Raw genomic sequence first — 142,054 nt, forward strand, 5'->3', positions numbered from 1 at the left:
GAATTCCTAGAGCAGTGGTAAAGACCTGCACACAGATTAAGTCCCTGCTCCATACCATCGACGCAAAGCAACTGCATCAGGATTGAAGCCCCACTTTTAAAGTATTCACTGAAAACAGAGGATGGCATGTTCATGTTCAGCCTTCTTAAGAGACAAAAAGCAACCCTCCTCCCCCCCAAAAAAAAAACACACAGGTAAATTTGACCATACCTGTGGAGGCTGTGAGAACACACCTCCCAGGACTTCAATGACAGGAATGGAACTGACCGAGGGCTCTGCGTGCTGGTCTCTGAAATCCATCACCACGTGGCACTGGGACCACACGGGCTGCTCCTGGGCAGGGACTGAGGCTAGGAGAGACACTAAGGTGGCCACTACCTGGGAACGGGGCCAGCTCCATAGACACAGGACTCAGGCCCAGGACCCCATGCTCAGACAGCCCCATGCCTGGATTAATGGACGCTCTGCTGTTCATTTTTAACAAGGAGTCCTACGTAATCATTTCACACTGGGCCCCGCAAATACACACACAATGTTTATTTTAAGGAATTAGCTCACACTAATGGGAGTCTGGCAAATCCTAAGTCTGCAGAGCGGGTTGGAGAGCCATGAAAGAGCAGACTCTGCAGTCTCGAGACCAAAGGCAGGCCACAAGCAGAACTTCTTCATCCTCAGCAAACCTCCGTCTTGTCTCTGCAGGCCGTCAACTGATTGAACGAAGCCCACCCACCGGGTGGAGCACCATCTGCTTTATCCCCAGTCTACTGATTTAAATGTTAATCACATCTACAAAGTACTTTTACAAAAACATCTGGACTGGTGCTTGAACAAACATCTGGGCACCACGGTCTAGCCACGATGGCACTCAAAATTAACTGTCACATCTTTTGTTTGCCTCTCACCGTTTGAAAGTAACCTCCCTGTAGCAGGAATTCTCGTCTGCTTGGTTCACTGCTCCAACCCATAGAACAGTGTCTGGCACATAGTAGGCATTTGCTAAATATTTATGGAATCACTAAACACGCGTGTGAGTTGGCGAGGCCAGTCGCTTCACTAGGGTGGCCGGGAAGGCCTCTCTGAGGAGGCGACATAGGGATGGAGGCCGGATACGGAGAATGTTAAGCCAGGTGCAGAGCAGGCGAGACAAAGAGGCCCGCACGGCTACGGCAGGTGGGCAGGAGCAAGTCCATGGGGAGGGGCTCGCCGTGGCTGGAGCGCTGGCAACCGGGGCCTGAGCGGCCGCCCGTGATGCTGAGAGAGCAGGAGCCGGGCGGCTGGAGCCCTGTGGTCAGGGCTCACGTGCAGAAATCCTTCCAGCATATCCCCTTTGCTAAGATAGTGTGAGTCCAATTTCTGCAGAACCCAACCGTCACTTTCCTTCATATGTCTTTTTGCCCCAAAAAGAGTTTTTCTCCACCTAGTCCAGCTATGCAAACATTTCTATATTTTTGCAGAAAAAGGGAAAGTCCTAGATTCACTGAGAGCAGGGCTCTATAAGTCAGTCTTGTTTCAATCAAGAAAGTCCTCAGGGTGGTCTGGAATCCATCCCACTCCCGCAGACCTTGCAGCCTCTGAGGCTTTCTCCGGGCGGACAATTTATTCCGCCTGGGAAGGCTCCAGATTATTTTTTAATGCCCGTCTTATACAATCTGGCTCCGGAACTAAGCTCTCCAACTCCTCGGGGTCTGCAGCTTGGTGAATTTCTCCCTCCTCCTTAGAAGTTCCGGGCCTTTCTCCTTGTAATACTTTACAGCGAATCTTGAAAAGGCAGAAGAGGTGCAGGGTTAGGGGATGGATAGTGTGGTTTCTGTTTCTTTTTTTGTGTGTTAACCCTCAACTAAACTTTTCCCATTGGTTTTGAGAAAGAGCAGAAAGGAGGAGAAGAGAGAGAGAGAAACATCAATGTGAGAGACACATCGATTGATCGCCTCTTGCACACGCCCTGACTGACCAGGGTCGGGGATCCCGCCTGCAACCAAGGTATGTGCCCTTGACCGGGCATCGAACCTGAGACCCTTCAGTCTGCAGGCCGACGTCCTAACCACTGAGCCACACCAGCCAGGGCCGGATGGTGTGGTTTCTTCACCCGCTACAATGACATGGGTGTTACCACTGCCGACCAATGAGTGTGAATGTGGATGGTAACAGGCAACAGTTATTAAATAGTTTTATTCAGTGTTTCCCATGACATCTTTTTCCCATGGTCCAGCCAACAGTAGAAATGCTAATAAAAAGGGAAAAAGAATAGAGATGAAAGACCTGATAATTCACACACTGGGTGATTAGTCCTAAAACAGTAATTCAACCCCCATACGAGTTCAGACCGTATATGAGGGAAGATCGAAAGTCCAACAAGCCCCAGAGAGCTGGCTCCAGATTACACTTTCCTTGTAACAGGGATTCCCCTCCTTACTAAATCTTTCTCTCTCTCCCCCTGAGTGTAGCCTGCTGGACACAATGATACTCACATCATCCCAGTGACAGTGATCTCGTAGCAAGGAGGCTTCAAAAGCAATAGTGGAGGGAGGGCAAGCACTGCTGGCAAGAAGGCCAGCTAATACATAAACCCCTCTCGGTAAACTCCTAGGCACATTGCCTAAAGCATGTTTGTTTGTTTTTTAATATGTCTTGATTGATTTCAGAGAGAGGAAGAGAGAGGGAGAGAGAGAGAAACATCAATGATGAGAGAGAATCATTGATCGGCTGCCTCCTGCACGCCCCTGACTGGGGATCGAGCCTGCAACCCTGGGCATGTGCCCTGACCGGGAATCGAACTGCGATCTCCTGGATCCCAGGTGGATGCTCAACTGTTGAGCCACGCAAGCAAGGCTAAAGCATGGTTCTTAAAAACCTTTTAAAAATTTATGATTGAGCTCACAAGAAAAAAAGAAGAAATCCCAGGGCTGTGGGGTTTCTGCCATATGAGAACTGAAAGAGAGAAGTAAAAACAGCCACGTGAATGCATGCTGCACATACAGTGGTGCTAGTCCAAGTGACCAGGACACTTGGGTTTCGATATTCATGTGAGGTACATGCTGAGGCCCCGGGCAAGATGAACAAGGGGGAGTGAGGACCCTGCAAGGAGCTCAGTTGTCAAAGAGCCACAACCTCAGCAAAGGGTGGACTAGAAAACATTCACCCATCAGCACAGCCAGCAGTTCAAGGGAAAAGCTCATTTGTGTTGTGCTTCGGATCTGGGTACCAAATAAAAGAAATAAAAACTAAGCCACGGCTCCATGCACCTGAGATTCTGATTTATACTCATTGTAGAATCCAGGAAACGTTAAAACTGGAAATTAATATAAAACTTGATTCTGGGCTAGGAAAAAATACCTAGAATAGTAGAAAATACAAGGTGATCTCTCAGATACTCTGCAAAGAAGGCACAATAAACTCCCATAAAACAGAAGCCTTAATAAAAATGAACTTATAAATATGTTACATTGCATATATATATTCATATATATATATACATATACAGGTATGTATACATATACACACACACACAATCCACAGGTATCACAAGACAAAACACATAAGAGGATTAGAGACCCTGAGACTTTAATATTTAAAAATCAATAATCCGGAAAATAATACAAATTAAATATGCTAAAAACAAGTAAAAAAAATAGGAGATATGAAACCCTACAGGGTAAACAAATAACTATAAAAAAAAACAAGGAGATTTGAAAAGAAACCAAGTAGAAATTCTAGAAATGCAAAATGTATTCAATGATATTAAATCTCAATAGACAGAAAAAGCAGCAGATTAGACACAGCTACAAAGAGGATTGGTGAAGTGGAAGACAGATACAATGGAATTACTGAGAATGCAATACAGAAAGAAAAACATGGTTCAGCCGCTATGGAAAACAGTGTGGAGGACCCTCAAAAAATTAAACATAGAACTACCACATGATCTAAAATTCCACTTCTGGGAATATATCTAAGGGGACTGAAAACACTAACTCAAAAAGGTACCTGCACCCCCATAGTCATAGCAGCAGTATTTACAATAACTAAACCGTGGAAACAGCCTAAGTGTCTATCAATGGGTGAATGGATAAGTCGGTTGTGAAGTTGTGTGTGTAATGTGTGTGTGTATATATATTTCAGTCATTTTTAAAAAGAGGAAATTCTACCATTTGTGACCACATGGATGGACCTTAGCATTATGCTAAGTGAAATAAGTTAGGTAGAGAAAGGCAAATACTATATGATCTCACTTATATGTGGATCTAAAAAAACACTCATAGAAACAGAGAAGAGACTCGTGGTTACCAGAGGCGGGGGCGGGGGGGGGGGGGGAGTTGGAGGAAGGTGATTAAAAGGTACAAAGCTCCAGTTATAAGGTAAATAAGTATGAGGGATGTAATGAACAACATAATAACTATACTTACTACTGCTGTTTGATTAATATAGAAAGTTAAGAGATTAAGCACTTTTAATCTTAAAAGTTCTCATCAAAAGGAGAAATTTTTTCTTCTTATTGTATCTATATGAGGAGCCTATTGTGGAAATCACTTCACAATACACTGTATGTAAGTCAAACCATAATGCTGTATGCCTTAAACTTAAACAGTTACGTATGTTGACTATTTCTCAAAACTGGGAATAAAAGTGAAAAAAAGAAAGACAAACAGATGGAAGGGCAGTTAAGAGATTTGCAGGGTAAAATCAGAACATCTAATATAGGTCCTCAGAATTTCATGAGAGAGGAAATATTAGAATATAAAATGGGTAAGAATTTCCTAGGATCTTAGTGTCTTAAATATGACACTAAAAACCACAAGCAACACAAGAAAAAAATAGATAGATAAATTGGACTTCATCAAAATTAAAAACTTGTGCCTCAAAGAACGCCATCAAGAAAGTGAAAAGAAAATGCACAGAATGGTAGAAAATATTTACAATTCATATCTCTGATAAAGGGCTTGCACCTACAATATAAAAAACTCTTGCAGCTCAACAATAAAAAGACAACCCAATTAAAAAATGGACAAATGATTCAAATAGCTATTTGTCCAAAGAAGACATAAAAGTAGCCAATAACCATATGAAAAGCTGTTCAACAGCATTATTCATTAGAGAAACGCAAATCAAACCACAGTGAGAAGCACCCACTAGGTGGCTACGATCAAAAACTTAGACAATAACAAGTGTTGGCGAGGAAACGGAGAAACCGAAATCCTCATACGTTGCTGGTGGGAATGTAAAATGGTCCAATCACTTTTGAAAACAGTGAAATAAGGTCCTGAGAGTTAAGTAACCCCTGCTAGTGGTTTTAGGAATTGCAAGAGCGGAGCGGGCTGGAGCGGGATACGTTCTATCCCAGGCGCTTCCCAAGGGCCTTGCATGAAATCATCGGCCAACAGCTCCATTTTGCCGACGAGAAACTGTAGCACACAGCGGTCAGAGTGATGTGTCTAAGATCCTCCCGCCAGTATGCGGATGATCCAAGACCGAAAGGGCCCTGCTTTGTCCAACACACCACACCACAGTGCCTGGAGACAGCCTAGAAACATTATACTCAAATGTCTAAGGAGGCGGCTAAGGGCCGGAGAGAGGAGGGTTCCCCAATGCCGCGTCCCTAGGGACTGGGAAGACTGGAATTTAATGGTCTCTGAGTCCTGGACGAGTGCAGTTCCGTTACACCGGACAGTGGAGAGACTTCACTGTCTCACAGATGCCTGTTCTTCCCACTAAGAAACGGAAGCAGCCCGGCCGGGCGCGGCTCAGCGGTTGAGCGTCGACCTGGGATCCAGGCGATCGGGGTTCGATTCCCGGTCAGGGCACACGCCCAGGTTGCAGGCTGTAGCCAATCAATGACTCTCATCATTGATGTTTCTGTGTCTCTCTCTCCATCTCCTTCTCTCTCTCTGAAATCAATAAAGACATATTTTTTAAAAAAGAAAGAAATGGAAGCAAAAGGAATAAATGATGGCCCTGGGCGGTGTGGCTCCGCTGCTTGGGTGTCTTCCCCTGCACCAAAAGGTTGCTGGTTCAGTTCCCATCGGGGCACATGCCCGGGTTGTGGGTTCAATCCCCTGTGTGTTGGGGGGGGTGTGCAGGAGGCAACTGATGGATGTTCTGCTTTCACATCGATGTTTCTCTCTTTCTCTCTCCCTTTCCCTTACTCTCTAAAAATCAGTAAAAACATACATTTTTGAAAAAGAAATGGAAGCAAAAGGAGTAAATGAGTGAGGAAGACGTGAACGTCAGACTGGGCTCTGTTTTACCTCTGAGTCTCGGATTCTGCGTAATCCCTTCCTCCTTCGGGGGTACGTGAGTGAAGCTCCCCGTGTGTCCCGTGTTCTCCCAGTACCCAGGGACCACACAGAGCAGCGAGCGCCTTCACCGTTGGAGACAGCAGGCCCGTTCGGATGTGAGGAAAACTCATCCGAGTCTCCATCTGTCTCCTGTCTAATGACTTGGCCATAAAGTAGCACTTCTTTACCAGCTGCATTCGGCAAATGTGTTCAACTCACTGACTTTAATGTCAAATAGGGAATATTTTTGACTCTTAAGTATTTAGCCTTTTGATTTATAATCCCATTTTGAAATCTAAATTAACTGTTGAAATGTCCCCAAATATAATGTTGGGGACTTTTTTTCTCTTTGTCTTCTCATTAAGACATTTTCTTTGTTTGAGTCAGTGATGAGATGAGTTTTTGAAGCACAGCTTTTATGCCTCTAAAGGGCGAGAAAAGGAAGTGCTTTTAACACTTAGAGGATATTGTTAGGAAGCATCCTGTGCATCCTGCGGATTAAGGTCTCAAAGGCACGGAGCCTGTAACCCTGCCTGCTCACAGCCTCTCAGAGGCCATGTCCTGCCCCTCTGCCCTGACACCCTAATGAGAACTTCACCAGCAGAGGAAGGCCGCCGCCTCCAGCCCTATCCCGCGGGCCTCTCCTGAGGGCATCAGCCTCCTTGCTCACTTGTTGGTGAGATCCCCACGTTTACCGTGCACTCCTGATGTGCCGAACCACTGTGGGGCCCGACAGGGACATCAAGGCGACAGATGACTCCTGTGATCCTAGATGACCAGGGATAACAAGATCACAAGAGGCAGAAAGTGCTGAGGAAACATGTACTGAAATAACTATCCATACGCCTGTGCCTCGGCTAGTGTCCTGATATCCTGCTCCTCCTTGCCCCTCCCCAGAGAATCCCAGTTCTGTTGGGGAAGGTGTCCTGCCCAGCTCCACGCAATGCATTAGCGTTGGTTGAAGCCAGTCATTATAATCTTTTTTTTAAAGATTTTTTATTGATTTTTTTTTTTTGTTTTTAGAGAGAGAGGAAGAGAAGGGAGAGAGAAAGAGAAACATCCATGTGAGTGCAAAACATCGGTTGGCTGCCTCCTGTATGCCCCCTCCTGGGGATAGAGTCTGCAACCCGGGCATGTGCTCTGACCAGGGATCGAACCAGCAACATTTCAGTTCACAGGATGACACCCAACCGGCTGGGCCAGGGCTATCCTCTAGTCCTTTGAGTTCCCAGATATTTTGCATCTGTGCCATGGGACACAGTTCTGACTAGCAAAATATAACAGGAGGCCTTCTGTGGGCTTCCAGGCAAGCTCCGGTCTCGTGGCTGTAAGCCTGGGGTGCCCCTCCCACCCTTCCTGTTAGGAATGTAGATGTGATATTTGCAGGGGTGACACCATCTTGAGAGCATGTGTGGAGGCAGAAAGAACTGTGAAGATGCCAACCCAGAAATCCTGAGTGCCAAGCTCATGCCAGGGCCCCCTACCTTTGAGCTTCTTACTGTGGAGAGAGATAAAGCTGTCAGAGGCAACTGAATGCATTCTTAGCCGATACCTATGTGATTGGGAAAATATGCTTAAATACAAAAATACACTCACAGAAAGGGAAGCGTTACTGGAAAGCTAAGAATTCGTCCTATGTCTGCTTCCTGGTGAGCCTCGGAACACCAGCTGGTCCAATTTCAGTTCCTCACTTGGGTGCTGATTCATCAGCCATGAAGACGGTGGGTGCTAAGTACAGTCTCCAGGCTGGAGCGCGAGAGAGATGTGCTGTTTGGAGCGATGCGCTCGCAGGCCTGGGAGGAAGCCAGGCGCTGAGCGTTCCGACCGGCTTCGCTCCCCAGGCTCCCCGACTCCCCGAGCACAGAGCACAGGGCACTGCTGAGCCCCCTGGCTGAGATGCCCCAGGGTGAGCCCCTCTGGGTCAGCTGAGAAGGCTTCTCCATCGTCCTAACAGTCCAGGGAAAAAGCCGGAGCTGGACCCAAAGGGATCTACAAACTTAAATTCCAACAACCTTTCTAAATAAAAAAGATGGAGCCCGGCCGGGCGTGGCTCAGCGGTTGAGCGTCAACCTGGGATCCAGGCGATCAGGGTTTGATTCCCGGTCAGGACACATGCCCGGGTTGCGGGCTTGATCAATGACGCTTTCATCATTGATATTTCTCTCTCTCTCCCCCTCCTTTCCTCTCTCTGAAATCAATAAAGATATATTTAAAAAAAAAAAAAAAGATGGAAAGGCCAATCCTGAAATTTATATGAATTCGCCAGGGCCTCTGAATCACCAAAACAAGCTTGAAAAAGAGCAAAGTCAGAGGCTTACACTTCCCTATCTCAAAACTCACCCGAAGTGAAAGTAATAAAACGGTGTCGTGTCGGCACAAGGGTCAGAGCAAACGGCGAGCCCAGGAATAAACCCACACGGAGACGGGACAGCTTACTTTTGACAAAGGCTCCAAGGCTGTTCAGTGGGGAAAGAACAGTCTCTTCAACAGGTGTTGCCGGGGCAGCCGGACATCCACATACAACAGGCTGAAGTTGCCTCCCCTTCCCCCACAGACAGACGTGAACTCAGCACGGAGCCATGGCCTGCTCCTAAGAGCTACAACCATAAACGTCTTAGAAGAAAACCTGGGGTAAACCTTTATGACGTTGGGCTTGGCGATGGATTCCTAGTTGTAACACCAAAGTGAGAGCCACAAAAGAAAGCACAAATAGACTGGACTTAATTAAAATGAAAAAAAATGATCCGTCAAAGGACAAAAAGCCACCCCCTACAGCATGGAAGAGAACGTTTGCAAACCACACATCTGACAAGAGTGCAATATCCGGAATATGTAAAGGATGCCTGTGATTCAACAACAAAAAGGACGACTCAATTTAAAAATGGGCCAAAAAACTTGAATAGACTTTTCTCAAAAAAAGATACACAAATGGCCGATCAGCACATGAAAAGAAGCTCGACATCCTTAGTCATCAGGAAAAAGCAAATTAAAACCACAGCTCCTTCTCTCCCCTCCATCAGAAGCTCTCTCTTTCTCACTCCACGTCTCTCTCTCATCCACGACTAATAGAACCTGTGCAGCGATCGCAGAAAAACAGAACCCCAACGATACACCATTTCTCACCTAGGAGAACGGCTATAAACTCAAAAATAAAAACGGAAGTGAACCGGGGTTGGTAAGGACATGGAGGAGCTGGGAGCCTGGGGCATCACCGCTGGAAATGCACAGCAGAGCGGCCGCTAGGGAAAACAACTTAGTGGCTCCTCAGCGAGCTAACCAGAATTACCATGTGGCCCAGCAATTCCACCCTCATGCCCCAAAGAACTGAAAGTAGAGTTTCAAACAAACACTTGTGCAACCACGTTTAATGCGGCTTTATCCGCAACAGCCAAAAGATGACACAGCCCAGTGCCCATCAACAAACAAATGGATCGACACAATGTGGTCCACTGGGCAATGGAATATTACGGAGCCATCAAAAAGAACGAGCTTCTGACCCATGCAACGTACAGCTATCAAGAGCAGAGGGGTTCTTCCTAAACAGACTTGGCAGGAATCTTGCTACAGCGAGGCTGTGCAGACTTGGCAAGGCCGGGGGCCGAGGCCGGGGGCGAGTCAAGAGGAAGACTCAAGTTGGGTCAAGGAGAGAGTCTTTGTCATTGATCAGGGATGTCACAGTTTGTCTTCTTGATTACTCAACAATATCATTCTGGTCTGAAACACAGCTGTGCCCTCAGCGACTACAAATCCCCCAGAAACCGGACGCCGCTCTCCAGGAGCCTGGGCCGCAGCCAGCCCCCTTCCCAGGCCTCGGAGAGCTGGGTGTCCTCTTACAGAAAGGAGCTCCTACACCTAGGGTTTCTAATTTAAATTATTTTTTTCAACGGGTCACTAATATCCTTACCTTTTTTCAATGTCATCCCTAGCGAATTAATTCTAAGTGAATTTCTCTTGTGCACAGATTTTTTTTTTCTTTTAAAAAAAGGCTTTAAGTATAAAAAAGGCACGCTGGTTATTCAATATGAATGTCAGCTCTCACCACTTGTGGCTTGATGTTCAGTGAAGTTTCTTGCCAGCGACACCCCACAGCCCTGCTCTCCGAGGAAGAGCAAAGGTGCTGAACACAAAGGCGTGGGTGCCCGTCTCCTCCTGAGACAGGTGCACAGGGTCGACGTCAGCCAGAGACCTACCTGCAGGTTAAGAGAAAAGGAAAATTCACAGGCAAGTGCCCCAAAAGGCAGTGTACACAGAGAACCTAAAAGGAAGCTCTGGTTTCGAGAGAAAAGAGATGCGGGCCCCCGTGGTGCCCCAGCGGCAAGGACCGCAGCAGGGCAGGCTTTTCATTGAGAGCCAGGTGGGGCATTTTCCGCCTGCTGGCTGAGGGTGAGGTGCAGGCACATTCAAGGAAGAAGTCACTCCAGCTCCGTTTCTAAGGACAAAAGGGAAGCCTGCGGAGCAAGAGGGAAGCGTTTCTCTACCTCTTTTCCTCTCCAGCATCCTCGCTTCTTTCCATCCCGACAGTCTCACCCATCATTGCACCCCACTGCCCCCCTTCCCTTCCCTTCCCTCTGAAGTTTCCTTCCCCCTTCTCCCCTTTTAGGGGTATCCCCAAGATTTCCCAATGCCTAACCAGGCATGGGGGATCTTTTTTCTGCAAGGGCCATTTGGATATTTACAACATCATCTGAGGGCCATACAAAATTATCAATTTAAAAATTAGCTATAAAAAAAACTCCTAGATTTATTGAATGTCCAGTCCCACCTGCGGTTGCCTTGACTGGACCAGACCAAATGATTTCATGGGCTGGACATTCCCTACCCATGGCTAAGCCATCTGCCCCACCCACGCACCTCTACCCCACTGTGTGGGATTTGGGCATCAGGGCTCTTGACTTGGACCCCGGGTTCTGCGTACACACTGCTAGGCCGTGTTCCACTTTGGTTCCCGTCACCTAAGAGCTTATCATCTATAACAGACACTGTGTACTGGTCAGCTTCTGCTGGGTAACAAACAATCTCCAAATTTTAGAGTCTTCCAGCATCAAACCTTTATTTCCTGCTCTTGTGTCATGAGGACTGCAGGTGACTGTGGCTCTGCCCCAGGTGACAGGATGACTTTCGGTCTGTTCCACGTGTCAGGCTGTTCACTTGCTCAGCAGGAGTCCAAGTGGCCGAGCCAAACCCAACTGTTGCAGTTAAAGCTTCTGCTCTGCGGCGGCCTTGGTCGTACTGGCTCACACCCCATCAGTGAAAGCAAGTCTCAGGGTTGCCTCACGCCTCATTCACACCGGGTATGGCCAGTCTTCTTTGTCGCAGCCACCATAGTAAGTATGCAGCCGTATCTCAGTGTGGCTTTCATTCGGATTTCCCCCTGACGAATGATGCTGAGCAGCTTTTCATGTGCTTATTCGCCATCCGCACATCTTTCTGGGTAAAATATCTGTTCAAATATTTTGCCTATTAAAAAAATAGATGATTATTATTAAAATGTGAGCGTTCTTTCTATATTTTGTATAGGTATTACTCAGAGGTATTGCCGGTTTGGTTCCAGACCACTGCAATAAAGTGAGTCCCATGAGTTTTTTGGTTTCCCAGAGCATATAAAAGTTATGTTTACACTATACTGTGGTCTATTAATTGCGCAACAGCATTATGTCTAAAAACACAATGTACATACCTAAATTAAAAAATACTTCATTGCTAAAAAATGCTGGCCATCATCTGAGCCCTCAGGGAGTCGTAACCTTTTCGCTGGTGGAGGTTCCTGCCTGGATATTGATGCTGCTGACTGATCAGGGTGTGGCTGCTGAAGGTTGGGGTGATTGTGGCAATTTCTTAAAATATGGCAGGAAAGTTTGCTCTGTCGACTGACTCTTCCTTTCACGAATGATTTCCCTGCTGTTTGATAGCATTTTACCCGCAGGAGAACTTCTTTCAAAACCAGAATCAGTCCTCTCAACCCTGCCGCCGCTTCATCGACTGAGTGGAGGTCACAATCTAAGTCCTTTGTTGTCATTTCAACAGTTTTCACGGCGCCTTCGCCAGGAGTGGGGTCCATCTCCAGGAGCCGCTCTGGCTCCCCTCTCTTTCTCCGCCATCGTGGTGCGTGAGGTGGACTCTCCACCGCGTCTTCTCACGGGCCTTTCAGGATCGAGAGGTCCCTGGCTAAGAAACAAAAGCAGAATCAGCCCGTTTGGGGATTTGGATAATAAACGCAGGTACGACTCTAAGAGGAGACGCTGGAGAACCAAACCGGGCCTATAAGGATTCGCACAGGAGAGAGGGCTCACGGATTTATGCTGTATCCAGGTTGCCAGCATCTTTTAATTTATTTTTTAAATATGTTTTTATTGATTTCAGAGAGAGGAAGGGAGAGGGAGAGAGAGAGAGAATCATCCATCAGCTGCCGCTTGCCTGCCCTCTGCTAGGGATCGAGCCCGAAACCCCAGGCATGTGCCCTGACCGGGAATTGCCACAACCACCCCAACCTTCAGGAACCACCACCCTGATCAGTCAGCACCATCAATATCCAGCAACCTCCTAATGCCCAGGGTGACCCTCAACCAACTGAGCCACAGCAGCCGGGCGCCTGCGTCTTTCAGTGACTAAAAAGATCACTGCTGTCTGGACAGTGGGCATTTTAATCGGGAAATTATTGGAAGAATGATTTTTCTCTCTTGATTTTTTTCCTGCAGTAGTAGGTGGGTTCAGTAAAAAAATAAAATAAAATAAAATAAAAAATCACTTTCTTTGCTCACCCATGGGCAGCACCTCCACCTCCGTTGCTGGGATGGGAAAACAGGATTCTCTGCCCTGGGTGTGGGCCCTGCGAGGCCCTCCTGATCTGAACAGCCGGCCACACGTTGGAGGGTAATTAAAAATGGGATTCACCCGGCCGGGCGTGGCTCAGTGGTTGAGCGTTGACCTAGGATCCAGGAGACCGGGGTTCGATTCCCGGTCAGGGCACATGCCCGGGTTGTGGGCTCGATCAATGGCTCTCTCATCATTGATGTTTCTGTCTCTCTCTCCCTCTCCTTTCCTCTCTCTGACATCAATAAAGATATATTTAAAAAAAAAAGGGGATTCTGTTCACGTGGATTGAGGGAGGCTGAGGCAACCCCTATAGGCGGGGTAACTAACAGTGTCTGCTATAGAAGGTTATTATGATTATATGGCTCAGAAATGTGTCTTCATCGACAGAAAAGACACCAGCCCGCTGCTGGGATTTACAGAAAGTGCGTGTTGGGTGGGGGGGAAATCTGTGAGGGCATGGCCGGGCCACAGCCACATGAGGGACTCTTTCATCCCTTCTTTCCCTTTCTTCTTTTGTCTTTGTCATTTTATTTTTACAACCAGCCCCCCCTCCCCACCCCAAAGTCTTTTATGACATTTCCCACTTGAGGTCCCTTTTCTTCTCAAAGGACCGTGTACGTTTCTAAGTGGCCAGGCTCCCGGTGGGCACTAAGCAAAGCGACAAGCAGGGCGTCTGCAGAAGCCCTCGGGGGCACAGGGGAAGGGCCAGGGCTCTGCCCTCCGCCCCGGAGAAGATCGGGTAGCGGGACAAAGGCAGAGTGAGACTCGACCAAGGGGGAATGTCTTCGTTCCAAACCCACAGCCGGGGAGCCCGTGGCCTCATGTGGCCGAAGGAAGGGGAAAGGCCAGGAGAGGAAAGCGACAGAAAGGAAAAGACGATGGTCCCCAAGATTTGCAGCAAATAAAATCATCAGACAACAAAGCGCCCCCCGCCCCCCCGTGCCCCACACACCACCCGCACGGCCCGTAAGCCCTCCCCTTCCAGCACCCTCCCCACTGCGCTTATTGTAGCGCTCAGCACGCGGTCAGCGGGGGGGATGGTGTAAATTCCCAGGGGTTCATTTTTCATGTGCTAAGGAGCCCGGAAGGAAGCTCGGCTGCTCAAGCTCATAGATAGCCCAGCTCTCGAATGGGTAAGAAAACGAGACCCTCACATCCCATCGAAAGACACACAGACTGAAAGCAAAGGGATGAAGAAAGTTATTTCACGGAAATGGAAACGGAGCCCTGGCCGGTTTGGTTCAGTGGTTAGAGCGTCAACCTGCAGGCGGAAGGGTCTCAGGTTCGAATCCAGCCAAGGGCACGTACCTCGGTTGCAGGCTTGACCCCCGGCCCCAGTCAGGGTGCGTGCGGGAAAAAAATATCCTCAAGTGAGAATTAAAAAAAAAAAAAAAAAAAAAGGCTTGGGTAGCAATACTTATACCAGACAAAATAGACTTTGAAACAAAGGCTATGACAAAAGACAAAGGAGGACCCAGAAATTCCACTTCTGGGCATTTATCTGAAGAAACGCAAAACAGTACTTTGAAGAGACGTACACACCCCGTTGTTCACTGCAGCGTTAGGTGCAGAAGCCCAAGCGCCCGTCCGCAGATGACTGGATAAAGAAGCGGTACGTGTGTGTACAGTGGAATATCACTCAGCCACGAAAAAGGTGACTCTTGCCACCTGCAACAAGGACGGACCTAGAAGGTACTCTGCTCGGTGAGATAAGTCAAAGAAAGACAAGCCCATATGACTTCACTTACACGTGAAAGCTCTGTCACACGTGCAGCAACAGGCCGAGTAATCACTAAAAACACTGGGTTTAAAATACCCGGATTTAAGCGGAGAGTGCCGGGACTCTGAGGCCGCACGTGCGGTGGGATTAGAGTCCTCCCAGCTCTTGGCTGATGAACGTTCCTCTGGATTCCACGGCCACTCAGGGGTCTGTCTGAGCTCAGCTCCGCGTGCTCGCACTTCGATTCTCCATGATGACCAACTGTCCTGGTTTCCCGGGGACCATCTCAGTTTTCACCCTGAGAGTCCCGCATTCCAGGAACACAAACAGCCGGTCACCCCGAGACTCTCCCCGCCCCACAGGGTCAATCGCGTGTGATTTTTGCTCTTAATTACACCGTATGCTGTCTCGTAACGTAACCTGCTGGTTCGTATGCTGAATTTGTCTCGAGACCATAAACTGCTCAAGACAAGGGTCCTTTCTTCATGTCCTTGCAGTTTCCTTATTCGGGCGCCAAGAATTACACGTTGACGTCATGTCTCTTACTGCCGGGTCTCTGCTATGACACAACTCAAAATAAAACCCTAAAGGGTTTCACCTCTAACGCCAGGGTGGAGCCTTCCCACCAAACGATACCTTGAGCCCTGACCCTCGAGGGTGAATTACCCTGATTGGCAGACGAGCCCTCGTTGGCTGCCCCTCTCAGCTGGTCCCCGGGGGCTGTTTAAATACAGATTCCCGAGCCCATCGGTCCCCAGAAATTCCGATTCACGACCGCAGCTCCCCTGGGGATTCTGATTCCACAGGTCCTTGGAAAGGAGAGAATAAACCCTGCCATCCAACCGAGGTGGGACTAGCTGTTGGTTGCCAATTAAAAAAAGGCCACTTACAGTGAAAATCCATTTGAAACAAAGGAAAAAGGTACCTGCTTATGTTACGTACTTCACTTTAACTCAAAACACGTAAATGTCCGTTCCTGTCTTTGGACAAACGCCCAAAGCCTTTCTTGGGTGTGGGTTTGCGGACTGGGCGGCTTCGCTGTTTTTCTTGCACAAATCGTGTCTACGTATTTCTAGTTCTGGCTTCTTTACAACAGAACAAGAATCTAAAGATACCAGTGAAGCGCTCTGAGCGTGGATTCCTTCCAGATCCTGGCAACATTTCTGCAAATCTTCTTACAGTTGTCTCAACCACACCAAATTAAGCAGAATTTTTGAGCAACTCGCATTTGTTGAGTCTCGTGGAGACATTCAACTTAGTCTCACAGATATAAAGCTATGAGGTAAATTACATATTTTTGCATAGAATTAGAAGTTACGGGGGAAAAAGAGGTCTTTGTTTTGTTTACCGATTTTATTTTGAGCACAAAGAAAAAAAGAACCTAGCATGCTGTAGGTGTTCACTTTCTTTCAAAAATTGGTTCACGTAATATTAAATGAATGAATCACAGCCCTGGACGGTGTGCTCAGTGGTTAGAGCTCTGGCCCTCGCACTAATTGATGAATTCACTGGTTGCCTCTTATACGTGCCCTGACCAGAGATCAAACCTGAAACCTTGGCACATCGGGACAACGCTCTATCCAACGGAGCCACCCGGCCGGGGCGAAATATATATTCTTGTAAACTGGCTTAAGGGTGCAGCGTTATAAGGTTCTTGGGCTGTGGGCCGTGGCTAATGTTTGAATGGCTGAAATGAGCTTGGGAGGAACAAAATTGGAGAATTAGTAACAAGGAGGTTTGAGAAATGGATGGGCCTCTAGGAATGTGCCCCAAGAGAATATTCCCCCGCAGACCCTCCTTCTGCAGCGGGAAAGGTGTTGCACAAACCAGGGGACAAGACGCCCAGCCCTGTAGCTACCCGTCAGCCTCCTCCCCAGAGGCCACGGCAGTGGTTGCTCAGTGGGCTCGTGAGCACCGTGGCCGCGGTGGCGGGAGTGGGTCAGAGATGGGCTTCCCTTCGCCGGCGCTAACCGCCTGCTAGTGGTGCGGATCCGCTCGCAGCCCCACGAGCTGTCCTTCATGCCTCACTGCTGTGCTCCCTCGGTGGACCGGCCTGTGGGGACACTGCTTTCGGTCCCTTCCATCATGAGGTATCGGCACCCGCCCTCAGGGTGCAGACGATTATTCTGGATTTGGACTTGCTCTCTGCACCTGGCATTCTGGGGTCAGCATCGCCATCCGGCATACACACTGCTTCTGTCCAAGGGACACACATCAGAGGAAAGAAAGAAGCCAGTGAGCCGGGGCTGCAGGTGCAAGTCACTGATCCTGCATTAGACACGTTCGCCCAGAAGTAGCTCTGCAAACGGACCAAAAACCAACGACAAACAAAAATCAACAAGAAGGTGCCACGGATGTTGGTTGGGTTCAACTGAGTCATGCTGAGTGCTGTTCTCACTGCTTATAAATTTCCAGGCCCCAAAAGGTAGCCCCACCCTTTCTGACTAGACTAGAGGTGGGTGAGGGGCACCATCTAGCACCACATCGGACACCATCGGTCGCTGCACCTGAACAAGAACCCGGGACAACCCGGGCAACCTCAAGCCACTTCTGCCGACCTTCTTGAAACACCAGATGCCACCTGAAAACGCAGCCAAGGCGGGCAGGCTGGCTTTGCCTCCCGGACTTGAGCAGAATTACTCAACTAGCTGTCCTGAGGCTTGACCATGAGCCCCCCAGACCTCTGTACCCCTCCTCCAAGGAGATTGGGCATCCTCACGCAAACGGGACTTCTGGGAACCCTCTGGTATCCCGTGTCCCCAGGGGGGCAGACAGGTTAAGCCTAGATCATGACCCTCACATGCAACGAGATAACCAGTGCAGTCAGCTCAAGGCAAACTGTCCTGGTTTGCTCGGGACTCTCCCGGCTTCAGTGCTAACAATCCTGTGTCCCAGGAAAAACCCTCAGTCCCAGGAAAACCAGGCCGACTGGTCACCCTCGAAATCAGCCAAAGTGGAAAATAAATGTCTACAAGGTGAGGCCGACCGCAAGTTAAGGTGAAATACGCTGATGCTCCTATAGTGTTGGCACAGAGTAATTTTCTTTCGTTGCATCGACACAGTGCATTTTCTCAGAGCTACCACCCTGCTAAAGCAATCACGTCTCCTCTTTGTCGTAGGAGCCCGGGGCCTGCTTTCTTCCGGCTGACCGACTGCTCAGTGAAGCGTCCGCTGCTTAGCTCCCTCCGCCTCCCCCTCTTCATCATTGGAGCCCCTCTCTTCTGGACCCTGCCATGAAGCCATGGCACATCTCCTTGAAGCCATGGCGCTCGGACTGAACACCAGGTACGTTCACCTGGACTTTCACCTGCTCGTCTCATTATGAGCCACAAGCAGCAACTGCAGCAAAACCGTGTGAGCATCTTATCCACTGATTGCAACTGCTTTTAAGACACACACACAGACGCACAGACACACAGACACACAGACAGATATACTTTGTTAGCCAAGAGAATGAAACACCTTCTGAAGGTCCAAACCACCTCTGGGGGGTTAAATGAGCAGGACGGCAATCTTAGAAAATTGATGAGCTGAGCATGGTGGTGGGAAGGGAAGTGGGTGGAGTTCTGAGGATCTTGGGGGAGCCCTGGCTCTGCCCCCACTGGCTGGAGGACCCTGAGAAGGCGCCTCACCAGCCCGGCTCTCCTCCTCGTGAATAAAAACCAAGGGGTTAGACGGGTCACCACAGAAGTGCTCTGCATCACTGCTGTGTGGGGAAAAACGAATACCGCTTCAGGATAGCGTCTCCTCCCCCGGATCCGACGGGATTGGGGGTGAATCAGAATCGCCTAGGATGCTTTTGCAAGACACCTGCTTCTCCAGCCCACTGCCTGCTGCCTTCCAAGGTATGTGGACTTTGGAGAAAGAAGTAATTCTTTCACACACACCTTTAGGAACTAATCCATTCAGCTGCCCTGGATTTTACGAAATTACATCGATGGACCCTTCAGTGTCCCCAAGAGAAAACTTCAAATCTCTTCTAAACATATCAAGAAATAATTTGCAATGAAACAAGCTACAGAATGTGAGGGGGCTCTGACAACCCCAACTCCCGCCGCGATCTCCCTCAGCCGCCCTGCCCTGGTCCCAGGCCTCGGCGGCTCAGGCAGTCCCTCACTGGCCCATGGGAGCATCTCTCTGTCTTCACTGGCCCATGGGAGCATCTGTCTGACTTTCTCTAGCCTTGCTAATCTCCATCCCGTGGCCTGAAGCCGCTCCTTGCCTCCTGTCCCCCGCTAGTGTGGGTCCCATTCCCCTCCGGGATGCATTCCAAACGCCCTTCCTGACACCAACATAACAATTTTGTTTTACTTGCTTGACTCCCCTGGGCATTTGGAGCATAACTTTTTTAATTCCCCGATGAAGCATCATTGGACAAATATTCTTCTTAAAATAGGAGGCCCCGATCGAAACACTAGACTGCCAATAGGTGGTGATGGGAGAAGGGGAAGGAAAACGTCTTGAGGACACCAAATGGTTTTTGTCTCAAGTGCCAGAAGTTGGCTGAAGTGCTGTGTTGAGAAGGAACCTAAATCTGCCTCTGGAGTCAGCAGGAAAGACGCCACGTCTATCAGCAATGACTTCTGTGGGCAGCCCAGGACGGTGAATCTCTGAGTCACCTTTCACCTGTGACTGAAGCCCAAAGTCAAATGGCTTCTTGGCAGGAAAAAACGCAATTCACTTATGTCGAGCTCCATTTTCCCACATTTCACAAAACATTGCAGAATTTAGAGCAAAAAGAAAAACATTGGGTCCAAATATTCAAAACCATATGTATTTCACTGAACAAGAGAAACTCACTGTGACGGAGAAACAGGAAAAAATAGAACTGCTTGGCAGATATATGAAGCGCGCTCTGGGAGGCAGTCTGGAGGGATTTACGCACAGCCAGCTCCAAAATCAAGAATCAAGTAAAATTCTAACCTTTAACCTTGACCACATATTCCTTTCATAATCTGCCCTCTGGTGATGTTAATAAGCAACAAGCTCATCTGAGATTAAATTTACAGAGGGAAAACAGGGAGGTAAGAAGATAAGAGGCAATCTGCTGCCCTGAGACCTTCTGGTGATGGAGGAACAATGCTGTGTCTATTTGTGATGAGGATGATTGTGATGGTGATGATGGTGATGATGGTGATGGTGGTGGTGGTGGTGGTGGTGATGGTGGTGATGATGGTGGTGGTGGTGATGATGGTGATGGTGGTGGTGGTGATGGTGATGATGGTGATGATGGTGATGGTGGTGGTGGTGATGGTGATGGTGGTGGTGGTGATGGTGGTGGTGATGGTGATGATGGTGATGGTGGTGGTGGTGGTGGTGATGGTGATGGTGGTGATGGTGGTGGTGGTGATGGTGATGATGGTGATGGTGGTGGTGGTGATGGTGATGATGGTGGTGGTGGTGGTGGTGATGGTGATGATGGTGATGGTGGTGGTGGTGGTGGTGGTGGTGATGATGGTGATGGTGGTGGTGGTGGTGGTGATGGTGATGGTGGTGATGGTGGTGGTGGTGATGGTGATGGTGGTGATGGTGGTGGTGGTGGTGGTGATGGTGATGATGGTGATGGTGGTGGTGGTGATGGTGATGATGGTGATGATGGTGATGGTGGTGGTGGTGGTGGTGATGGTGGTGATGGTGGTGGTGGTGGTGATGGTGATGATGGTGATGGTGGTGGTGGTGGTGGTGATGGTGATGATGGTGATGGTGGTGGTGGTGATGGTGATGATGGTGATGATGGTGATGGTGGTGGTGGTGGTGGTGATGGTGATGGTGGTGATGGTGGTGGTGGTGATGGTGATGATGGTGATGGTGGTGGTGATGGTGATGATGGTGATGATGGTGATGGTGGTGGTGGTGGTGGTGATGGTGATGGTGGTGATGGTGGTGGTGGTGGTGGTGGTGGTGATGGTGATGATGGTGGTGGTGGTGATGGTGGTGGTGGTGATGATGGTGGTGGTGGTGATGGTGATGATGGTGATGATGGTGGTGGTGGTGATGGTGATGGTGGTAATGATGGTGGTGGTGGTGGTAATGATGGTGATGGTGATGGTGGTGATGGTGGTAATGATGGTGATGGTGATGCTGGTGATGATGGTGACGGTGGCGGTGGTGATTGTGTTGGTATGATGGTGGTAATGGTGAGGAGGATGGTTATAATAAGGATAATAACGACTGTAATGGTGATGATGGTGGTGATAATGACCATGATGATGATGGTGGCAGTGGTGGTGGTGATGATGGCAGTAATCATGGTAATGGTGATGGTGATGGCTGTAATAGCTAATATATATGCAGCATTTCTCTATGCCAGGCTCTATTGCAAATGCTTTAAATACATTAATTAATTTAATCCTCACAACAACCTATGGAGCAGGTACTTTTATGATCCCCTTTTACATCTGAGGAAAGTGAAGCACAGAGAGGTTATGCCACTTGCCCAAGATAATACAGCTAGTAAGCAGAGAGAAATGGAGAGGCTCATAACACCCTGCTCTACAATATAGACTAAATAAATTTTCCTAATAGCTTGTCCCTATATAGAATTTCATTAAGGTTCTCTCTGAAAGGAAAAGTATAGCCTGGCAAGTGAAGGCTATCGGTCATTCACACGTATGTGTGAAGTACCTGATCAATTGTTAGTCCAAATACCTGGGAGTTTTCATTGAAGGTGGGAGGGTGGGGTGGCATTGAAGGAGAAACCCAGTGAAGAAGAATAGGTTTGGGGGGAGGGGTTGCTGTAGTTGGAGGGGCTTGTGTCCGGTGTCCATACGACAGAAACACATTGAGTTGGCAATAAAGTGTCTGTAGGTGGGAGGGTTCCAAGCATGAGGCTTATTCGCCTTGTGAATTTTCCGACACTGCCTTGGCATGTACGGCCTTCGTTCATTTTCCTAGGACTACCCTGGGTTCCTTCCTTGAAATGCTGGTACAGTGCTTCCCAAGACCATGCCCTGGTTAAAGTATTCCCTGGAAATCATTATCACGATCGTGTCCATTGCCTGCTAATTACAGCAGCCTCCCAAATAACCAAGACATGTGTTTAGGAACAGGCTTAGAGAGTTTATGTATTCATGTTGCACCAAGCCCCGACGTTTTCTTTTTTCTTTAATGCAAGTGCCTGATTCAGCTTTGATTGCAAGGCATCAAAGACGGAGATCGCAATAAACACGTGGTCAGCCCGACAGATACAGAGCCCCGAGGCCTCCCCACGGAGGCTCCTTTGTTTTAGAGATCCCGGTTGATTTCAATAACTGACCACTGCGCTACCTGTTTGTTTTCTCTTCCCGAACTTTAAATTCCCCCCTCTTCTGTTTTAAATTCACCAATAAAGAGTGAGCCTGGGAAACCCTAGGCCCCACCCTCCACCTCAATTAGAGCAGAATCCCTGGCCCGGCTGTGTTCCTCCCCACAAACCGTGACCTCGAGACCTCGCTGTGTGGCCCCAGGTGTTCTGTGTAATTTCAGGTCTTGTCAGTAATAAACCTGTATCTTTTCAGTCTCCTGATGGTTATTGCTGAGGGCATCTTGCCATCATAAGAATCACAAGGGCCTGGGGTGGGGTGGGGTGGGATGGGAGCCCAGTGGAGGGGGACAGTGGGGGACATCTGTAATACTCTCAACAATATAGAAAATAAAGAACCACAAGGGCTGATCCAGCCACAACACTGGCTACTGAGAGGCTGAACCAGAACGAAGCACCTGCACTACTTTTAACAAAAGGGAGGGGAGGGGGTGGGAAGGCAGGGAGGGTGATGCAGGGAAAGTAGCCCCGGGTGGTGGTTTTATTTACCATGATTTCCCCAGCATTTGGCACAGCGTAGATGCTCAATAAATGTTTGCTGATGAATCACTAAAGAGACGACTACATGAAATGTGCCAGGGAGAGCTCTAAAGTAAGAAGTCTGATCTGACCTTGGTGATACCACAGTTGGTCTCTTAGTTTCCACCAATAACTCATTCACAGTCAATGTTGCATGGATTTCCCCTCAGGTTCTGAAACCATTGCCCCTCTGAGAGGAGTGACAATACTAAGGGTTGTGGATGACCCGTCCGTTATAAACAACACTTGCTTTTGCTTAAAAAAATAATAATAAAATGCTTCCTCTATATTCTGTAATCCCTAAGAAGCACAGACCACCACCTCCCTGATACTGTTCCTGGAATCCCGTCAGTAGATGGGACCGGAGTGTAAATGGTTCCTCAAGGGCCTGGTATAGTTTGTAGGTAACAGCAGCCAGTGGTATTTCACGAGTCAGGTGGGGCGAATGAAAGAGTGACCGGCTCTCTCCTGTAGGTTGGGGGCTGGGGAGAACCTCTCTGAGGAGGTGATGCTTAAGCTGAGACTCAGACCCATCCAAGGAGCCAGCCAGCCAGGAGGAGAGGGGACCACACCTGTGCGGGGGCCACAGCAGCTGGCGTGCAGTCCAGGAGCCTTCAGACTAGGGAGGTGTGACCAGGTGGGACTGTCTGGGCCAGGAAAGGATCTCGGTTTCTGCTTTAAGTGCGCGGAGAAGCCTCCGTGGGGTGGGGGTGGGTTTAAGCGAGGGAGTGGCACGAAGTGATTTGTTTTTGATGAACGTTGGCTGTGCTTGAGGGATGGGCTAAAGGGACCAGAGAGGGAGCGGGGACCACGAGGCGGCCCTTGGCAGAAGTCCAGGCCAGGGCCCCAGTGGCTGCGTGGAGCTGGGAGTGGACAGGGCAGGGGGTGTCTTGGAAGAAGAGGGAGGGCCTGTGTTAGATCCTGGAAGAAGAGCAGAATCCAGGAGCTGATTTTTGGCCTGAGCAGCTGGGTGGATACGGTGTCGCGTATGCAGACGAGGAAGACAGAGGTGGAATAACTGGGCTATTCTGCTTTTGGGAGAGGGTTAGGGAGTGGATTGATTTTGAAATGCCTGTTAGACGGGGGGTGGGGGGGATTCAAAGCAGGACGGGGGAGATGTAGGCCTGAAATGCTAGAGGGGGGACCAGGCAGGAACAGCCCAGCGCCCCAGGCGAGGAGTCAACGAACATGGTGCATCTGTGTGGCATCTGTGTGGCATCTTACAGCTCATGGGTGCCTCCTGTGCCCCTCACGGGCAACGCGGCAGTGGGGGGGGGTTCATGTGTCCACAGCTTTACGGACTAACCCTATTTTGCATGTGCATCTTGCTTTATAGCTGCTGCACACACACGCACCCCTCACCCCACTCCCACCCCCGGCTGTCTCTGTTACAGTCTGTTCCTTTTAACAACACGGGGAAATAGAAATGCATGGCTGGCGGCCACCAGCGCGGTAATTATACCTCTCAAAAGATGCACCTACAGAGGTACCCAAGTGAGGCCTGGGGTTTGCCTCCCAGGGCTCACGCTCTTTGAAAGCAGCCACGGATGTTTGTTCTGTACATTAGAGCCCTCTGCTGTCCAGGCGGGTGTATCCATTCACCGAGGTTTCCCAGGTTAACGGTGCTGAAGTATTGCGGCGGCCCCGCCGGCGTGCTCAGCTGCGTGGAGCGTCCGCCCCATACGCCAAGTTGCAGGTTCAAGCCACAGCCAGTGCACCTATAAGAGGCAACCAGTAAGAGCATAAATGAGCGGACCAGCAAACCCATGTTCTCTCTCCCTTTCTCTAAACTCAATAAATAAAAACTAAAAAGAAAGTGGATGCCTCCTAGGGTAGGAATTGGTCCTTGACAACACAGACGTTGTGGAAACCAGTGGAGAAGGGTGTGCCAGGCGGAGGGACACCGACACCGTGGGGACCCTGGACTCCAGGGGGGGACGTGAAGCTGGAGGAGCTGGGTTGGCTGAGGGTCCTCAGCACCTCAAGTTCGGCCCTCACTGGCTGGCAGTGGGGACCCCAAAAGGCTCGCTAGTGGGACAGTGACTTACCGATCAGGTCTGAGCTTTCAGGGAAGGCAGGTGCGTGCAGGGCAGTGGGGGGTGGGAAGGGACAGGATGAAGAATGGTCATCTAGGCGGCTCCTACAACCATCCACAGAAGTCACAAGGGCCTCCACTGGGCAGCAGAAAAGGGAAAGAGAGAGAGAATGAAGCAGGGGAAGTAACGGGGAAAGGCGTTGGCTGCATCGACTATTACACCAAAGCGTTGAAAAGTAAGTCCATTTTTACCAACTGCAAATCGTTTGTACTCCCCAGGCCTACCTGTACACAGTCACCTTCCACTCCCGGGCTGGCTGGCTATACCCCAGCTCGCAGCTGCCCCGGTCCTCGGACCCATTCTGACCTTACACTGATGATATTTCAGTATCAGCTGAGAGCACCCCCACCCCCTAGGGCAGGGGTGGGTAATGTCCGGCCCACCAGACATTGGTCTGGCCCTGCCAAGGCAACTGCAAGTGGGACTCGAAATTCAATGAATCTAGGAGCTTTTTTCATAGCTAATTTTTTTGTTTTTGTTTTTTTTGTTAGTTTCCTTCATTTTTTTTTTTTTAAAGTCTTTATTGATTTCAGAGAGAGAGAGAGAGAGAAACATCAATGATGAGAGAGTCATGGGTCAGCTGCCTCCTGCATGCCTCCCACTGGGGATCGAGCCCACAACCCAGGCATGTGCCCTGACCGGGAATCAAACCTCGGTTTCCTGGTCAATGCTCAACCGCTGAGCCATGCTGGCTGGGCTCATAGCTAATTTTTAAATTGATAATTTTGTATGGCCCTCAAAAGATGTTATAAATATCCAAATGGCCCTTGGCAGAAAAAAAGGTTCCCTACCCCTCCACTAAAGGCACATTTGAAAAAACAGAGTTCTATTTCCCTGTCTGGCTCTGTTAAAAGAACCTGACCCCAGGCGAGGCATGTAGCATCTTCAAATCTCCACCTCCTCTCTAAACCCAGCTTCATTACCTGCGCCTGGAATTGTTATGTGGTTTAGCAACTAATTAGTGACAAAGGGCCCTCGGCACCTATTAAGCCAGGTGTAAATGTTCAGTGTTGCTCTTAAGCAAAGAGCAGTTTATTCCAACAGGAGTAAGGGGCTGGGATGGAACCTGATTCGCCCAAGTGGTGCTTCCCAGACGCAGCTGAATCTCACTACAGTTTAAACTGCTTAGTTTTGTAGGAGCAGCGCTTTCCCAGAGCCTTTGGTTTCCTTGGCCTCCTGTGAGACTGAACAGGACAACAGCTGGGAGGCAGGCGGGTGTCCTGAGAGGCCACCCTCCCTGGGCAGGCCTGGCCAGACGCCGCACGAAGGCCGTGGCCATAGATATCCCCATCAGCCATTGGGTCTTCCTTCTGGTGAAAGCAGAACTCATCCCTCCAGCTGCCTGCGGTCGGTCCTGTGGCAGGTCAGCTGCCTCGGAAGAAGGGTTGCCCCCAGGAGTAGGCGAGTAAGGGGATCCCCACATCGCCTCCTCTGTGAAACGCAATGTGTTAGCACCGGGGACCCACGCACGGGGGCCGAGGCGGCAGGCGCCCCGACACGGAGGAACGGGGGTCGTCTTTGGGAGCAGCATGAGCCTCTTGCTTGGGAACAAATGCAGAGCAAAGTGAGCTCCAGGGATTCGACGGCAGGACTGCTCACTGGAGGTCCCCGCGGCCACGCCTGTGATGCCGTAATACTTAACCAGTTATGAATAAATGGAAAGGAGCCGAGAGAAAGCCAAGTATTAGACGCATGCCCAGTAAAGTCTGGGTAACGAGGGAAGGTGCCTGTCTGTGAGTCACACCTGGGAACAGGTCATTGGCCACTGCAAGAGCGGGAAGATTTGAGATACTTAAACTCCTAAACAAAGGAGTTCCCTCTCTCTCGCCTTTGCTCAAGCTTGACTCCTGGTCTGCGGGACTCTCACACTCCTGCTTTCCCCCGTGTGGCCCTTGTGGCCCACGGCCAGGCGGACCCCGCACACATGGACTAATGGGCTGCAAGGAGCCCGACGCTACGCGGGACCCAGCTCCACCATGGAACAGAGACTCAGGACACGGGCTTTGCTTCTAGCTCTGCTGAATCCCAGCTGCACCTCTTCCAGGGCTGGATTAAGGGAAATGGGACTTTACAAACCCAGGGGTGTAAGTCCAGGCAAATAGAAATCACTCAAAACCCGGTGCGAGTCTCAGAAAATTCTTTCTTAAGATATCATAAGGACTTGACCCCCAGCCTTCAATGGGGAAAGGGATACCCCACTTCCACCGGTGGATACCCCACTTTCACCGGTGGACACCCCACTTTCACCGATAACACTTGTGTGTCAACAACACCCAGGAACAATCTAAATATCAAGATCTCAGTAAAGAAACAGATAAATAAAATGTGATACATCCATAGGATAGAATTCGATGCAACCATCAAAAGACATTAACTGGATCTGTGTGTGTGTCTGTTTGGGGCTCAAAAATATAGTATGGAGTGAAAAGAGTAAGCTTTAAAATGAATAGTGTAGATTTGTTTCATAAACATATAAAATGATGTTCTATTTTATTTATGGAAAACATATTTAAAGAGAACATATATATATACTTAAAGAGAAGTCAAACGAACTCAGAGTCTGCAGGCTTTGGTAAAAATAAATGACAGATTTATTCAAGGCTCTTAGAGTTTGCAAACTGGAAACACAACCAGGCAAAACCCCAGAAGTGTTCAAAGAGGAAAGAAAAGTTAAAATCTCTTATAGCAAAAAGCACTTTCGTGAGAATTGCCAGTCCTGCACCCCCAGCCCTAGGATGGTCCAGGACGGTCACCAGTCAGGTGTCAGGCGGTCAGGATGATGGGCCCCAGGAGGTCTGGTTGCATCTGGTGGTCTGGACAATGGGTGGCAGGTGGGTAGCCAGGTGCTCTGAATACCTGAGTCCTTCAGAGGGTAAGGAGAGATCTACCTGGAGGTGCAGACCCATATCCAGGCATTGACTCGGGAGTGGAAAGTTCAAAAGAATCCATGTCTCTAAGCTACCTAGAGCAAGAACAGAGTCTTTCCTCAGGCTTCAACCTTCATAATGCCAATAATGTCAGCAGCTTGGTTAAAGTGACTCCATTTTACATACTCCTGGTCTTCACTCTTTCCTCAGGTATATAACGTACATTTCTAATGGGCCAGAAGGACACTCACCAAATTTATAGCAGAAGGAGAGGGTGCAGGGGCTGGGGAAGAACCAACAGAACTTCCATCCTATTCGCAATGTCTTAATTCTTGTATTTAAAGGGGGGGCAAGTAAATGTGTTGTGGTTACCTGGTGTCCATCCTGAGGTGAGAAAAGACGGTAGGAGGAGGGACAGGAAGGGGCCAACCCCGACCGCCTTCCTCTGGTTGACAGGGCTCTGGACCAGCCCACGAGGAGCTCCTTCCCTCCCCCTCCGGACCCTCCACCCCCTCCCCGCCCCGTGAAGGGAGATGAACCTGTTTCCTCCCTCCCGCTGTTTCCCTGCATCCTTGGCGGAGACACTTCTTGCCGAGACTGTGGGTAAGCAAACGCCAGAGGACAGAGTAGAACTTAGAAACGCTGGACGTGAGGAGCCAAGGACCCAGATGGCAGGAGGGACGTCCGAGGGACCAGCAGCAGGTCCAAAGCTTCAAGTTCCGCTAAGCCCGGCCTCTCTTCACCCCCCGCCCATCTCTTCGTTCACTGGCAGCCGGTCAGCCTACGGATGCGCCGGGCACTAAGCGCTGTGCTGTGGACTCCGCAGAACTAGTGCCCTCAGCCCTTAGTCCTTGCAGGCCAGAGGACACAGACATCAAACCGCCCCATTTAGGACACAGGGTCAGGCAGTGGTAAGTGCCACAAGAAAAACAGCCTGAAGTGGGCTGTCTCCTTCGGTTTGGGTGGTCAGGGGAGGCCTCTGAGAAGCTGACGTGACCGCAGGCTTGGATGAGAGGCTGTTCCAGGCAGAGGGCACAGCAAGTGCGAAGGCCCCGAGGCAGGGCCCTGGGAAGGAACCGTAAGAAACCAGAGTCACTGGCCCACGGGGAGCAGGGAAAAGAGTGGAGGGAAATGAGCAGCAGGCAAAGCCCAGACCACGGAACCTCTGTCGCCCACGGGGAGGACTCCCAGGCGCTCCCGTGTTTCAGTGAGGCCGCAACCCTGGGAGAGTTTTAAGCCGGGAAACGACACGATCTGATTTTTCTTTTTTTTTAATCATCAACCAAGGATATTTTTCCCATTGCTTTTTCAGGGAGAGTGGAGGGGGGACAGAGAGAGAGAGAAACATGGATGTGAGAGAGACATCAATTGGTTGCCTCCCGAACACGCCCCAACTGGGGTCGGGGATCGAACCTAAAACTGAGGTACGTGCCCCTTGACGGGAATTGAACCCCAGATCCTTCACTCCACAGGCCGATGCTTTAACCACTGAGCAACACTGGCTAGGGCTGACTTTCCTTTTGACATGTAGTGCTGGTCTGCCCTGGGCTGTGTGGCTCAGTTGGTTGAGCACTGTCCCATGTACTGATGGGCTGCCAGTTCAAGTCCCCGTCAGGGCACATCAATAAAAATAATTTTAAAAATAAAATGAAATAAAATGGAGTGCTAGTCCGGCCACACCCAGGTCAGCTGGGCCTTTGATTGAGTCCCAGAGCCAGCGATCTCTGAAACTAGAGGCGATGTTGTGAATTATAAGATATTTGGTCTCCATCCGTGGTTCCTGGCTCCCAACTCCCCAAACCCAAGGAATTTCCTAAGCATCTATATTGATTGTGGGGTCTTTTGCTATGTCAATGGAGTTCGTTTTGGACCCCACTCAAGGGTGGGAACTGCGGGCCCAGGAGATCGCAGTTCGATTCTGGGTCAGGGCACATGCCCAGGTTGCTGGCTTGATCCCCAATCGGGGGCATGCAGGAGGCAGCCGATCAATGACTCTCATCATTGATGTTTCTCTCTCTCCCCCCCTCCCTTCCTCTCTCTGAAATCAATAAAGATATATATATTTTTTAAAAAGGTGGGGACTGGTTGCCAGGAAAACCAACCTTGTGATTAGAGGTTTGGAGCTTTCGGACCCCTCTGGGGAGGGGGCGGGGAGGAGATTGAATTTAGTCACCAGAGGCCAATGACTTAGTCAACAGTGACTGCAAAGAAGCCTCCTAAACACCCAGCGGTCCACGGGCCCTTTTTCGGGGGGGTGCTCTCCCGCCACCATGCCCCGAGGGCGAGGGCAGGGGCCCCTTTGCTCAGGTCCTTGCCCTTTGTATCTCCTCACCTGGCTGTTGACTGACACACGTCCTTTCATTTCCTTCGTGGCAAATCGGAAATCCAGGGAGTAAACAGATTTTCTTGAGCTCTGTGAGCCGTTCTGGCAAATTAATCGAACCCAAGGAGGAGGTCCTTAGATCCTCTGATCTGTAGCCGGTGGGTCGAAATCACGGGTGACACCCTGGGCTTCCGACTGGCATCTGAGTGGAGGGCGGTCTGGTGGGACCGAGCCCTTTACCTGTGGAATGTGGTTCCATCTCCTGGTAAACCGTCAGAATCGAGCTGAATTTTGGACGCCCTGCTGGTGTCTGAGAATGGCTAATTGGTGTGGGGGAGCCTCCACACCTTGGAATTGGGGCGCAGCACCCCCTTTCACTAGCCTACCTGTCAGTGCCCTTCGTAGACGCAGTTCTTCTTCCCCTTTCCAGCTGTCTGCTCCGTTTTTATCACCCGCTGACTCACCCTTTGTGCCCCCGAAGCTGCCAGCTCCAAGACGTACTTCCCAGGGCTCTGTCTCCCGCCTGTCGGTTTCCCGCCCCGGGCGCACAGCAAAAGGCCGGCCGGCGGCTCACCCACCTCAGGAGAGCAAAAGGGGGCAGGTGTAATAAATAATTAGAGGCGGGAGGCACCGAAGCGGAGAGAGAGGGAGAATTATCCAAACGCAACTAAATATAGATTGCACAGCAGGTCTTGCGGCTCCGGTGCAGACATTCTCAGCAGGTGAAGGCTCTGGGCAATTATTTTGAAGCTGCACAAGGGCGGGGGGCTCTTAGGGAAGGAGCCCCGCCCAGCACTGTGCAGCGGGGAGCTGGAGAGGCAGAGGGGTGAGACGGCCCGGCCGAGGTCACCGTGGCCGCAGGGCCAGGACTCCGCTCCGTCCCGCTCCTGCCCACCCAGGGGGCCTGCACCGCCCCGCGCTGTCTCGGTAAGGCCCGTGGAGGCCTGGGCCACGGGAAACCACGCTCATGTGACGCGTCCCCTGATGCAAATTAAGAAACTGATTTTCGGAACAGAAACTTGGCTAACGTTTGCCCACCTACAGACAACGCTGGAGAGAAAGTTGGACACTTAAAATAGAAAAAGGAAACTGCTCTCTGGTGTGACTGAGAGGATTATTTTTAGTCTAGTAAGTGAGAGGCTGCTGGGAAAAGTCCTGCTCAGACGCAGAACGCGCAGAGTCGGGCGCAGCCTTCACCAGCGAGCCCGCGTGGCTGGGGTTTGCAGAGGTCGGCGGTTTGCCCTCTCTGCGGCCGTAGCCCTCTCCTCACGGGCCTTCCCCGCAATCCTGGGAGGACCCGAAAACCTCGGTCATCAGCCTCCCCACTCTACAGAGGATGACGGGCTCAGAGGAATCAAACGGCGTCTTAAAACCACGCAGCTGATTTGATTCACAACCCCTGGCCGCTGAGTTCTTTTTAGTGGAAGTTAAAATATAAGGAAACCCACACCTGAAGTTTGGAAGACATGGATTTGAGTCCAGGCTTAGCTATGGACCACAGCCAGCCTCAGCCGGCTCCTCCGTAAAACAGCAGCGGCCACGTGGCAGCTCTGGGGTGGGGCGTGGGGGGCAGGGGCAGAGATCGGGGAGGAAAAAAATCCGAAGAAAGCTGAATGGAAGAACTAAGGAAGATAAAAGTAGAAATTAACAAAAAATTGAAAACAAAAAGTGAATGGAATTGATGAATTAAACTGGTTCTTTGGAAGAACCAATGGAAAGTCAGATCTGTGGTGCACTTGTCAAAAGAAAGAAAAAGACAAACTCACGAGTCAGAAACTGTAAGAAGATTTAACTTCATGGCAAGCACTTGAAAATTACTAGATGAAGTGACTGACTGCCTAGGGACATATTTATCATAAAGATTCATTCAAGGAAAAGGAAGAACACTGAATAGAAACTTAGACATAAAAGAAATGGAAGAGCCCGGCCAGCGGTTGAGCATTGACCTAGGATCCAGGAGATTGTAGTTTGATTCCCGGTCAGGGCACGTGCCCGGGTTGTGGGCTGATCCCCAGTCGGGGGCGTGCAGGAGGCAGCTGATCAATGACTCTCCCATCATCGATGTTTCTCTCTCTCTCTCCCTCTCTCTGAAATCAATAAAGATGTATTTGAAAAACAACAGTCACTACACCTCATTGCTGCCAGCGACTGATACTGGCCAGGCCACGGTCCCTCTGAACAGGTTAAGTCAGAGCCCCAGGAGCTCCCTGGGGTGAGGTTGGCCGGGACGCAGTGAACAAGGCAGAAGGGAGGTAAGACAGACGCAAGGGAGCAGGGCAGGCGATGCTCCTGGGGCCGTGGCAGAGCCGACACTCGGCCGTGCCTGCGGTGGCCGGGATGCTTCCAAGCGCCCACGGCAACTCAATCCACATCGAAACCCTCACGAGGCCGGCACTGTTAATATGACCCCAGTGTGCCGATGTCAGAGCTGAGGGGCAGTCCGGTTGGCAGACTGCGGGAGGGGTGGCGCCGGGGTTTGGGCCCGGGCAGCCTGGCTCCGCCCTCCTTGCTCACGATCACTGCAGCCTGGTGCGTCCGAGCCAATACCTTGGCTCTGGGTGTGAGAGCAGAAGCCATCCTGCCGCTTGTGTGTTTCAGAGAGAAAGAGTCTCACTAAGAGAAAAAAGCACCAGTCTGCTCACTCAGTGTTTTTGATATTACACGGAGCCAGGAGAAAGGAAATGTTCCACACACGCACACACGCGCACGATTGGTTCAAGAATATCCGTTTTTATTAAGTCTCTGTTTCGCTGCTTCCTAAAATTAGACTTGACACCCGGAAAGAAAGGGGGCTGTGTTCTCCTCGGCTTAGTTCCTTGGTCTGCAGGCGTGTACAGTGAGTCTCGCCCGGAAGAACCAGGAAAGAAAACCAGGAAAAAGTGGTGACTGCCCAGTTAGGAGCCTAGATAGGGACTCCAGGTGACCCCCAACGATGCGAGTTTGAACTGCAGGGGTTCCACTTACACACAGATTTCTTTTCAATAAATAATGTAAAGATATTTTCTCTTCCTTATGATATTCTTAAGAACGTTCTTTCTCCAGCTCACTGTGCGATAAGAATACGTACGTAATACATATAACAAACAGAATATGTGTTATTCGACTGTTAATGTGACCGGTATGGCTTCTGGGCAGAAGGCCATTAGTATTTAAGTGTTTGGAGATTCAAAAGTTATACGCGGATTTTTCAGCCGCACGGGGGTCAGCACCCCTAACCCCTGCGTTGTTCAAGGGTCAACTGTGTAAAAAATGTCATTTAAACAAGCACCTGTGTCATAATTCATTGCTCCAAACTTCTCTCTGCTCCTATATGCATTTCTTGCATCAGAAGCCCTCGTCTCTTTCCCATCCTCTCTAAAAAGCAATAAAAAAATCTTTTAAAAAGAAGAAAAAGAGGCGGCAAGAAACAACTACCAGCAGAACTGAAAGGAGACACAGACAAATCCACAATCACAGCACCAGGTGTCGCGTTTCCTGAGCAACTGACAGGTTGAGTCCACCGAGGAGGAGAGAGGGAGGCTTATGCCATCAACCAAGCCGACCCGACCAGGGCAACGGGACATCCCAGCAACAGCCCAGTAAACAAACGTTACTTTCAAGTGCATATGGGGCAGTCATCCGGGTCGAGGACAGGCGGAGCCGTAGACCAAGCCTCACTACATTTAAAATAACCGAAAGCATACAAAGTGCAATCTCTGACCACAGTGAAACTAAATCGTGAGTCAACAGAAAGATATCTGAGGCGTTTCTGAATGTTTGAAATTTAATAATACATTTCTAAACAACTCACGGATAAAAGAAGGAATCACAAGGGAAATTATGAAATATCTTGAACTAAATGGAAATGGAAACACAGCATGTCAAAATTTTAAGGGGGAAATTTAAAGTTTTAAATGCTTATATTACACACACACACACAAGTCTTGAATCAATGACTTAAGTGTCCACTTTAAAAAACTAGAGCAAATTAAATACAAAGCCAGCAGAAGAAAGGGAATAATAAAGGTTAGAGTGAAAATTAATGAATCAGAACGTACACAGTTAATCAACCAAACTAAAAGCTGTTTCTTTGGAAAGATCAACAAAATAGGTGAACCTCTAACGATCCTGTAGCACAAGAAAGTTGCAAGAAGAACAGACAAATTACCCAGATCGGGAACAAAAGAGGAGGTATCAGCACGGACATTAAAAGAATAATAACAGAATATTTTGAAAAACTTCGTCAATAAATCATTAATCGTTAAATAGACAACTTTCTCAACGTGAAGCTGACCCAGTGGGAAGATGTACCGCCTGTGAAAGCAGGAGGCTGGGGTGGCGGGGGGTGGGCGGGAGCCGGGGTGCGGGCGGCCCCCAGAAGCGGGAAGGCAGCAGACGGGCTCCCCCCTGAAGGCCCCAGGAGTCACGCAGCCCTGCTGACCCCTCGATTTCAGGCGTCTGACCACCAGAGCTTCAAGAGAACAAATTTTGTTTTTTGGCGTGTTGTTTTTTTTTAAACTGACTCAAGAAATAAAACACCGGAAGAGTCCTATATAAATTTTTAAATTTTCATTGTTAAAACCTTCCCATGAAGAAAACGTTAGGCCCAGACGGCTTCACGGGTGAATTCGGGACACAGGGAGAGAGAGAAGCGCTGATCTGTTGCTCCCCTCACTGGTTGATTCCTGTATGTGCCCCGACTGGGGGTCGAACCCGCAGCCTTGGTGTATCGGGGCGACGCCGTAACCAACTGAGCTACCCGGCTAGGGCTTCCCTCGTGAATTCTAGGGAAGAAATAAGAGGTTAAGGGAGAAATATCATTTCTACGCGAATGCCTTCAGAAAAATGGAGAAACATTTCACAACTCGTTCAACAGGGACAGTTACTCAGACACCCAAACCAAGGCAAGGAGAGGAAACTGGGGACGAGTATCACTCACAGACGAGGGGGGATATTCTTGAGGAAACCTTTGCAAACCGAACCCAGCAATGTATAAAAAGGGTAACACCCCGGGACCAGCGGGGCCAACTCAGGATTGCCAGGTTGGGGCTTTTTTTGTTGTTCTTGGGTGTTTCTTTTTTAATCCCCACCCGAGGATATTTTTTCCATTGCTTTTTCAGAGAGAGTGGAAGGAAGAGAGAGAGGAACATCGACGTGAGACAGATGCATCCGTTGGTTGCCTCCCGCACGTGCCAGGACCAGGGCCGGGGCCGGAGCCTGTGACCAAGGCGTGCGCCCTTGGCTGGAATCAAACCCGAGACCCTTCATTCCGCCGGCTGACGCTCTAACCACTGAGCCAAACTGGCCAGGGTGCCAGGTTGGTTTAATATTCAAAAACCAACAGACATCAATGCAATTCATCATATTAACAGAAAAAAATAGAAAAACCAGATGAGCTACTCGACAGACATGGAGACTGCATCTGACAAAATCCAACATCCATCCATGATTTAAAAGAAGTAAAAAAAAAAAAAAGAAAGAAGAACCACCACCCTCAAGAAGGCCGCGGAAGAGCCTCCTACAGGGCGCCTGCAGCCAGCAGCCTGAGCAGTGGTGGGAGAATGCTTGTCCCCAGGTCACACGCAAGACATGGGTCTCCACTCTCACTACTTCCACTCAGTGCTGTGCTGGAGCACTCGGGTCAACGCAGGTAAGAAAAGTACATAAAAGGCATAAACAGCGACTAGAAAAAAATAAGTCTTTCTACAAATAAGACACGATCATGTACCAATGGCCAACATGTGATGAAAAACCGCTCGACGTCAGGGCGGGTGTTGGCCTCTGAAGTGGCGTGAGGAAGGAGCTACCTGGTTTTGCTTACCTTGATTCCTAAATACCCCGCTCGGCGACGGTCCCTAGCAGGTGCCCATATTTATTTTGTGAATGAACGGATGTCACACTGTGGATTGGGAGGTTCGGTCTTGGAAGGTCACCTGTCACTTCAGTCAAGGCTTGATTTTAATACTTGCAATTTTGGAAAAAGAATCTTAGATCCCTTTTTTTTTTTTTTTTTAAGAATAGTTTATTTTTAGAGAGGAAGGGAAAGGGAGCGAGAGAAACATCCATGTGAGAGCGGGACATCGATTGGCTGCCTCCTGCGCACCCCCTACTGGGGATGGAACCTGAAACCCGGGCGTGTGCCCTTGCCCGGCAATCGAAGCCACAAGCTTTCAGTGCAAGGGCTGACGCCGACCAACTGAGCCACATCGGCTGTGGCTTCGACCCCTATTCTTAAGACAGGAAACGGCCTACTTCCTTTATTAGCTACTTGCACTGATTAATTTTACAGGCCAGCTTGACCAGGCCGCAGGCGGCCCAGGTTAAACCTTATTCTGCAGTGTCTGTGAGGGTGCCTCTGGGTGAGGCCGGCGTTTGAACTGCGGGCTCCATGAAATACAGGGCCCTCTCCAAGGCGGGCGGGCTCCCGTCTGAGGCCTGAGCAGAACAGGAGGTGGGGAAAGGAGGAATTAGCTCCCTTTTTCCTGCCTCACTGGTTGTGCTGGGACATCTCGTGTCACCTTCTCCTGCCCTCAGACTGGGGTCTCCACCATTGGCTCCCCCGGTTTTCAGGCCTTCTGCCTGGGACTGGCCACCAGCTTGCTTTCTCTCCATTTTTTTGTTAATCCTCAACTGAGGATGATTTTTTAGGAAAGAGAGAGGGAAGGAGGGAGGGAGGGAGGGAGGGAGGGAGGGAGGGAGGGAGGGAGGGAGGGATCAGTTTGCTGCTTCCCTCACACACCCCACCTGGGGCCAGGGGTCGAACCTGCAACCCTTGGGTGCGCCGGCCGACACGAACCACGGAGCCACACCGGCCAGGGCTGGCCACCAGCTTTCTCTGTTCTCCGACTTGCAGGTGGCAGGACTTATGTATATAAGTCTCCATATATGTAACTATGTGAGGATTTTATACACATACGTGTACTGATGGTACATATACAAGAAGGGTATGTTCTAACGGGCCACGCGCACCGTCAGAGCCAAGGTGATCATCCATCCAAAGCATTTTGGGTTTGCTGCTCACTCCTCTGTGTGATTTTTCTCTACTTTCTCAGGCGCTCACTCCTGATTACAAAAGTAACACGTGCCTTCTTTGGGGAGTCCAGAAAATGCTGAAAAGACAACGAAAATTCCCTAAAGTCCCATCCCCTCAGCCGCCTGGAGCTCCATGCAGTTCCTGTTCTCCTCAGTCTGCTCCGCTGTTCGGCACCAGCAGCACAGAGGCAGGAAGGCAGAGGCTGACACTGAAGGAATCAGGGTGGGTCCTCTGGGGACAGAGGGGACACCCAGGTGGAACCTTCCAGTGGGCAGCTGGAGATGCAGTTGTGCCCCAGGAGAAACTTCAGGCAGAGGATCTCAGAGGTGTCAGGTGCACTGGGGGTGCTGGTGGTCAGAGGAGAGCAGACCAGGGTCAAGAGGAGTCTTGTCCGGTGTAACCAGTTCACACTTGCCCCGGAAGTATACAGGATAAAGCACGAGAGAGAACCTGTTTTCCCTTGAATTCTTACCTATAAATGTTGTTTTGCTGATAGAAAGGTGATGGGAGGGGTGAGAATACTCCGGACCTACTTGGTTTGTTCCTTTGATGATTAAGGAGAGTGCATTTGTCTCGTCTTAAGAGCAAGGAGCCACCTCCCCTGGTCCTGCAGCTTTCCCCTGGTGCCCACACACGCTGCCCTCCTGGTCCCGCAGCTTTCCCCTGGTGCCCACACACGCTGCCCTCCTGGTCCCGCAGCTTTCCCCTGGTGCCCTCGCAGGATGCCCTCCCCTGGTCCCGCAGCTTTCCCCTGGTGCCCTCGCAGGCTCCCCTCCCCTGGTCCCGCAGCTTTCCCTGGTGCCCACACACGCCGCCCGAGGTCCTGTAACCCGCCCACCACCGTCCCCTCTGCGGAGCAGCCCCGGGCTCCGCGCGCACCGTCCAGCTGAGGTCCCGAGGTCCCGTCCCGGCCGGCGAGGCCTCCCTCCCGCAGGGAGCCCGGCTGCTCCCCCCGGGCCCGCTCTGCCTCCCGCTCCAGCCTCGCCCCTCACACGCCCGGGTCCCTGGGTCCCCCCCCCGCACCCAGCGGTGGGCGGGTGACCCCACGTCGCCCCCGCTCTCGGCCCCTCCCGGCCCCACCCGTGCGAATCCCGCGGCCTCCCGGAGGCACCTGTCCGCCCCGAGGGGAGCCCTCAGCTCACCTCGCTCCCGGCGTCACCCGCTCGCCGCGGCCCAGGGACGAGGGACGAGGGTCAGCCGGCACCTGGGCACCCGGGCACCTGCCTCCAGCCTCCCCTCCCGGCGGACGCCCGGGGCTGACCCGTACACCCGCCCGGCCAGGCCCTCCTTTCACTACCGCACTGACCACGGGCTTCAGAGAGCGGGGGACGCGCCGCCCACTTACCCCGCGTCGCTGGGGGACCCCCGGCCCTGCGCCTCGGGCCCGTCCCTCCTCCGCTCGCGGCCGCGCCCCAGCCGCCAGCACCCCGGGGACCAGGGCTGTTCCTGGGGACCCGCTGGGCTCCCCCCCTCTCCTCCGAGCGCAAACGGCAGGACGCCGCCCGCTCGCCACCTTTCAGGGGCGCCCGCTCCTTAGGGGACCAAGCTCCAAGCCCTGGGGCGGCACAGGGACGCCGCGCGGGGGCGCCGGCCATCCTCAGGGCCCCGCGGGCCCTCCGGCGGGTCCGCGGCGCCACCGCCCGGTCCGGCCCGGCGGGAGGCCGCCCCAAGCGCGGGGCTCCTTCCAGGCGCAGCTCGGCTGCCGCCGCCTCCGAGAAGCCTCCCGGGCTGGGACGGGAGACGCCGGCCCGAGCGCGAACCCCGCGCCGGCAGACCGCTGCCCCGGGGCGGGCGGGCCTTCCCACCCGAGAGCACGCGAGGGAGAAACGCGCGGGGCGGGGCCGGGTCGAGCCCGGCGGGGCCACGCCTCCCCCGCGCGGGGCGCCCCCGGCCTGGAGCCCTCCGCGCCCCCCGCCCCCCGCGCAGGGCCGCCCGACGCGCGCCGCGGGCGGGGTCGGGTCCGCGCCCCCACGATCCAGCCGGTGCGGGGCCTGCTCAGGACGCCCCGCGGGTGCCGCCGGCGCCGGACCCGGGCTCCCCGGCGACGCCGCGGGCTCTCCTCCCGGAGGCACCCTCCGGGCCGCGGCCCCGCGGGCGGGAAAGCGCCCGGCGTCCCCGCGTCACGTGCCGGCGGCGCTGCGCGGCGCGCGGGGCGGGGCGGGGGCGGGGCCTGCGCGGGGGCGGGGCCGGCGGGGCACCGGAAGCGCCGGGAGGCCCGAGCCGTCCCAGGGTGCCCCGCGCGGCGTGGATCCTGGCCGCTGCCGCCATCCCGCTGGCGAGAGGCTGAGGGAGGCCGCCCGCTGCCGGCCGGGCCGTGTGGCCAGAGCGTGAGGGCGCGGGGCCGTGTCAGCGAGACGCGGGGCGCAGCCGCCGCCGCCGAACGGACATGCTGGGGCCCGGCGCCACCGCCGCCGCCGCCTGCTCCTCAGCCCCCGAGCGGCCCTGAGGGGCCCGCCGCCCGCCCGCCGCCCCGCTTCCTGCTCGGCCCGGCCCCGCCGCCGCCGCCGCTCCGCCTCCGCCCGCCGGGCCGCGGCCCGCTCCGCCCCGCGCGAGGTCTATGTGACCGCAGGCCCGGGGCCGCCGCAGCGCGAACATGGACGCCGTCAACGCCTTCAACCAGGAGGTGAGGCCCGCGCCGGGCGCCGCCGCTCGCCCGCCCTCCCGCCGCGCCGGGCCCGAGGCTGCGCGGCCGGGACGCTTCCTGCTCCGGCGCCGGCGCCGGGCCCGCGCGCAGCGGCCTGCGGCGGGGGAGCGGCGACGGCCGCGGGCCACCCCTCCCCCACGGCCCGACCTCGGCGCGTCCCGGCCGCGCGGCCCTCGCCCGCCCGCCCGCCGCTGCCCCGCGCGTGGCGTCGGGGGCCGGCGCCGTCGGCCGGGAGGACGGGGCGCGCGTGGGGGGGGCGGGGCGGCCGCGGGGGCCGGACTCTGATCCCGGGCGGGGAGCGCGGGGTGCTCGTCCTCCCCCGGCCTCGCGCACCCGGGAGACGGGCCCGGGGGGCGGACGCGGGCCCCTGGTCGGGCCCCGGAGCCCAGCGTGACGCCTGGAAGTTGAATGGGGAGCGCGGGGCCGCGGGAGGCTGGGAGCCGGTCGGCCCCTCCCGCGCCCTCCGCCCCCCGACTCCGGGGGCGTCTACACGCGAAAACCCCAGCACCGGCCCGCGGCCCGTCCACGGGTCGCGTCATCCGGGCGCCCGGCCCGCCGACTCGAGCGCGGTGGCGGAGCGGAGGCCGGCCGCGCATTGTCTCCCGGCCGCGGGCCCCGGAGCCCGGCTGCGGGGCTGGGGGTCCCGGCGGGCGTCGGACGCGCGCCCCGACGAGGTCCTGCGGGCCCGCGGGCCGCGCCGGCGTCGCGGTAACTTTCCGTCCGCGCGGGAGGCGGCGCGAGCCCCGCGGGCCGCCCGAGGCCGCCCCGGCGGGGGCGTCTCCCCCACCGGAGCCGCAGTGGCTGCGACTGGGGCTGGGCAGTGTCGGGGAAAGTTGGGCAGCGGCAGTTTTCAAAACGACGAGGTAGTTCCCAGCTTCTCTGAAACGGCCTCGCTGGCCTCGGTCACGGCCGACCCGCGTCGTCGGGCTCGGTGCGCGGCGCAGGGCCGGGGCGCGCCCGGGGTTCCGGGGCTGGAGGCCGGGCCCTCGGGTTGGGCGCCCCCGGGGCAGGGAGCCTCCCGGCGGCCCCTTCCTCCCCGCGCTGCGGCAGGTGCTCCGCGAGCGCTCGTCCGGACGAGGGAGAGTTTATACAGTCGTACAGCAGCGCCTTGGAGATGACCAGTACACTTGTTTCCCAGGATAAAAACTTACTGTTTTTTTGATTTTTAACTTTGAGAGGACACTTACTAAAGCCGGGACCCATGAAACAAGGAATGCTGTAGGGTGGCAGCAGCAGCAGAGGGGCCTGGAGACGGGTTCGGGGGTCGGCCCAGACCGGCTGCCGCCTCCCGCCGCTCCCCTGAGCGCGCGTGGGGCCCCTTGGAGCTGAGATGCACGTCTGGGGGGAGGGAGAGGGGAAAGGAAAGGTGAGGCCTGCTCCCAGGAGGGACCCGGCTCGATGCTTACTGGGTATTTTTAATGGTAACTTTTAGCGAACGAAGAGGGAGGTTTTTAGTGTATTTACGCCCTGGGCCGTGGAGCTCGGTCGGTTGGTGTCCGGGGTTCATTCCAGGTCAGGGCACATGCGGGATTGAACCGGTGAGTGCGTAAGTCAGTGCAACAGCATCCATGTTTCTCCCCCTCCCTTCCTCCGTCTCTCAAAAAAAGAAGGAAAAAAAGATCAGAAGTATTTAATTCTGACTTGGGCGTTATGGAAATTGTTGTTAAGCACACTGTTAAAGTCAAGGACCTCACGTTAATTCTAAAGAAGTGTGATGAGTAGTTACTTCCAAAAATCAAAATTAGGAATGATATCGACTCCTTGAAAACAGGAAATGGTGTTTTTACCTTTTTAAATGTACAAAATGAGAATATGAGTATTGCTCGTTTTCCTCAGCTCTCATTTCCATCCCCAGTGTTTCTTTATGAACATAATTGCATTACATTAAGCGTATTGTCAACTCCAGTTCTCCTTTGAAGGGCACTGTCTTCTGGAGAAGCTAGTCTGACCTTAAAACCCTTCTCGTGCCTGCTTGGTTCAGTGCCTCTCAGTTATTTCTCCCCAGTCATGAAATGTTATTGGTTAGTTCTCTGTAACCTCTGATCTCCCAAATCTTATCTTCACTTTACAAACTTTAGAGTGCCCACTCAGCTGCAAAGCTGTGCCCTGACTTGTGGACTGCCAGTGGCACTGCCGAGGACCTCTGCCCCCTAGGAGTCCAGTTTAATAGAGCACAAGAGACTTAGGCAGATGACTTTATTTTTAAACCTCACCTGAGGAGGATGTGCTTATTGATTTGAGAGACAGAAAAACATCCATTGGTTGCCTTCCATATGTGCCCCGACCAGGGGTCAAACCCACAACCTTTCAGTGTACAGGACAATGCTCCAACCAACTGAGCCACACCGGCCAGGGAATGACTAATACGTGATAGAACAGCTTCCTTTGGGGCTTTTATAAAATACTGAAGACTGGGAAAGGGAAAAAGGTGTAAGGAAGCAGCAAGTAAGGGACAACTGTGCTGAGATAAGAGAACAGACTTTTGACTCTGGAGACTACTAGAAAGTAAGGATGGTTCGGTAGTTTGGGGCCTGACAAGTTTCATGTCTGATGTGTTTGCGTTCCGTTTTTAGACTGGATAAACTGAAAGTTGTAAGTCATGGGGTGATATAATCAAGACGCTTGCTTGATTTGTGTGTAATGTATGGTGGGGGCCAGAGATTTGGGGAAGCGTGGTGTAGATGTAGAATCTGAACTTGGCATGTCTGTAGTGGGAATGGAGAGGAGGGAGCTGTGTGGGCCACAGGAACCCATGGACCTTGGCATCCGATGGGCTTAGTAAGCACCTTTTGCCCCCACATTCTAAGTGCTTGGAGAGTGGTGATGCCATTAACCCGGTCAAGCAGTCATCAAAAGCATATTTAGTGGAGGGGATATGTGTTTGGTTTTTGAGCAGGATAAGTGTGAGTTTGAAAGTTATGTGGAAAGTTTTGGCATTCAGTTGGGCATCTGGGATATGCCACCTTGGTTGGAAGCAACCAAAAGACAGACATTCAGGAGTCACTCTTCGCATTCAGAAAACTGAGTTCGGGAAGGAAAAGAATTAATACTTAATAAGCATCTTTAGCCTGTCAGGGACTTTATATATATTCTGATTTAATATTTCCACAATATTATCTAGACATCCATTTTTGGATGAGGAAACTGATCTTTAGAGAAGTTAAGTAATGATTCAACCAATGGCTTACTGGGATTTGAATGCAGATCTCCCATCTTAATTGTTGCCTGGAGATGATATTTTGTGTAGTATTGGAGAGTGGTCATAGGTTAAGACTTAAGAAAAAGGTGTCTAAAGTTTTTGAGGCTAATGGGATGTGAAGTTTAAGGTTGAATGGTGACGGGGAAGATGAAATGAGGTAGCAAATGTAGTCTTTTTTAGAAGTTCAGTTGTGAGGGATTCAAGTGAAAAGTTGCTTCAAGGGCGAAGGGAAGGAAGAGCAATAAACAGTGTACTGGGCACTGGTGCTAGGCTGTGTGTGGGTGTGGTGTGGTGTGGTGTGGTGTGGTGTGGTGTGTGCATACCAGGTCTGTGCCCAGTGCGTGGTGTCCAGGCCGGGTCTCCCTCAGACGGGAGAAGCCTGAGCCTGTTGGAGGAGGGGGAGTATAGGAAAGCATAGTTTAAAGCAACAAAAGGGGGCAAAGTTGTGCCTAAAAGGAAGGAGATGGGAAGCACAGGTAAAACAGGTCAGTGTCTGATGTAAAAAGGAAGATACGGGAGGATATTACAGATACCCATTAACAGCACTTTTTGGCAAGAAACAGTATTAAGTGTTGTAAATGATGAACAGCTGAGTGAGAAAGATGAGTGATCAGTTGTGGCCAGTTCTTAGCTGTGTTCTGCTATGTTTATACACTCCCTTTGTTGAATGAATAAAGCTTGTAAGTGGGGTATTGTAATCCATCGATTGCATTTGTAGCCTTTAATCAATCTTCTCTAAATCCAAAAGAACATATCTCTGTCCCTCATTTCCTCCCCCCACTCCCCTTCAGAGGCAAATAATGATTGTCAATCTCTGTGGCCCATAAACAAAATAAAATATTCCGTGTTTGATACACATGGGTAGTATATGGTACATATTCTGTAATGTGGTTTTTTGCTTAAACATTAATACTGTACAATAAGATTGAGTTCATTCTAACTGCAGTGTAGTATGCCATCCTTGGAACAAATTGCATTTTATTTATCTGGTTCCCCAGTTGATAAACATATAGGTTGTTTCTCATTTTTTGCTGACAAACACTGCAGTGAATGTTCTTAGATGTCTCCTTGTGTAAGAGTTTCTCTGGGACAGCTGTTCTCAAACTTTGGATTTTGACTCCTTTAAACTCGTAAAAGTTAAGGACCACAGAGAGCTTTTGTATTTGTGGATTATATCTATTGACATTTACCATATTAGAAATTTAAGCTGAAAATGCATTTATTAAAAATAACAATAAAACCATTACATGGGAACATAAATAGTTTTAAAAATGTCTTGCCCCGCTGGGCATGGCTCAGCGGTTGAGCATTTGACCTAGGATCCAGGCATTCGGGGTTCGATTTCCGGTCAGGGTACATGCCCGGGTTGCGGGCTGTAGCCAATCAATGACTCTCATCATTGATGTTTCTATATCTCTCTCTCCATCTCCTTTCCGCTCTCTGAAATCAATAAAGATATATATATTTTTTTAAATTAAAAATGTCTTGATTTGAGAGAGAGAGAGACATGGATTTGTTGTTCCACTTATTTATGCATTCATTGATTGATTCGTGTATGTGCCCTCACTGGGAATTGAACCCAAAACTGGCATACTGGGATGACTCTCTAACTAACGGAGCTACCCAGAGAAGGGCATAAATAACATTTTTAACAAAAGCTGTTTTCAAAACAAAAAAAATTAGAAGAGTGGCATTGTTTTGCATTTTGCAAATCTCATTTAAACTTTGGTTTAATAAAAGCCGAGTTTTTATCTATGCCTGTCTCTTGCCTTACACGCATCAGATAGCGTCTGGTAAACTGCTGTACGCTTGTGAGAAAGTGAATGAAAAGGGAAATATCTTAGTATTAATGTGAAAAGATTTTTACCTCACAAACCACTGAAAGGAGCTCAGACCCTCCGGCTGCTTTTTGAAAACTACAGCGCTGAGGTGGTGTGCACGTGGTGCAGGAGAATAGGGGCCCTTTCGGTCCATCCGTTTCATCTTTAAAGTCAGACAGAAGTCAGCTGTGTGAATACTTAATGCGCGAATTGATGTCAGTCACTTACCTACGTGGACCGTCCGTCTCGAGCCACCGTTTTGTCCTGAAGGAAGAGTTGAGTTCCAGTCTGTTGCCCCTGGAAATCGTTCCATATGGACTGTTGTCTATTTTTTCCTGTCGATTGCTCGGTGTGATTCTCTTCTGCAGTTTAGATCACCTAATGAGTAAGTTTTCTTGTAACCTGTAATGTTAATCTTTGTTGTTCCGGTCGCTCCTTTCTTCTCTGAGGTCTGTCTAAAGACACGTGACGACACGGAACAAAGTTTACTGTGCACAGGAGGAGGTGGAGAAGAGGGCGAGTGGAGTGACACTGGAGGTTTCCCCTGCCTCGCGTGGTCATGTTATGCTGTCATCAGGAAGTTTGGATATTAAAGTTACAGTTGTAGTTCTCTGCTCTGACAGCGGTAGAGGCCTTGCTTCACGTTGAGTGGAATACGGCCGCCTCGCAGAGCTTTCCGGAGCAGCCTTTATCACCGATGTTCATGTTGAAATATCCCCCTCCTAGTCTATTATTTTGTAAAGTATTTTGTTTCAGAAAAAAATTACACAGGCACATCATAAGGAACTGATTCAGTGATAGATTGGATGATGGAAAAGTTGGCTTATAAAATCTTGTGAAACAATCAGGAGATAAAACTACCCAATAGAAAGTTGAGAAAATGGTAGTTGAGAGTGTGTGTGTGTTTGGGTGGGGGCGTTGGGGGTTGTTTTTTTTTTTACGAGATATAAATTGTAGGTGTTTCTCTGCCGTGGAGAACAAGTGAATATAATTTACCTCAGTATTCCAGGTAATTTTTCTACAAATAACTGCACACGTTCAAATCTCATTTTAAATACTCCTCGATAACTTGGTACAAAAAACGTTGTTACGAGAATGACGAACCTCTAGAATTACAGCATTCGTAGAGATGGTATGGTGAATCCTTTGTTTTGGCACACTTCAGAGCAACAGCATACAACTTTAATGATGAGCCAAACATAAGCTGTGTTGTCAAGTATATAGCCTAAGCAGCTTACCAATGTCAGCAGTTCAAATTTTTGGTAACATTGGTTGATTAATAATATTCTCTTCCTGTGGAACCATAGAAAAGGTAGAATTAATAATTATTAAATTTGCCTGGCCAGGCGTGGCTCAGCGGTTGAGTGTTGACCTAGGATCCAGGCGAACGGGGTTTGATTCCGGGTCAGGGCACATGCCCCGGTTGTGGGCTTGATCAATGACTCTCTCATCATTGATGTTTCTATCTCTCTCTCTCCCTCTCCTTCCCTCTCTGAAATCAATAAAGATATATATATATTTTTAAATTATTAAATTTGCATTGGGGTTATGCCTGACCATGATCTGTTGAGAGCTTAGGCTAAAAGAGACATGTCTACATTTCTGTGTTAATATTATGCGTAATTAACAGTGAGCGTACTGCTATGAATTTTTAATTTTTTACAGAGAGAGACACATCTATTTGTTGTTCCATTTATTTATGCATTCTTGTATTGGTTGCTTCTTGTTTGTGCCCTGACCAGGGATCAAGCCCACAATCTTGGTGTATTGGGGTGACACTCTAACCAACTGAGTTACCCCGCCAGGTCCTGTTACGATTTTTTTTTTTTTTTTGAGAACTACAAGATTTCGCAAACACTTATAATTTATTATATCCTGACCACCTTCATCCTATTCAGTATTTGCATGGTTTATTGATTACATTTCATTGCTTTATAGTTAGAGGTCTTTATTGGTGCTTGTGAAAGCATAGGCAAATATATAGAAACCTTGATGTTTTAATTAAGCATTGGACAGGTAGTAGAGAACTCAGCAAGAAATCTCATGTAACTCAGGAGCAGAGTTAAGAAATAGAAGGCACAGTTTTGATGGGGAAAAAATAAAAGATGACTGCTAGGGCTCAGTTAAAAGTGGAGTACCATCCAAGTACCTTTTGAAAGTTATAATTTATGTTTGAGTAATTGGTGATTTGGGTATAAATCCATGTGGGTTGGCATGTTTGACATCTGGAGCAGAGCTTTTCCCTTTTTTTTTTTTTTTTTAAAGCACACCCCCCTTCTCACAGCAAACTTATTTTCAGAAATAGTCATAGAAGCAGCCAGGAACGAAATTTGAACTTAACCCCAGTTACAAATAAATATTACAGTGAAAAAAACTGATTAATACTTTTAATTTGCATTAATACTGTTTTGGGAAAAATAGAAAAACTTATCTACATACTGGTCTGTCACAATAACAAATGATGATATACCAGTTTCTTTTCAAGCCTTAACTTCTGCATACTTGCTAGTGACTGTCAGAAGTTGATCTTCACACGTTTGTGTTCAGTAGACAATTACAGCCAGATTTGTTGATCCTATCTTCACCCATAATTGATTGTAGAACACTCATTATTAATTTTTTTTCAATCCTTACCCGAGGACATGTTTTTCATTGATTCTAGAGGATGGGAGGGAGGGAGGGCCAGAGAAGTCTATGGGAGACAGAAACATCGATCACTTGCTTCCCATACTCTCCCCGACCAAGGATCAAACCTACAACCTGGGCATGTGCCCTTGACCAGGAAGTGAACCCTCGACTCTTCCGTGCATGGGACAACACTCCAACCAAATGAGCCACACTAGTCAGGGCTCATTGTTAATTTTAATTACAAAAGGTTGTATATGAAGCAGCAGATACACAAATAATTGAGAAATCTTAAACATAAGGTTACTTTTGGTAGAAATTTTTTAAACCCCACTTTTACAATAAATCCTAGAAATTACAGTATTATCCATGTCTCTTTTTTTAGCATGATGCTGGTGACTCAAATGTCTAATCAGTCAAAAAAATTTTCACTAAAATATTTTCACCCAGAAAGTTAGTATAAGTTTCTGCTATATTTGGTAAATGTTCCCTTCCCTACGTTTTGTTGCATAGTGATGGCATTCTCAATTTTTTGTTCATGGATATTCAAGCTTCATGTACCTTTCTTCCAAGCTGATTCTGGCTATTTGTAAATATTTATACCAGAAAGAAAGGTATTTCCGGAAAGAATTGCAGGCAGTTGTATTTGGGATGTACTGTTTAAAACAGGAATGTATGTACGTATGTATGAACCATGGGATTGGAGACAGACTGAGCATGAGCATGCAGGCCATCCTGAACCTCTATAGCAACTCCACATGCAGGTGCAGCACTGATGGGTGTTTGGGGCACTGATCATGTAACTGGAGAATTTCCTAATTGAACTTTCCCTGAGAATAGACTGCTTATTAAAGGATACATAATAAAAATGAACAGATTTGCCTGGCCAGCATGGCTCAGTGATTGAGCATTGACCTATGATCCAGGAAATCACAGTTCAGTTCCTGGTCAGGTCACTTGCCAGGGTTGTGGGCTTGATCCCCAGTAGGGGGTGTGCAAGAGGCAGCCAGTCAATGACTCTCACCATTGATGTTTCTTTCTGTCTCTCTCCCTCTCCCTCCCTCTTTCTGAAATCAATAAAGATTTTTTTTTTTTTAAATGAACAGATTTGACACATATTGTTAAAACTTAACAGTAATCAGAGCAATGTAGTTTAAAACCTAGAGAGTCCCGTTCAGCAACATTTTAGGGGAGGGAATATTTTATCCTCGATATTATTTAGAATTGTTGGTGTTTCGTGTTAAAACAAATTTCAGTCAGTTTTATTACTGTTTTTAGAGTCTTTAGAGACAGTTTACCACTTACCACCTGACCCTGGGTGGGCTTCTCCCATTGCCCCACTCTGGTATGCTGTTACCTTCAAGAGCAGTGTTGTACCAAACCTATAGTCTAATCCCTCCACCCCTGTTTGTTTGTTTTTTTAAATATATGTATATATTGATTTCAGAGAGAGGGAGAGAGAAAGAGATAGAAACATCAATGATGAGAGAGTCATTGGTCAGCTGCCTCCTGCACGCCCCCGACTGGGGATCAGCCCGCAACCCGGGCACGTGCCCTGACCAGGAATCCAACCACGATCTCCTGGGTCGTAGGCTGATGCTCAACCACTGAGCCACTCCAGCCGGGCTCTTCCATTTCTTTTATGTCTAAGTTTCTATTCAGTGTTCTTCCTTTTCCTTGAATGAATCGTTATGATAAATATGTCCCTAGGCAATCAGTCACTTCATTTAGTAATTTTCAAGTGCTTGCCATGAAGTTAAATCTTCTTACAGTTTCTGACTCGTGAGTTTGTCTTTTTCTTTCTTTTGACAAGTGCACCACAGATCTGACTTTCCATTGGTTCTTCCAAAGAACCAGTTTAATTCATCAATTCCATTCACTTTTTGTTTTCAATTTTTTGTTAATTTCTACTTTTATCTTCCTTAGTTCTTCCATTCAGCTTTCTTCGGATTTTTTTCCTCCCCGATCTCTGCCCCTGCCCCCCACGCCCCACCCCAGAGCTGCCACGTGGCCACTGCTGTTTTACGGAGGAGCCGGCTGAGGCTGGCTGTGGTCCATAGCTAAGCCTGGACTCAAATCCATGTCTTCCAAACTTCAGGTGTGGGTTTCCATACACACACACACACACACACACACATATTTTTTAATATATCTTTATTGATTTCAGAGGAAAGGAGAGGGAGAGAGAGATAGAAACATGAATGATGAGAGAGTCATTGATCGATCCCACAACCGGGGCATGTGCCCTGACTGGGAATGGAACCCTGATCGCCTGGATCCTAGGTCGACGCTCAACTGCTGATCCCTGTCCCACCAGGCTCCCCTTGTTTTTTAAAGATTTTTTTATTTTTAGAGAGTAGAGGAAGGGAGAGAGAAACATCCATATGAAAACAAAACACCAATCTGCTGCCTCCTGCACGCCACCTACCAGGGATCAAGTCCAAAACCTGGGCATATGCCCTAACTGGAAATGGAACCGGCAATCTTTTGGTGCATGGGACAGTGCTCAACCAACTGAGCCACACCAGCAAGGGCCCTAATATCTTTATGCACTATGTCACAAGTATTCCACTTTATTCCCTTTTAACTATGTCAGAGCTGAATTTTAGCTGAAGTAGAATTACAATATCCCGCTTAAAGGAAACCTATAATATAGCAATTTATGGTAATACACTTTTTAAGCCTTTAGGAAACATAAAGTATTCTTTAAAATTTAATAGTCATATATCATCTAGTTCATCTTAAGAGATGCCTAATGATAAGTCATTTTAGAAAGGACAGCCAAGTTTGAGTTCAGTTGAAGATATGTTCAAATCTTCAAAAGGCCTTAACCATTGTTTAATAAATGCAAACACATTCTATAAAATTATCTTTTTAAAAGTGTGAAATGTCCAAAACAGATAAATTCATAGAGACAGGAAGTAGATTATTGGTTGGGGCAGGGAAGAATGGAGAGTGACTGTTGCCAGGTATGGAATTTCTTTGGGGAGTGATTAAAATATTCTAAAATTAATTAGTGTTGATGGTTGTACAACTCTGAATATAGTAAAAACCACTGAATTGTATACTTTGGGTGAGTTTTATGTATATCTCAAAGGTATTTAAAGAAAAGTACAAAACCGTTAGGTCTTAACACGTGCTTTTCATTGTTTTGTTGCTTGATCTGATTTTCTGTCAGGTTGAAACAATACCTACTAGCTACTGAGGGCTCTGTAAATTATTTCGTTGGTCATGAATCCTAAGTTTGTTCAAAGGATAAGTTTAGTTTTTACATGCTATTTCAAGGTCCAGTGTGGACAGTTTGCTAAATACCAACAAGATGTCAGCTAGTGGAGTGGGTGTTTTATATCTATGTCTTCATAGTCTTTCCATTTTAATGGTAAGGAAACAGGAAAGGTGGTGTGAATTGTCCAAAATCACAGTGTAGAAATGGCAGTTCTGCGATTTCTCTAAATCCAGTCCACAGCCCCAGGTGGCTCCTCTGAAGTTTTTGAGCAGCTAATCTTTGTTTCCTGGATTGTTTATGAAATGAGAGGGCTCACTAAACAACTTTTTGTACGTTGGACCGCATGGTAACAAGGGCACTATAATGCATACTTTTGGAAGGATTTGTCAAAGTTTAAGAATAATGAAATTTGGTTAGTTTTTAAGTCATCTATAATAATACAATAGATAAAATCAATGTTTAAAACTTAAGATATACCTTTGCACACTGATGTTTATTTTACTAGCTTATAATCACAGTTAAATTTTAAATTGATTAGGGATTTTATCAATGCTAACATTTTCAGTTTTAGCCCCTTTGCTCATGCATATAGATCCAGTCATTGCAACTTTGTAGAAATAACGGCCTAAATAAAATACATAAAATAAGGGAGGTAATCTTTATTTTTTTCTTCTAATCAAATGAGGGTATGTCATGGAACCAATTTTCCTTTCTTCTATTGAGGTCTAGTGGGAAATATTTAATTCACAAAAATGTTTTATAGTTAACTTTAGGGATACACAAAGATCACTAGTGAGGCACAGTAAAAGTGATTAAAAATTTTTTTAAATTTTCTTTACAGAGGAAGAGAAATACCAATTTTTGTTGTTCCACTTATTTATTCATTCATTGGTTGATTCTTGTATGTGTCCTGACCAGGGATTGAACCCACAACCTGGGCATATCAGGACGATGCTCTAGCCAACTGAGCTGTGTGGCCAGGTCACAGTAAAAGTGATTTTGAAAGCCGGCATCTATGCTAGTAACATAGAGTGATGTTATGAATGAAACACTTGACATTTTCTACAATCACCTCTTGGTCTTTTCTTGAGCAAGTGAACAGGGAATAGTTGAGGATTGACTGCAGTTCAGTGAACCAGTTATGGCCATAAGAACTGGAAAACCACCTGTTGCTGGAACTTAGCAGATTAAAACCCTGCTGAGGGAGGGAGGCAGCTGTGGTTCTCAGTGGAAAGTTTGAGGGAAGAGTAGACCCATGGAGATGATAGAGGAGTCGGTCTCACGTGGAGAATAAATTAGGGCATACTTTATAGAGGGAATCATCAGAAATTAACTTCAGAAAATTAGTTCCGCCAGCAGCAAATGGTAACAGAATTTGGAGTTTAGTGATATAATTAAAAAGTGGGATGCCCAGCCGGGTGTGGCTCAGCGGTTGAGCATTGACCTATGATCCAGAAGATCGCAATTCCATTGCCAGTCAGGGCACATGCCCAGGTTGTGGGCTCAATCCCTAGTGGGGGGTGTGCAGGAGGCAGCCAGCCAATCAATGACTCTCATCATTGATGTTTCTCTCTCTCCCCCCTCCCTTCCTCTCTGAAATCAATGAAGACATATATTTTTTAAAGTGGGGAAATAATACAAGTAAAGTTTAAACTACTGTTTGCTAAATTGCTGTATTCTGTTTTCTTAAATGCACATGGAAGTAGTTAGCTCAACAGTGATTTTCATATTTAGCATTAACAGTGGATATTTGCACTTGTATGTGTATATTTTGTAAAAAGCCTTGTAAATACACTCTATTTTAGGAATGTTTCATATTAATATCTCCATACCTCTCTCTAAGCAAGTGGAAAATTGGTTAAACATTTGGATTTCAAAGGATTGGATTCTATGGAAAGTAAATAGAATTTACATAGGAGTAAGTTATATACCATTAATCAAAGGGGTATGTTATTTAACACAGAAGTGTCAACAAAAAATACATTTGAATGGTGATTTCTCACATTTCGGTTTTATATCCCTAAGAGCTTCAGTTATTATATTTTAAAAGGGACAAAATTTTAAACTTATTTTTAAAAATTTTTTTTTAGTACTTTTGAAAAGTTTTGTGAAAGATTTATAAGCCATTGATTTAGACTACTTAACTTACAAAACAAGTTTTACTTCATGGAGAAGTTTTATCCGATAATGATGATTCTATATATTTATTATATTTGTAATCAAAGTTGGAGAAATGCATTTTGTCTCTCACACAAAGTTATTTTTCATTTTAAAGTTAATGGAAGTTAGGTAAACGTAAATTGAAAATAAAGAAAATATTCCATCAAACAGCAGTAACATTTTAGAGTATTTCAGTCAGTTTTTCTTCTCCACTTGTGTTTGGAAAATTTTATATGGTTGCCAAATAATATGAAGTTATTTTCTTTTTAATTTTATTTATTGATTTAGAGAGAGAAACATCAATCTGTTGTTCCACTTATTGATGCATGCATTGGTTGCTTCTTGTATGTGCCCTGACCAGGGATCGACCCCACAACTTTGGCATATCTGGATGATGTTCTAACCAACGGAGCTACCCAGCCAGGGCAACATGAAATTATTTTCTAATTTTAAATTGCCATCATGGAAAACTTGAGAACATACGACTATTTTACATAAATTTCTAGAAATGAAAGTGTTAGATCTGAAAGATTTAGGCTTTTTTTTGTTTTGTTTTGTTTTTAATATATAGCTTTAAATTTTTCTCTGAAATTAAAACTTGCCCATTAGGTCTCATCAGTAGAGTGTCCTCTTTTCTTGATGCTCATCTACACTCAAACCAGTTAGATAATTGAAGAATTATATCTCATAATTTGAACGGGTTATTGCTAAGGTTGAACTTTCTGTGGTTATTATTGGCTGTTGGGGTTGTTTCCGTTGAGTTACTCTGTACATAGTGTACATAGCTTCATAGTGTCTCTTTCTGTTTGTACGTGACACTGATTAGCTCACTATATTCTCTCAGGGAGCGTGGCATAGTGGCGTGGTCCTAGCTCCTCCTGCATCCCTCATCACATTAATTTCCTAGCAGTTAGAAAGCATTAGCTCAGACAAACCTTTGGTAAAGTGTAAGCAAAAGCACAAGATGAAATGCCAGGTTAGAGGGGACTGTAAACTATTCCTTATGTTCTAGCAACAAGTATTTATGGAGTTTTCTTCAGGCTGTAATTAGATGGACAGCATCTTTGCAGGAAAATGGTTTTATTTATTTTTAAATATGTGCTTATTGATTTTAGAGAGAGAGAGAGAGAGAAGCATCCGTCGGCTGCCTCCTGCACACCCCTTACTGGGGCTCGAACCCACAATCTGAGCATGTGCCCTGACCGGGAATCAAACCAGTGACCTTTTGGTACATGGGACGATGCTCAGCCAACTGAGCCATGCCAGCCGGGGCGAAAGTGATCTTATTTATTTTGCCCTCAACTGAGGATGTTTTTTCCATTGCCTTTTGGGGAGGGGAGGGAGGGAGAAACATCGATGGGGGAGAGACAGATAGACTGGCTGCCTGCCGCATGTGCCCCAACTCACGGGGAGGGGGGGACATGGAATCGAACCCAGGACCCTTCCATCCTAGGGCTGACGCTCTGACCACTGAGCCAAACCAGCTAGGGCAGGGCAAAAATGATTTTAAAAGTTTTTCCCTAATTATCTTTTGTTGAAAAAAACCTAATGTGTACTTTTATAACATGTTTATATGTTACTAAATAAACATTAAAGTTATGTTGGACTTAACTCTTGATTTAGTTGAAGCCAGAATGTCTGGTACATTGAGTCAAATGAACAAAAGAAGAGGAAAGACTGTAGAATTAAACATTCTGATATCTGGGTCTATTGGGGGAGATTTGAGCACCAGCCGGACTGTCCCTCTGTGTGTTTCTTTTTAAAGTCTAGGGGAAAAGGGTAGGCGTAGTATTGTATTGAAAGAGATCCTGAAAGGAAGTATTGTTTGAGGGATTTAAAAGGTTGAAAAATTTACTTAGACTAGTATATAGTCTTCTAATTCTTTTCACTGCTTTGACAGCTCAGTTTCAGAAATCATAGGTTCAATGCCAGTAACTTTTTTTTTCTTACCTGAGTACATTTTTCTGTTGCTTTTCAGAGAGAGTGGGAGGGAGAGAGAGAAACATCGATGTGAGAGAGACATGTTGATTGGTTGCCTCCCGCACACCAACCTGGGGCCAGGATCAGGCCCACAACCGAGGCACGAGCCCTTGGCTGGAATTGAGCTGGGACCGTTCAGTTGGCAGGCCAGCACTCTAATCACTGAGCCAGACTGGCCAGGGCCAATGCCAGTAACTTTTATCTCTGCCAGTTGTTAGTTTCTTTTATGACTTTCTAGAAATTTCTATTCACTAGGAGCCAGAACAGATTCACTCACAATTTACATTAGACCAAATTAAGCTTCTTTGTTTTGTAAAGTGTTTTTTTGTCTAGTGAAGACTATAAACCAAATATTTCAGAATCATATTTATCATGATTTCATCATGAATAAATTAGGAAACTAGAAGCAGGGTGAGAGTATGTTGTTAGGTGAATTTTAGCTAACTGGCAGTGTCCAAGGAAATCAGATATGGCCAGCCTACAAGTAGATCCTGTTCTTTTTAATTTTTAAAAAAACCATTGAATTGGGAGGAAGGCATATAAAGTAGGCTCGTTAAATATATAAGTGGATTGGAATAGCTGCTACATCAGGTAGCAGAAAATTATTTCCAGACAGTCAGAAACCAAAATAAAAATACAGTTATGGAGATTCCAGTGAAAACAGTCTGAGGCTTTCAGTTGATTATAGATGTAAGTTAACAATGAACGAAGCACTGTTTTTTAAAAAATAATAATGTGCGGCCTCCTTCCCCCAGGCATCCACATTCTGAATCCTAGAACCTGTGAATATGTCTTGTCTGACATGGCAAAAGAGTTTTTGCAGATGTGATTAGGTTAAGGAGATGGGTTAGTTATCCCTCATCTCGATGAGCCCAGTGTAATCCAAGGGTCTTTCTGAGAGACAGGCAGAAGAGTCCAAGTGACATGGAAGCAGCAGGGTGAGGGAGCAGAGGAGACGTTTCACCAAACAGTACCACCCTTGCTGGGTGCTAAACGTTATGTCACAACCACTAAGCTCATTTTTATAATCCAGTGTATATCTACCCACAGTGTAAAAAACTGCCCTGGGTTATCGCCAGGTTTCTTCCTCTTTCAACACAAGGACGGGTAGCGGTAGAATAGCGAGCTGCCATCTGTTGCAGACTTACTCTGTGCAGGTGCTGCTTTCAGTGCTTTTGTATGTATTGTTTGAGTTAATTCTCAAACTTCCTTAAGTAAGTAGGTACTGTTATCCTCATTTTACAGGTGGAGAAACAGTTTCTCATAGCTAGCGAGGGGCAGAAACAGGATTCCCCAGGCAATTGATTATTGAGCCTGTTTGCTGATCGTTATTCTAACAAAAATTTATTGTTTTCAGAAATTCAGTCACCATAATCTAAAGTTTAGATTACCCCTGCGTTGTATACTTCTGAGAGATTTCTCAACCAACATAGGTGACCTTGACAATGAACTCTTCTTTATTTATGATTATTAAATTGCAGCCTTGCTGTACATTCAGGTAAGGACTCATTGCATTTTCTCTAACTTTTTTCTGGGTCATTTTACCTCAGTGCCACTTATTTTTTTTGTTATTAAAAAATCTTTGAGTCTACCCCCTTACAATTATATTTTAGTATTTTTTACTTTTCCATTGGGTCTAAACACATTTTTTGTACTTCGCTGTATAATCTTTATAATTTTTAATATCTGCACTATTCTGTGTTAATGTTATTAGAATATTAAGTAATTTCCTTATTGTTAGGTACTTATTGGAAGGAATTCGAACTTTGGGAAGTGGTAGGCTGCAGGTTGGATTTACTGTTAATTAGCTTTATGACTTTGAGCGGTTTCTTGAACTTCTGTGCTTCTGTGCTTCTGTGTTCTCATCTGTAAAGTGGAATTATATCTACCTCACCATAAAAGCTATTAGTTTTTCTATCCAAATAAGTAGTGTCAATCTACATAGTTACTATAATAAAGTATGTCAATTTCAGCATAAGTTCTGGATCGCTATATCTAATGAAGGCATTGATCTAAATGAGGGGACCTGTGTGATGAGTGTGTGCCTTGAAGAAGTCAATGAAATTGTAGTAACATTTATTGAGCTTTTAAAAGGTAATTTTTTAAACCTCCAGTTTTGAAACTCCTGTATCTGCCCAATAGTGTTTTCCTTCATAAATTATATCAAATACAAATTTACAGTTTTAAGATTTAAGAAAGACCATTGGTAAAGGACAGTAAACAGCTTCTAAATAGAAACTTAAATGTGATGGAAGCCTTACAATGCTAACAAGTAAGAGCCATTTTAAGGATGGTTATCTGTGAAGCTCTGAAAGATGACTGTCTCTTCTTCGTGTCAAATGCTGAGCTTACACCACCAAGCCACTTACTAGCTATCAAATAGTTGTTGAATGAATGAAGAGCGGTCCAGTATTGCGTTTCTGCTTTCTCCGGCCACTTATTCCTTAGGCAGTTGGGCTTTGGAATCACTTTCAAAAACTGGTATCATATCAGCCACCTAATTGTCAAACTGAATGAACAAGGTTTGGTTCGCATCCTAATTAACCTCACAGCATTTTACCATGCAGATGCCTTTAATTTCTGGCATTAATCTTGGTGTTTGTTCGTGCAGCCCCTTCTCTTTGCCACATTGGCATTTTTGATGTGTGCCCTGGCTAGGCATCTGTTCCTGGCTCCCTTCTTACTGTAGGTTCCTCTCACCTGTCCTCATGGCTTTAATTATGTGACCTTTCAGTTTTTAGCCTCGATATCTCTTCTGTGTTCAAGATCCACATTCCAGTCTCTGCCTGGACATTTAGTAGGCATCCCAAATTAAGTCAGTATGTTTCATTATACTGTCCCTTGATCAATACACTATATAGACAGGTATGGGTGCCTGCTTATTATTTTATCTGTACTCCCCATCATAGTCAGTGGTCTCTGCATGTGTATGTTTAGTTGGTTAGCAACATTGTGTAAGGGTATGAGTATGCTCTTAGGGATTGTGAGCTTTCAACAAATTTAAGTTGAGACCATTCTCTGGACATCATCCAAAACAGGTGTAGCAGCATCTGTGTTAGTTGTTCATACAATTAAATAAAATAACGTACCACCAAACTCAATTCTTCCTTGTACATAGCAGGTGCTGAGATGCTGGCTGCCCCTCTTCCCGTGTCGTCTTTTCTTTATGGAGGTAGTGACACCCTTCCTCTGCCTCTCAGATGATAGCACTGAAGGTTCTCTTGCTGGTCTTTTGCCTGAAGGATGGTTATACTGCTCTGTGGTATAATTGACAGTATTTTAACTTTTAAAACAATTTGTGATAATTTAAATATATAGACTGTGTGGGGTATTTCATCAGAAGATACATTGATCTGTTTTGTGAGCTCAGTTGGCTGCTGCTGTTTTTTTTTTAATATGGCAATTTACCGCTGAAATGATGAAGTCTTGTTTGGGACATTAAGTGAGTATTATATTAGCTCTGGCTTAGACTTCATTAAAACGATTCTCTAAGCTGGGCCGGAGGGGCTCAGTGGTTGAGCATTGACCTAGGATCCAGGAGACTGAGGTTTGATTCCCAGTCTAGGGCACATGCCTGGATTATGGGCTCTATCCCCAGCCAGGGGGGGTGGTCCATCAATGACTCATCATTGATGTTTCTATCTCTCTCTCCCTCTCCCTCCCTGTTTCAGAATTCAATAAAGACATATTCAAAAAATAAAATAATTCTTTAAGCTTTTAATGGCTAGAGTAGTAGTTCTCACTGTTGCTCATCTTTAATATCCATATATAAATTTTTTTGCATCGCCTTTCGCTGCTTTAAGGTACAAAGAAAGAAACAGAACAGTAATGAACAACTGTCCTAATAAAATTTGTAATTTAAAAATATATGTTGTATATTTCATGCAGTATTGATATATATTTTTTATTTTTTTCTGTTTTATATTTTTAGAATTTGTATTTAAGTTGGATTATTTTAAATTTTTGTCTTGTATTGATTTATGTAATCGCAAAGATTACTATCCTTTCTAATTGTTTTTCAATTAGTCACCATTCTCAAGGAAAATTGTTATGTTGGTAAATAAAGTAATAAGGAACCATGACCTTATTTATTTAGCTGTTGCTTTTTAAAAAAATGAATTTCTGTGTTAGTATCTCTGTTTCTTCTCCTTTCTGTATCTTAATATTATTTGTGGAAAAATTCTACATTTTAGGATATGTTGCCAAGTAGGGCTCTTTATTCCTCTGGGAAACGAGACTTGTTCTTTAGGCTAGCTTCTTACTAGTGGTCTAGTCACGGTCTGTATCTTGGGGGTTTCATATTTGAACTAGTAACATTAATTGGGAAGAAATGGAAATCTGATTCACATATGGTTAATAATGCTTATTTCAAAATATCCTTTTAGAAATCCCACGTTCTCAGTGTGTGCCTATGATTAAACAAAACAGAAACAACAATTTAAGAAGCTAGGTATAAGCATCTTAATGTCAGGATTTTATCTTTATAACCTGTGGGCTCTCATTATGTCTGGGTTGTACTTAAACTCTCACAAAATCTCTGTGAGGTGTGGATTGAAATTACATTGAATATGAATCACACTATTGCCACTTTCAGTTCAGGAAAATGGTGTGTTTGTTTCCATTTAAATCATTGTTTAGTTCTTCAGTAGAGTTTTATAATTTTTTTCTGTTATGGGTTTTGTAACTTTCTTAAATGTTTTTACCTTTTTCTCCTTTTTCTGCTACGTTTACTGTGCTCTTTCCCCATTGTGTTTCCTAAGTGGCAGTGCAGGCATGTAGGAGCGCTCTTGGTTTTTCTTTACTGGCCGGATTTTTTAAATTTAGTTCCAAAAGTTTGTTACTCTTTTACTTAATGGATTGCAGATATCTTTGTAGAACTGGTGAATTGGCCTCTAATTTTACCTTTATTTAAAAATAAATTTTTTTGCTTATTTTTTTAAGCTCTTTTCACTTATGGATATGAAACCTCCCATCTCTCGAGCCAAAATGATTCTCATCACAAAAGCTGCTATTAAAGCCATTAAGGTAAGAGTAAAATAAACATATTTAACTTGAAAAATGTTTTTGAGATTTTGAAACTGTTACTAAACATGAGAAGTAATCTTGTGAATTTGCTCAGGCCTTAGCCAAGGAATACCCACCAGCTTTTGCAAAGGTACACAGTGATGATAGAGTGTGGTGCGTTCCCACTGTAGTGCTGTTTCAAAATGGGGTTCCCCTTATTTGTTGTTATGAGTATTTACCTTGCATATTTTTCCATCTTTATTGAAGTGTAATTAACAAATAAAAATTGTATGTATTTAATAATATATAGTAAAACATGATGATTTGATACATACACACTTATGGTGAACAGTCAAGCTAATGAGCACACCCAGCCCCTCTTGGTGGCCTTTTGTGCGTGTGTAAGGCTAAACAATGTGAATTTCTTTATTTCATTTCATTCATGTTATAAATCAGGTGAGTCTTAGGTTCATTTTTATTTAAAAACAAAAACTTAGGCTCCATGAAATTAAATTCCTTACCCAAGATCACACCTAAATAAGTGACTCATTTTAGAAATTGCATAGTTTAGTTCTCATTCCATTGTTCTCAGCCCTCTCAAAGTTGCCTGATTACTGCTTTATGAAGATTTATTGGTTAAAAAAATCTAAGGAAAAGGCCTTCTATTTGGGGGGTAGAGGTTGTAGATTTGTACTTTAGTTAATTCCTGATTTTTTTCAGTTGTTGACTAGATTATTTCTGGTGGTTTATTCAGTATTATCTTTTTGTTGTTGTTTATTAGATTCCACATATAAGTGGAATCATATATATGGTATTTGTATCTTGAGAATTATTTAAATTACGCAGATTTTAAGGCTTTGAGTATTTTCTTATTACATTGCAGGAAATGCAGAAATATGTAAAGTGGACAATAATTTTCTTTTAATTCTTTTCAGCTTTATAAGCATGTAGTTCAAATAGTAGAAAAGTTCATCAAAAAGGTAACTATCCATTTAATTCTTACCTCATTTTAGTTATTTTCAGAATTTGTAATTTACTTTGTAAATTGTAATTTGGATGCTTGTAAAGCCACTAACAAAAAAGTTGTTGCTGCCGGTTCTTTTTAATCTCTAGAGGGTTTTTAAAGAAAACAAAACCACTTCATAGCAGTGCTGTTGACTGAGTGGGAACACGAGGGAGGCAGGGAGGCGAGGCCTCAGCAGCAACTCCCAGGGCTCTGACTGGCAGGATTCCACCCGAGCCTCCTGCCTCCTGCCCTTTGCCCTGTTACTCCGTCAGCATTTAACTCATCTGGAAGCATTTCAAATGAAAGCACTTTATAAAGTTTTCCCGGCTTTTCCCTGCTCCCCCCATAATTAAATCATTTTCAGTTACAGTGCTAGTGTGTTTTACAACCGTGTGATTAGCACGTGTGTGTCTCAGCAGAGGACCAAGGATGGAGGCTTAGGCATCTTTGTGTCGCCCCCCCCACCCCCGTCCCCCCAGCCTGGAGCTGTGCCATGTAGTGCAGACTAGTAAACATGTATGGAGATGGCTCTGGCCCATGGCCTTTGAATAATGGCTGAGAGAGAAGCAGTCAAAGTGCAAATAAGTAAAATGGGGGGAAATTTAAACTACCTGCATCCCCCCACCCACCCATACACAGGTATTTACATTTGGGTCTGCTCCTGTTTTATTATGTACATGTACACCAGTAAAAGGGAAAGCGGACCCACACTGATTGGTACCTGCTTTCCCCACTGGGTTTATCATAAACGTTTGCAACATGCTCTATCGCATGATTGTCTCCACCGTCTACTCAGCTGGTTTCCTGTGTGGGACGTTTCACTCCAGTGGCTGGCCTGTGGAAAAAATAGATGCATTGTAATTGGTTTTCTTAAGATATATTTCTAGACGTAGAATTGTTGGATTAAATGAGGCTTTGCTTCTATTGCAAATCACCTTCCATAAAGATTATACCACTAGAATGAATGTGGGTGTCTGTTTCTCTATTATTTTTATCTTTTCCATTTTATAGGCCAAAAATGATCTTTCCTTTTAGTTTTTGTTTCTCTGGTACTGTGCTTGAACAGAATAAAATTGATATGTTGTTAAAATTACCTTTTTCATCATTTTAAGAGGTAAAAATTATTTTTTTGAGCAGGATGAGTTGGATTTATATTGGAGTGGTTTAAGGATTGATAATGTTGATACTGGGACATTGTTGTGGGAGGTAGAGGGATCAGAAATGGTGTGGGAGGTAGAGGGGTCACAAAAGAGTGAAACACGGAGGTCTGAAGTATCAAGAGAGTGGCAAAAAGGGAGAGGGAAGGAGGGAGAGCTGCAGCTCCATATAGACTGGGCAATTTGACAACCTGGCCAGTGAGACAGCTAACCATTCAGGTAGTTTCTAAGAAGAAAGAACCATTCCTGTACAGTTCCTTAAGTGGGTATCAAGCTGTGATTTTGCTTTTCTTGTATTGACTTTATATCTTTATCTTTATAGTGTAAACCAGAATATAAGGTTCCAGGGTTATATGTAATCGACTCAATTGTACGACAGTCTCGTCATCAGTTTGGAACTGATAAAGATGTTTTTGGGCCAAGATTCTCTAAAAACATAACCGCCACATTCCAATATTTATATCTTTGTCCATCTGAAGATAAGGTAGAGTTAATAACTTTTTGATTAAAATGTATTGTTTTTATTTATATTTATCTGAATCTATTTAAATGTATTTTAGATATTCGAAACCTACTGGAATATTAGAAAGATAATCATATAGTAATCTCCGAACTTGAAACAAAACTCAGGTTTTTTCTCATATATATCTTTTTTCTTGTCAAGTCCTTTAGGAATGTTGTATTGTTGAAATATGAAAGCACCATTTTGCTTTAAAGAAGACATTGTTGGAAAGATTTACTTGTAGTTGAGTGATAAGGAAATTCTGTAGTAGAGAAAGGCAGGGTTCGTCTCAGATGGCTACTTATTCCAGAGGAGAGAGGGATGGATGGCTTTATCCAGCGTACAGAGGTGCGCATGCACGAGTGGTGCTCATTAGCAGGCAGGCTGCAGTTTTGACTCCTCACACTTTTAGCTCGTTTCGTCACGCCTGGACCCCAGGAGGTGAGGGCAGTGTACTGGTGAGCTTGCTCCAAGGGATGAGGAGTGGAGGTATGCAGTAAAAGCAGCATGTGGATCTCAGTGTCATGGGCACTGTGCTGGAGGAGTGCTCTTGTGGGAAAGTGCACAAGAGAAGAGCATCGTTCCTCCAGTAGGAGATAGGGTTATGCCCTAAATACCACATCTTCTCTGGGTCTCCTTCACATTTTCTGTTCACAAAACAACTTAACCTGTCCATTGCTGGCCAGCTTCTTAACTATTGTAATGGTTATAATCATCCAAAAGAAATTCTTGAATTCTGTTAACTTTTTTTGGTCAGTGATGGGGTTTCTTTTTAACCATGAATAGAATATGAAAATTTCAGATACATTTCTTTATTAAATAATCCTGTTTCCTTTGATTCTGTAGGTTATATTACTTTTCTGTTCTCTTTTTTCCTTCTCTGTTTCTTCCTGTAGGTTATACTAGTAAAGAAAGGCTGATCAGAGTAGTTTAACCAGGCTATGATTCTGATTACAGATTTCACTTTCCTGTTTGCAACACAGACTTAGTATGGAAAAATTGGCCTAGGGTTCTTTTGTGGGGGTTTTGGTTTTTGTGGGTTTTTTTTCTCTTTTGTAAGGTGTAATAAATTATTTATGCAAATATTTATTGTATATTCATGTTTTCTCACACATAACAGAGTAAAATAGTTCGTGTGCTGAACCTTTGGCAAAAAAATGGAGTGTTCAAAATTGAAATTATCCAGCCTCTTTTGGACATGGCAGCAGGAAGCAGTAATGCTGTCCCTGGAGCAGAAAGTGTCACTAATAATGAAGGTAAGGCCAAGTGTGTCTATGAATTAGAAAATGGGATGGCTCTCTCCATACATGAAATGTTTGGCGTCTGTTTATATTGGTGGAATTTTTTTCATGAAAAGGAAACGAGTTGACATTGAGGAAGGGATGGTCTTCTTTCCATAATTATTTGTAATGAAAATACTGCTCTTCCAATACTTGTTCCAGTATAGACTCTGGGATCACAATTTATATTTTTACTATGTGTTAAACTGAACAGAATGTTATTTTGGTAAAGAAGCTTAATGGAATGTAAAAAAGGAAATTTTGCAGGTTAAAGTTTTCTTAGGCCTTAATGAATGACCTTTTCTTTTTTAGGTTCACCTCCACCTCCGGTTAAAGTTTCTTCTGAACCCCCACTGGCCACTACAAACTCTGTCCCAACTGTACCACAGCTGCCCAGCTCTGACGCTTTTGCTGCTGTGGCCCAGCTGTTTCAGACAACGCAAGGTCAACAGGTAAACTGCCCACCCAGATTACATTATGGTTTGCAATTTGATACTATTGCAAGTTCTTTTCTTTTCCTAATGATGAACACATTCAAGGAAGGAAGTAGTTCTACTCTCCAGCTAGAAAAGCCTTGACTAGGAATGTAGTGGTTTAGGAATAATTGGGGGGGGGGGGGGGTGGAAAACAAGGAACAGCTCAGAAAGGGCAGTGCCCCTTGCAGAGAACTTCAGAGCAGCTGAGTGGCCAGTGTTGCTCACAGTTCTGACTTTTCGGACTGATTTCAGAATTACTTGAATTGAAGATGACTTTTACATTTTCTAATAAACATATTTTTACCTTGCTCACAATTCAATGTATTTCTCTTCCTTTTGACCATTATTTTCTACCATTGCAGTTGTCAGCATACATTTTTAACTTTAAGCAACACACGCCGTATCCTTGCTATATTAACCAGTATTGAAATGGTGATTCTTTTTTCTAGTTTACTCTGTGCCTATGCTATTTGAGTCCTTTTTTTTTTTTTTTTTTTTTAGTAAAATGTCTTTTGATACAGTGATTATGCTTTGTTTAGGTAGCTTATCAGTTTTCCCATTTTTTTAGCTTCAGCAGATCCTTCAGACTTTTCAGCAGCCTCCAAAACCACAGTCTCCTGCCATTGACAATGCTGTGATGGCGCAGGTTCAGGCCATCACTGCTCAGTTAAAGACGACGCCCACGCCACCCCCTGAGCAGAAAACCACTGCGTTCGACAAGGTATGCTCCTCTCACACAGCCACCGAATTCATGGCACTCGGGGTGTGAAGGTTAGCCCTTCTCTAGCGTCTCTGTGGGTTGTTTGTTTTGTTGTTTTGTGGTTTCAGGGATTCCCCACGGTGTCAAAACATTGATGATTCTATTCTGGGTATAAATGTAATATATCTCATTGCAAAAATTTTCAGTAAAAAAAGAAATAAAGGACAGAAAATAGTAAACAGTATAAACAAGACCACTTACTATTAAACCCCATACTTGGGGATAGCTGCTGTAACATTTTGCTGTGCGTCATTTCAGAATTTATCTCCTTGGACGTGTGCCTTTATTTGGTTGTGGTATATATACACTGTTTTTAACTTGCTTGTTTTGATCTTAATTACCTCATCCCATTTTTGTTGTTGTGAAGGTTAATAGACTTAGACCCACGTTTTCACTGAGTGCTTGTTAGGCATATTCCATTCCATGGACACATCCCTGTCTAGCCATTCTTCCTTCAACAGACCTTAAGTTGCCTCCCCAGTTTTTGCTATTAAGAAACCTTAGTTACCACACCTGTACGAGGGCACTGCTCTGCTGGGCCTCGGAAGGCATATTTAAGGGCAGCCAGGAAGGATATAGTTGTGCTGGGTAAGCACAGCTCAGAGCTCCTGGTGGAAATGTTAACCCTACAACTCCACTCTTGTCTCATATTTATGCCTTTTCTATCTATTTGGTTTATGGCTATATAAAATTTTATTTAATTTCACAGATTTCACTGCAAAAAACACAAGTTTGAAGATCCTAGAAATAACTTTTAAGTTCAATCATCTGTGAGATTTGTGATTTCTTTCCAGCATTCTGATTGTAAGATAAAGAGCTTTTATTGAATCTTACATAAAATATGCTGGTAGTCCAAATTAAGACTCCATACTGCAAACACTGTCATTATATCCTGGTGATTTATTTATTTATTCATTTTTATTGATTTTTTTTTTTTTTTTTAGAAAGAGAGAAAGATTGATTTGTTGTTCCACTTATTTATGCACATTCATTGGTTGATTTCTTGTATGTGCCCTGACCTGGGGTTGAACCTGCAGCCTTGTGTGTATCAGGACAAGGCTCTCACCCACTGAGCTACCGGCCAGGGCTGTGTGTTGGTGATTTATGAATGACCTCTTTTCTGAAGAAGGTCGGATACAATTTTGAGTGAAAAGGCGTACGTGCATGAGGGGAGAACACACGTAACACTGAGTGCTCTAAACCATTTCTCTCTGAAGATTCGTGTGCACATTTCAGAACTATTTCCATGCAGGTGATATAGGTGAACTCTTAATACTTTGGTTTTCTCCTCTGTTTTGTGTGTTGATCAGGAAACCTCTTCCCACCTGTTTGTTTGTTTGTTTTTTGTATTTTCTTCTAGTAGCTTTATATTTTTGTTTTTTGCATTTGTCTCTTAGGTTCTTTTGGAACCTACTTTAGAATCTGGTTCACAGTAGTTAAGTTTTTGTTTTTAGAAAGAACTAACTCACCCTCACTGTAAATTCTCCTGTGTCTATGCCTTTCTGTCCCACTGTTCTATCCCACCAATATGTTTGTTTTGCATTATAATTTAAATATTTGCAACTTACATATCGTATTTTGTTTCCAGGTGTTGTGTCTTCCCCTCTTTCCCCCCAGATTTTCCGTTGCTATTCTTGAGCGTGTGTTATAGTCAGGGTTCTCCCGGGAATCAAGCCAGTTTTATACACACACACACGGGAAGGAGAGAGGAAGAATTTGGTTGATTTTTAAGGCATTCGCTCATGCTGCTGTGGAGGTTGGCAAATTTGAAATTTGTAGGGCAGACTGGAGGCTGGAGATTCCAGTAAGAGTTACTGTTACAGCCTTGAGCCTGGATTGTGACAAGCAAGGTTTCTGTGTTGCCGTCTTGAGAGTTCCTTCTTCAGGAAACCTAAGTTCTTGTTCCTGAAACCTTCAACTGCTTTGGTTGGGGCCCACTCCAGTTATGGAGGGTATTTCTTTATTCCGAGTCCACTAATACAGATGTTAGTCACATTTAAAAATGTCTTCACACCAGCACCTAGATTAATATTCGACCAAACAGGTAGACACCATAACCTAGCCTAATTGACACATAAAATTAACCATCACAGCATACTTTTCCAGATGAACCTGAGCATAAATTTTAGAACTTACGAATTTATGGGTTAAGAAGTATTGACACTTTTTAATGCAGTCTCCATATATTACAGTGTTTTTTCATATATGTTTTGTACATTTGTTATATTTATTCTTGGCTATTTGTCATTTTTCATGTTTAGTGTTTCATATAACACTTCATTTGGTTAATGATGCCATAAAGCAAAACTTGGTTTCTATTTTATCTTGTAATGGTCATGGTATTTAAATACCTAGCCTTCTAGTTGGTTCTCAGATTTTGTAGGTAGCTGCTCTTTTTGACTTTTCCTCTTCCACATCGATGCCTGTTTGTTTTTCTTTTTTAATGTACTAGTAGCTAAGGACTTCCAGGAAAATGCTGAATAATAGCAATGCTAGTGGTATCTGTAGCTTGTTAATTTGAATTGTAATCCCTCTAGTGTTTTACCTTAAGTGGGATGGTCAATGTTTGTCTTTATATGAAGTTTAGAAAAAGGAGGGCCATGCTTTTCCTATGGCTAAAAATGTCTATTTTAAGCTAGTCGAACAGGTTGACTGGGGACAATTTGTTTATTTCAGCTGATTCATAAATCTTCAGTTTCCTAAAAAGCAACAAAAATGTGGTTTTGGATGAATCTCTTTGTAATTTTTTAATTGCTTCAGATCTTTTCCCAGAGCAATAGGTATAAATCTTTAAAACTTTTAAAGAACAGCCTGGCCGGGCATGGCTCAGCAGTTGAGCGTCAACCTAGGATCCTGGAGACCAAGGTTCAATTCCCAGTCAGGGCACATGCCTGGGTTACAGGCTCAGTCCCCAGTAGGGGGCTTACAGGAGGGAGGCAGGCAGCCCATCAATGATGACTCTCTCATCATTGATGTTTCTGTCTCTTTCTCTCCTCCTTCCTCTCTCTGAAATCAATAAAAATATATTTAAAAAACAAAACTTTAAGGAGCATATTTATATGTGATAAACTGCAGAGATCATAGGTTTTGGTTTTTGTAGACAATTTAGACCTGAGTTTTAAATTTGACGTTATCCTGACACTGAGTTACTTAGATATTCAGTGTGCACCACTGTAAAATAGCGATGATAGCACCTATATTTTATTGCTGTGAGGGTTAAATAAGCTGATGTGCGTAAAACAGCAGGATGTCTGGGCTGTGTTGAATTGCTCAGTTACAATAAGAACTTTTACTCACATGGCCTAGAATTACAAAGAAACACGTGATCTCCCTTCCTAATCTAGAAACCTCCTATTCAGTAAAGTTGTAGCAGAACTATGGCAGAACACTGCAAATTGAGGAATTTGAGGTGGGAAATCCATGAGCAGAATGGACACAGCTTAAGACGGGATTGCTCGTTGGATGCCGGAAACTGGGGCTTTGAAGTCGAAAAGACCAGTGTCTATATCCTGAGTCTACCATGCACTAACTGTACCATCTCAGTTTTATTTCCAAATGCTCCCACTTTTTTTTTTTTTTTTTATGAAAGTTTCTGGTAATCTGAGGTGACCTGTGAAGTTTTAAGAAAGAGGCTAGTGCACAGGTGGTGAGACTTTCTTGAGCATGCGGTGATGGACATTTTTCTATGGGCGTTTATAGTGATTGGATGAGGTGGTCTTGCATTTTGTACATTTTACAGCCTGCTGAAAATGTATACCATTGTCATGTTTGCAGAGTTCCAAAGGTTTTGGTCTGGGAACATGACTTTCAATAAAATACTTACATTGCTAAGTTAACAATAAAGTAGACACCTAGACGGTGGTCAGAAAACACTGTTTACAATTGGGGAAGAAAGGCAGAGCAAAAACTCTTCCAAATGGCATTTGTGTAAAAATCATTTGTCTGTGAACCAAGCTCCTAGGGGCCTGTGGGAAAATGAGATCGTACTTGACAGCGTGGTGGGATTAGAGATGATGGAAACATCCATTGTTACCAAGTTTTTGTGCACCGAATGCAGTTGAAATTTTAAAATGGAATACCCACATACCTGTTGCAGAAGCTACTTGATCGATTTGATTATGATGATGAGCCAGAAGCTATGGAAGAATCAAAGAAAGAAGATGCTGCTGCTGCCGCTGCTGCCAGCATGGCCTCTGCTGCCCCGCCTGCCGCACCTGCCGCTGCTGCCCCACCCGCTGCTGCTGTGCCTGCTGCGTCTCCTCCACAGGCACCCTTGTAAGTCTCGTTCCTCTGGACATGTGGCATTGGTAGCGTTCCTGAGGCACAGCGTACGGAACATTGAGTAGCAAGGCCATTTCCCATATACAGTCATGGTCTTTTTAAATATTGATATTTTGGGTTTTCTCCTGTATGGGGAGGGAATCCTGTAAGATTTACAATAAAAAATGGCTTTTATGTGGGGAATAGTGCTCAGTGTGTTAGTTAATATATAGGCAAGTAGATGATCAGTAAAATGTTGTCAGTGACTCCTGGAAAACATTCTTTATGCTTCTGTATAAACGTAGCCAGGAATCTCATGGGTTTTTACTGGTTAAAAGGATTACTTTGTACTTTTTCAGCGGATTTCCTGGAGACAGCATGCAGCAGCCAGCATACCCCCCACATCCAAATATGGATCCGTTTCAACCTCCGATGATGGCGATACAGCAGGATCCAGTGCACCACCAGGTACAGGTGTTTTCCTTGCAGCTGCGTTTTAATAACTGAAGATGTTCATTCGAGCACATGGGTTGCACTTTACAGACTCCTGTTCCGCTGCATGATTGGATAATAGTACTACACCTGCAGTAAGAGCTGTTGGGCACATAACTGATTTGAGTTGCCTTTTGCTTTAATTAAAACAAGGATGCTAAATATTACATGCTCATAATATAATAATAAGTATATTTGTTCAAGTAGTTTAGAGAGAGACCATGGCTCTGTTTCAGGGAACTGGCCTATTAGCTACCAACCCCACTGTGCGATGAGATGCTTTAGAGAGAGGGCTTCCAGCTCTCAGTGTGCGGGAACATAGTTTGAAATCTCTCTTGAGGAGCATAGCACCCAGGAGAATTGCAGGGAGTTAGTAGAGATTCGTTCGTTGGATTCATTTTAGTAAATCCTCTAATTCAAAGTTTCCTGAGCTTGACCATTCATTTCAATTAATGGGGGCAGAAAGGGGCATTTTCAAAATGCAAATCTGCGCCCTCTGGTGCCATTGTGAATCTAGAGACCCTGTTTTTAACTCTGCGGTGATTCTGTTGTACAGCTGGTCCTGGAAAGTAATACTCGATGACCTTAGAAAGGGTTTAAGAAACCTACTCAGACTGGATTAATTTCCTTATTCAGTCCAGTTTATACATTTGGTGATGTGAAGTTGATGCTGTGATTTTAATGATTTGTTGAATGAAGTTTGAAAAGTATTTTATACGCCTGTTTAATATATGAAGGAAACCTATGAACTTGTTTCCAAATGTTTAGCAGTTCCTGAAAGTTTATAAATAATTTAGAAAGAATACTTCTTTTGTGATATTATAATTATACTTGTAAGTGTATTGACATTGGAATGGCACATGCAGAAATATGTTAGGTTGTGGTTCACTCTCGTTATATTTGAAATCCTAAAAGTAGACATGTTAGATGAAAGTCTCCTTAGAGTACATTTTTTTAAAAATATATTTTTATTGATTTCAGAGAGACAGGAAGGGAGAGGGGGAGAGAGATAGAAATCATCAATGATGATCCCCTGCTGGGGATCAAGCCCGCAACCCGGGCATGCACTCTCACCGGGAATCGAATTGTGATCTCCTGGATCATAGGTCAGTGCTCAACTGCTGAGCGATGACAGCTGGGCTAGAGTACATTTTTTAAAGAATGAACCTAGAAGTCAGTCAGTGCTTCTAACCACTTTCTCCTGAAAATCAGAGTACCTCTGACTTTAAGCACTGTCACATGGTTTCCTCACATAAATGAAGTTATGTCTTTAAATCTATAAAACCCAAACCTGTGTGTTCATAATTGTAAAATGAGTCATAGGACTTTTAACCTGTATATACTTGAATATGTAACAGTTCTCTGAATAATGATTATCTGTGGAAATTGTTAATAACTGTTGTGTGTTGTAGTTTTTCCTTGATAAAAATTTATTGAAGGTATTTTAGTTTTATATTGAAGTAGGGGTTTTAAAATTTACTTTTGGTAGCTATTACTTAAAACCTACTCGTACTCTTTCTTTAAAAACAAAGGTTCCACTTCCCCCTAATGGACAAATGACGGGATTTGGCCTTCTCCCCACACCTGCGTTTCCACCCCTGGCGCAGCCAGTGCTTCCTCCGGCTGCCCCTGTGCCGCAGCCATTTCCGACCCCGTTCCCGGCCCCCAGCGAACCACTTGCGCAGAAGGCACATCAGGTAAGGCTCCACTCTTGGTATTGATTAGCTGTGGTTGCCTCAGCTGATGGTCAGGTTCCTGCCTATTTGCTTGTCATCTGCATGTTTTAATATGGAGAAAGACTCTTACCTTGGGCACATGTTAACCCTCTCTGGGCCCCCAAGTTTTTCATCCATAAAATGGACATAATATTACTACCAATGTCAGTAAGGCCCTTGAGGGCTAACACAAGGTACAGAATGTCTAGCCAGCCAGCGCCTAGTGATGGATTATTACAGCATTGTAACCTACACGAAGTAACTTCCACATAGCCTGCCAAGTAATGCATTTCTTCTGGTCTTGTAAACCATACAAAAAGTATTTCCCACTGAAGGCCACTGGTCGTTAAACGAGTAGTTTGGTGTCAAGTAACCAAGAGAGACGTGTGTCAGAGCGAGGGGTTGACCCGGCGAGGGGACTGCTGTACACCTTGTTGACAGTTTCCACTCTCCTCACCTAATGACACTGTCTGTTTTGTTTGTTTTTAAAGGAAATGAAAGTAGAGCAGCCTTGTATTCAAGAGGTTAAGCGGCATATGTCTGATAGCAGAAAGTCAAGATCTAGGTCAGCATCCAGGTAATTTATAGAAAATGTTTTCCAGCCGTATGTCATAGGCGGCATGGAGTTGGACTGGCTCCAGGTTGGGTGAATAAAATAGCACTTGTGTATTTGTGTGTCTGTGAGAGAGTGGGAGCAGAAGTGCTTTAAAAATTCTAAGGTCATTTATTCCTTTTGAGCTGCTCAAATGCCTATGTACAGATAGCATATGTGGAATTATCAGAGTTTTGTATTAATAATTCTTATAATAATATGATTCCTTTATAAGTCTATCAGCCAACAAAGTGGAAATATATTAAGTAATACTATAATTGGATTACATTTTTAATTGCTGAAGACTTGACTGAGATTCAATGACAGTTGTGCAGTACAGCTCAGTGGTAACAGCATCTTACACTGCTGCTGTACACTGAGTCGCCGATGGCTTTAGCACTGCGCTGACTACTAGAGCCATTGGCAACAAGAGGCACTATCATAAGCTGTCAGCTTTCTGTCATTTAAAATACAGCCTTGCCCGGCTGGCGTGCCTCATAGGTTGAGCATCGACCTAGGATCCAGGAGATTAAGGTTTGATTCCTGGTCAGGGCACATGCCCGGGTTGTGGGCTTGATCCCCAGCAGGGGGCGTGCAGGAGGCAGCTGATCAGTGACTCTCATCATCGATGTTTCTCTCCCTTCCTCTTTCTAAAATCAATAAAATCATATTTAAAAAAAATAAATAAAAGTCTTTCCCTGAATTCATGTATTAAATTACCTACTTGTATTTTTAATTTTTTTTTACAATTAGTACATGCGTACATGTTTAAAATTTTTCTTCATACACTATTCATTCTCCCTCCTCGTGAAAATATTAGGTCACCAAAAAGGAGGCGCTCTCGATCTGGTTCTAGATCTCGAAGGTCTCGTCATCGACGTTCTAGATCTCGGTCCAGAGACAGGCGCCGACATTCTCCTCGATCTCGATCCCAAGAAAGACGGGATCGAGAAAAAGAAAGAGAGCGCCGGCAAAAAGGCCTTCCTCCAGTCAAGTCAGAAACTGCAAGTGGTAAGTGAACCTCTACATTCAAACTTCCTGCATTGTTTTTTCGTGTCATGGGTTTAAAATGTTTTCTGTTAGCAATATCCTACTTTATCATGTCTCATTTGTTCAGTGTATGCTCTTGGATTTGCTTTTGTGCATTATAAGTGTATGTTAAGCCAGCTGCAAAGCAGCAGTGGGGAGTGAGTGTGGGAAATAAGAAGTCTGGCTAGGTCTCATGTATGATGGAAAGGTTTTATTTTATTTTTTTCCGGAATAACTAATATCTTCTTACTTTTATAGAGATTTCCAATTTACAGATTGTATTACCTTGAGTTATTTTTCTGAATCTCATTATGTGCTTAAAATATGTTTAGTAGAGTGTACTCTGCATCCATAGCTGCTATTGAAATTTTAACTTACATGACTAGGGCATGTGTAAAACTCCTGACTCTGTAAAGCTTATTACCAGGGCATAGTGGGTAAGAGACACATGCTACACACTTGACAGGTGGGAAGGGAACAACTACACATAATGAACAAAAGCTCCCAGTTGCTGGTAATCAAGAGTTAGGATCAAGTCTTAGATCTGTTCACAGAGGCCAGTTTTCTCTAACTCTTTTGTGTATTCTCTGTCGTAGTTTCAATTCTGGAAGCAGGACCACAGTTTTCTAGAATTTTTAAATGTGTATGGGATTTGCTACTCGAACCTGAGGTATCATGATGTCACTAGTGCATGTTTCTGTAGTGTAGTGATTTTGTGTGTTTATGATGATAATGTTACTCTCAGTTTGTAGCACCACACTCTGGGTGGGACAGCTGGACAAAAGGACTACTCAGCAGGATGTTGCCAGTCTCTTAGAAGAGTTTGGTCCAATTGAATCCATTAATGTGAGTATTTATTAAATTGCTTAATGACAGTTGGACAGGTGTGATTGTCATTTTATAGTTAAGGATTGGGACTTAACACTTGCCCAGGTTTTCTAGACAGTGTGGCTAGAGTTTAGGGTTCTGAGCCTCTGTTTAGCATTCTCTGTATTTGACCACAACTTTGATAACCCAAGTTTAATTTAAAACCCTTTTCTAGAAGTCTTCATGTAATAAAGCTTAGGGGACTGTAGGCTCATTAATAACTGGCAGTTAGTTGAGACCAAACTTAAATTGCTGGTTTACAAGTTACTTAATCTCAGGTGATAGAACACTGGTTTGACTGGGGAGATGGGTTAATGTTTGGGGTTGTTGGAACTGGTTACTTAGTATTATATCTTGTTCTTTACTTTTGTGTGATTATATTTTATAATATTGGAATGTTTTGGAGCAGATGATTCCTCCCAGAGGTTGTGCCTATATTGTCATGGTTCATAGGCAAGACGCTTACCGTGCCCTTCAGAAGCTGAGCCGAGGAAACTATAAAGTGAACCAGAAATCCATAAAGGTACGTTTTAATTTTCTACCTGAGAGTTCAGTTTTTTAAACCGTAATTTTGGACACAGGCATTTTGTATGCATCTTTAAAAAGAGATTATCTGCTAAAAGTTAGCAAAAAAATTAAACGTTAGTTCATAGCAAAATTTTGATATATCTATATTTTTTAATGTGGGTAGAAGAGGTCGTCAAAGGTTTTTAATTAATTGGGACTTTAATGCCATTTAGTAAAATATTTTATCTTGTTTCAGAAGTTTTAGATTTTAAGTTTATCATCTCACCTTAGAACTAACTATGAAAAATATTCAGCAGAGATAAAGATGCAGATACCTGGGTGTTCTTCCCTGAGGGCACCACAGGCAGTGTTTCCTCGGTGTCACACCACTGTTCTACTCTTGGGTTTTGCCACAAAGGGGTTTGTCTAATGCTGACTAATTCTAAGATACCTAAAACTTTCTAAAGCAGTCCCAGTATGATGGGTCCTACAGGGAAGTTTGCACTTTCCCTAATAAATCTTTTTCTTTTCTCTTAAGTTTTATGCTGGCTGGGTTGGAGGGTGGTGGGTGGTTGGAGGAAGTGGGTAAGGAGGTGGTGCCAGGCAAAGTCCCATTCCAGGAGAAAGAGATAAATGGGTCATCAGTTTCCTAGTGACAAGTAAGGTACAGGGGTGGCCAGGCCAGATTGCTTCCTTGCCACCTAACTCTCAGAATTTATGACACTCTCTTCTTTTCTTTCTATATTTTACTTAATGGTGATATAGATTGCCTGGGCCTTGAACAAAGGGATAAAGGCAGATTATAAGCAGTATTGGGACGTGGAGCTTGGTGTTACTTACATTCCTTGGGACAAAGTCAAGCCTGAAGAGCTGGAGAGTTTCTGTGAGGGAGGCATGTTGGACAGTGACACACTGAATCCAGGTAAAGCAGCACCTCATGTCTTTAAAACTCCATGCATGTTCCTGGTGGTATGTGTGACAGATGTTTATTTGCATTAGGCAGTGGTTTTTGAGATTTTTCAACTGCCCACCAGGTGCCAATCTCTCTGTATAAACCGAGGAAACAGCGGGAAATACGACAGATGTGGCCTTTGCTCCTCACCTTACATTCAGGGGAAGATGCAGGTCCAGGCTAAATAACTACTAACTGTGGGGTGGGACAGATCAGATGAGTCCAGAACTGAGTGTCATTGATACTGTGTTTTTATCTGATGCTGCACAATAATTTCTTTGAAAATATTTAAGTGTCCAGAGAAGCAGTGGAAAGTAAATGTGTATGGCGAGGAGATGCAGTTAGTCGTGGTCAGGATTATCAGAAATGCCAAGTTGACAGTGGGGTTGAAGTAGGGAGAGGGGCAGCATGGATGGGCATGACCTGGAGATGGGCAGGTAGCCTGAAGCGGGAGGAGCACGGGATGGCGTGGCACGTAGGGTGAAGGTATAGAGGAAGTGTCCGCAGGAGCTGTGGCTGGAGAGCCCAAGGGTAGTGGACCGTGCTTTACTGACTGCTCCCAGATCAGACCCCTCCCACAATGCAGGATGCCCTCATTCACACACATAGCTGTCTGCTCAGGCAAACAGTTCAAGTTTGCTGTGTGCCAGGCATTCTGGGAGGCTGTGGTCCAGAGGGAGACCCTGCTGCTCCCTCCCCGATCCTCTGTCCAAATAAGAACACATGAGAGCCAGGTGTGTCTAGGTGGGGTTGCATCTCTGCTGCTTACTAGTGTGCGACCTTGAACAGATTGTCTTTGTTTTCCTCATTTGTAACCTGGGGGGAATAATCATTAGGAACCAGTTACAGGTGGTTCTGAGGATTAGATTGCTCAGTATACATGAAGTGCCTGGCACACAGTGAGCCTGTTGTTTTGCATGTTTGATAATTTAAATAATATTTATAAGATTGGCATAGGCATTTCTTTAACATCATCAGACTGCTGGTTTTGATTGTAATCAGCATTTAATAAAAAATTATTTGGATTTAAAGTTATGAGCTGAACATGGTAAGCTTCTGTTAAATTTCCTTAACTCCCATAGATTGGAAAGGAATTCCCAAGAAGCATGAAAATGAAGTTGCTCAGAATGGAGGGGCAGAAAGCTCACACACAGAACCAGTGTCACCCATACCGAAGCCTCTGCCCGTGCCTGTGCCTCCTATTCCTGTTCCCGCACCTATAACAGTGCCTCCTCCACAGGTGAGAACATTCCAGACATTACTTAAACCCTCAAGTTCCTGAAACACACCTTTCCAAATCTTACTGTAGATGTACGTGTAGACTTGTACTCAAAGACTCACTAGTACATAAATGTACGTTACTAACTTGTCATCTTTTGGTACATTGAACCTGTTGTTGATAAGCTCTGTAACACATTCTTAAATGATGTTAATAAAGCCAGAATGCTCTCATGCTGCCTCACATCTGTCTAGATTACCGAATATCTTACATTATGGTGTTTCAGACTGGAGGTGCAAACCTGTTAAGATTTCCTTCTACTCTTTTTACTCTTACCTTGTTTTCTTATCAGATCTTTGTTCTATATGGACTTATGTTCTGAGGGAGCTTCGATTTATACCTAACAAGCAGCTGTTTCCAGGGAAAGATGGTTTCTACATCTTCAGTTTGGGTGGTGCTATCATGAATTTTTTAAAAAATAAATAGAGTGCTATTTAACATGAAGGTATATTCTTAGAGGGTCTGGATTCTGGCAGAACAGGGTTTGAATCCCAGCTGCACTTTGATTCAGCAGTGTGACTTGGGCAGGCTTCCTTTCCTGTCTGTAATATGCGCATTCCCTTTCCTGGCTCTGGCTCTGCTGTGCTTCCTAAGTCAGAGTGGTTCTGAGGATTCAATGAGGTAATGTATCTTAAATACTCAGCAGGTTTCCTGTTACGTAATCTAAATAAAAGACCTTTGGGTTAAAATTATAAATGGTTGACCCATGGTTTACGTATGATCTAGATTTTTCTTGTCTTTCAATGCCTTCAGTTCTGTTTCTCACATTAAATCTGACTAGGTGAATCTGCACTAACACAAAGTGGGTCACCTAAGCTCTCACTTCAGCTGTGACATTTTATAAAAGGACCTTCTATGTTGTCACTCTAAGGCTGACCTTTTGGATGTGCCCCTCGGTTTGAGTTGTACATGAGATCCAAGTTTATCAGCACTTGCTGAGGAAACCTCGCTAATCTGTTAAAATCTATCATACTTTTTTTAAACAATAGCAAATATTTATCTTTGGGATGTTTATTAAAGTGCCAGGCACTAGCACTTAACATGTATTAATTCTTTAATCCCCATGTGAGGTTGGTACTTTCCATTTTACAGATGAATAAACTGAGGTCTAGAGAGTGCACTTGCTCGGGGTCACAGAACTGGCCGAGCAGTTTGACCTTGGTATTGAATCCCTGAAACTTTTCAGATAGCTTTTCTTAGAATTACATTTGCAGAATTACTGACCTGATCATGGCACATCTTTTAATGTCCTATTCTGTCAGCTCACCAACAGATGCCGGTGAGATTCAGTGTGAACCTGCTGTCATAAAGTAGAGAGCAAACTTTGATTTCTGTCGTTCAGGGTAGGCACAGGTACCACCTGTTTTCTAATTTATTCACATAATAAGAACAAATTTAGAAACATCTATTTTTTTCAACAAGATGTTTTTTGTCTGCTCACTGTGTTGGTGGGAGGATGGCTAGATGTGTGGCTGCATTTCCTTCTTCCTTTCTCTGTAGGTCCCACCACATCAGCCAGGCCCTCCTGTGGTCGGTGCTCTCCAGCCACCCACCTTCACGCCTCCCATGGGAATTCCTCCTCCGGGCTTTGGTCCCGGTGTTCCTCCGCCACCACCGCCACCGCCATTTTTACGCCCAGGATTCAACCCAATGCATTTACCACCAGGTACACCAAGTGGTTAGAGAAGACATTGTTTTTGAGTCTGAGATAAATTGATGCAGCCTGAGTGACATTGTTTCTCTCATTCTAGGTTTTCTTCCTCCTGGACCCCCACCTCCTATAACTCCACCAGTGTCCATTCCTCCTCCTCACACTCCACCAATAAGCATCTCAAACTGTAAGCATGTTTTCCTTGGTGCTCAGTTCTCCTCTTGGAGTCGGGAGTGGAGGGAGAGTGGATTAGTAATAGGGTCTAGAGTGTGGCAAGAGTCTGTGGGTGGGGGGTAATTAATTATTCAGCTTCACATGTTGATGTAATTATATTCCTTAGCTACTATCGCTGGTATAAATGAAGACACTACAAAAGACTTATCTATTGGAAATCCCATTCCAACAGTGGTGTCTGGGGCTAGAGGAAACGCCGAGTCTGGTGACAGTGTGAAAATGTATGGCTCTGCCGTGCCACCCGCCGCACCCACGAGTCTGCCCACCCCTCCTGTAACCCAGCCTGTGTCACTTCTGGGTAAGTTCATTTTTTTATCATTAGTTTTTATTCCTTTTCCCAAGTCAGTTGGTTTTGTTTGTTTTTTAAAACTGGTAATTTTGGTAAAATCTTCTGAGGCTGATGTTTTTCTTTGAGGAAGATCTCCCTCTAAATTAAACATGTGTTCTTGGTCTTTACCGAGAGTAGCCTAGAGACAACCTCCATGGTGAAATTATGTTTGTTTGTCTTGAATAAACGTTTGGGTCTGCACATCTTAATTTGGTATAGAAAAGTGATTAATGTCTGGGAAGAGGAATTGGTACATAGTCCAAGACTAACATAACCCCAGATGTCCCAACTTTATAAGAGATAACGTTTCTTTGACAACATAGTTTTTTTCCCCTGTCTGGACCAGTTTTTATATATTTAAAACCCCTGGACTTTGGCATCATTCTTTGTGTGCTAGCAAAGAAAATGATCTTTGATCCGTTGCAATAAAACGGCTTTGTTACCTGAGAGACAGACCCTTCAGTTTCCTCCTGCTAGAGGTTGTTGGACTTGACCGACTACTTGAGTACCGTGGTTACAGGAAGTGTGATTTGGATTGTTCACAACTCTAAGGGGCCTTTCCCTTGCTTCCTTGAGTTATAAATGAATATGTCATGTCCTTGTTACACTGACCATCTTTTAATTAATAAATTGTACTGAAAGTGGTATTGCCAAGTATAATTAACACTCAACTCAATGGGTGGTTAATTCATCCTTAGTGCTCCAGTTCTGCCTTTCCCTGTGTTCTCGGGGGGGGGGGGGGGGGGTACGTTTGCTTTCACAGCCTCAGGCTTTTAGGAAGGAGCACATTGGTTACCTCTGAGATGTAGGGCTGTGTGACGGGTTTGTAATACAGGACTTTTACTTTTCACCGACACCTTTCAGGACTGCTAGAGATTTTTGCTTTGTGCCTATCCTACGTTTATATTAAAAATCAGTTTCTTTTTAAATGGCATGCCGCCTTCTGGCCTCTCCAAGACTGAGTTTAGGCTGATAATAAACTTGATTTTTATTTTTCTTAGTACACAGTCTCAGTAATAGTAAAAGAGGATTTGGGATTAAAGTTTGTGACAAACAATGTAGCAGTAGTCATAATAATGATGGCAAAGGATTTAATGAGGAGATTGCTTAAGAGGCCTACACCCTGGAAATCATAATAGAAGGAACACTGGACTAGCAGCCGGGAAACTTAACATCTTTGGATCTGAGTTTTGTTATGTTTTGTTTTCATATTGGTAATAAGATGGTTTCACAAGAATCATGGAAACTGGGTTGGATAGAATTTTTGGATCAACCCCTTTCTTTCGCCCCATCCCTGTGAATTCCATTGGAAGTGAAGTGTTCTAGTCTAGCATCCATGGGTGTTGGGCCCCCTGAGACCATTTACAAAACTGAGTGAGTGAGTGAGAAGATGTCTCCGAGAGTGTAGACCTGTCCGACAACCTTGAGGAAAAAGTAGCCCGCCTCTGATTTAACATCAGGTCATGAAGACTCTGCCCTTCATTTCTTACCACTGCTGAAATGTAGTTTAAACTGCATCCCACATGGAACAAAACAGATCGAAAGTTGGTGAGCATGGAAAATAAACTTAGTAAGCTAAGCATTGCTAGAAAAATAAGTTCCTTAGCATTTACTGCTGCCTGACATACCTGTCCTGACGTCCATTCGGTCATCCTCATCACCAGCATCCCCGCTAGAACCGAGGCTTGGTGAGGGCATCTGTTACATGAATAAGTGGATGGGTGAGTGGATGGTTTTCAGTGTCCTGCTGTTTATGCTTCGCCTGTGATAATCTTCATAACTTTTAAAATACAATTTAGAAACTGTGTTTCTAAACACAATTTGAAGGCTCTTCCAAATCTGGAAAGGTTTAAAATTTGACATAACATTAAAATGAAAACTTGTTAAAATAAGCAGTTTTAACTGAAATGCAATTTCAGTAACTGATAACCTGAAAATATAAAATGTTTGATACACAGTAATAATTCATTGTGGCTGATTTTAAAGAAATTCATTCTTAAAGAATTTCAGTCAGAGAAGGAAAGCCTTCCATGTTCCTTCAATTAGAAATCTCGAAAAGAACATCCCATGAATTTTGACCTTTCAGAGAAATGGGACCTTTTTAATGTATGTGCAGAGAAGGGAAGATTTATCCAAAAGACTCATCACAGTCCCACCCTTTTGATAAAGGAGTGTAATGGTCAGCAGGCGCTGAAGGTCAGTGACAGGTGGGCACTGCTGCTCTTGCCCAGTAGCGGAAGGCTGGGCTCAGGATGCCTTCACGCGCCCTCGGTGCTCTGATGTTCTCTCTCATGAGAGTAGAAAGAAGCGGGAGCTGTACCAGAAACCTTAATCTTAGAAGTAAGTAAAGTATCTACTAAACTTGAGTCTCTTCACCTGAAAAGGGGGAATGAGAACGACAGGCAGTGTGGTGATGGCTCAGTGGGCACACACGTGACAGCTGACAGTTGGGCTGCCGCAGGGTCGGCTCGGCTCGGCGAATGGTGTCGCAGACACTACCGAGAACACCTGAGGGGGTTTCTACTCTGCAGTTCTCAAGTGCTATTACACTAGTTATGATTTGTCTTAAACTGTTACTTTTTTGGCAGACAAAGGAAACAAACTTTTTATGGGGGGGGTGTGACTTGGTTGCCTCGGATGGTTTCGTGGTAGGTTAGACCAGATCGCAAGCGCACACGGTATTCAAGTTCCCTCAGTCGGCTCACTGAGAAAATGTGTGTTAGTCACAGTGGTATTTTATTTAAGTAGCACAGCATATCTGTATTCTCATTAATGATGCTCAAATAGTTTTATAGTGGAAGGTGAATGTACCACTGAGAGACTTAACTAGCTTGGATCTCAATTTCTGAAATGTGGCAGTAATATTTTTAAGTAGCAGGACCCAAACAGATCTCCCAAGTCTGTAGTGAGGCCCAATTATACTGGCAGGAGGCAGTGGGTGCTTTAAGGGTGGACTGGTTTAAGGAATTTTCTGATCATCAGACTTAAGTGTTGGAACCATGAGCTGCCAAATTTATAGAGAACTGAATATTTTAGTAACTGATAATCTGAAAATATAAAATATTTGATACACAGTAATTCATTATGGCTTATTTTAAAGAAATTCATTTTTATTGCTTCACACTCCATAATGGCTGGTAGGAAGTGCTGGTTTTAATAAAAGCCGACGGTAAGTCTGCCTTTGGGTCACTGAGGAGAGAGAAGTGTTACAGGTGGTAGGGATTTAGTTCATCCTGTTTGCTGTGTAAGTGTAAATGTTCACTTGTGTATAGCACGGACCTATAATATTTTGTACAGCATATTTTTATTAAAATAAAATGTTCATTGTAAATGTGAAATGTGGGTTACTTTGGTGCTTCAAACAATAAAGAAATACGCCAAAAAAATGTTTGTTTGTGTTACATATCTCTACTCTTACTAGTATATCCAAAATGTCTTCTCAGGGAAAAATTATTCTAAGTTGGACTCATTCCTTTTGTGGAAATTTAAAGCCTCTTTTCTTGCCAAATACATTTAATTATTAATATGCAAAGAATCTCCCCATTTTTGTAACACTGCTGTAAATGGTGAAATTTACAAATAAGAATTGGGTATTTGTGAGACTGCTTCCTACTTATCAATAATTTTTGTTACCAAAAATTTAAAGCAAAAGTCAAAGATTAGTGGCCTAGAGCCTGAGCTGCTAGATGTATTTCAGGCTTGGTTCTCATATATCCTTGCATGGGTACATTAGGCATGTGAGTTCATATTCCCAAATTTGTCCACTAATTATGTGGACAGAATTGGTTTGTGAATCATTATACTTAAATAGCTATGTTTGCTTTTATGCAATAGTTTGTATAGTTTTTAAAACTGCCTAGAAGATAATTTTACCATTGATTTCTGTAGTTACTTAAAATTGGTACTTGAGCCCTGGCCGGTGTGGCTCTGTGGTTAGAACATTGGCCTGTGCACCAAAGCGTCGCAGGTTTGCTTCCAGGTCAAGGGCAGTTACCTGGGTTGCAGGTTCCTTCCTTGCCCCAGGTGGGGCACATGTGGGAGGCAACCAATCGATGTGTTTCTCTCACGGCTGTGTTTCTCCCTCTCCTCCTTCCGCCTCTTTCCCTCCCTCCCCCCACTCCCTCTAAAAACCAATGGAAAAAATACCCTTGAGTGAGGAGGGTTAAAAAAAATTGGTATTTGATTTGTGGTGATTTTACTTAGATTTCTGTGCCCCCAACTTTTTTTTTATAGTCAGTAAGTTTTAACATTTAAATTAGCACATTATAGCACCAATGGACTGGTTTGGATAACATTTAGAGGAAATGAAGAATATCCTCAAAAGTAGTGGGGGTTTTTTAATGATAACACCTAAATTTCTAAGTAAAATTTTTGTGTCTTAGTATCTTGTAAATTTTGCTATAATATTTGATTCTATTAAATACAAGCTAGAGAATCTACCAGGTGTTCAATTTGGTACCGAAAAAAGCACGGTGACTGTCCTATAAAAGTATTTTCCTTTGGAAAGCTTTAAAATATGCGTTATGTTACTCCATTAGTGTTACACAGTGGAAATGGTTCCCAAATACTCATCACAGTGCCTTCAAGTTAGTATATAACACTGTTCATCAGCTAAATTAATAGCAGTGAATCCACAACAGATGTTTGCTTGGATATGAATTTATGCACGAATACACTATTTTCTCAGAAGGTGAAGCACTTCAAACAAAACATGGGGAAGGTCTTGCTTTGCAAAAACTTGAAAGCTGTTCATCACATTGCCTCCATCTCCCCAGCTGCAGTGCTTGGGCCTACAGAGCCTCTTTCCTTTGCCTCTGGAACAGACGCTCCGGGGGCTGGGGGGGCCTGAAGAAGGTGGGAGGGGCAGGAGCTCCAGGCCTGAGGAGGGTGGGAGGGGCAGGAGCTCCGGGCGCCAGGTGACTTTGTTAGATACTGCTGTGAAGAGTTTCAGGTAAGATGTTTTGCCTGCTGACACTGAAAATGAAGTTGTGTGTGGGTAACCTCACTTGGAGACTGCTTGAAGCTTCTTAATTCTGGTATTGTAGCCCTTATGTCTAAGTTATGGCTGTGACACTGCCGATTATAGTAAAATAGTAGCATACAAACTGGAATTCTAAAAAGCTACTGTAAGTAAACTGTGTGTAAGGAAATGGTCAGACAAAACTTATCGTACATTATTTTGTAAAACAAAAACAAAAGGAGTCATTTTAAAGTGATAATCAGCCTCTGATTTTCTTTATTTGAAATTCTGGTTCTTGTGTTAGATTTTATCAAAAGTTTACATTATGCTAAAAATAGATCTCAGTATATCTGCGTATGATTGAAAATTCAAATTTCTCTTTAAAACCTCTAACATTCTGAGCATGATTTTAAAAATAATCTTAATGTCTAATCTGAAATGTACTTTAATTCTTTAAAACTTAGCTCCTTAAACTCTGTTCTCTCCAGCTCCCAACACAGTGCCTGCTGTAGGAATCGCCTGGGAGTCAAAATAATTATGCCTTAAATGTTAATTGGTGAGTCTAGGCAAAAGTAATACATGCATAGATTGTGCTATTTTCATTTTCTGAAGGTCTGGACTAAACACTTCATGAACATGTAGCCACACCTGGGGGTCTCAGGGGCTCGGTGTGGGAGAGGAGGGGTTGGTCTTTCTCCTTGAGTGGGAAGTTTTGTGTTAGATTCATGCAAAATGCCTCGGTGACACTGTCAGGATCAACTCGGAATAGGCAGAGCTGCTGCTGGGCACAGACAGCGAAGGGGCTTGAGGAGATGCACCCTTTCCAGTCTTGGTCGTCTCAGATGCAGCGGGAAGAGCCTCACCACCCGGGGCAGAGCCAGGGACCTGCAGTCTCTGCACCTGCCCCCAGACTGACCTTCTGCTTAATGAGCTTGGTGGTCCCCTCTGCCGCCACCCTCCGTTTATACAGTCAGCGTGTGTGTGCTCAGTACCCATGGGAGCCAGCCAAGGCTTGTCTTCCTGGAACTCGTGTTCCCATAGGGACTTAGGTAATAAGTGAAATAATCGTTTCATATGGGGATATTTTTATAAAGAGTAAAGCAGAGAACAGTTTAGGGGTTGGAGGAGAGTCAGTGGAATGTGCTGTTTTACATAGGGTGGGTGAGGAGGGAGTATGGAGAGAAGTGATAGAGGAACAAGCCTGGTAAACACAGAGGAAAGGGCTTCAGGGAGAACAAGAGAGGGGCCCTGATTGAGAACGGACTTGACTTGTTTGAGGGGCCACAGTGGGCTAGTGTGGCTGAAGAGGAGGTGGCAGGTGCTGAGTTTAGAGAAGTTGCCGAGAACCAGCTGGGTGTGATGGGAAGTATAGGGCTTGAACCAAGGGCTATAATCTGATTGACATTTTTAAAGGGTCACTGTGGTGGTTCTGAGGAGAACAGACGGAGGAAGCAGTAAGAGTGGAAGAGACTAGTTTGAATGCTGCTCGTGTTGGTTGGGGGTACAGCTGAGGCAGTGAGTGTTGGATTCTGAGTTTACTCTGAAGATGGAGCCTTAGAATTGCCTTATAACTTAAATATGGGGTGTGAGAGAAAGGAGTCAAAAGTGAGTTTCTGGCCTGAGCAGTTGGTAGAATGTAATTGCCATTCCTGAGGTGGGCGGATGCCAAGGAGAAGGGGTTTATGAGGCTAGCAAGTGGCAGTGCGGGATGTTTCAACTTTGGTACCCAGGCGCACGTGGTAAGTAAAGCCTGTAAATAAAGTCTGATGGTGTGTATCCCAATGTCAGTGCAGCCCCTGGAGCCTGTGAGGTTACCCGAGGAGGGAACGTAAGGGGGGCAGTAGAGAGACTGGTACTTCAGCACTGAGCAGTGGAAGGCACGCTGAGAACTGAGGCGTAAGCACGTCGTTTGTGTTCTGGGAACTCTCATGAGGAGTTTGTGTAGATCTGTCGTTCAGCTCGTACAGCCCTGTGTGGTAGACCAGTGACCCCACTTCGTAGATGAGGAAACCAGAGCACAAAAAGATAGAGCAGCCTGTGCCAGGTCACAGCTGCCGGTGGCGGAGCTAGGGTTCGAGGGGGCATTGCTCCAACACCCATGTATTTAAACTACCCGATACTGATCTGCCCAGCAGAGGATACTGAGAGGACTCGGCAGGAGGCCAGTGGGGGGAGGTATGCTGGAACCAGGTGGAGAGTTCAGGTAGAAGGGAGAAGCCAGCTATCAGGTGCCATTCATGGGTCAAAGAGGTGACTTAACTGCACTTAGTGGAATGAAGTCTGGATGACCTTCAGAAGTGTGGCTTCCCTGAAGGGATGGGCCCAAAGCCCAGTTGTATACACCGGGTCAGGAGAAATGCATACAATATACAGTGACTGGGCCCCTCTGAGATTTTCTATATATGGGATCAGTAAATGGGGCAACCGCAGAAAGGAGATGTTTTTATATCTAAAAGATGGGTGAAATTATAGTATGTTTATTGGAAAATCCAGTGGAGGGGAAACTTTTGATGCAAGAGAGAGATGTCTGCTAGGTTGATAGCCTTATGTAGGTGAGGGATTGGAATCAGGGTCCGAGTCAGGGACTCGGCCTTTAGAGCACGTGTTCACAGGTGGAAGCATGGAGGCCGTGCAGGTGAAGCAGCCGATTCGGTGGTTGGTGGTTGGGTGAAAGTCTGTTTCTACAGGCCTTTATCTTTTTTTAATGATAAACCGACTAGGATAAAGTGCTGCATATTCATATAGTGGAATATTACTTGGTAATAGAAGGGAAAGGACAGGCTCACCTCAGAGAGGTTACAGGTTTGGCTCTAGACCACCGCACTGGAGCAAATACCACAGTAATTTCCCAGAGCATGTAAAAGTTATGTTTATACTACACTGTAGTCTGTTAAGTGTGCAATAGTAGTATGTCTAAAAAATGTACATACCTTAACTAAAAATCACTATTTCTAAAAAGTGCTATCCCTCATCTGAGGCTTCAGGGAGTCGTAATCTTTTTGCTGATGGAGGGTCTTTGCTGGATATTGACGTCTGCTGGCTCAGGGTGGCAATTTCTTAAGACAAAAATGAAGTTTTCCTCGTCAGTTGACACTTTTTTCTGAGTTGTAATCTGCCCCCTCACACCCTGCTGCTGCTTCAGCAGCTGTCCTCCTGACCGTCTCCATGGCACCTTCACCAGGAGTAGATCGTCTCAGGAAACCACTTTCTGTGCCCGTCCACAAGTAGCAGCTCCTCCATTCTGTCCCGGCTGCAGTTCAGCCCCCTCTTCAGGCTCCACCTCTAGTTCTGGTCCTCATGCTGTTTCCACCACATCTCCAGGTACTTCCTCACTGCCGTCTTGGCCCCTCAAGGTCATCCTTGAGGGCAGGAATCAGCATCTTCCAACTACTGTGACCTCTTCCCTCGAATCACAAACGTTCTTAATGCATCGAGAATGGTGAATCCTCTCCAGAAGGTTTTCAGTTTTCTTTGCCCAGATCCATCAGAGGAATCACTGTGCCTTACAAAATGTATTTTTAAATAGTAAGAATCTTGAAAATCAAAATTACTCTTGGGTCCATGGGCTGCAGAATGGATGCTGTGTCAGCGGGCATGGAAACACTAACGTCCTTAGACATCTCTATCAGAGCTCTTGGGTGACCAGTTGCACTCAATGAGCGGTAATATTTTGAAAGGAGTCTTTTTTTCCTGAGCAGTAGTCTCAACAGTGGGCTTAAAATATTCAGTAAACAGTGTTGTACACAGACGTGCTGTCATCAGGCTTTGTTATGCATTTATAGAGCACAGGCAGAGTAGATGGAGCATATTCCTAAGGGCCCTGGAATTTTCGGGTGGTAAGTGAGCACTGGCTTCAACTTAAAGTCACAGCTGCATGAGCCCCTAACAAGAGGCAGCCTGTCCTCGAAGCTTGAATCCAGGCACCGGCATCTCTCTCACTATGAAGGCCGTAGGTGGCGGCTTCTTCCCACGAGGCTGTCTCACCTACTGCATTGGAAATCTGGGTGAGTGCAGCCACCTTCACTAACTATCTTAGCCAGCTTCCCGGGGAACTTGCTGCAGCTTCTGCCTCAGCACTTGCTGCCTCACCTGGCACATTTATGGAGGTGGCTTCTTTCCTTAAGCCTCATGAACCAGCCTCCACCAGCTTCACACTTGCCTCCTGCAGCTTCTCCCTTCTCAGCTTCCACAGAATCGAGGACAGTGAGGGCCCTGCTCTGGGTTGGGCTTTGGCTTCAGGGAACATGGTGGCTGGTGTGCTCTGTCCAGACCACTAACCCTTTCTCCACAGCAGCAGGTCTGTTTCGCACTCACGCCTGTGCTCACTGGAGCAGCGCTCTTCATCCCCTTTAGGAACGTTTCCTTTGCACTCAGCTAGTGGGTGCAAGAGGCCATGCTTTCGGCCCATCTCAGCCCTTGACGTGCCTTCCTCACTAAGCTTAACCCGTTCCACCTTTCAGTGTACATTGGCACCGGCAACTCTTCCTTTCACTTGAAAACCTTGAGGCCATGGTAGGGTTGTTCAGTGGCGTAGTTCAGATATTGTGTCTCAGGGAACAAGTAGGCGGGGGGGGGGGGGGGGCAGGGAGAAGGGGAGCTGGTCGGTGGGGCAGTTAGCACACAGCATTTATGGATTATGTTTACCATCCTAATGGGCGAGGTTTGGGTGCCTCAAAACAAAGTTGTAACATTAAGATCATAGATCCCTGTGATTAGTCATGAAAAGGCTTAAAGTACTGTGAGGAATACCAAAACTTGACAGACACACAAAGTGAGCAAATGGTGCTGATAGACTTGATCAATGCAGGTTCGCCACAAACCTTCAATTTGGGTAAAAAAAAAAATGCAGGGTCTGTGAAGTGCCGTGAGGCAAGGTGTTCCTATATGACACGTGGACGAGCTCAGAAAGATGCGCTGAGGGAAGCAGCCAGTCGCAGAGGACGACACATTGATTCCGTCCATGAACTGTCCACAACAGGCAAGTCCACTGAGACACACACACAGCACCTGGCTTGGGGGGGGGGGGGGGGGGGACTGGCTAGTGGGTAAAGGGTGTGTGTGAAAATATTCCAAAGGTGGTTGTGACGGTGACCCAACCCTGAACAGACTAAAAACCATTGAGTTGTACACTTCATGTGGGCAAACTGGGCTCTGAATTATATCTGAATAAGTTTCTTATTAAACTATACACCAGTTAAGGATAGACACGATTGAGGAGAAGTGTTAACAGGTGAAGTGGGTTTGTGAGGACATGAGAATGACGGGGAGTTTGGTCTGCTGGCCAGAATCAAGGGGGACTGTGGCTGTGGTTGTAAATGTCCGGGGGGGGGGGGGGGCGGGGGAGCACATTCAGGTGCGGCTTAGGTAGAAGAGCTGCACGTAACACCAACGCAAAGAGAGACCTTGGACACCAGGCAGGTAAGGAGGGAAGTAAAACACGGCGTTGAGGTGACCCTGGTGGGACTGGAGATTGCTTTGTTAAGGGGTGAGACCTTGGAATATTAAACATAAGGATTTGGAAGTGATGGGGTTTACTTGTAATGAAGGAGCCAGGACTCCAGGAGGCAGTGGAGGACAGCAGGCCACCTCGCTGGCTGCCAGCCAGACTGCCTGCCTTTCCAGCTTCCCTCTGGGTGTTCCCTCTGCCTCCCCCACTCCGCTCCCTCTTTCCCTTAGCTAAGCCCTGTTTTTCCATAAAGATCCCATTTAAATGTAGGCCCTCTCTGGATGCGGCTAACAAGCAGGTGGTCCCTCCCACAGGGTCTAATTCAGGCCTGTGGCAGCTGCCCATCTCCCTGACAGTGCACTCTGGCCCCGTCACACACCTTCTATGACCCTTGTTTACCTTCTCCTGAGATGTCAGGATCCACACTCCCCTCAGCACCCCTATAGCCCTTTAACATACCTGCCTTTTATTTCATCTGATTCTGACCATCTTAGCTGTACGCAGCAATAACCCTTTAACCTTGACTTTTATTTTTAATTGTGAAACAGCCGTTTTCTGGCTCATCGTAGGAAATACCAGTTAAGTCTTGGTCATCTTGAGTTAAACTCCAATATATTTCTTAAACTTGAAACTTGACATTTTGGGCTGTCATTTTCTTGGTCCACCTTAAAATCTTGCTATATTAGAAATTTTAGTCTTCTAATCGAAGGAATTTTCTCAGGTCTGAACTCTTCCCTTTTCTGTTTTACCTGTGTTCTGGGTAACCGTGACCCTCCCCTGGTGAGCTCTGGGTGTTCACACAGTAAACAGTTTCCTTGGCACATTTCCACCGGCGGTGACCCAGGCAGGCCCTGCAACCCTGTCTCCATGTGAACTTTGTCCTGTCTGGAAGACTGGCTTCTCTGCCTAGACCCCACGTTGCATTGATGCCCTCTCCCACTCTCGAGCCCTGTGGCCCTGCCCACTACACATCGCCCTCATCTCGTCCCCTGGATCAGAGCCTCTGCTCTCCACCATCCTGCTGTGCTTTCTCGAGTGCTCCTTGCAGGACCCCTCAGACGGGAGCATACGCTCCTCCCTGCTAGAAACTCCTCGGGCTCCTCCTCACACTTGCAGTGGAGACCTAAGCGCCCGGCCCACCCCACCTGCTCAACCTCGCCGCCATCGTCTGTCCTCAAGCTGGCAGGGACCCATGTGCGCACATCTTTTCTTGCTTCAGTAGTAAGTCTCACCTCCTGTAGTTCCAGCTGTTCCCATCGAACACTGTTGCAGTTCTCGGAACAACACACGTCGCTGCTTCACCTTGCTAACCTCTCAGAGGCTGCTGCTCGTGCCCAGTCAGGTGTGTCCCTACTCGTGCCGGCCCTGTGTGTCCTTCCTCTGAGACTCCACGCAGACCTCCCCCAGGGCTCCACTCACCTGCGAGCACCTGGCTTCCTCAGTTGCGCTTGGTCACCATGCTGGCTGTGCGTCGCCATCAGCAATCAACCTCTGTCTCTACCAGGTTGCGTCCTGTTTGAAGGGAGAGTTCTATGTCCCCAGCACATTAAACAGGTTAATGATGTGAAGCTCAGGTGTACCATGTATGTGTGAATGAATTCGTTACTTTAGAAAACTCGTCAGTGGGATTGTGCATACTAGCAGAGAACATGAATTACTGCTTCGAATGCTCTCTAGAGGTGGGTGACTCACCGTATGTCCCGTTGGCCGATGCATAATGCCAGCTTTCCTAATAAAAATACGAGTGAGAGCATGCATACCAGGGGCTCATGCCACCCCACCAGATATATTTTTCAATTAAATATAACTTTTTTTTATAAGAGATACTTGGGTTTTTTGGTTGTTTTTTTTTTATATCTTTATTGATTTCAGAGAGAGGAAAGGAGATGGAGAGAGAGAGATAGAAACATCAATGATGAAAGTCATTGATTGGCTGTAGTCCACCCCAGGCATGTGCCCTGACCGGGAATCGAACCCTGATCGCCTGGATCCTAGGTCCACGCTCAACCACTGAGCCACGCCCGACTGTAAATATAACTTTTATTATGAAAGCAACACATGTTCACTGCAAGAACATAAAGAATTACAGATAAGCCAAACAAAAACTACTCAGTTTCACCATTTCTGTGCTCTGGAGTCCAGTGTTTGGGACAGTGGGCCTGTTCCTTGAGGAATCTGTAAAACCTGTTGGTCCGTGACGACTAAGGGAAATCCACTTAGTTAAACACTCGAATCCCCTTCCTGGTGTGTAACATTTTAAGCAAATCCCAAATACAAATATCCACGTGTAGAATAGGTGAACTAAGCAATATTTTTCTTTGTAAAAAACACTGTGCTTTGTAGGTGGTTTAAATATATGGTAAGTGAAGACCTAGCCAATTTCACTCAGTGGTTAGAGTGTCGGGCCATTGACTGAAGGGTCCTGGGTTCGATTCCAGTGAAGGGCATGTACCTCAGTTGCAGCCTCAATCCCCAGCCCCAGTCAGGGCGTGTATGGGAGGCAACTAGTCGATGTGTGGAAAAAACCACCTTGGGAGAGGGTTAAATATGTATGTAGATCTATAGATACAGGTATAGGTATAGATGGCAAGTGCAACTGTTAACCCTGTTAAGTGAATCTGTGTGTACCCTTAAACCATGTTTAATAGGACTAGAGAGAGGGGTTATACTTTACAAGGCTCAATTCTCCTGTGTACCGGGGAGGCAGCCTTGCACCCTTTGGCCACCGTCAGAGTGGTGGCCTGGGAGGCCCATCGCTGTGCGGAAATGAGGAATAGGACCCTCTGTTTCCCTGAGGAGTCACTGTTTCCTCTCAAAGACTCATCTGAACTTAATTCTTTCAAGATAAAGTGCTTTCAACCCCCTACCCATTTTCTTAGTGTTACTCAAAAATGCGCTGTGGGCCCCTGGAGCCTGTGGATGCTCTGGCTTCCATAACAGGAGATGCTGGTCGTTAGTCCTTGAATAAAAGCTGGTGGGAAGTAAAGTTAGACTTGTTTAAGTGATCTTGATTATGGGAAATAAAAACTGATGTTTGTTTTTGCATTAGATATTTAGCGTTAGGATATTTATCAACGGTCAGCATGGATGTGTGGAGTAATGTTCCAGCACTTACCCTGTGCCAGGCTCTTAGCTCACCCTGTGTCTGTCCTGCCATTTAATCTGAACCAGAGGCAGGTGTAATTATCCCCGTTTCTAAGGTCAGACCTCATAAGCTTATATGTCAGCAAACATCTGTCCCTGAGCATTTGAAAGAAGGCGTTCTGAGTAAATACCAGAGCTGGTGCGTGTCCATGTGCTTAAGCCCTGCAGAACAGGACTGGGCCACATCTTATGAGGAGCAACAACCGAAGCAGAAAGTCTTGTTTATCATATTTGTATTAATAGTTTATACAGAAAACCTGGGAGCCAGCCGGACTTGTTAAATGTTTGTTCCAGCGGGTGGGAGGAGGTGACTGAAGGCAGAAACAAAACAGCAGGACGTTGGGAAAGGTGCAGATACTCCGTGTTGAATGTTGGGTTGGCTTTCAGACATTTGCTGTCAGCAGCCACATGGACGGCCGTCGCCCATGACCAAGGCCGGCTTGCGGCACATGCGTGATTAGCATCTTCCGACGGTATCTGAGACACATCCATTACAGTAACTCCTGCCTGCATGGTGTTTGCCTCATGATGTTCCTATTTGCAGAGAAATAAAGAGAGAACACGGCCTTTCTGTTACTTAAGTGATGAACCCAACAGAAATACCTCTTTCCCATTGCATAAGTGGTGGGTTGTTGAATTTGTATAATTCTTAAACAAGCATGATCAATCCTCACGAGAGTGGAAAGAGAGCCGGCACGTCCTTGTCACTTTCAGCAGCACCGGCTCTGTCAGTCTCGCCACCTCTGTAGGAGGACTAGAAGGTGGAAGGCTGAGCGGCTGGAACTAAGTGGGCGTCTCAGTCCAGCAAGTTGCACCATGCCCTACGCTTCAAAAGGGACCTGTACCAATTAATGCTGCAGCTCTGTGCGGGTCTTTATGTCACCTGCATGAGTGTTGGAGGGCTACTTACTGCAGACAGCTACACAGGGCGTACCTAGTAGTGACTCGGAATCAGAGTGCCCGCTGCCGGACTTGGCTCAGCGGTACTGAGTCGGATCAGGACTTGCCTTTCCTGAGAGTGCACCTGGAGTAACTTCAGTTGGCTCGCGCAGTTCAGTCCTTTGTTCCTTGAGCACATTGTGTTTCTCAGGCATCGAGTGTTCTGAGTGGTGAGCAGCTCCTTCCTCAGGAAGGGTCCCTCCTCTTCCCCGAAGTTGGTGTATCAGTTTCCTTGTCCAGCTCGTTCTGACCTCTACTTAGATGCTAATCCGTACAGTGTACTGATGATCTGTATCTTAATTTAATGCACGGTGTACCTTCAACTGCTGGCTGTCGCTGTCACCAGGCCCTCTGTTGAGTGACAGGTAGACTGGCAAACAATACAAACTCTGAAGATGGTGGATGGAGTTTTATTTTGCTTCAAGCTGCACAGGAGACGGTTGAAGATACAGCGCCCTCTTCTCTTTATTTTGTTTACATTTTTACTTTCCTTGCCTTTTAGGTACTCAAGGAGTTGCGCCCGGTCCTGTCATCGGGCTTCAGGCACCATCTACCGGTCTTCTTGGTGCCCGCCCTGGCCTGATCCCACTGCAGCGCCCTCCGGGGATGCCCCCCCCACACTTACAGCGGTTCCCGCTGATGCCGCCACGGCCCATGCCACCACACATGATGCACAGAGGCCCCCCACCTGGACCAGGGGGCTTTGGGATGCCCCCGCCTCACGGGATGAAAGGCCCCTTCCCACCACACGGCCCCTTTGTGCGGCCTGGTGGCATGCCAGGGCTCGGGGGCCCGGGGCCAGGCCCAGGGGGCCCCGAAGACAGAGACGGGAGGCAGCAGCCACAGCAGCAGCCACCACCAACACAGCAGCCGCCACCAACACAGCAGCCACCACCAACACAGCCACCACAGCCATTCAGAAATGACAACAGGCAGCAGTTCAATTCAGGTAGAGACCAAGAGAGGTTTGGAAGAAGATCTTTTGGAAATAGGGTGGAAAATGACCGGGACCGGTACCGAAACGACGAGAGGGAGAGTGGTGGCCGGGAGAGGAGAGAGTGGGGAAGGAGGAGCCCTGACCGGGACAGGCACAGAGACTTGGAGGACAGAAGCAGACGGTCCGGCGGACACCGCGACAGGGAGAGAGATTCCCGGGATAGAGAGTCTCGCAGAGAGAAGGAGGAGAGCCGAGCCAAGGAGAGGCCCGAGGTGGCAGACAGGGCCGCCGAGCCTCCTAGCCAAGCGGGAAACCCAGACACGGGCTCAGAACTTGCCAAGGGGGCGCCTGAGCCTGTGCCCGCGAAGCCTGCTGAAGAGCCGCCTGCTGAGGCTACCTCATCCGCCGAGCCCGAGAAGGACGCCGGCCCCGCAGCAGAGGCTCGCTAGAGACGCGGTCAGGTGGCTCCGCTGCACGCAGAGCCGAGTGTACAGATGCTGTATTATATTTGCTCCGCCGGCGCCCACGGTAGTTGTGGGGCTTTGTAAGCAATTTGATTGCTTCCCTCTATTTAAAAATAGCCACAAAATAACAAAAAATGCTGAAAATATGAATAAATATTACCCTTTTTGCTGTAACTTTTTAAAAGTTTTGACTTTAAAAAGTTTACAAATCGTAATTAGAAGTGCTCTCTATTTTTTTTTTTTTAATTTAAGACAAGGTTAACAGTGAAAGCTCCTCAGACAATAGGATGTTTTTAATAAACTCTATTTTCGTAACAAACTCACGTGTGCTGGTCTTCCTGCCCCGCGCCAGGTGCAGGGCTGCTCGCGGCGACGCTGGAGCTGCTCGCCCTTGCGGCGTCCGAGTTAGGCTTCTGGTGGAAGTAGGCGTCTGCTAGTGTGCACTTTCATCTGTAACAGTTCTCACTTTTAGCATTTTAATCATGAGGTAAAAGTTAGTGGGTTTCATGTTTGTTTTGCTGTTCAGTCAAGGTTTGTGTTTGCCGTTGGCTTTGTGGTAAATGCTGACCTAGTAATTTGTAAAGAGAAGTCCTGCTGGGAGAAAAGCTGGACCCACACCTGACCTGTTGTATAATGAATTACCCGATTGCCTGGGTATTACTGATTTACAAGGTTGAGTGTTTTCTTACCATCCCATTAAATTTTTAAAAGGGGGAGAGAAATTAAGATTGACATTTGCAACGTAAAAGCTTTGTTTTGTTTTATATGTTTAAGGACTTGGATGCAAACTGTTGTTTCTGACAAGCCTTGCCTGTTGCCTTTCTTTGCGGGTTTTGTAAACTCCTATCTGGGCAGAGGTAGAAGGAACTTTCTGCCGCCTTTTATCTCTCTGCTTAAAATCGTTAGAAAGGAGGAACAGTTGTAGGTTATCCGACAACTAGTACGCAAAGACCCAGGTTATCCGAGCTGTTACACAAAGACATGCAAAGCCAAATCGGACGGCTCCAGGCAGCTGCTCAGCCAGTGCTAAGGAGACCTTGCAAGTGTTAGTGGCCTCGTTGAAGCTTTTTTAAGTCAGTCTTAACTGTCCTGGTGTCAGTGTGCCGAGCAGGTAACTGTCTCGCCTCGTTCCCAGGCAGGGCTGCAGAACTGGGTTTTCCTAATGTTCTGTGTGCGGCAAGGTCAAGGGGAGGTGTCTAGGGCCATGTTCTTGTGCCCCTGCCATTAGAAAGGGAGAGAAAGTCCCGTTTCCTGTCTTTCGACTTGTCATAAAACTTTCCTAGTGGGCCCCCTGAGAAGCTTAAAAGTCCCAACAAACTGCTTCTGGCAAGAAACCTCGATTTCCGGTTGAAAGTTGAGACCACCCTGTTCGCATGTGACACCCCCCCAGAAGTACTGAAAGTGGTAGCGAGTACACTTGAGGCCTCAGAGGTCACGAGGGTCTCTCTTGAGTCTCACCCTACACATGGAAAACAGACCTTGTTCAGTAGTTTGTTTCCTCCCCAACTGGCTTTAACTAAACACCTACTGTGAGCACCTACTTTAACTGAAAACACAAGTCACCTTTTCCTACATTAGCTTTTCCCCCTAAATGATCTACATTGGATAAAGTACATCATATATTTACGACCAATCAGAATTGTAGCTCATTTCTGGTTTTGCTACCAGAAATATTTTACATATATTCAATAGGCAACTAACCCAAAGTGTCAAACCTGAGTTAGAGTGACATTCCGTTTAAAATAACGCTCTTACAGATACACGAATATTTAGAGACAGACTTGCAGTCACTGGGTGACGGTCAGACATGTCCTTGGTTCCGTCTCAGGGCTGCTGTACATCTCTAAAGGGCTAATCTGACTGCTGATTATGCCAACCTCTGCTCGTATTACAAACCAGGTGTTCACGTGTCGACAGGAGGGCGTAAGTGCCATTTTGGCAGGTAGGTGACTTCGTCTCATCAGCCACTGAGGCCCTAATGCCATTCGGTGTCACTAAGTTAGCAAAGGGCTCTCCAACCATAGACCCAAGTTTAAAAACCAGCCGTGAAAAACGTGAACACTGTGACTCTGTTAAAACACTTCCCAGAGAGAGCTCCGAAACGCGTCCACAGCACCGAGCCTGTTCCGTTCGAGCTGTGCGTCAGCCGGTGCGGTCTCAGTGTGGATGCTTCACACACTGTGCCCTGTCGGGAGTGTGCTGCAGGCGTGGGTGAGAAGGGAAGAAACTTAGACAACTCCGTTCAACCCGCACGGGGCCGAGTCTGGCGAAGCACGACCGTCACTGAAAGTTTCACTGAATACGAGATTTACAGTCACACAGATCTCCCAAGTGATCACAAATGAGCTCACATCACAGGAACTTAAAGCAGTTTTAAAAAAGACACAGGTTACACTCTGAAGGTTACAGTGTTTAATGTTTATCAAGTTAAATTTCTACAACTATCAAGATAACAGGAGTTACTAGGACTCGGACCCCGTCCTAGGGAATGTTTACTGGGCGATCCCAATCACGCCGCAAGCCAGGCGACTTCCTGCGTTCCCCGTTTTCTTGCTCTCGTCATTTCCACCTCTGCCCAAGTCGTCTCGTTTTTCATGGACCTTGGGAAGATGTTAAGAACATATAACTTAGGACTATCAAGTAATTATACCCCTTCCCAACAATGCCCAAAAGACTTCTAAAAGAACCACTTAGTGTCAGAAAATAACCCTAGTAGAGAAATACACTAATACTTAATCTAGTAATAAAAAGTAGGAACTACTCCAGCCTTTTCTTGATGCTGCAGACATAAATTACCTCTGGACATGAGGTAAACGCAGCTATTTCTAATTGAAATACTAAACCTGAACAATTTAATTGTGTTGCGGCTGCCCCATGCTGGCTGATCCTCCGTGAGGAGCCCCTCACCTCACTCACAGGGGTCACTCTTCTGTACTATAAATTGTTTTGACAAAGAAGTGAACCCCCTTCAAAAAAAATTATCAAATCCACGCCTAATGACTAGCCTATAAATAAGAGTAATCCTCAAAATAGCTTCAACTACTTGAAAATAGTACTTTAAATTTCTCTCATCAAACATGGGTTTTTTCTGCTTCTCAACTCTGGCTGAAGAACATGCTCGGGATCGGGTCCACGAGAGAAGTGACCACTGACAGCTGCCCTCCCTGCCTGTACCGGTGTCCGTGTGACCCAGACGCAGCCCCAGGGTAGCGGGGCAGCCACTTCCCACGTTGAACAGTGGTGGTGACCCGAGACTGGCCGAGGTCGGTTCATGCCGAGGTCCGTCCGAGACAGACTCGCGCAGTGTCCTGTGTAACTGCAAGGGGACCCCAGTCACTTTAATCTAGTGAAGACACCGCTGGCTCTGCCGTGCAGCTGCCGTGACCCGGGGCAACCTGCCTCATCCCCATCTTCGCAGAGCGGTGCCCAGAACTGACCTAGACACTGATGCATCTCCACTGCCCCTGACAGAGTAACCACTGCTGCCCATCGGAACTAAAGCTCCAGTGAGTGGGTCCCCAGGAACCAGGACTCGTCGTCATGAGGACAGGACTGCGTGTTGGAGGAACTGCTGTGCACACCCTTCCACACTCACCACCATCGTGCGGCCAATGATGGAGTGGTCTCCCGAGAGGGAGATCACGGTGTCTTCAATGGACACCTTGGCCACGCCATCCGGGCCTGCAGTCACGTTGCCCAGGTCCCCAACGTGCCTGGCATTGAGAAAGACAGAGCAGCTCATGAGCTGAGTTATAAACTCGCAGGTCAGACAAGGCCGGGCTGAGACATGGACACAATGTGGTTCCAAAAGGAGCCACTTCACACAGTGGACACAGCTCTTTAAACGGCTTCAGTCTACAGCGATGCCCAGGAATGGGGCGCTGGCTCACCCGATTCAGAGGTGAGGTAACTAAAGGGCACATCGAGGTTCCTGGGCTCTGTCCATTCTTGTTTTTTGGTCTTTTCCCCTTAATTTACCTTTATTGTTGAGAGGATCACAGGTGCCTGTCCTTCCTTGGACCGGCTAAGAAAGCTGTGCCTTAGGCTGCCTCTGTTACAAAAATGAACGAATTCTTGTCCTTAAACTTACTATTTTCCTAAAAGGCTCTCAGAAACAAGCGTACGAATGGACTCTCGACTTTTCAGTATCAGATTTCTATCTACAAAGCTTCCTATGTCTCGGAGTGATGGTTTATTTTGTTAGCGGTTGGCAGTACTGTTCCTCATTTCCTGTATGAGTTCCCCTTGGCGCTTGTATTAATTCTGAACTCAATAAATGCTACAAATCCAAATTGCCTGAGTGTCCCCGTGTGTCAGGTCCTCAGCCCCGGCAGAGGGTTACGGTGGAGACCGCACTTCATGTAGCATGCAGTCTGCGAGCAGTATGTCCACACTGACCCGAGGCCAGGGCCATTACTCTCGTAAGAGTCCAGCACTGCGTCACTCACCTCTCTTCATCCTGTGGCCCTCCGTGGGTCCTGGACAGAGGGTTAAAGTGAGGACCTGCACTGGTACAGCCTAGTTACAAAAAAAATAAAGTAACTAAATTACGAATCAAAATTCCAGAGCGCAGACAGAATGGGTGGGTCAGGGGGAGACAAGGCCCAAGTTCCCTGTGACACTGGCCAAGTTCACACCCTTCTCTGGACTTGGGTTTCTCCACTGCCCTGAGAATAAAGAGGCCCAGGGTGTGATCCTCAGCGGCCTTCTACTGTTCATGCAGGTGGCAGGAAAAAGCACAACTGTTTTTCTTAACGAACACTTGAGACTCTTACATAATCAGACCATAATCACCATTAAAAACAAAACTCCCTCCCCTCCTTGGCTCACTAAGTCCCTAGGGTTGGCCTTGGCCCTCTCTCATGTCGGCTGTTTGTCTTGCTGGGGTAAACAGGTCCCAGTCGCCAGCCCCGCAGCACCCACCTTGCGTATTGTCTCCAAACTGGTGGACGTGGAAGCCGTGCTCGCCCTGGGTCAGTCCTGAGATGGATCCCGACACCGTGACCGGCCCATTTCCCTTTATTCAGAGAAAAGTACGAGTGAGGAAGTGTCCTGAGGAAGGAAGCAGCTGGATCATCTTTGTCACTCACAGGAAGGGGGAGAACGTGGACCTGGGAGCCAAACCACCCTGCCCACCACCCCCAGCAGGGAGGCCACCCTGAGGGAGATGCTGACCTGGTGCTGAGCCCGAGGCCAGGCATCAGGATTAAACAGAAAAGCAGGGAGAAGGCGCCCAGCAGAGCAGCACCAAGAGCACTCAAGTGTGGATATGTAGGCCGTACAGTATGACCCCCTTACAAGAAATACAAGTACATTCTTGCTTATTTTATAAATGTGTTTGACGAGGTTAAATCTGCACATGGTGAGAATATTTGCACATATCAAACTTTGGAACCCAGATGTGAGCACATCGTAGTTTTTAGTGCCTTGCTTTCTCCATGCACTTTTCCATACAGCAAACACACAGATCTGCCTTTTAAAACAAAGAACACGGCGCCCAGCAGTGTCCGGCTGGTTTCCTGGGCTCCCTGTTCCCCGGCCCAGCGTGTTTCTGTGTGGGGTAAATATTGCTCCATGAGGTTATACGCATTTCAGGAGAATGGCGTTATGGTTCTAGCAGACATTTTTTATTCTCAGGCAGAAAACATCCTATCCCTCGGCCTCTGGGGGGTTGATTCTAGTCTAACCCAATACTGTTTTCTGAAGTATTTTAGGCACTGAAACCTCAATAACCTTTCCACTCTGACTGAGACCAAAGAGACAGGACAGCAAGAACACGAAGGCAGGTTAAGACAACCGAGGACTCGCCAATCGGGCAGCGGAGAGGGGTGGCGGGCGGCACGGCCCACACAGAGATCAAGGACCTCACTGTGACAGCCACGGAGAAATCCTGACACTAAAATATACACAAGCACCCGCAGCACACGTGACACGTGACGGTGTCTCTGTTCCCAGTGGCCAGGACCTACATCACCGAGGGGTCAGCCTTCACCATCTGACTTTCTCCTGGACAAATGTGAGGCTCCAATCAAGCAGGGCATTGAACTGCTGCCCTTTTTTTGTTTTTGTTTTTTGTTTTTTGCAAATAGATACGATTCCTCTAAGGACAACCTTTAATGTTGGAAAAATTCAAATGTGAACGTTATTCCCAAAAAACATTGTTATCAGAAGCACAGAGAGACAAACAGGGCAGGTTCTTTTGAGCTTGTGTTTCCTGAATGAAGGATGCATGGAGCGCACAGTAGGTCAGCGGGCTCCCTCTGCAACCCTGCAGGGCCTGGCTGTTCTGTTAATGAGTAAACCAGGCCACCGTGTTGCCCTGGCTAATAAAGCTCAGTGTGGGCAGGTCTCCCAGTGTTTCAAGGGGAGCTAGGTGAAATTTTCTGACTTCAAAAAACTGGAAAATAATCCAGAATTTTAAGCACTCAACAGGCCAACCAAATACAGCTTAGTGCTTATCTGCGGAGCCGCAAAGCTGGACTGTCCAAGGGCCTTTATCGGGCACGAGCAGCACCGCCCTAATGGAGACTGGGCCTGAAAGGGGAGCCGTCCCCCCTGCGGGCCAGGGGTGCGGGGGAAGAGCGCGGCGACCTCGGGCGAGCGGAGGGACAACGCAACATCTGGCAAATGGAAACAGCAAAACCAGTCAAACGCCAACGAGCCTTTTCAGAAACTGGGGGAACCGCGTCAACGAGAAAACTGAGAGCCGCAGGGTTCGCCGTCCGTCGGGACGCCCGGCGGGCCCCTGGCCCAGAGCACCGCCCCGTCCTCCCGCCGGGCCCGCTCCAGGCACCGCCCTGCGTCCGCGCCGTCTCGGGGCCGGTGCCCGCCCGCCTGCAGCCCGCGGGGCCTGGGGCCGGCTCACCGCGGGGCGCACCCCCGGCCGCCCCACCAGGCGGGCTCGCGGCGTCGGCGCCCGGGGGCGTCTCCGCGCCTCGCCGCACAGCGTCCGCTCGGTGCGCTTCCCACCACCTCGGGAGCAGGCCGGCTGGGGAGGGCTTCACGGCCGGAAAGGGGCTGCGGGGCCGCCCCGCGCCCCGCCAACACCGACCGCCCGTCTCCGCGCCCTGGGCCGCAGCGGGGACCCGGGGCACAGGCCCGACGCCGACCCGACACCGGCCTGCGGCGGCCCCGCGGCGAGTGGACTGTGCCCGGGGTGCACCCAGGGGAGGCGCTCGGCTCGGGGGCGCTCGGGCCTCGGGGAGGAGCCTGCGCGGGGCGAGCCCCCGCCCGAGCCCCGCACCTGCCCTCGCGCCCGGCCGTGACCCCGAGGGGCGGGCCAGCGAGCCCCTCCGCGAGGCCGCGCCCGTGTCGCACGTCCCTACTCCTCACGACTCTTTCCACAAAGACACCCGGGCGCCCCCGGCCCGACGGCTGCACTAACGGCGGGGCGGGGCCGCGGTCGGAGGGGCCCCGAGCCGGGGCAGCGCGGGCCGCACAGCAGCCCCGGGGACGGCGGAGGCGACGGCTCCCCGCGGCCCGACCCGCTGCGCCACCGGAGCCCCGGCCCCGCAGGGCGCAGAGGCCGCCGCGCAGGGCGGACCGGAGGCGCCCGAGGCGCAGGCCCCCGCCCGCCGCCGGGCCCGGCGGCCGCTCCCTCCGCCTCCCTCCCTCCCTCGCCCGCGGGCCCGCCCAGGCCCGGCCCCAGCCCGCGGGCCCGCAGGCGCCGGGTGACTCAGCACCGCGCGGCGGCCTTGCCTTCTGCTCGAAGCGGATGGTGCCCTGCACGGGGCCGTCGCCCTTCAGCACGCACACGGCCTTGGTGCTCATGACTCGGGGCGCGCGTCGCTCGGAGCCCGCAGCCGCCGCTGACCCGCCGACGCAGGGGCGCCGTCGCCGCGGGCCTCTTATAGGCCGGGCCGCGCCCCGCCCCCCGGCCCGGGGCCAATCGCCGTCCGCGCGACGAGCCCGCCTTCCGGGAGTCCTGGGGACGCCATTGGCCGAGAGGGGAGAGGCGGGGCGGGGCCCGCGGCCCTGGGAGCCCCGCCCCCCGCGCGCCCCCGCCCTTCGGGCCCGGGAACCTGCGCCACGGGGGGCGGGGGGCGGGGCCGGCTCCCCGCGGGGCTGCAGTCCCCCGGCCCGACTGGGTCACGCGCGCGTGCTCTAGACCCGGGTCCCCTCGCGTGGTTCTCGGGCCTCCGCGCGTGGAGAGGCCGCGGCTGCGTCCCCGGCGCGCGTGTTCTTCCCGAGCGCGCGCGGCGGCCGCGTGGGGCCCAGGACGCTTCCTCCTCCCGCGTTTCCCCTCGGACGGTGCGGGGGCGCAGCGGGGACCCTGCCCCGCCGCGGGCTGAGCGCGGCCCGCCCGCCGAGCCCCACGCCCGAGGGCGCGCCCTGCGCGGCCCCAAAACCAGGCCCCCCAGCCCTGGGCCTGCGGCCCCCGCAGCCGCCGGGGGCTGAACGGAAACCCCGCGCTGCGCGGAGCGCCGCCCGGGCCCTGCGCCCACCCGGGGGCTGGGGAGGTGCGCACGCGCCTGGGGCAGCAGCTTCCAGCCGTGTTCCTCTCGTGGCACGTAAACTAATTTTTAAAATTCTGCAGCACACCAAAAAAATACATTTTTTTTGCCAATCTAACCCCCCAAAAAAGTAAAATTTTGACTCATTGACCGGTTGGCTGTTGTCATTTTCTCATCTGAGAGTCTAAGGGAAACGAGGCCAGAGCCCCTGACCAGCGCCAGGTTTTGCACGTTTTGAGGATTTGGCGGCCCGCGGGGTGGAAATCGCTGCCCCAGGACCACCCACCGTGTCCGACCCTGCCCGAGGCTAAGAACCCGGGACTGAGTCCTCGGTAAAAACGCCCGTCTCTTCTTTCCTCTTGGAGCACTCTGGGCATAGCCTAGCTGCCTTTCCCACTTGCAAACCCTAAGACCCCCCCCCAGCACCCCCAAAAAATCATTTATTTCCAGCCAGAGCCCCCTGATTTCATTTACGGTCAGTGGACCCCTCCACGCACCAGAGCATTACTTCTCCGTCAAGGAAGATATTCCAGAAACGGATTATGAAATGAGCAAACGGTACAAACTACTTTTGTGGGGTTTTTTTATTTTAAGTCTAAAGATCTATCGTGTGCTCAGAAATCTCTGGAAAGACGTGCAGGGGACTGTGGGTACCTTAGGGAGTGGAAATCAAACTTTATTCCCTTAGAATATTTTTACAATGACAGTGTTTGTCTGCAAAATGTGGCTTAGAATGAGAATTCCCCCCAGACACACACACAGACCCACACCTTTGTTGGAAGAATAGTTCGATCCACTTGTCTCTGTCCCCTCAGGCTGTGCCTGAATAATTAGGGTGTCCAGATGTTTTCCCAGGTGAGGGCCGGATGTTCAAGCAACCTGGAAGCTGCGTTAGCCTCACTCCCAGGGCGTGGTGGCCGAGGTTCCTGTGTTTCTGACTCAGTGGGTCTGGGTGGGAGCCCAGAACATGTCCTCCTGATTCGGTTCCAGGACTACTGGTCCGGGGCCTCACGTTGAGAACCTCTGACTTGCAGATATTTCTCTTGCCCAGAGATATTTGCACCTCGGGACAAGAGCTGCAGCTACTTGACTCCAAAGAGGAAAGGAGGGAAGCCCTGGCCGGTTTGCCTCAGTGGTTAGGGCGTTGGTCTGGGAACTGAAGGGTCCAGGGTCCGATTCCAGCCAAGGGCACGTGCCTCGGTTGCAGGCTCGATCCCGGCCCCTGGTCGGGGCACGTGGGGAAGGCAACCAATAGATACGTGTCCCTCACAGCGATGTTTCTCTCTCTCTCCTTCCCTTCCACTCTCTCTAAAAAGCAAAGGAAAAAATATCCTCAAGTGAGAATTAAAAAGAGAGCAAGTGCCCTAAAAAGAAACGTGGAGACGGGAGACTCAGGCTGGGGCAGAGCGAAGCAGGCACAGCTCGGCTGCTGATGGTGCCTCTTGCTGTGCTGGACCTAGATGCCCCCACCTCCCTGAGAACCTCCCACAGTCCCCGCCTCCCTCCAGTGCTCACTGGGGAGGCTTGAGCTGTGAGGCTGGCGCAATACCCAGGCCTAATTTAAGGCCAGAGCGGGACAGGACCAGAGGCTGTCTCAGAGTCAGGGCTGCAGTTTGCTTGTTTGTTTGTGTGTTTGTTTAGGCCCTTGGGCTCCAAGGCATTGTCTGTCTGAGATACACAATCCACACTTTGTCTCGTACTCCAGAAAATGCCCCTTTGTGCCATTGCCTCTGTAGTCACCAGCATTCTCCAGCCTGGCACATGCTGGACTGTTGCATAAATGCGAGAATGCCAGCCAGAGGGCCTTTGCCCAGGGCCAAAGTTTCTTCGGGTTTCAGGAAGTTAGAGTCGGATTTCAGTTGACATGAGGACTGGCCAGGGAAGCAGCCACACAGCCGCCCTGGGCCAGGCAGCCGCTCCTCTTTGAAGCCCATCGTTTAAGACCAAGGAAGGGCTTGTGTTCTGCAGGGTGAGTACCCCTGAGGTTTGTTCCTAGGGTGTCCCTGGCCTTGGGCCCCACATTTTAGAGGGCCCTGGTCTGAGCCCCCTCAGGCCACATCTCCTACGGGGCACAGAATCTGTAGAGCCCAGAAGGTGCTTCCACCCAGAACCTTACCTGCCCTTCCAGAGGTTAGTGAAGTGAGGGCGAAAAGGGACCCCCTACTACGCTTCACAAGCTCCGAGGGGGCTGCAGGCCGGGCCCTGCAAACTCAGACCCGAAGTCACCACACAGGATGGTATGAACATCAAACTTCCTAACCATGCCCTAGCAGGTTCGGATCAGTGGTTAGAGTATCGGCCCGCGGACTGAAGGGTCCTGGGTTCGATTCCAGCCAAGGGCACGTACCTTGGTTGCAGGCTCATCCCTGGCCCTGGTCAGGGAGTATGTGGGAGGCGGTCAATTGATGTCTCTCTCTCACATCGGTGCCTCTCCCCCCCACACACACACCTTTCACTCTCTCTGAAAAGCAATGGGAAAAATATCCTTGGGTGAAGATTTAAAAAACAAAACAAAAAACCTTCCTAACTAAAGCGGGTTGTGGCGGGAGTCACGTCCTAGGCCCGTGGTTTCCCCGACAAAGGTCCGTCTTTACCTTACCTGAGCCTGTCTGTTGTGTTTTTGCGCCTAAGTTGACATGCCCTTGGGATGTGAGAGTGATGCCCTTTCCAGGCCCCTCAGCGTCCCACCAGAGCGGCGGGCACAGGACCCTCATGTTATCGTGATCCCGGAGCAGCATCTCCATGTGCTGCAGATGTTTATTGTTAACCACCCCGTGCCCCCCAGTGTAAGAGAAGCGTTTGTCTATCATTTTACGTTTTATCCAGTCTCAGAGGTTTCCCCACTTTGCTTTCTCCAGCCCCCTTAACCCAGCACCCCTGGATTTCATGTAACCCCCCAACATCTTCTCCTCTGAGTCTAATGTATAAAATAACTGCAAAACTGCCCCTCTTGGAAATATCTCCTCAATCTGCTGAGATTTTCCTTCTGGGCATGACCTCAAAACTGACCTCAAAAAAACTCTTACGAGACTTTTTCTGTAGGATGCATATTCTTTTGTCCACAGAATTTATTCTTTTTATTGATCCCTTTTACCCACCCCCTACCCACTACCTCTGGCATCTGCCAATTTGTTCTCTGGTTCTATAAATTGGTTTTTTTTTAAGATTCCACTTATAGGTGAGATGATGCAGCCTTCGTCTTTGGCTTATTTCCCTTAGCTTAATGCCCCCCAGGGCCACGCGCGTTGTCCCAACTGCCCAGATTTCCTTCTTTCTCATGGCCGGGTCGTATCCACTGCGTGTGCACGCTGTGTACTCGGTTTCTTTATCCAGCCCCCCCCACCGGTGTGGCTTCCGTGTCTTGTAAACAGTGCCGCTGTGAACACAAGGAGACGTGGATCTTTGCAAGTTAGCGTTTTTGTTTTCTTCAAATAAACACCCGGCGTGGACTTGCTGGATCATACGGTAGTTCTCTTCTTAATTTTGCGAGAAAAATCAAATTGGAATTAAATTAAAATTTGCCCTGGCTGGTGTGGCTCGGTGGTTAGAGCGCCGGCCTGTGCACCGGAGGGTCGTGGGTTCGATTCCCTGTACCAGGGTTGCAGGTTTGACCCCTGGCCCCAGTCAGGAGGCAACCGATCGATGTGTCTCTCTCGCATCGATGTTTCTCTCTCTCCCCCTCCTCCCTCCCTTCCACTCCCTCTAAAATCAATGGAAAAAATGTTCTCACTCCTTGGGTAAGAATTTAAAAATTTTTTAAATTAAAACCTAAGGAATTTACGTCTGTGATCTCGAACAGTTTCATGTCCTTCCAAAGCAGGCGTCTCAGCCTCAGCACCCTTGACATCTAGGGCCACGTAGATGCTGGGGGACTGTCCCGGGCACTATAGCATGTTTAGGGGCGTCCCTGGCCTCTACCTACTGAGTGCCCATAGCACCCTCCTCCAAGCTGTGACAACCAAAATGTCTACAGACTTTGCCAAAGGTTCTGGGGTGCGGGTGATCACCCCCAGTGGGGAACCACTGTTCCGGAACCTGCACTGAGTACCCACAACCCTGGAATTTCCTGCCCTAATAGGCCCGAGCCTGTGGTGGGGCCCGGACAGGCAGCCACAGGCACGGCCCCCAGTTTGACCACACGCCCCTCTCAGTGCCACATGGGCCAGGAGTGCGGAGGGAGAGGGACCGGGGACAGAACCCGTCTCTCGCTGTCCTGCCTCAGAACCCAGAGGAGCCCAGGAGCTGGAGCCGGCCTCCAGGTCTCTGTGAAGCTGGACTTGGTCAGGCGGGAGGTCCGGTTATATCTTATTTAGCCGCGTTATCTGATGTACAGGTAACTATTTAGCACGTGGTGTGAGGGTCTCCGTTGGCGCTCTGACCCCGGCCGGGCCAAGGGGACGGCAGCCTGTTCGTCCTGGAGGTTCCGGGGGTGCGCCTGCCCCACAGTCTAGTCCAGGGTTCGTGTGTCTCAAACGGGGATGTGACCGGCGGCTCCGGCAGGTGACAGAAAAGCTGTTGTGCCAGGCCGACCCCACCGGAGTCTGTCTCTCCCAGGAGACGAGGGGGCCCTGAGGTAGCTCGGGTTGGCCTGAGCCTGGGCCCGGGGCGGGGAAATGGCAGGAGGCGGCCACCCGGAGCCTGTGTGATCCTGTCGGGGTGGCGAGGGCTCGGGCCACTGCCCAGCTCACGGCCTGTCGCCTGGGGTCTCGGGAATGACGGCCCGCGCTTGCTGGCTCCGTGGTCAAGAGGTGAGGGGGGACGACCGGGAATTCGGTCTTGCGTCTCCTTTCTGGCCTCAGGACTCACTCCTCTCCTTTGCCTCATCTCTCTTTCCCTAAATTACGTTTTCTTCTGTGGCCCAAGGCCATCTCCCCTTGACCCCTTCTTCATCCTGAGGAAATGCGTAGTTTCCTATCAACCCCCTCACGTCACACGTCACAAAGGGACTGTCCCCAAGGCCTCTGCTTGTGAAAAACAGATTTTATATGAATTGTAAGAAAATGTCAGACCCAGGAGAAATCCAAAGGAAGCAAAAATACAAAGAGTTCCTTCAATGCTAAGAAACAAATATGCTGATAACTAGGAAGCTAATTAGAAGCCTTTGGAAGCGGAGTAGCCTAGTCCCACCTGGAGATAGTTAATGCGGGTAAATCACACACAAGAGAGTCACGAGAGCCGTGACCAACAAAGGAGCCCTTAAGAAGATTATGCCGCAGAACCGTGAGGTAGCTGAACACCTGTGAAAGTGGGAAAGGAAAGGTGGTGAGAATTGGAGCGTCAGCGAGCAGGAGCGAACCGTCGGGGGTTAGAAGTTCGCGGCTCTTCCCGAAAGCAGCCAGAGGCGACCTCTGAAAATGGCCCGCTGATCGCCTGACCCGAAAACCCCGCAAAATCACGCAGATCCGGGGGTTCAAATCTTCGTGTTCACATTAAGAACTCCCGTGAAACTGCCCAGGCCATCGAGGGCACACAGTCGAAAAGCCGCCGAGTGTCTGAAGGATGTCACTTGGCAGAAGCTGTGTGGGCCGTCCCGTCGTCACAGGTGGGGTTGGCAGGTGAGCCCCGGCCAAACAGCGCGGGGGGCACGGGGTCGGTGGCCCAGAAAGACCGCTGAGTTTTTGCTGCACGTGTTTAAAAATGCAGAGAGCACCCTGGCCGCGTGGCTCGGTTGGCTGAGCGTCATCGCTGCACCGCAAGGTGGCCGGTTCGATTCCCAGTCAGGGCCCAGGCCCGGCTGTGGGCTCAGGCCCCAGTCGGGGGCGTGCAGGAGGCAGCCGACCCAGGTTTCCCACATTGATGTCTTTCTCTCTCTAAAATCAATAAAAACATTTTTTTTTTTTTTTAAATATAGAGAGTAACTCTGACCCTGAGGGTTTAGAGGTAGATTCTCTGCTCACTGAGGGCTTCTGGGTGAACAGAGCTCCCAAGATCCGGCGCAGAACTTACAGAGCTCGCGGGCGAATTGCCCGGCGCGAGCTCTCCCTGCCGCAGGAAGGGGACCCTGCTGAGCACAAGCAGGTGGCTCCTGAACCCGCAGAGGAGGTCGCCGGAGAAAAAGATGTCCCAGGAAAATGTGAAGAAACTAAAACGTATGGCCCGGGAGTGAGTTCATCATGAAATAAACACTAATAAAGGTTTTTTTTAAAGTTTGCAAACTCCAATTGTGTATTTAGTAACCTTGGCAGTGACACAGGTCCTGCGCTGTTTAGCAGCCCCAGCCTGGGCTCTGGCCCACTCCGGCCCCTGGACCGTCCTGGCTCGTTCTAGGGCTCGGCTGGAAGTCAGAGGCCCCGGGGCCGGCTGTGCGTTAGAGCCACCTGGGGGCTCTGTTGGAAGCACTGTGCCTGGGCCCGATTCCATCCAAATCTTCAAACTGTGTATATTTGAGCTGTAAGTGCCCGTTAAACCGCTGTAAGACATCGGACGGGCCTCACTGGAAGTGGACCGACTGCTCACCTCGGCACACTTTTCATCACATGGGACAAACAGACCTTTGTTTGATGAAAGCAGCGTGACCCGGCTTCTGTTACAAGCGGCCAGAAGCACGTTCCTGCTGATAGAGATGCACCGGGGGAGTTTCAGGGGGGAGTACGCGGTTATGAGTGATCCCTAGGCTATCTGGGGGGGCTGGATGGGGTGGGGTGAGACCGGAGGCACTTGGGAGACATGATAAGGTCCTGGCCCAATGCCATCATTGCAGAAAAGGGGGAGATATGCAAATGGAGCCTCAAACTTCAACTACTATCTAGAGTGTGGGGCGGGGGGCGTAGGGGGCAAAGTGAGCTCCCAGGTTTAGGGCTTGTGGGCCTGGGTGGGCGGTGGTCCCATCTACCCAGGGAAGCCAGATGAGGGCTGAAGAGCTTTACTGGGAACAGGGTGCATCTGGGGTGCCCGAGGAACCTCGAAACGTCAAGCTCAAAGTGCCCGATTGGACATGGGTCTGAACCTCAGGGTCACTTTTAGGTCTGGGCTTCATATCGAATGTGATACACCGGCTCTTCGGGTTGGTAAAGAAATGTAGTCATTTCCTCCCTCCAGGGGATAGAACTGTCTTCCGAATTATCTGCGGCTCTGGGGGAGGAATCAGGTGAGACAGGTGTGCCCACGATGTTATCTCCAGTGATTTACAGACGAGCGAGTACATTAGAATCAGCTGGAGGGCTTGTTAAAACTCACGGCTGGTCCCCACCTTCGGAAGTTTTTTTCTTTAAAAACACCAGCTTTGCCCAGCCATTGTGGCTCAGCGATTGAGCATCAACCTAGGATCCAGGCGATCGGGGTTCGATTCCCGGTCAGGGCACATGCCCGGGTTGCGGGCTGCAGCTGATCAATGACTCATCATTGATGTTTCTCTCTCTCTCTCTCCCTCTCCTTTCCTCTCTCTGAAATCAATAAAGATATATTTTAAAAATAAAAAAATTAAAAAATTACCAAATGATTTATTTCAAAGCGGCTACGTCATTTCACATTCCCACCGGCGACCTCTGAAGGTTCCACGTTCTCCAGATCCCGCCAGCACTTGGTATTGTCTTATTTCAGCCGTTCTAGTGAGTGTGCAGCCGTGTTTCGTTAGAGCTTTAGTTTGCGTTTCCCTGATGATCAGTGATTCTAGCACCTTTCACGTGCTGTTAGCTTTCCTCAGCCTGAACCCCTTCTCCCAGTTCTGACCAACGAGCCAGACCATCCCCCAAATATCGGCCTCCTCGGGCACAGCCTGACCTTACAGAGGGCTGTTGGCCCGTTAGAGTTTGGAAAAATCTCTAATTCTTCCTTTTTTTGAGAAAGGGAAACATCAGTGTGATAGAGAAACATCTATCGGTTGCTTGCCTCCCGCAACCTGGGTATGAGCCCTGCCGGGGAATCGAACCCGCCACCTCTTGGTGTACAGGATGACACCCCAACCGACGGAGAGCACCAGCCAGGGTGTGAGCTGTGTTTTTGTTACTGGTGTTTTGTTTTGTTTTCTTCCAGAATAAAAATCATAGATTCCGCCCTTCTGGGTTCCTTCCTTTTAAAAATGTTCCCTCTGCTCTAAGCCCTCCCAGTTCCTAGTTCGTCATTTGTGTCCCCTCCTGACCCCTCCCCTGCCCCATTTGCATTGTTTCTGTGGCACCTTCAGCCCCCCTCCCTGCCCATGTTTGTGGGTAAGGGTCCTGGTTGACCTTGGTTGACCTTGGTGGGGCTCCGCGGGCACCAGTGCGGCTGGTGGAGGCAGGAGAAGTGCTGATGTACGTCTGGTGGGCAAACTGGGCTGGATACTGACTCCGGCGGATGGTGGGCAGGTGCCAGACCCGGGGGCCCCGATCCCAAGCCCTGCACAGTGTGTCGGGCAGAGCCTTGGGAGGCCGCCCGGCGGGCCACGCGCCGTGGAGCCCAGGGCTGCGGCCGCGGTGCGGGCACAGGGGTGGGGCCGGGCTGGAGGTGGGCAGCCCAGTGGGTGCGCAGGGCCGCGGCTGGGCGGCTGTGTGGGGAGCAGCCCGGGGCCTGGGCCGTGGGCCCTGACGCAGGCCCGCTGCCCACTGCCCTCGGTGGCCCCGCAGTGACCCGCTGAGCCTGGCTCAGGTGGAGAGGCCGCTGCTGCCGGAGAAGGCTCGGAAGCTAAACCGGTGCTCCTCAAACTTGAACCTGGAGATCGAACCTGGAGATCGGGCCACTCTGACTCAGTAAAGCCGAGGTGTGGCCCGAATTCTGCATTTCCAGCCCGGCAAGTTCCGGATCCTGCCGCCCCGGGCCACGCTGACCGCCTGGCTCCAAGGACAAGCTGGCATGACCCTCACCAGCTCCGTCTACCCCGACCCGGAGCCAGACCCTCCGGAGGGCAGCAAGCCGCCCGCACTGCCCGGGAGGCTGGCTGCTCTCACGCCGACGTGGGAAGTGGCTTATTTCCAGACAGTTCCAGGGGATCCTGTCGAGTCTCGGCCTTCGGCAGATCCTGCTCCCCTGAGGTAGATCCTGCTCCTCCTCAAGCTGTTCTGCAAGTGGTGGCGCAACAGCGGGTGAGGTGCCGCGCCCTGGGCCGGGAGGGCGTTCGCCAGCGGGCGGCTTCCACGTGGTGAGGGCGTCCCCTGCTCCTCGCCCAGGGCGCGCCCGCCCGCTCACCCTCCTGAGCCGCCTCCGGGCACCAGGAGCCTCGGTGTGGCCTGTGCAGGACCCCGGTGCCGTCCCTGCATCTTCGGACCTCCCTGAGTGGGAGGGGTCTCCATACCCCTTTTACGGATGGGAAAACTGAGGCTCTGGCTCCTTGGTTGTAAGGCCTCACATCTAGAATTCAAGGCTTTGTTCCTCTGTGGGCAGAGTCTCTGCTTGTCGCCACTCTACTCTGCCGAAATGGTGCTGGTCACCATAGCAACGAGTCCTGGGGGAAGACCCCGGCACCTTTTGGGGGGGTTTCGGTAGAGCTACCCAAGTCCCTGTTCCTTCCCCAGCCTTCCCTTCCCATGGCACATGGTGAGGAGGGTAACTTTTGTTAAACAAAATGTCACATTCATTGTTTATCACCTAAAGTTTCTCTGAAAGAAGGGTTTCATTGAACCAAATGGTAGCCCCCCGCCCCCCCAAAAAAAGACCAGGTCCTGGGCGTGAGGCCTGGACCACCAGCAGCCGGCCCCGGGCGTGAGGCCTGGACCACCAGCAGCCGGGCCAGGTCAAAAGACAAGCACGTCCCAGAGCTGACGGGGCTTCTACACACTATGTTTTGGGAAGAAAGATGGATGTTGTTTTGAAAGAATTTCCGTGGGCTACAGATAAGGGGGAGGAGAAAAACGAAGGGGGACAGTCCTGGGGCAGGTGCACAGCCCGTAAGGAGGTGACAGGGGCCGCCCAGCAGGCTCCTGCGCGTGGAGGGTGTGGGCCCTGGGTGTGGACTCAGCCGCAGCGGCCCAGGAATGCCAGCCGTGGGCAGCGGCCCCAGCTATTGACTGCTCACTGCCGACTCTTCCTCTCTTTAATGGAAAACCTCTCGGTTATTTTTCCTGTTACTTTCTCAATGTTCCTCTACCTGGGCCAGCTCCTTTTCTTTCCCACAGAAGCTCCCAGCATTCCTGACGCTTTCTTACCTTCCAGGCCGGTGTTTCCTGTCACCTTCCCGACCCAGGACAACCGCCCCAGCCCTTCTCCAGGACGCACTGTCTCACTCCCCTGTAAGCACTGGTCCCCTGGATGCTCCGGTTTAGAGGCACCCCCCCCCTCCCGCCCGAGCTTGGCATTGATGAGCCCTAAGTCAATCTTTGCTAAAGAGCCATTAAAACACCCCCTGTCCCTGGGAAGAACCTTCTGGTTCCTTTAAGAGAAGGGGGGGGAGGAGCCAACGATAAGGCTTTGCATTACTTTTTATCTCGTGCCCAAAATAAGCGCCCCCCCAGGACTTCAGTAGCCCCCTTGCTGGGTGTGGGGGTTTGTTAGCTTTTGTCCACGTTATGGAGAAATGAGGCAGCTGCCTGTGGCCGCCTCCTGCCCACGGAAGCCGGGAAGAATGGAAATCCTGCGAGGGCTTGGGGGCGCTTGGGGAGCCGTCTTCTGTCCTGCCCCAGGACTGCCAGTGGGTAGAGGGGGGTGTGCTTTTCAACTCAGTCTCAGCTCCCACCCCCACCCCTCACTACCTCTCCTGCCTTTGCCCCTCAGGCCCAAATGTGTGCCCGGCCCCCAGGACGGCCTGGCCTCCTCCCCATTGAACTTGGTCCTTTGGGGGGAGGGAGACTTCTCCAGCTCTCAACCCCATTCCCACGGCTGAGATGAAAAAGTGAGTAAATCCCGGCCGGGCGTGGCTCAGCAGTTGAGCGTCGACCTAGGATCCAGGCGATCGGGGTTCGATTCCTGGTCAGGGCACATGCCCGGGTTGTGGGCTCGATCAATGACTCTCTCATCATTGATGTTTCTATCTCTCTCTCCCTCTCCCTTCCTCTCTCTGAAATCAATAAAGATATATTTAAAAAAGAAAAAAAAGAAAAAGTGAGTAAAGACGTGAACTTACGCCTTTGGCACCCACTGTCAGCCAGTTTTCACTGTCACATTACCTCCCTGGAAATGTAACCTGACAGAAGACTGAGGTTTGTTCATTTTTTGGATTACTTTTATTTATTTTTTAAAAAATATATCTTTATTGATTTCAGAGAGAGGAAGGGAGAGGGGGAGAGAGAAACATCAGTGATGACAGAGTCATGGATCGGCTGCCCCCTGCACACCCCCCGCTGGGGATCGAGCCCGAAACCCAGGCATGAGCCCTGACCTGGAATCAAACCAGGATCTCCTGGATCCTAGGTCGACGCTCAACCGCTGAGCCTCGCCCAGCCGGCTCCCGCTCCCCTCCCCCCCCTTTTTAAAAAATTATTTGCTGTCCAAACTGAAAACAGGCACCACCTGGGTCCCCGGACGCCGTCCATCAGACAGTGACACCCAGGCTGCTCGCTGGGCCCACTCAGCAGACAGGTGGGCCCCGTCCAGCACCTCCCCGCACCTGATGAGTGGGAGAAAGTACTGGATGCAAATCATCCATCATCAGAGTCAGCTGCGCCTTTCCCGGCGCCCGCCCCAGGCTCACTGTGCCTGCTGCTCCCCCGACGTGCTCGGCCCCCAGCCCCAGTCCAGCTGCTGCACCAGGCGGGATGCCCTTTGTGGTTGTTAATCTTCACCCGAAGGTATTTTTTCAATTGATTTTTAGAGAGTGGAAGGGAGGGAGGGAGGGACTTAGCGAAATGCGATTCTGAGGGCGTTTTGTGAGATGAGCATTTGAATCAGCTGACTGGTCTCCACCATCCGGCAAGGCCTCCGGGGCCTCGGACAGCCAAAGAATGAAAGTGAAAGAAGTGGGAGCCACAGGAATGCTGGGTGTCAGGCCGGTTAGGGTCGTTCAGCCGTCAAGTGTTCACCCAAAGCCGCCCGCGAGCCGCTGGGCTGGGGTTAGAGCTCAGGCGACTGACACCCGAACCCATTCTCCTTCAGCCACAGCCTCCGTGTCCCCTGGTTATCACGTGGGTACGTGCCCAAGGCCGCGTTTGTGGGCGTCAGAAGTTGCCTTGAGTGTTACGGTTGCTAAGTCCGGCGACCCTGCTGCTGAGCCCGCGAGTGTGGAAAAGGCGATTGTGCAGGAGCCCAGGGAAAACAGCCTCCGTTCCTGTCTCCCCAAGAAGCAAACCCGGCTTCCGCCCCAGAGGGGTGGCCCGGGGCCAGCAGGTGGCGCCACCACCTCGCAGGTGTCTGGGTGACTCAGGTGCCTGCTGCTGACTCAGGGGTTTGGGGAAAATTCCATTTTGGAGCCAGCTGTAGACTAAGGAGAAACGGAGCCGGAGCCGACCCTGCCCTTCTCGCCCCCTCGGGCCTCTCCTGACCCTTCCCCTCCCAGACGGCAGCCGCAGCATCTGGCCCTTGTGGGTTCGGTTTCCTTGAATTCCACCCTTGGATGCCACAGTGGGTTTGAGCTTGGAGCTTTGCCCATGAGTCCGTGAAGAATAAATTTATCATTATAAGGACTCACTCATTTAATCCTTGCAATCAGACAAGTTCTATTTATTTTAAATATGTCTCTATTGATTTCAGAGAGAGGAAGGGAGAGGGAGAGAGAGAAACATCAATGATGAGAGTCACTGATCGGCCGCCTCCTGCACGCCCCTGACTGGGAATCGAGCCCCCAACCCGGGCCTGTGCCCCGACTGGGAATCAAACCTCGATCTCCTGGAGCCTAGGTCCACGCTCAACCACTGAACCACGCCGGCCGGGCCAAGTTCTGTTTTGATAATACTGGTTCAGGCCTGGGGCACCCGGGTTCTGTTTAATTGTTTCAGTAACTAACTCAGACCTGAAATATGGGTCCCAGAAAGTCTCCAAGAGGGGTGCGGGGTGATTCGGGGACATGGGGGGGACAGGGCAGAGCCTGGCTGGTGGAGGAGGGGAGCTCTGAGCGGACAGTGGAAATCAGGGCACCCAGCCAGGCTCCCCCCACCCCAACCTGCTCCAAGCCTGTTGTCCCTCACGTTTCCCACCTGTCACCGGTGAGGGCCACCATAGCAAAATGCCACAAACTGGGGGCGGGGTGGTGCTTAAACAACAGGCATTTATTTCTCCCAGTTCTGTGGAGATTAAACGTCCAAGATCAAGGTGTCTGCAGGTTTCGTGTCTCCTGAGGCCTCTCTCCTTGGCTGGTAGATGGCCCCCTCCTGGTGTCCCCTCCGTGTGCTCGGACTCAGCTATGCTCTGCGGGGACACAGTTCAACCCTCCACAGTCCCCTCGGCGTGTTCTTTCATGCGGAGGGGACGTCCCGGTGGTTGGAGGTGACTGCCTGCCTGAGGGAGCCCCGGCGGTGGGCATGGGGGTTTCTCCTAACATTTTACACCAGGGGCTTCAGGGAGGGAGACTTGTTCCTTTCTCTGCCACACAGCTGTCGCCCTGTGTTGCAGTCATTTTTTATTCTCTCGCACCTGACACGATGTAAACTAGTGTCTCAGCAAAGGTCCACGGAGTTCCACGGCTCTGGTTCCACGTCCCCAGCAGCAGGCCCGGAGCCCGGCATTTGTAGACAAGGGCATGTGTCACCGGGAGGCTGACTTTATCTGGGACAGGCTGGGTTCAAGCCCCAGCTCTGTCTGGTTCTGGCTCAGTGGCCCGGAGTAACCCTCAGCCTCTACTTGCTCATCCGTAGAATGGGAACCAGAAAGTGTCTGCCCCACGCGGTCGTTATGATGAAAGCACTCGGAGCAGCCGTCCTATCCGGGGGAGCCTGGCTGGTGGCAGGTGTGTAACAAGCGCTGCCCGGGGGGGGGTGCCCGTGAGGCTGTGCTGACTCCACCCTGTAGCCTCGCAGTGTCCCCGGCCAGAAATGTGCTCACCGGCGGATCTCAGGGCGGGGCACGGGGCACGGGGCACGGGGCACGGGGCCGGGCCTGGGTTCCTCTGCCAAGTCCAGCCCTCGCGCGCCTGCCCAGCCACAGCAGGCAGCAGACTTTCCCACGGTGGGCAGCCGCCTGAAGGACAGGGAAGCTCCTGGGCTTCGTTCCCCGCAAGGCGGCGACCCCCTCGCGGCAACAGAGGGTTTCCACGGGCGGGATCGGCTGCCGTTCGTCTGATCTCAGACTCTGGGTCTTTGTTGCCGTATTTGTGTCACAACTCAATTTGGAGAGACAAAGACATCAGAGGGCGGGAGAGGTGCCGGGCAGGAGACGGGCCTTGTTAGGGACAGTGGGGCGCGTGGGCGGGGCCTGTCTGTGTAATACCCCCCGAGAGGGTGGAGGCCCTGTTTCCTGCATCCCTGGCATCCGAGGCAGGTCGGGACACAGCAGCGCCTGACTCTGCAGCAGGTCCCACGGCTGTGGCAGCCCGAGGGGACAGGGAGGGGACAGGGAGGGGACAGGGAGGGGACAGGCTAACAGGCTAAGCTATTCCGGGTCCCAGCACAGGCTGAGCCGACTCCTCCCCCCGCCTCCCCTTCCCTGGACTCCGATGGGCCTGGGGGCGCAGGGAGCCTTGCGTCAGAGCGCATCGTGGCTCCCCAAAGGCAAGAGAACAAGGCGAGGCAGGCAAAGGGCCCCAGACCCTGGGCTGACGCCTCCAGGTCCTTGTCCCTCCAGATGGAAGGAGGTGGTTGGGGTTCATGGAGGAGGGTCTTGGCTATTCAGGACCGACCTTGAGATCCCTGGAAGTGGGGGGACAGCGGGAAGTGGGGTAAAGGAGACCGATGTGGAAAATACGCTGGTTGGTTACCGTCCTCTCACTTTCCCGTAGTGAAGACGAGTTGCCGTCTCTGAGCTGCTGTGTGTCAGGCCTCAGATCAGGGGACTTTCATGCGTTGTCCTTGGTCCTTACGGCTCTCAAGGTGGAGCACATGGTAGGAAACGGGTGAAGTTATTTTTAATATATTTTTAACCCAATTTATCTTACCCAATATATTGACTATCGTATGAAATCAATCTAAAAATATTTGCATATTGCCCTGGCTGGCGTGGCTCAGCCCGTCCACCAAAAGGTCGAGGGTTTGATTCCCGGTCAGGGCACGTACCTAGGCTGTGGGTCCGATCCCCAGTCGGGGTGCATACGGGAGGCAACCCCAATTGTGGTTCTCTCTCACACTGATGTTTCTCCCCCCCCCCCAAGCATGTCCTCAGGCGAGGATTTAAAAAAAACAACTTTGTTACTTGAATTGTCATAAATAGTTTTTAAAATTTGCCTAAATTTATTTTAACTTTAAAAAAAATGTGTTTTTATTGATTTTAGAGAGAGGGGAAGGGAGAGGGAGAGAAATGCCGATCTACTGCTTCCTGCACGCCCCCCACTGGGCATCAAGCTGGCAACGGGGCCTGCGCCCAGACCCGGAATCAAACCGGTGACCCCTCAGGTGCATTGGGGCAACTCTCAACCAACCGAGCCACACCAGCCCGGCTCATTTAACTTTTAAAGGCGATTTTCACTTGCTTTCCTTTGATTACTACTAAAAATAATCTCTTTAATATTTATTAGCCATTTGCCATCTGCATTTCCTCCGGGAATTGTTTATCCTATTATTGGGGTGTTAGAATATTATCAGTTTTTTGTACTTTATATGTAATCTTTATGGAAAATAATTTCCTATGTTTATGTAGTTTAACATTTTTTATATCTATAATTTAAAAATTTTTTTTTTTTTTAATATATCTTTATTGATTTCAGAGAGAGGGAAGGAGAGGGAGAGAGAGACAGAAACACCCATGACGAGAGAGTCATTGATCGGCTGCAGCCCGCAACCCGGGCCTGTGCCCCGACCGGGAATCGAACCCTGATCGCCTGGATCCTAGGTGGACGCTCAGCCTCTGAGCCACGCCCGGCCGGGCTATAATTTTTTAAAAGCTGAAGCTTTTTACAAATTTGCAACTCGTGGATAGATAAGCCCCAGCGATCTAATCCACAGCGCAGGGACTGTGGACACAGCAGTGCACCAAAAACTCCACAGTTGCTAGGAGACGGCATCTTAATTGTCCCCCCACAAAACAGAAAAGCTAATCATGTGACCTGGCAGAGGTGGCAGCTGATGCCCACGCGGTCATCAAACCGCGGCCTGAGAACATGCACCAAACCCACGCTTCGTGCACCTTAAATTCACACAGTTACGTCCGTTATATCTCAATAAAAATAAAAAATTTTAAAAAGAGAATGTTTGTAACAGTACCTAGGCAGAGCACCTGGCATAAAGATAATTTATTTTCCTTTTTAGATTACAGTTTGTAAATATCCAGCCCTAAAGCTTTTCAGTTTTTTGCAGTCAAATCTGCCCTTTCCTTTGGGTTTTCTCCTGTTGTTCACATTCTTGGACACTCCTGAGCCACCCAGAGGCCACCTAGTTTTCCTGTATTTGCTTTTGCTTTAAACACTTTAATCTTTCAGGAATTTAACTTGATATATGAGGTCACATTCCCAGAGCTCGGTGACCACGGGTGGCCAGGGGCTCCTGGCTCAGCAGACGTTGAGTCCTTGCCGAATGGTCCTTGATATTTGGTCCTGTCAAAAAAGGGCCACACTGAGGAAACATTCCTGAGTTCAAAGTGCCCATATTTACAATTTGGGTTACAGGATTAATACATAAAAAATGCTGTCTGTCTGCCCGGCTGGCGTGGCTCAGCGGTTGAGCATCGACCTATATGAACCAGGAGATCGCAGTTCGATTCCGGGTCGGGGCGCAGGCCCGGGTTGGGGGCTCGATCCCCAGTCGGGGGCAGGCAGGAGGCAGCCGATCAATGACTCTCATCATTGATGTTTCTCTCTCTCCCTCTCCCTTCCTCTCTCTGAAATCAATAAAGACATATATTAAAAAAATGCTGTCTGTTTCGTTGGTCCAATGACTGTCTGTGGGAGTGTGGCCAACAACCGTTCTTGCCTCGGGGCCTAGCGGCTCCCGGCTGGCTCGCAGGGTGGGCGTTCGGACAGGGCCGAGCGTCCTGCTAGGGGTGAGGTGTTGGTCGGCGCAGGTCTAGTTCCCGACCCTCACCTCAGTTCTGGGTATTGGCTGAGACTCCCCAGCACGTGGAGAGGGGGTAGTTTTGGCTCTTGTCAGACATGCCTGGCTTTAAGGTGCGCGAGCCCTTCCCTCAGCTTTGCACGTGAGGGCTGGTATTTCAGGGCCTGTCTGGGCTCCATCCTCAGTTTGGGTTCCTGTAACCCATGGCAACAGCGAGGATCCCCACGCCGACTGCTGCGTTCGGTTCCACAGCCCTGAGTGGAGAATTGGGGGGGAAAGCAGCTGGCCACGGGGGAAGGTGCCAACCAGGCCACAGGGACGTTGCTTCGGCAAAGGGACACACGGTTGGCCACACAGCTCCAGGAGGCAGGGGCCGCTCCCCAGGGCTTTCGTCGTGGGATGAAGTCCTGGGAGCAGTTAGTGAGGCCAGGGTCCCGGCGGGAGCTCCCCAGGGTCCCTCGGCCGCGTGTGGATAAGCGGTGTCCACAGTCAGCCTCGGTCACCACCTGGGTGGCCTTTCAGAAAATGTGCCCGGGTCCTTGACACAGGCTTCCTGGGCACACGGAAGACATCGTGAGAATTTTCTAATTAATGTTCCATTTATTAAAATTGCAGAAATTTTGCCCTGGCCGGGTAGAATATCGTCCCATACACAAGGTTTCGGGTTTGAACCCTGGTCAGGGCACATACAGGAATCCACCAATGAATGCGTCAGTAAACGGAGCAACAGATCGATGTTTCTCTCTCTCCCTTCCCTTCTCTCTAAAAATCAATCGATAAAACATTTTGAAGATGGTTTTCCATAAGTCTTTCAGTTTATCTCATAAACATCATTTCTCACTATTTCTTAGTTTATGTGAGTCAGATGCTTACACCTCGTGTGGTTGTCCTTTAACTTTTTTTATCTTATCTCTTCTATTTTACTTTGTGTTTTTCTGCCCCCATGGGAAATGTCCTCAATTTTACTTCCAGCTTTATCTCTGAGGAAATTAACTAGGGGCTTACATTTTTATTTATATATATTTAAAAAATTTTTAATCTTCACCCAAGGAGTGAGGATATTTTTTTCCATTGATTTTTAGAGAGAATGGAAGGGAGGGGGTGGGGGAGAGGGAGAAACGCTGATGTGAGACACACCGATTGGTCGCCTCCCACACGCACCCCAACCTGGGGCAGGGACCGAACCTGCAACCCAGGTACCTGCCCTTGACCAGGAATTGAACCCTCGACCCTCCGGTTCGCAGGCCGACGCTCTAACCACGGAGCCACGCCAGCCAGGGCTAAATTTTTAAATTATGGGACTAACTCTGTGGATGGCATCCTTTTGTGGGCATGAATTTCTAACAGGACATCTCTTGGCTCTGGGCATTTTCATGGGCTGTTGCTATGACACCGCAGCTACTATTCCCCCCGATGTTTTCCTAAAGGACCCTGATGTCCTTGGGCTCCGGTGACAGAGGGTGTTTTTCATAAACACACCGCCTTTCCGTTTCTCTCGGATTTAAAAGAAAAAGAGACCCCGGCATGTGCATGACGTTTCCCACGAGTACCTTAGAATGCTGGAGGTTGGACGGACTCCGGCAGCCTCGGCAGGGTAGGGGCTCTGCCCGTGGTTTGATTTCTGTTTCGGTCCGATGAGGTGGCAGGAGACGGATTTGCCTTGAAGGACCCAAGATCATCAAGAGCTCGGTGAATGCTCCAATCATGCGCATAAAGGGGTAAAAATAGCTCCCTCTCGAAACAGTAGCTACACGGGCGTCAGAGTAACTATGTAGCCAGTCTCCTCTCCTCAGCGTCCGACAGTTTCACAGGCGAGAACATCTGTGGTCTTGTCTCGTCCGCAGGTAACCTGTTCTTTCTTTTCCAGCTGAAACACCTGTTTTCTTTGGCTGAGAGTCAAAATATGTAACAGCTGGAACGACATGGGTCTTACCACGTACGAGCCAAACTGGCCAAACAGACTCTCACCCCGAGAATTTGTATATTGGTCAGCGGCACAGGCAGAGCTGCAGACGGTGGGCCCAGGTGTGTCCCAGAGGTGCTGCCCTGGCAGCGCCAGCTTCCTGGACACCTGGGCCCCCCGCTTTCCTTTCTAAGACCCCGCGTCCAGCTTTTCCTCCGAGTCTGCAAGCCACCATCATGGCCACCCAATGATTGTTTGCTTACATTCCCAGGATTCATTACTATTGCTTGCAACCAAGGAACTTCAAGACCGTAGCTCAGAACATAAGATATTAAAACAAATTTGCTGCAATAGGAATCCTGCCTTCCTGGGTCGTTTTATTATAAACGGTAGAAACACTGCAGAGGGAAAAAAGCTTCAAGAGGAAAAGTAGGAAATACAGTAACGTGGAGAAGCCTCGGGGCCTGGCTGGTGGGAGAGGGGGCTATAGCAGGAGGGCTATGCTTTCTGTGGGTTGCTAGTCCTACCTGGGTTTTCAGTGTTTAGAAATTATTATTTCTTGTCCTGGCCAGTGTGGCTCAGTTGGTTGGGCACCGTCCTGTGCACTGAGAGATCACAGGTTCGATTCCTGGTCGGGGCACATGCCCAGGTTTCAGGCTCCATCCCCAGTAGGGGGCGTGCAGGAGGCAGCCGATCCACGTTTCTCATATCAATGTTTCCCTCTCTTTCCCCCTCCCTTCCTCTCTCTCTAAAATTCAATAAAAATATTTTTTAAATTCCCTATGAAATTATTATTTCTTTAAAGCAGCTTTCTATTTCTAGATTTCTTTTCTGAGCCTTAGTCACTAGAGCACACCTTCCAGGACATGTTTCTTGAACTCTTAACACAGGACTCTTCCGGAGGCTCCCTTTAAAATGCCGTCTAGCCCAGCCGGGCGTGGCTCAGCGGTTGAGCGTCGACCTGGGATACAGGAGATCTGGGTTCGATTCCGGGTTAGGGCACATGCCCAGGTTGTGGGCTCGATCAATGACTCTCTCATCATTCATGTTTCTGTCTCTCTCCCTCTCCCTCTCCTTTCCTCTCTCTAAAATCAATAAAGATATATTTAAAATAAAATAAAATGCCGTCTAATGCTCTCTTTCCAACAAGCTCCCAGCGATGCCGGCCCCGCTCACCTGAGAACCACGCTGTGAGTGTCGAGGCTCCAGGTGAGAGGCCCCCTCTCCAGCCCAGGTTCCCAGGTTCTCCACTGAGGGGTTCCAGACCGGCCCCCCGAGTCTGCGCAGAGGACACTTGTCATACCACACCCGGCCAGCAGGTGTCAGCAGCGCCCTCGGAGAGGCCCCGCGGGTCGGCTGCGTCCCCAGGACCAGGTGTCAGGCTTCAGAAGGACTCCAGGAAATTCAGGTGAAAGGAGCTTTAACGCTCTTCCAAGTAAGCCTATTTGGTCGCGTTTGGTCATAGTAGGAGCCCACAAGCAAGATGACCAATGAGGGGAATCCTCGCTGAGTTGTGTGTTTTTTTAAAGTAACCTTTTTCTTCCTTTCTGGTTTTAAAATCACCTGCCTGGGTCTCACAGTGTGAATTGGCTCTTTACCTGTGTAAATGGGAAGTCAGAGGTACTCGGGCAAGGTTGCTGTGGCTGGATGTTTAGGGGGCTTCCTCACCGGTCACCTTGCAGCCAGAAGAGGCGCTAGTACTATTGTTATTCCCAGTTTACAGGTGAGAAGACAAAGGGACAGAGAGGAGAGTCTGGTGTTTCGTCCAGTGCAGCAGAGATGGTGGGGGACACATAAGGTCCAACCCCGAACCTCACCCCACTGCGTACGGAGAGGCGAAAACTGTGCCTGGGGTCTCGTTGATGTTAAACTCTGTTTTTCTCAGCAAAATAGCACTTTCGCTCATCTTTATCAGGGGTTTGGGTTAAATTTGTGGAATTCCTGGGTTCCTGACAGATGGTGCTGGACACTGATAGTTCTGGACTTAAATTCTCCCCAAACACAAGGATACACTTTGGATACAATGATCTGAGACCTCAAGGTTCTACAACATTGTATTTATTCACCATAAGGGAGGGGTCTTACACAGTATCAAACCCTCTTGGGAGGGATTTGGAAACATTTTAAGTACATTTAGATGAAAGGAAAGCCTTCTGTGCACCTGAGTGGGGAGTTGAGGGGAGTTGATATCTCATCTTGGAGACCCTCCCACAGGTTATGCAGCCACAGTTGTCCCTGGGACTACTCCCCGCCCCACCCCCAAAGTTGCCACCCCCCAAAGCCAAGCCCAGCAGATCCAGGAGCTTAGGTCTCGGGCCGGAAGCTCTGCTGTGGGTGACTGCGAAGCCCCGTCCAGTTCCATGAACCTCAAGCATTTTGCAGAGTGGGTCCTGTGGGATGTAATACCGAGAATGAGAAAAACCGTGTTGGGCGGGCCAGCAGATTTGAGAAACCCTGGTTTAGATGCACATGTTTCCTCCGGCAGGGCTGCTGGGAGGTGCTCACGTGCCTGTGTGGTGAGTCTTCAGGAACAGATGGCCTTGGCCTCGCTTCCAAGTTAGGCGATTAAGGAACCTTTTGTTCTCGGGCCACCTGGGGCTTGCATTGCACCCTCTGAAAACCCCGGCCTGGCTCGCTGTCCAGTACAGTCAGGGCCGGCTCGGGGGATGCCACTGCTCGTCGCACGGGCCCCACATCTGGCCTAAGGCTCTGCTGTCTTGAGAGCCTGGTTCAGTGTTGGACCAGGGGCTCTGTATTTTGGTTTTGTGCTGGGCCCCCCGGATTACGTAGCTGGTCCTGCCGGTGGCACCTGGGGTGGGGGGTGGGGGCTCAGACAGGAGCTGGCCTTGGCCCCAACACGTCCCTGTGCCCCCTTCCTCTTGTTCTCGGTGTCTTTCCGCCTCTGCTGGTTCTCTCCTCCCTCATCTCCCACCACTTCCCTTCTTCTCACATCTTCCATCCCCTCCTCTTGGTTGTACCTCGCTCTGCTACCGGTGGGCACACAGTGTCTCCTCCTGCCCAGTGTTACGAATCTCCGGCGTAACGGTCTCTACGTTGCCCAGTTCATTGGCGTGTTAATTATGCGGGTGCTGAGTACTTTGGCAAAGGTTCCCGCTTTGGAGGACAGGCCGCTCCACTGATTTGTGCTGTTGAAACAATGCTGGTGGCCCGGCCGGCGTGGATCAGTGGTTGGGCACTGACCCGTGAACCAGGCGATCGCGGTTCCCGGTCAGGGCACCTGCCCGGGTTCCGGCTGGATCCCCAGTAGGGGGTGTGCGGGAGGCAGCCGATCGGTGCTTCTCTCTCATGGATGTTTCTCTCTCCCTCTCCCCTTCTCTCTCTCTAAAATCAATAAAAACGTCCTCGGGTGAAAATAAAAAAAGTTTTGGTGCATATATACTATGGAATATTGCTTTGGGCCATAAAAAAGAATGAAATCTTACCATTTGCGACAGTAGGGATGGATCTACAGGGTACTGTTCTAAGTAAAATAAGTTAGATAGAAAAAGACAAATTTCAGGCAGGAGAAACAAAGTTCACTTGTGAAACAGCTTCTTTTCCTTCTTTTCTTTTTTTAATGATGTTTATCAGCCGATCAAGGTGAGCGCCCCGTTCTGGGCTCAGGTGTTTTGTCCGCGGGACCCCCCTCTGCAAAGCGCCCTCGGTCCTGTTTTCTCTTTGGGGTTAGGGCCAGTCTGTCACAGGAAGCTTTCCCCCAAGCAGGAGGGTTATTTGCCTTCATTGGCTGGGATGAAACACGACTTACTTTACAATCACGCCCGAGCTCCTGATTTCCAAGCAGGAATGGCCGTGGAGTGACGAATGGGGGACGCCGCCGTGAGCTTTCGTGTTCCCAGCAGCTGGCCGTAGAAACAGAGGCGGTGACGGGTAAGCCTGGGAAAGGCCGCGTGGCATGTGGCCGTGGCGCAGTTCACAGCGTGGCTCAGTTACAGCTCACGCTGAGGAAACCGGGTTTGGCCAACCAGAGAAAACCGTCTGCACCGGTGGCAACCCCAAGGGCCTGGAACGTTGCTTCTCACCACAGGTTTTGAGGCAATAAAAGCAACACTTGTTTTAGACGGGGGGCGGGGGGAATTTGCGCAAACGCGGGGAGGAATGAAGAAACGCAGCCCCTGAAGGCACCTGCAGACCAGGCCGCGTCCCGGGGGTAATGTGGGGCCTTGGGGGCAGGGCCGGGAGGGCCCCTTCCCAGTTCCTCAGTCTCTCTTCCTTTATGTGTTAACTAAGACAACTGAATGGGTTTTGGAAAGTTGGTGTAAATATTAAATGAAATTGGCAGCTGCATCCTGCCATGTCCCACCCAGGGGGTGGTCCGTCACCAGGAGTGGGAAGAGGGCCCCTGAAGGAGAGGGTGGCTCACCTGGAGCTCGGCCGGTGGTCAGGGCCACGCTGGGCAGAGCCCTCGGGCGGGAAGAGCCGGTCCCTGCAGGGGCCCAGAGCAGGAGGGAGTCGTTGGGGGGCCCAGTCGTTCCCTGGGGGTGGGGAGGGGTGTGCTCAGGAGCACTGCGGGCAATCAGACAGGCAGGCCGGTCTTAGTGCCTGTGAAATAGATGGTGTTTGTTCTGTGTTTAGGGGAAGAGACACCAGAGACCTCGGTCAGTGTGTGCCCAGAGGAAAGGCCCTGTGAGGTCACAGCCGGAAGGCGGCGGTCTGCAAGCCCCGGCTGGGTGGCTCGGTTGGCTGGGTGCCGTCCTGTGCACCAGAAGGTTGCCGGTTGGATTCCAGGTCAGGGCACATGCCCAGGATGTGGGCTCGATCTGGGTGGGGGATCTGCAGGAGGCAGCCGATCGACGCTCTGCTCTCACACCGATGTTTCTCTCCCCGCCTTCCTCTCTCTCTAAAAACCAATAAAAAAAAATCTTAAAACAAAACAAAGCAAAACAAAACCCCGTCGCAGAAGTGGCCAGAGTTGGAGTCCTGTCTACGAAGACAGGTTGTCCCCTGTGGAGGGAGGGGGGTGTGGGAATCCAAAGTGGGGCGGGCTCCTGGGACTCCGCAGGCCAGGTTAGGCCTTCAAGGGGTCTGCAAGCTGTTTCTCAGGATCCACGGGAAGCTGAGAGGCAGGGACCTCAGACGAAAACCTTCCGGGAGTGGTTTACCTGGCCCAGGGGTGGACAGTCCACCTTCTCAGCACCTGTGGTCAGGGCCTCGGCACTCACTCACCCTCAACCTGGCCTATCCGAGAGCGGAGGGCTCAGGAAGGTGAGGGCCCGTGGCCCTGGCGGGGGGTGACTCGCTGGTGGGGAGGGTGCCGCCCGGGCGCTGAAGGGGAGGCAGGTCTGTCCTGAGCCCTGGCTCTGCCTGGACCGCTCCTTATTTCCTTAACGCCGGTGCTCTGTTCCCTTCAGATGTCAGCAGTGCCCTAGGGAGACGGGCGCCGGAACACGCTGCCAGATGGCATTTGTCTGTGTTTTAATCGAACGCCCTGTTCTCTTGGCCCCGTGTGAAGAGACAACACACTGTGCGGGGCAGACGGAGAGGGCGCAGGGCCCGGCTCAGCCTCTCAGGGGTGTGAGGTCAAGAGATGCGCCCGGAGGCCAGGTCAGCTTCGTTCCGTCAGCCTGGGCGTGGGCGTGACGACCTCGGGAACGCGGCCCGAGGTCAGCCCTGAGCAGACGCTGAGAGGCCAAGTCCAGGCGTGCCGATGCGGGTGGGGGCGAGTGACAGGAAGAGCCCTGATGCCGGCTCCCTCTGTACCTGTGGGCGGGCTACGCGTTTCTCTCATAGCATCTCATTCGGGGTCTTCAGCCATTTAATGAAATGTTAACCCAACTTAAAGATGAGGAAACTGCTTCAGGGACTTTAATTAACTTTAATTAAACAACAGCTAACTTTATTTTCTTATTTTTTAAAAAAAATATGTCTTTTTTGATTTCAGAGAGAGGAAGGGAGAGGGAGAGAGAAACATCAGTGATGAGAGTCATTGATCGGCTGCCCCTTGCCGGGGATCGAGCCCACAACCCGGGCATGTGCCCTGACCCAGAATCGAACCTCGACCTCCTGGATCCTAGGTCGATGCTCAACCGCTGAGCCACACTGACTGCTTTTTGGATTTCTTTGGAGCAGGAAGAGCTGTGCCCAAGGCGATCAGAGGGCCACTGAGGATTCACCTGAAGCTCACCTTGCAACTGACAGAGTGGCAGTTAGACAGGGATGAGCAGAGCAGGAAGGATAGGCCAGGTTCAGAATGTCTCTGGGGCAGAAAGTCCCTGCCCTGGCTGGAACCTCGCCCCAGGGTCACCTTTTCTTCCCTGGCATGTCACTAGTCATGCAGTTTAGACCTGCCTTGGAGGAAGAACAAGGGGCCAGAGAGTAGCCTCGTATGACTCCCATACAAGCCCTTTCTTGACCACTCCCTTAATCACTGAGCCCTCGGGACAATGAGGTTCTGACCCACATCAAATAATCTTAGGAACAAAACCTTGGCCCTGTTGACCACAGACACACAGTTTTCGTCAAACTAGAGATAACATCTAGGCCTCAGTTGCGGTTCAGCTCCAGGCCCAGAAAAGTAGCAAAACCAGACAAAGTGATGCCATGGCTGACATCAGGACCGGATGCACTGACCAATGACCCCCTGCCCTGGCGCCGACCAAGCAGTGGAGACCACCACCCTGAAGAGACACACCGGGAAAGCTGAGTATTCTATTGAAATCCTCCCCTGAGCCCTCACCTGAGACTCCTCAACTTTAGAGAACAGATAAAAACCCTTAAGGCAAGGGACCCAGGGCCTGCCCTCTCCCTCCCTCCCTCCCTCCCTCCCTCCCTCCCTCCCTCCCTCCCTCCCTCCCTCCCTCCCTCCCTCCCCCCCCCTCAACTTCCTCCCTCAGGTGCTTACCTTTCCTTTCTTTCTCCTAACCTCCAAGGGCCCTGTTTTTTTTGTTTGTGTTTTGAGAGCATGGTGGAAGCATTTTATTCAAACTCTTTTTCCTTTATTTTTCTATCACCATTTATCCCCCTGAAATCTCTTCCACCTCCACCCAGGGCTCTCCTCCCTGAAATCCCCACACTGTTGACCACGTCCGTGAGTTCTTTCCATTTTCTCTCTTCTTTTGCTCAATCGCTCCACTCCCGCCCCCCACCAGAGCTGTCTGACGCTCTCTATCTATGCGCTGTCTCTGTTTTGTTAGTTCAGTTTGTTCATTAAATTCCACATGTGAGTGAGATCATATGGTACTTCCCTATACAGCGGGCACTATTATCTCAATTATATAGATGGGGAACCAAGGCACAGAGGTCTGAAGTAACTTGCCCAAGGTCACTGCTATGGCAGGGCCATGATTTAAAACCAGGCAGCCTTGCCCAGCCAGCATGGCTCAGTGGTTGAGCATTGACCTAGGATCCAGGAGATTGTGGTTTGATGCCTGGTCAGGGCACATGACCAGGTTGCGGGCTCGATCCCCAGTCGGGGGCGTGCAGGAGGCAGCCGATCAATGACTCTCACCATCGATGTTTCTCTCTCTCCTTCTCTGAAATCAGCAAACATATATTAGTAATAATAATAATAATAAAGCCAGGCAGCTTGGCTGCAGAGCACGGCCAAGAGCACTTCTGAATAACATTTGGGAAAAACCTTCTCCTCATTTTCATAAATACAGTATATCCTGTTCCAAGCTGGCGGCTTGTAGCAGGTTAAGAAATTGCTTTCTCCTGGGATGGAGACTTCATGAAGGAAGGTCTCTCCATCAGAGGCCAGACACTGGCTGAGATGTAGTTTTTTGAAAGGGCATCTTTTGGAAAATTTTTCAAACTTCACTCAAATCCTCTCTTGCAGCACCCACCACGGGACCTGGTGGACAGATCGCTGTGAGACCTACTCTCCTTACCATTCTTCTCAAACCAGTGTTTTGATTTTTGAACTTTTTATTGTTGACGCTATTACAGATGTCCCCATTCCCCACCCTCCTTTGCCACCTGCACCAACCCTCTGCCCCCTTCCCTCTGGTCATCACCACAGTTGTCTGTGTCTGTGGGTTATGCAGATATGTTCTTTGCCTAGTTCCTTCCCCTTCTTTCATGCAGTCCAGTCACCCCCCCCAGCTCAGTTTGTTCCACGTATCCACACCTGTTTCTATTTTGTTCCTCAAACTGGTGTTTTAAAGTACTTCACATGTTCAGAGCTCTTACTTCTAATGAGAGCTCCTCTATAATTCATTGGTTAAATTTAAAAAAAATTTTTATTTATTGATTTTGAGAGAGAAACATTGCTTTAGTGTTCCACTTATTTATGCATTCATTGGTTGATTCTTGTATGTCCCCTGACTGGGATCAAACCCACAACCTTCGTGTATGGAGACAATGCTCTAACCAACTTAGCTACGGGGCCAGGGCTCATCGGTTAAGTATTTTTGAGGACCCCAAATGTGCCAAGTCCTGGGTTAGCACTGGGATGCAGCAGAGGACATGGCAGATGAGGTTCTGGATCCCCGAGGGCATCATTAAACGCAGGTTCAGCCCCGGGTGACACGGCGGCGGGTGGGGGACTGGGTGCCTAGCCTTGAGGGGCTGCGGGAAGCTCCCAGTGTCCGCAGGACCCCTGCACACCTGTGGTTCAGCACCGACTGCGGGGCTGGGTCCTGAAGGGAGGGGGGACCAGCTCAGTGAACAGCAAGCATGGGGGTTGAGGGGGGTTCTGGGCTCAGGGGGAGACCCAGGGGAGACAGCAACATACTTTTCTGTTTAAAAGGATGACTGCAGAATGTAGACTAGGCCTCAGGAGCAAGGCCCGGGGCGGAAAGTCTCACGTCGGGTGGGGGAGGAGCCGAGGGCTTGGATTTGGGAGGCAGGCGAGACTTGGGTTTTCCAGTTTAGGTTCACCCTCTGCGACACCGGCGACTCCTTCAGGGGTTCCCTCTGCGTTCAGCCGGGTGACCCCGGGAGCGCAGGCCGCCCGCCGCCGGGGCGAGCACGCCCCCGGGCCAGGTTGTCCCTAACGGTTGGTCCGAAGCTCCGGCGGGGCGCCGGGGGGAGCCGTCCGAGGGTCCACTGTCAGCGACGGGTCTCCGTGTCCCTCGCCACCTCGCGAGAGGCAACCGGCACCGTGGTTTCGGGTTTTGCAGAAGGGACCAGGTCTGTACGAACCTCATGCCCAGAAGGCGAGGCCCGAGCCCCCGCCAAGACTTCAGGTTCACTCGCTGGGCCGGCGAGTCGGCGGGAAGGGCCGGCCCAGGTTGGCCAAGGGCGCAGCGCCCCACCTGGAGCCGGCCCGGCGCCAACCCGGAGGGAGTAGGTAGGTTTCCTCTCGCGAAAAAGTTCTCGCCTCCCAGGCCGGACCCGCGCCGCAGGTACCCCGATTCCTTGCGGTCCCCCCGCAGCCCCGCGCCGCGTCCTCCGCCGTCCCCGGCAGGAGAACCCTTCACCTCCCACCACCCTCCCGAGGCCGAGCCGCGCGCGCGCCAACTCGCGCCCCTGCTCCGTGCGCCATTGGCCACCCCCACCTAGGAAAGGTGACTGGCAGCTTCGCAGGCCTATCGCGGGAGGAGGCGGAGGCCGCCCGGCCCGCCCAGGCCCGCTTTGTTAGGGGCTCCGTCGCTGCCCCCCGCCCGCCGCGCCTCCCCGCCTCCCCGCGGCCCCCGGGGCGCGCTCCCGGATCCGCGCGGGACGGCACCCAGGGGCCGCCGACGCGCATCCTCCCCGCCGCGCGCGGGGGCCGGGAGGAGCCAGGTACCCAGCGTGCTCCTGTTGTCAGTCCCCAGCCCCAGTCCGAACGCCCCGCTCCCGTATCCGCCGCCGCTGATTGGCCAGGCGGAGGCGGAGCGATCGTCAGGCGGGCCAATCGGAGCCCGGTTTCCCACGCGCTCCCCCGGCCCCGCCCCCGAGGCCGCCCGCGGAGGCACCTTGACAGCTCCCATTGGCCGGCCGAGCGCCGCGGCGGCCGGGAGGAGCAGCGCCGCCGCCGTCGGGCGCGCATCTCCGCAGCGCCGCGGTCGCCTCGGTCCCCGCCGCCCGGGTCCGGCGCTCCCGCATCGTGCCGTCCCCGTCGCGGAGGTCGGGCGAGCGTCGCGGGTGAGTACCGCGGGCCTGGGTGCGCCGGCCGTCTGTCCAGAGCCACCCCGAGGGGCGCGAGGAGGGTGCCCGAGCTCCTCCGCTCGTGACGGGCACGTCCCGACCCCCGTCTCCCGCACACCGGGGCTCCCGGCGGGTCCTAGCTCCCCCCGATTGCGCTCGGCTGGTATTGTTTTCGTGCTCGCACACTCGGGAGGCGGGGGGACATCTCGTTCGAACCTTAAGAAGCGAGACGGGCCAGCGGCGCCCAGGTGCCCGGCGCCGAATGGAAGTGACAGTGTCCGGGCGTTGGCGGTCGGTCTTCCCGGCGACAGGAGGTCAGCGCTGACTTGCGGCGGCGGCGGCACTTTGTATTTGTCGGCTGATTTTTTTTAATCAACTTCGGGGAGGGCGTGCGTGTGCGTGTGCGTGCGGGTGTCTGTGTGTGGTGCCTCCGTCCCAGACCCGGGCACCTCCAGGCCCCGGGTTCGGCGACGCTGCCCGGGCGCTCACCTTGGTGATTGGTGCCGCGCTCGGGGCCGGACACGCGGGGAGGAGAGCCGGGGTCGGCACACCAGGCCGGAGACCCGCGGCCGACCTGGGAGGGGGCGTTTAAAGCGGCATCCTGCAGGCGCGCAGACAATGCCTGGCCCGGGCGCGGGGACCCCGCTCGCGATCGCGGGCTCGGCCGCCGGGATGCTGCTGCGCCGCACCCCTTACCACCCGCCGGTGACCCGCGTGGGGCCCGCTTTTGTTTACAGACCTCGCCATTGGGCAAGAGCTGCGCGCTGCGCCCCCCGGGCCCTGGCCGCTGCCACGCGCCCCTCCGAGCCCGGAGAAGTTGGTGCGTGCTGTCAGGTGACGCCCCCTCCCCCGGCCTCCCGGCGAGATGCTGCAGGGAAAAGACGCCCTGGCGGCGCCTTGGCTTCCAGTCCCCTGCGCACCGAGGCCGTGCGTCCTGGCCAGGGTCCCTCTCAGATGGGCGGCCGTCGGGGTGCGGACAGAGCCACACTCCCATCCCTAACAGTAGCGTCCTCTGTCCTTGCCCCCTGATCATCCCAGGTTGTACGGAGCCTGCCTTTTCTGCAGGCTGGCAGGTCTTGAAGGACGCGCGCGAGCCCTTCGGGACGCTGGCCAATCCGTGCCCGCTTCTGGCGGTGCCCACGCGGCCCCGCCGAGCAGCTGTGGGGCATCCTTGAGTCATAGCGGGCCGGATCAGTTACCCACGCGTGCTGACTTGGCGCACACTTTGTTTGAGCTGGAGTAGAGGTTAAGAGCCTGGACGCTGTGGTCAAGTCAACCTGGGTTCCAGGACCTGCTCACAAGCTGTGACTCAGGCCGGCTACTAAATCTCCCCGAGTCCCAGTTTCTGAGCCCCAAAGTGGGGACAAGCATTCCCATCTGTGGGAGGGGTTAAGACGACCATATAAATAAACTGCTTAGGACAGTGCCTGCCAGGTATGAGCCACTGGCATGACCCGGTTTTCCTGCTAGAGGGACTCGGTTATAGAGGACAGAGCCCTGTGTCCTGCCCTGGGTGCCTTTCCGCAGTTTTCCACTCTCCCAGCTCCTGTTCATTGTAAAAACCACGAGGCTGCTGTTTTCAGCTCCAAGCAGGGCTTGTTTAATGGCCTTAGGCTTCACTAAACGGTGCTTAACTAACCGCTCACAGCCTGTTCTGTTTGAATTTCCGTGAGGTTTTCGTTGTTTGTCTTTCCTGCTTCCTTAAGGCGATGCCGAGGCCCAGGCCTGGGCGGGGAGGGAACCTGTCCAGGTGGGAAGCAGCTGCGGGAACCAATGGCCGCTGCGCACAGTGATTAATGCCCGGATGGAGGGAGGTTTGAACAAAGAGATACCTGGAGCGGGAGGGAACACTTCCTGGTAGGAGTGAAATCTGAGCTGTGCCTCGGAGCAGAAGTCGGGTAATCGCTGGCTTCTGGAATACACTCTGTCGTACCCCATGGAAAGAGCTCCGGGAGATGGGCTTTGAGCTGTAAACACGGAAGTTGCTAAGTAATTATCATTGAATGGAGGGAAATAAACCTCTGGAGGAAGCTGTTGATTAAGTTGGGAAGGTGGGAAAGGAACATTGATTTCATTGAAAAGCTTCAAAATGCTGTCAGTGTGTTTGGACTTGTTTTTCTGCTGCTCCACCAGCTGTCTTTAGGCCAAGAGACACCCAGTGTCATACAGGAAAAACCAAAACAAGAAGACCCCTTAACAGCCCGTAACCAGATAGACGGTTTAAAAATGACCATCTCGGGCTTGCCAACAGAGTAAGATGCTATTGGAAAAAAAAAAAGCTCCTGTTTCAAAACCCTTTGCCCGTTGGGGCAGATTATTGAGCTGGGCCCAGTAACACATCCTTTGAATGTAGACCCAGAGGCCATTACTGGCCAAAACAAGCAAATAAGCAAAGCAAAAATGCAAACTGGTCGGGGGCCTGTCCAGTGGGAACAGTTCACTGGGAGGCACCCTCCACCCCTCTGTTCTCGGATCTGCCTCATCGCCTCCCCGAGTAGTGAGTGGAGCGGCGAGTGGGGGCTGACTCCAGCACTGTGGGGCAGTGGTGTTACCGCTGGATGTAAATAATCTGATAACCAGTTTCCAGTTCCTGCACTTGTTCTGGGAATTCTCCGGCCCTGAGGGATGGGAAGGCGACTTTGCCCCCTGCTGCCGTCTGGGGAAGAAATCGGTTGGGACCTAGACTTGAAAGGAGCACGTGGTTAGGAAATCTCATTAAGCTGACAATTTAACTCCACTCCAATGCTCATCCAAAGAGGAAGAGCAAAGGCTTCCTCCCCTGTCCCCTGCAGATCCGTCTCCCAGCTCCCTGCCCCGCCCCTCTGAACCTGAAAGGACCGGCGGCCCTGGTCCTGGGCCTGTCTCCTCCCCCCAAATTCCTGCAGTTCCGACAGCCGACCAAATCCCAGGCTTTCAGGAGGGAGGGGTGACCATTCCTCCCCAAAGTTGCTGAGGGCATACACTTGGCCCCAACAGCAAGGGGCTTACTGCCTGAGGAGAAGGGTTTTGTGAGGCAGCAGGTGAATATTGGGAGTTCACGCCTGTGCCCTCCCTATGTGAGTGCAGGGGAGAGCTTGCCCCGAAGCCCTGAGGACGAAGCCCTGAGGACCGGGCTTCTGCCCCTGTGAGAGGGGTGAGGTGAGGAGAGGAGGTGGGACTTGGTGTCCGTGGGCCATATTCCGAGTCCTGTGGGAGTCCTGAACCCCGCAGGTTCAGGCTTGTGTTTAGGGGAGATGCTTATGTTTGTCTCCAGTCGTCTGGGCTCCGGCATTTGAAACGCTCTATCACTGGCGTGTGTGTGTGTGTGTGTGTGTGTGTGTGTGTGTGTGTGTATGTGTGTGTGTGTATATGTATGTATACGGGCACATGTATACATTTTCCTTTCTAAATTAACCACATAGGTAGAGTGCATGTTTCTGAGCGTGTCTCTGTCTTTTCCCCCCTCAATGTGGGACCAGGAAAAACAGATTTGCAAGGCCCCAGCCAAATTGTTCTGTTTTTCACAATTCCACTCTCAGGTCGTTTCATCTCTCAGTGCTGTTTTCTGTCAATAATAACTCCTGTGTTAAAAGAAAAAAGGATCTCTCATCTGCGTAGGCCAAATCAGTTACTTGTAAAGATTTTTTATTATTATTAAATAAAGGAGGCACTCAGAAGTAAAGCAGCACTCAGCCAGGAACAGAGTGTTTTGAGAATGAAACAATGCTCTAGTGTAAAGGGTACAAGATATTAATAGTTAGGCGACTTCTCCCTTCCATCCCCTCGCCGACCTCCTGCGCCTCCCTCCACACCCCTCCAGCATAAGACCTGCCTGTTCCCGGGGTCCCCGGGGACCTCATTAAGAACTTCACAGAGCCTGGACTGTGGGCACGGAGAGCCTGCCTGTGCTTGTGAGAAGCTTCTGGGAGACCTCCGCGCTCTCTGGCTCGGGGAGGGGTTCCCGCCAGAGGCTGGGCCGAGAGACGCGCGGTATGTTCAGTTCTGCAGGTGGGGGTCTGATTGAACCGGCGGCAGAGCGGAGGGGCCACAGTTCTGGGGTGACGTCAGAGCCGCTGGGTTGTGTGCACTTAGAGGGTGTTAAACAAAGAGGGGCGATTCAGCCCGGGCTCCTCGGAGGAAGCGTTCAGCCCAGTGCATCTTGGGGCTCAGATGCCCTTTGCCCTCGGGGCTGCTACAAAGTTTCTCTCCCCAGCTGGCCTCAGGGTGCAGCTGTTGAGGGATGAGGTCCCTGCAGCCTTGAGCCCCCAGCAAAACCGGGGTGTCGTAGGAAGGGCCCTGCAAGTTTTCCTGCCCGGCTGCTTTGAATTTGTGGAGAGGAATGAGAGGGAGAGAAGGGTGTTTGGCTTAATGAAAAAGATACCTGTGTTCTTCTTCGTAGCTTTGATAGATAAGTGACTGAGTCATTCACACGGCTCCTGCCCCCTGAAGCGGGAAGCTTTTGTGTGCAGGTGTGTGAGGACGTGCGATTGGGAGACAGTGGCCTCGGCTCCCACACTCGGCCTGGAGTGGGCGAGGAGGGCATTGGAGATGAGGCTGGGATTCAGGTGCTTTTCCTTAGAGACCACCAGGCACCGTGCTCTGTGGCCGTGGAGGAGATGGGTGTCCTGCAGAAAGTGGCTGCTTTGCCACGGCTGCCTCCAGCCCAGGGCTCTCCTGCCCGCCCGCCCTCCTCCTAGGCCGGGAGCTGCTGACCTTGGAAACAGGTCAGTTCCAGCTCCTGCCCCTGGTTTCCCCGGCCCTTGGCAGAGGTGCGAAGAGCACTGGGAAGCCACCGGGCTGCCCCTGGGGGTGGGCAGGGGAGGGGAGGTCAGTGAGTCACGGGTGTGGGGATCTGAGTCATGGCTGTGGGGATGCGCCCTGAGGCCTTGTCAGCACCTTGGGGATGGAAGCCCAGGGGATTTTCACCCAGGGCCTTCAGAAGAGGTGGGGTGGCCTGGTGTCTGCAGGTTGAGTCCGAGGGGCTGGTGGAGGGAGCCTGCCTCACCTCCCCTTCCACCTACCATGTAGGGGACCCCTGGTTTTGGGAGGAGAGATTCCAGCTTTGCCACCTCAGAGCGTCTTCAGATTCTGGAGCAAGATCTCTTTGGACCCAGCTGCACCCCCGGGGTGGGTGGGGAGCATTTGGCCACATTCCAGGTGAATTAAGGGTCCAGCAGGCAGGTCGGGGAGAGTTGGGATTCTGGGTTCACTAGTTCCACTTGCTTTTTGGGCCGTGTTTTAGAGCAGGGGTGGGGAACCTTTTTTCTGCCATTTGGATATTTATAACATCATTCATGGGCCGTACAAAATTATCAAGTTAAAAATTAGCAGTGAAAAAAGCTTCTAGATTTATTGAATTTCGAGTCCTGCCTGCGGTGGCCTTGGAAGGGCCAGACCCAATGATTTCAAGGTCCGTATGTGGACCGCAGGCTGGACGTTCCCCACCCCGCCTTTACAGGCTCAGAACGGGTTTGTCCTAGTCATGACCTTTCTATGTGGACTTTTTTTTTTTTTTTTTTTTGACTTAATAGGAGCCTGACCCGGGTAACCTAGGTAATGTGTTAGTTTCTGTCTTTTGCAAAATGTGCATCTCTGTTTCCTCATGGGACACAAGGATCTCTGGAACCCAAGGGCACAGAGGGCGGGCTCTTCTGGTGCGGACACCTCCAGCCTTCTAGGGTACCTGGGAGGCTCCTGGTTGTGCCGATTGTCAAGTTAGTTCCTCCACCTGACATTCTCAAAAGTGCCCTGTTTGGCCGCCTGCAGACCTGAGTCCCGAGGGTCAGAGCTGTAACCCTGACAATGTTTTAAGTGACCCCGTAGTATTTCCCTGTTCTGGGGGGCTAGCGGCTCATGACCCCTGCTGGGTTTTAAAGGTGTTTGACCCGGGACTGCCCTAGGGGGACAACGCCACCTGCACTTTTTCATTAAAACGACCTTTGGATCCCAAGGTTACTAAGGGCGGCCCAGTGCTCTTGCCCTGCTGTGATTTTGCCCGGCTGTGCTGGGTCTCGCTGTTTGCCCCAAGTGGGGAAGGGGAGGGGGGTCTCTGCGCAGTTTTCTGTTCTCTGCAGGACCTAATGTGCGGTTCCAAGCTGCCTGCCGAGGGGTGCAGTCCGGCTGTGTTGCTCCAGGACACTGCTCAGTTTCACACAGTGACGTGGTGTCCACTTTAATATTTTTCCTGACATAAATCCTATGCTTATTTAATGCAGATTTTTCAGCTCAATTAAAGCAGAGTTTGATTGATTCTAAAAACAGTGTGTACAGTAATAGCTCCACGCAGTGTCGACACACTCAGAACAGATGAGCGGGGTGCGAGCAGCAGGAGCCGGTCCCCAGCCTCATCCCCCCCTTCCCCCCACTCTCCTCCCCCGCTCCCCCACTCTCCTCTGCGCCCCTCCCCCTCCCCCCCACTCTCCTCCCCAGTCCCCTCCCCACCCACTCTGCTCCCACCATCAACCTGCTTCACGGTGGTTTTAATCATCTCTGTGTCACAAAGTAAGACGCCGGGACTGCTTTTGCATCTACCTCCTGTTATGATAAATGATAATTTAGCTTCAGCATGGCCCCCACCTCCTGCCTGCCTTCTCCAGCTTTTTGATGATAACTTTTACAGTTCGTATGTTCGTTAGTCTGTATGTGACTTACGTGGCCCTCTAATTGAGTTCCATTTCCACGACCGTGACGTCTGACCTCCCCTTTATAAAGCGAGAACACCAGTGACCTCACCTATCTGTTCTTGCAACTTTGCTCCCTGCTGGGCCCCCAGCTCCCCATGGGCCCCCAGCTCCCCATGGGCCCCCAGCTCCAGCTGCCGGTGGCGGGTGAGGTTGAGTTCTGTAGGTGTGATGACGTGTTCCCTGCCTTGTCTGTCGGTCGTGTTTATAACAGCTTTATGAAGATAGAATTTAATACTGTACAACTCAGGTCTTGAACCTGCACAATTCAGTGGTTTTTGGCATGTTTACAGCCTTGTCTAACCATCACCACCATCAATTTTAGAACATTTTTATTTTTTTTGTTAATCCTTACTTGAGGATATGTTTTTCCTTTGATTTTTAGAGAGAGTAGAAGGGAGGGAGGGAGGGGGAGGGAGAGAGAAGAAGAGCGAGGGACATCCATTGGTCGCCTCCCACACAGGCCGACCGGCTCCGGGATCGAGCCTGCCACTGAGGCAGGTGCCCTTGCTCGGAATTGAACCCGAGACCCTTCCGTCCGCCCACCAATGCTGTACCCACTGAGCCAACCTGGACAGGGCTCCTTGTGGTCTTGATTTGCATTTCCCTGAGAAATAATGATGTTGAGATCTTTCCCTGTGCTCACTGGCTGATTGTATATTTTTGGAGAAATGTCTGATCAGACATGTGCTCATTTTTGGAGTGTTTTTGGTCTGTTTATTAAATTGCGTGAATTCTTTTTTCTAGGTACAAGTCCTTTACCCGATACGTGATTTGCAAACATTTTCCTTCTGCGGATCATTGCTTTCTGTTCCTCATGGCGTCCTTTGCATAGTGTTTGCTTTTTAAAAGCTGAACATCAGTGGAAGATGTTTGCTTAGTTGTACTTCGCCGTTGCTTTTTTCTCCCTCGCTGGGGTGGCACGCCAGCTTTATATTTTCTTTTCTATAGCGCCGTGGGCATGACTTAATTTAGGAGCTTGAGAAAAGGAGCACTTGAAACATTCTATTTTAAAGCTGATTTCACATAAAAAAAAGAGCAATACTTTGTTTATTTAAAAGGCTGTGTGGATGACTCAGTGATTTATTTATCAAAGCTACGTGAGGAAATACTTGCAAAGTAATTTGAAAGTGAACTATCTTTGGGCATCAGCTTTTGGGTGTTAAGTTTCTGCTGGGTCACATTTTGTTGTGTTATATTAGGACACAGGTTCCTACCTGGGGGCAGTTTACTCGCCAGGGGACATTTGGCAGCGACAGAGACTTTTTTTGGTTTTCGCCCTCGGGAGGTAATGCCGGCGTCTGTTTAGATACAAGGAGACATCTGGCATCGAGTTGGTGAGGCCGGGACATCATTTTATCCTGCACAGCACGGGACTGTCCCCAGATGGAGAATGACCTGACCCATGGTCAGTAACGCTGAGGGTAAGAATCCTGCGTTCAGAAGGCACAGATCCTGTTAGAGGTGACGCGTTTAAATTTCATTACTTAGGAAAGAAAGCTGTTTGTGTTTTCTTGGAAGTGAGTATCCGGAAATCAATAATCAGATCAATAATCAATAATCAGGGGCATCAAATTATTTTGGTTGTTTAAAAAATTGTTTTTTTATTTTTTAAAAAAAATCTTTATTGATTTCAGAGAGAGGAAGGGAGAGGGAGAGAGAGAGAAACATCAATGATGAGAGTCATGGATCGGCTGCCTCCTGCCTGCCCCCTGCTGGGGATCGAGCCTGCAACCTGGGCCTGTGCCCTGACCAGGCATTGAACTGCGATCTCCTGGATCCTAGGTCGACGCTCAACTGCTGAGCCCCGCCGGGCCAGGCAAAAAATTGTGGTTGTTATTAAGCCGTATGAAGTATCTTTTTTAGGGTAGAAAGTTTTAAAAATTGGGTAATAATTTCCAGTGTTTTGGGCTTCCCTGTGTCTGAGCAGTGTCACCCCTCCCTGACTTCAGGGTATCGCCAGTGACGCTCACAAAAGGCTTGTTTAGCCCTAGAACTGCTGGGGTTCATGGTATGGGGGCAGAACGTGTGCAGGCTGATCATAAACTCCTCTTAAGCAGTTTATTGAGCATTAAAAATATTTTCGACCCTGGCTGGGTGGCTCAGCCAGGTGGAGCATTGTCCCTATGCCAAAAAGGCTCCAGGTCCTGTGCCTGGTTGGGGCACACACGGGAGGCAACTGATCGATGTTTCTCTCTCTCCCCCTTCCACTCTCTCTAAAAACCAATGGAAAAAATATCCTCAGGTGAGCATTAACCAAAAAAACCCCTCCAGCAAACAAACAAACAAACAAATATCCTCAGGTGAGGGTTAAAAAATTTTTTAATGTTCCACGTTCAGTGCGAGAGCTACGGTGACATTTTAGAAGCTTTATGAGTGTTAGAGTGAGGAGTGGTGACCTCATCCTGGAACCCCCGCGAAGAGAAATTAACACTTCAGTTCTACGGTTATATCAGCCGAACTTTAACATTTCATTGTAATTTAGAAAATTAAAACCTCATAACTGAGGTTTTCACGTAACAATTTCAGGATCTAATTATTTAAACATTGATTTACAAAACGCACCCTGTGGTTTCTTCCCTTTCTCCCCTGACAGTTAATTACTTAATTTGGGATTGAACCTGCCTGCAGCCTTGGTCCCTTGAACCCTCAACACTTGTTGCAAACCTTTCAGATTCCCTCGGGAACCTGCCGCACGACCTCGGCCCACTTCCCACCAAAACACCCAAATGACCTGTTTCTGCCAGGAAATGGAGTCAAAATCAGGTGGCCTTTATTTGCAAAAGTTGCAGGTTGGTATTAGGAATTTGGAGTCTTCTGGTCAAAGGCGAGAGATCCAAGTAAATGCCCGTTCGTGTGTGTGTGTGTGTGTGTGTGTGTGTGTGTGTGTGTGTGTGTGTGAGAGTATCCTCGCCCGAGGATATTTTTTCCATTGATTTTTAGAGAGAGTAGAAGGGATGGAGGTGGGGAGAGAGAGAGAGAAACATTGATGTGGGAGAGACACATCGATTGGTTGCCTCCCGAACATGCCCCGACTGGGGCTTGAGACCAAACCTGCAACCCAGGTATGTGCCCTTGATTGGCAATCGAACCCGAGACCCTTTGGTTTGCGGGCTGATTCTCTACCACTGGGCCACACCGGCCAGGGCAGTTGGGTGATTCTTGTATGTGTCCTGACCCGGGATGAACCTGGAACCTTGGCGTATCTGGGACAGCGCTTTAACCAGCTGATCCACTGGCCAGAGCCAGCCTCTTGAGCTTTAATGGCAGAAATCCACGTTGTCTAGCCTGTGATACAGCTGTTCTGAATCCTACCCAAGTCAGGAAAAGTGAATTTATGGACCCCTAGTGCTATATGTTTTTACATCGCATAGAGCCAGCCCCGGTGACATTTGGGACCTCTCCCAGGCTGTTACAGGGACTTGGGCAAACTATCTCCAGGGGCATAAAATATGGTCTTGATGGCTGTGATATGGTTGCTAGAAAACCAAAATTTGGGGAAAAATGGAATCTTTCTGGGAAATATGAAGGTACAGTTTTCCA

The 142,054-nt window shown here is 49.1% G+C and overlaps 3 protein-coding genes across 6 annotated transcripts in view; 2 read left to right on the forward strand and 1 right to left on the reverse strand.

Annotated features, from left to right (window-relative positions):
• Window positions 1–39,424: 39,424 nt before the first annotated feature.
• On the forward strand, window positions 39,425–94,873 carry SCAF4 (SR-related CTD associated factor 4). 3 transcript variants are annotated; one of them, XM_087818488.1, is made up of 20 exons: window positions 39,425–39,542; window positions 59,515–59,598; window positions 60,513–60,557; window positions 62,063–62,224; window positions 63,363–63,498; window positions 63,835–63,974; window positions 64,567–64,719; window positions 68,855–69,033; window positions 69,378–69,486; window positions 71,043–71,207; window positions 71,717–71,802; window positions 72,638–72,828; window positions 73,592–73,692; window positions 74,123–74,236; window positions 74,986–75,142; window positions 76,255–76,412; window positions 77,952–78,117; window positions 78,203–78,289; window positions 78,443–78,634; window positions 93,656–94,873. In XM_087818488.1, the coding sequence occupies exons 1-20, from the start codon at window positions 39,513–39,515 to the stop codon at window positions 94,537–94,539; spliced, it is 3,339 nt and encodes a 1,112-aa protein (XP_087674614.1). In that variant the 5' UTR covers window positions 39,425–39,512; the 3' UTR covers window positions 94,540–94,873. The 3 variants fall into 3 exon arrangements, with proteins under 3 accessions (XP_087674614.1, XP_087674616.1, XP_087674615.1); XM_087818490.1 differs by having other exon boundaries at window positions 78,509–78,634; XM_087818489.1 differs by having other exon boundaries at window positions 71,717–71,790.
• Window positions 94,874–96,951: 2,078 nt separating this feature from the next.
• On the reverse strand, window positions 96,952–102,344 carry SOD1 (superoxide dismutase 1). Its single transcript, XM_087818491.1, has 5 exons — window positions 102,253–102,344; window positions 99,478–99,571; window positions 99,003–99,072; window positions 98,150–98,267; window positions 96,952–97,154 (listed from the first exon to the last, which is right to left on the reverse strand). Exons 1-5 carry the CDS (start codon window positions 102,322–102,324, stop codon window positions 97,047–97,049), a joined length of 462 nt encoding a protein of 153 aa, XP_087674617.1. The 5' UTR covers window positions 102,325–102,344; the 3' UTR covers window positions 96,952–97,046.
• A 29,447-nt stretch (window positions 102,345–131,791) lies between these two features.
• The window catches only part of TIAM1 (TIAM Rac1 associated GEF 1), a 215,199-nt gene continuing 204,936 nt past the window's right edge, over window positions 131,792–142,054 (forward strand). For both annotated transcript variants that reach the window (XM_087818493.1, XM_087818492.1), the window contains exon 1: window positions 131,792–131,849. The gene's annotated coding sequence lies outside the window, so the exon portion shown is untranslated. The remainder of the gene's footprint in view (window positions 131,850–142,054) is intronic.

The sequence above is a fragment of the Miniopterus natalensis genome, chromosome 6 (genome assembly GCF_054644295.1).
Source record: "Miniopterus natalensis isolate mMinNat1 chromosome 6, mMinNat1.hap1, whole genome shotgun sequence".
In the NCBI taxonomy this organism is placed as follows: Eukaryota; Metazoa; Chordata; class Mammalia; order Chiroptera; family Miniopteridae; genus Miniopterus; species Miniopterus natalensis.

Excerpts from the sequence above, each read along its gene's own strand:
- SCAF4 (XM_087818488.1), top strand. The coding sequence starts at position 39,513 with ATGGACGCCGTCAACGCCTTCAACCAGGAG. Across the intron at positions 62,225-63,362 it reads TTTGTCCATCTGAAGATAAG|AGTAAAATAGTTCGTGTGCT; the intron begins GTAGAGTTAATA and ends CACACATAACAG. Across the intron at positions 75,143-76,254 it reads CAGTGACACACTGAATCCAG|ATTGGAAAGGAATTCCCAAG; the intron begins GTAAAGCAGCAC and ends TAACTCCCATAG.
- SOD1 (XM_087818491.1), bottom strand. The coding sequence starts at position 102,324 with ATGAGCACCAAGGCCGTGTGCGTGCTGAAGGGCGACGGCCCCGTGCAG. Across the intron at positions 99,572-102,252 it reads CCATCCGCTTCGAGCAGAAG|GGAAATGGGCCGGTCACGGT; the intron begins GCAAGGCCGCCG and ends CTCTGAATAAAG. Across the intron at positions 98,268-99,002 it reads GGGCCACAGGATGAAGAGAG|GCACGTTGGGGACCTGGGCA; the intron begins GTGAGTGACGCA and ends TCTCAATGCCAG.